At 47.7% G+C, this 142,603-nt stretch overlaps 2 protein-coding genes, 1 long non-coding RNA gene and 2 other non-coding genes across 12 annotated transcripts; 1 reads left to right on the top strand and 4 right to left on the bottom strand.

Moving 5' to 3' along the window:
* Positions 1–19,090: 19,090 nt before the first annotated feature.
* TRNAT-GGU (transfer RNA threonine (anticodon GGU)) lies at positions 19,091–19,166 on the bottom strand. Its single transcript has one exon. It is a non-coding gene; the product is annotated as a tRNA-Thr (tRNA).
* A 32,165-nt stretch (positions 19,167–51,331) lies between these two features.
* Positions 51,332–55,460, bottom strand: LOC136384456 (uncharacterized). The gene is made up of 2 exons (XR_010747606.1): positions 55,133–55,460; positions 51,332–51,387 (listed from the first exon to the last, which is right to left on the bottom strand). It is a non-coding gene; the product is annotated as an uncharacterized lncRNA (long non-coding RNA).
* ZNF710 (zinc finger protein 710) lies at positions 52,945–112,323 on the top strand. Of its 8 annotated transcripts, none has more exons than XM_066354614.1 (5): positions 53,707–54,511; positions 55,883–55,964; positions 102,308–103,799; positions 106,810–107,001; positions 107,537–109,421. In XM_066354614.1, exons 3-5 carry the CDS (start codon positions 102,336–102,338, stop codon positions 107,927–107,929), a joined length of 2,049 nt encoding a protein of 682 aa, XP_066210711.1. In that variant the 5' UTR covers positions 53,707–54,511; positions 55,883–55,964; positions 102,308–102,335; the 3' UTR covers positions 107,930–109,421. The 8 variants fall into 8 exon arrangements, with proteins under 8 accessions (XP_066210714.1, XP_066210711.1, XP_066210709.1 ...); XM_066354618.1 differs by lacking the exons at positions 53,707–54,511; positions 55,883–55,964 and adding exons at positions 91,517–91,713; positions 109,663–112,323 and having other exon boundaries at positions 107,537–107,711; XM_066354617.1 differs by lacking the exons at positions 53,707–54,511; positions 55,883–55,964 and adding an exon at positions 52,945–53,029.
* A 1,227-nt stretch (positions 112,324–113,550) lies between these two features.
* On the bottom strand, positions 113,551–130,789 carry IDH2 (isocitrate dehydrogenase (NADP(+)) 2). The gene is made up of 11 exons (XM_066354848.1): positions 130,578–130,789; positions 120,212–120,303; positions 119,125–119,290; positions 117,486–117,646; positions 117,258–117,401; positions 116,662–116,798; positions 116,334–116,485; positions 114,794–114,906; positions 114,534–114,631; positions 114,350–114,442; positions 113,551–113,885 (listed from the first exon to the last, which is right to left on the bottom strand). Exons 1-11 carry the CDS (start codon positions 130,690–130,692, stop codon positions 113,804–113,806), a joined length of 1,353 nt encoding a protein of 450 aa, XP_066210945.1. The 5' UTR covers positions 130,693–130,789; the 3' UTR covers positions 113,551–113,803.
* Positions 130,790–140,999: 10,210 nt separating this feature from the next.
* Positions 141,000–141,106, bottom strand: LOC136385102 (U6 spliceosomal RNA). Its single transcript, XR_010747714.1, has one exon. It is a non-coding gene; the product is annotated as a U6 spliceosomal RNA (small nuclear RNA).
* Positions 141,107–142,603: the final 1,497 nt, after the last annotated feature.

Raw genomic sequence — 142,603 nt, 5'->3', positions numbered from 1 at the left:
AATGCCAAGGGCCACAAAGATGGCCAGTCTGGCTGGAGCACGGTGGCCAGTGGAAAGAACAGGCCACATGACGTCTGAGCGGTAGGCAGGGCTTAGAATTTGTATTTTCCTCTAAAAACATGTTTTCATGTATTAAAAAAAGGGAAGATACAGATGTACATAAATGCATTTCTTTTTGCATAATGAGCTTGTTTACGCACAAAATATTTCTGGTCGTGGTGGCTGCCTCGGGGACTGGGACTCCAGGGCAGGAAGGAGACAAACATTTCCTGATGTATCCTTTTATGCTGTTTGATATTTTCACCATGTACATGAATTACTTTCTCAATTAAAAACTAGTTAATTTTTTAAACTGTGGAAACATCTTAATATTCAATCTCAGTTGTAATCAGAGAAATGCAAATTAAAACGTCATGGAAATAACATTTTTTTAGGAAGGACTTAAAAAACTAATAAAGCTCATAGTTGATGAGGATATGAGAAAGTGAGTATGTTTTATTCATGGAAATGAGCATATATGTAAGCCACAGAGTCCACAGTTATCAAATATAAGCTAATTCTTGTTCATCTATAAGTATACCTCATATTCCTCTCCACAATTTGTCATATTTAAACCTAAATGCCTCCCTAAAAGCTTATTTGAAATGCTGTCTTTGGTATATCCTTTAAAATATATATATATGGCTACTGTACTTGCAAACATTTCTTGGCTTTTTATTCTGGTCCCACTAATCCAGTAGTTTTCGACCTATTTATACTTGGGCACTGGTGAAAATAGGAGAATTATTTTGGGGACTGCTAAGGCAGAAATCACCCTGAGCATAAGCAAATTCGACTAAGAACATTGGATCTGTAATCTTCATACCACATCAAGGTGGTTAACTCTTTCACGGACAGGCCTGAAATGTCTGGTGGCCATGGACTAGCAGTTGAAAACACTACTAACTTGTCCGAGTAGGATCATGATGTTTTCATTTCTGTACAGTTCTATGAGATTTTCCAATAACTGATAGGGCAAGTGCCCCTTTGTCACTCTTCTTCATTTGACCTTGAATTTCTTTCCTGCACATATTTTTACAAGTATATCTATCTATTTCAGACCAATGAGAGCCCCTGAAGTCACAATCAATCTTTTAGGGCTTCAGTGGTTCTCAAACTTTTTGAAGTTGGGACGTGTTTAAAATCCTACAAATAATTGTAGGCATACTATATACAAATTTCTGAGAAATATGTTATAATAATTAAGTCAAATATTAAAGAAAAAATATAAAGTCCAAGCGTGCTTTTAGGGTAATTAAATGAAATAAATACAAAAAAAATTAAATTTATTCTGACATTAAAAAACATTTTTTATGTTACATTTTTAGAGTTATGCTTCTTAGAATTCCCAAAAAAGAGGAATTAAAAAATAAAACAACAACAAAAGAGTTATGTTTTTATATATATAGATACATTCTTAGTAAGATTTAGTAAACTCGGCAGGTCCCAGTGCAAATGTGTTAAGTTTTTTCATTCTTGTGTTTATGAGAAACATGAGCCTGATGTGTCCTAGTGATTTCTTCAATGTTTGAGCATATATTTGAAAGGCAAACTCTAATTTTCTCATCAATACATTGAAGAATTTCTCTCTTTTTACTCTTAATTGTGTTGAGTGCAGAAAACCCCCACTGTACATATTATCTTAACTTTACACCAAACAAAGGATAGAAGAAACTTGCCTCCAGTCTTTCCGGGGAACATGGGGGGGGGGGTAAACAATCCAGCACCACAACTTAACAGCCTTTTGCAACCTAATCAGGCAAGTGAGGTGGGGGGTTGGGCAGACTGTCAGCTTACAGCCAATTCCCCATACCTCTGTCCCCCCAAAATCTAAACTCCAAAAACCCTGTTGGTTTTTGGTCCCCAACAGGCACATATTTCTCTGGAATACCATAGGGCGCACCTGGAAATCTTCTAGGGCACACACTTTGAGAACCACTGGCTTAGGGTATAAGGATGCTGGGCTTCCCAGGCAGGTCTCTCTCTTCCCAGAGGGACTTCCATGCTAAGGCATAATCTGAGTGACAGAAACTTCCATTGAGCTGACTGTTTGAAGCGAGAGGTGCCTACGGGGATACCCAGACTCACATTCCAGAATATTAGAGCGTCCTCTTCCAGTCGATGGACCCCTGCTGCTCACCCCATGGGGTGATTTGCCCAGAGCACATGAAACTTTCCCATTGTTAGGAATGAATTAAACCTGCTCTAGCCTGGACTAGATGTCTCTGCATTGGGCACAGACCTTCCAAGAGGCAGCTAGGATGTCAGAGGTGCTGAGAACACTCCCCCAAGAAATAAATAATAAGTAAAACAGTTTCTTTTCTTTTCTTTTTTTTTTTTTACAGGGACAGTGAGAGAGTCAGTGAGAGGGATAGATGGGGACAGACAGACAGGAACGAAGAGAGATGAGAAGCATCAATCATCAGTTTTCCATTGTGGCACCTTAGTTGTTCATTGATTGCTTTCTCATATGTGCCTTGACCATGGGGCTACAGCAGACCGAGTAACCCCTTGCTCAAGCCAGCGACCTTGGGTCCAAGCTGGTGAGCTTTGCTCAAACCGGATGGGCCCACGCTCAAGCTGGCAACCTCGGGGTCTTGAACCTGGGTCCTCCGCATCCCAGTCCAACGCTCTATCCACTGTGCCACCGCCTGGTCAGGCTAAAACAGTTTCTTATTGCATCTACGGTACCTAAGAGGCCCTCCAAACACTGTCCTCTTTCTTAGGTGTTTTTATCTCTCATGCTCGTTACAAGACACTGAGTTTTAGAAAATAGATGTTCTCATATTCAAAGTTGCAAATGTAGTCATGCTGATGATCATAGGGGAAACCCTCTGACAGAGCAGCAATAAAGACAGGCCAATGGGATTTCCATTGAGTGTCACTTGAGGGGCCTCCAGCCGCGCTCTCCTGCTCTGATCGCTGGACACTGTTCTGCCTGATCAGACAGACAGGATGCCTTTGTCATCCTGTCATGACAGGACTGTATTTAAATCTTTGTCCTTGGCGCTTATGGAGAAGGAACTTTATCTCCGAGGATTAGAACACCAGGATCGAGTGTCCTCGTAGAGCAGCCAGCGCGGATGTCACTCTGCACAGAAAACTCCTCACTGATGTGTTCATGAAAAGATGAGTGGTGTTAAATGGCGACACTTGGGAGCCATCTTGGAGAGGCTCTCCTGCTCCGTTTCATCTTTGAGAGCTAGAATTATAGCGATAACCTGTTGACTCTTCCCTGCAAACTGACACTCTTGAACTGGATATCAGGGAACAGGAAAGAATGACCATTTCCCACACTGTCCTTCAGCCCAGTCATCTACATCCTGTTTCAGCTGGTTGGTGTCGATTTCAGAAGAATGAGGGGCTCCAGGAATCCATTTGGGACATTTGCTATGTTAGCCTTTGTTTTAAGTCTCCATCCTCATTGCAGAAAATTTGGAAAATACAGAGGAGCACAAAGAAGTAACATTAGCCTGACCAGTGTTCATGTATTGGATAGAGCATCAATCTGGGACACTGAGGTCCCTGGTTTGAAACCCCGAGGTCACCAGCTCGAGCACGGGATCATCGACACAATCCCAAGGTTGCTGGCTTGAGCCCAAGGTCACTGGCTTGAGCAAGGAGTCACTGGCTTGGATGGAGCCCCTTGGTCAAGGCATGTATGAGAAGCAATCAATGAACAACTAAAGTGAAGCAATTATAAGTTGATGCTTCTAATCTTTCTCCTTCTCTCTCTCCCTCCTTGTCTCTATCTCTTAAAAAAAAAGTAAAATTACCCAGACTCCTCCATTCAAAGTAACTGTTGTTAACCTTTTAGTGCCTCTTATATTTATATAACACTGAGATCTTCCAGTATATATACATTTATTCCCTGATTTCCACTTACCGCATAATTAAAATAGTCCATATAATAAGTTTAATAAATGGATACAATTATATTTTATGCACATGTAATAACTTCTTAAACTATTCCCTTAAACATTTAAGTCGTCTCCAAGCTTTCCTTCTAATAAATATATCAGGTCTCAAAATGCAACCCAACTATATCTGGGTGTGATGAAAAAATGTAACTATTTCATTTTTTCTGGTCTTCTTATATCCTAGTATCTGACTAGAGTGAGGAAAAAATTACCTTTAAAATCAGTCTTATGGCTTGGCTGGTCCGCTCAGTGGATAAAGCATCAGCCTGGCATGCAGACAGCCTGGGTTTGATCCCCAGTTAAGGCACACATGAGAAGCGACTATCTGCTTCTCTTCCCTTCCCTCTCCCCCTTCTCTCTCTCTTTCCCTCTCACAGCCAGTGGCTCAATTGGTTTGAGCGTCAGCCCCAGGCACTGAGGATGGCTTGGTTGGTCTGAGCATCGGTCCCAGATGGGGGTTGCTAGGTGGATCCCAGTAGGGGTGCATGTGGGAGTCTGTCTCTCTGTCTCCTCTCACTTAAAAAAAGTTTTTAAAAAAATTTTATTCTTATGCAATAATCCTTACATGTGATGCTCAGTCTCTTTAAGAAAAAAAGATGAATCTTCCACTCCTATCCTGATGGCGACTGGGGAGCACAAGAGGATGGAATGTGTCCTCTCAGATCCAGGGGTAGGTGTGGGAAGGGAACTTGGGGTCTTTAGCCATGGGTTTGCTCGGGTCCCTTCTGAATCCAGGGTGCTGCCGTGTCACCAGTATCCTCTCCTGCAACTTCATGGCTCACCCTCAGCTATGTCAGGATCCCATCTGTCCATGGGAGTACTGCAGCGGTTCAGGAGCAGGAACCGCGGGGCCTTTCTACCTGCGACAGTGCAGCCTCTTCCTGGGGCTCCAAGCCGGAAGAGACGCGCAGCCCTCTCCATCACAGGTGTCACTAGGTTACTGGATGATCTAACTTGGGCTCACTTCTGCCTGACTTGCTCTCTCCCTCCTCCTTCACTGCTTTTCTTTTTTCTTTTTACAGAAACAGAGAAAGAGTCAGAAAGAGGGATAGATAGGGGCAGACAGACAGGAACGGAGAGAGATGAGAAGCATCAATCATTAGTTTTTTCATTGCAACACTTTAACTGTTCATTGATTGCTTTCTCATATGTGCCTTGACCGTGGGGCTACAGCAGACCAAGAAACCCCTTGCTCAAGCCAGCGACCTTGAGTGCAAGCTGTTGAGTTTTTGCTCAAACCAGATGAGCCCATGCCCAAGCTGGTGACCTCAGGGTCTTGAACCTGGGTCCTCCGCATCCCAGTTCCACGCTCTATCCATTGTGCCACCACCTGGTCAGGCTTCACTGCTTTTCAATTTCTGCTTTCCCCAGGGCTCTGCCACCATTCCTCCCATGTAGTCCAGCAAGCCTGTGGCCTGCCTTCCAGAGAGGGAGGGATTACCCTCTCCACCTAAAAAGGACCCCACAGACTGAGACCTATGGGCTCGGCTGTTGAAATGCTAAAGGAGGGGCTTGCAAGTGTGCCTAGGATCCAAAGAAAATAATTTCAAACATCTTTTAAGACAGACACCCAGGCCCTGGCCCAGTAGCTCAGTTGGTTAGAGCATCATCCCAACATACCAATGTTCAATTCCCAGTCAGGACACACACAAGAAGGCCCTGGCTAGCTGGCTCAATGATAGAGCATTGACCCAGCGTGTGGATGTCCCAGGTTTGATTCCGAGTCAGGGCACACAGGAGAAGCAACCATCTGCTTCTCCACCCCTCCTCCTCCCCCTCCTCTCTCTCTCCCCCTACCTCCCACAGCCATGGCTTGATTGATTCAAGAGCCTTGGCCCCAGGCACTGGAGGTGGCTCTGTGGATCTTCTGCCTCAGGTGCTAAATATAGCTAGGTTGTGGGCATGGCCTCAGATGGGCAGAGCATCAGCACCAGACTGAGGTAGTGGGTGGATTCTGGTCAGGGCGCATGCGGTAGTCTGTCTCTCTATCTACCCTCTCTCACTGGAAAAGAAGGGGGAAAAAATCAACCAATGAATACATAAATAAGTGGAACCACAAATCGATGTTCTCTCTCTTCCTTCCTCTTTCTCTCTCTCTTCCTTCCTCTTTCTAAAAATTAAAATAAATAAAAGGCAGACACCCATTTTGCAAGGCTAATGCCTTGCTGCATAATTCTATTTTGAATGTCAGAAGTTGGATATTAATTCTTTCTTTCTCTCTTCATTCTTTCTATAATTTTGCACTTCACTGAAATGAATGCCATCAGTTAGAAGACGCACTGTTATTTTAGGTGCTCCCAGGGAAATAAAGCAAGCTGCCAATTAAACGATGAATAATGCTTTCTTAGCATTTAAATTTTTGGTTTGTACTTACTGAAAGAGCTCTTTTCAGACTTATTCAAGACGTACATGTTTATCATATATATATACATATATATATACATACATATATGTATATATACATGTCACATTTGTGCATAGGTAAAAAGGAAAATAGAAGTGAAATAAATTGGAAACTGTTCCTAAAACTTCTTTACAGAAAATGATTCTTCTGAATCCCTTTTCTTTCTTTTTTTTTTTTTAACATTTTTTTAAATTTATTTATTTTTAGAGAGGAGAGAGAGAGGGCGAGAGAGAGAGAGAGAGAGAGAGAGGAGAGAGAGTCAGAGAGAGAGAAGGGGGGAGGAGCTGGAAGCATCAACTCCCATATGTGCCTTGACCAGGCAAGCCCAAGGTTTCGAACCGGCGACCTCAGCATTTCCAGGTCGACGCTTTATGCACTGCGCCACCACAGGTCAGGCCCTGAATCCCTTTTCAACTCAGTCGGGGAAGACCAAGCCTTCTCCACAGTGTTGTCTGTGCATCTAGAATGTTGTTGACAAAGGATCTCTTTGCCCAGAGATGAAGAGATCTGCCGCTGCCTCTGTAATTTTCTTCCTAAGACACCCACCCTGCACCTCCTCAGACTTTTAAAAGTCTCGCGGAAGGTGTTAATAGACTTTCAGACCAAGTGTGTGTATGTGCAGCAACAACAACCCTATCATGACTATTGCCTTGCCAACAGCTATTGATCGTAGGACACACCCCAATTTCAAAGAAATGATGAATTACAGCAAACATTAATATTTCTCATTCCAGCACCTCCTCTGCCACCTCTAGGCAGATGGGTGCTTCAAGTCAAATAGAAAGTCATGTTCTGGGAAAGATTTGGATCCTTTCTGAGATATTAACCTTATTACATAAACAGCACTGGAGAAGCAATCTTTGAGTGTATACATTTGACCCCAATTCTGCTATTTCATCAGAGAGATTTTTTTTTAAGTGACAGGAGGGGAGATAGTGAGACAGACTCCCTCATGTGCCTCAACTGGAATCTACCCAGCAACCCCTATCTGGGGCCAATGCTTGAATCAACTGAGCTATCCTCAGAGCCTGGGGCTGACACTCGAACCAATCGAGCCACTGGCTGCGGGAAGAGAAGAGAGGGAATGGGGATAGGGAGGGGAAGAGAAGCAGATGGTCACTTCTCACATGTGTTCTGATTGGGGATCAAACCCAGGACTTCCTCATGCTGGGCTGATGCTCTATCCATTGAGCAACAGGCCAGGGTTCTTCAGAGAGATTTTTGAAGGGGGTTTAGATACTTTAAAAAAAATTTTTTTTGACAGAAACAGAGAGATTCAGAGAGAGGGACATATAGGAACAGACAGACAATAAAGGAGAGACGAGAAGCATCAATTCTTTGTTGTAGCTCCTTAGTTGTTCATTGATTGCTTTCTCATATGTGCCTTGACTGGGGGGCTATAGTAGACCAAGTGACCCCTTGCTCAAGCCAGCAACTTTGGGCTCAAGCCAGCAACCTTGGGCTTCAAGCCAGAGACTTTTGGGCTCAAGCCAGTGACCATGGGGTCATGTCTATGTTCCCACACTCAAGCCAGCAACCCCACACTCAAGCTGGTGAGCCTGTGCTCAAGCTGGATGACCCTGTGCTCAAGCTGGCGACCTCGGAGTTTCGAATCTGGGTCCTCTGCATCCTAGTCCAACGCTCTGTCCACTGTGTCACCACTTGGTCAGGCTGACTATTCTTTTCATTAATATAAATCATAGTAATTGGACCAAATGTGAGGTAGGCACAAACACACACACAACACTACAGCAACACTGGAAAACAAGCAGTGTTCTCAAAATGGTCAGGGACCCTTGAAAGAAAAAAAGTGAATGAGACTAAACTAAAGGAGGAAATTGTGGCATAAACCACATGCAAGAAAATGACTGCTACAGAAGTCAAAGGCAGTTTAGAGGCTCTAAACTTAGACATGGTAGATATAGAAAACAGAAAAAAGCAATGGGGCTACTTGAAAGTGGTTGGTTGAGGCATCACAATAGGAACGAGAGACTTGTTCTCCGCTTTCCTCCCCTCATTGTGCCAAGAAGAGTACTGCCTGCAGTCTGGAGTAGTAAGGTGGGCACTTGAACTCAAAAATCAAGGCAGTGCACTGAAAGGCCACCAATACTGAGAGCCAAGAAGGAGCTTCTTCGGCCAAAGGCATAAGCTACTGGCTAACCCCACCCAGCAGAGTCTTCCATTCTTCCACCATAGTGACTGGATTTAGGATGTAGCAAAAACACTTACAATTTTTGCAGAGTGGCCACAGTTGTCAGGAGTGTTTAATAAGTAATAAAAAATTTGACTAATAGTGACTCAAGTGAAAAAAATATTTAACAAAAACACATCACAAGATGTATAGAGGTGGTCTCAGGTTTGGCACCTCTGACTCAATTGAAGACATCAGAAAACAGATTTCTTACTTTTCCACTTTACCATCCTTACTGTATAGCTGCTTCATGGTCACACAATGGCTGTTGCACACCAGACATCATGCCTATGTTAAAGGGAAAATAAAGGAGAAAAGAGGTAGTATTATTGAGTTTTCTTCACACAAATGTTCATTTTATAATAAAGTTAAAAATTTCCCAGAAGTTTCTCAGTAGGCTTCCACTTATATCTCATTGGCTAGAACTTTTTTTTTTTTTTTTGTATTTTTCTGAAGTTGGAAACGGGGAGAGACAGTCAGACAGACTCCCACATGCGCCCACAGGGATCCACCCGGCACGCCCACCAGGGGGCGACGCTCTGCCCACCAGGGGGCGATGCTCTGCCCCTCCGGGGCATCGCTCTGTCGGGACCAGAGCCACTCTAGCGGCCTGGGGCAGAGGCCAAGGAGCCATCCTCAGCGCCGGGACCATCTTTGCTCCAATGCAGCCTCGCTGCAGGAGGGGAAGAGAGACAGAGAGGAAGGAGGGGGGGGAGGGGTGGAGAAGCAGATGGGCGCTTCTCCTGTGTGCCCTGGCCAGGAATCGAACCCGGGACCCCTGCACGCCAGGCTGACGCTCTACCACTGAACCAACCGGCCAGGGCTCATTGGCTAGAACTTTATCTTATGCCAGCTCTAGCTGCAATGGAGGCTGGGAAAGAGGCATTGGAATTACAATTCACTTAGCATAATCATTTTCTGTCACTTGTGCTAGTTGGGTATATGACTACTCAAACACAATCAGGGTTCTGTTAGGAAGCAAGAAGTGAGGAATACCTATCAGTGGCCCATTGCCAGTCTTCTGTTAGAGATAACAAAACACTGTAACACAAAGAAAATCACATATCTAAGAATCAAAAAGTATTTGAGGATTGCCTAACCAGGGTGGCACAGTGGATAGAACATTGACCTGGGACATTGAGGACCCAGGATCGAAACCCTGAGGTCACCAGTTTAAGCACAGGCTCATTTGGCTTGAGCACAGGCTCACCAGCTTGAGCATGGGGTCACTGGCTTGAGCATGGGATTATTGACATGACCTGATGGTCACTGGCTTGAGCCCAGTGGTCGCTGGCTTGAGCCCAAAGATCTCTGGCTTGAACCCAAGGTCACTGGATTGAGCAAGGGGTCACTGGCTCTGCTAGAGCACCCCGTCAAGGCACATATGAGAAGCAATCAGTGAACAACTAAAGTACTGAAACTATAAATTCATACTTCTCATCTCTCTACCTGTCTGTCTGTCTCTCTCTAAAAAAAAGAGAGAGAGAAAGAGTACAAGACAATAAATAGATGGACAGGCAGTAAAAACGCAGCAAACCCAAGAAAGCTGAATCCCAGAGCTTAACTTGGAGGTAGATACAGAAAAACGACTGTAGAAAAGGGACATTTGGGGAATAAAAATTGAGTTTTGAGTTTGTGGAAATCAAAAACATGACAGAGAAATAAAGAGTTGGAAATTAAAGTGGAGAAAATCTTTCAGAACAATAGAACAAGAGACAAAGATAGAGAACAGAAAACAGAAAGCAGAGGATCAGTCCAGGGAGTCCAATGCTGAAATACATAATTAGTCCAGAAAAAAAAAACTGAAGAAGATATTATTTGTGAAACAATTCAATTTGATACAATTTTCTAGAATTTTTTCCATGACACACAGTACTACTCTGAACACTTTTAAATAGTTAAGAACACATAATCATTGTGTGGTTAGCCTATGCATGTTCTCTCCTTTCATTAACTTTGATTTGCATTTATTTATATAATGAACTCCCATAAACCCACCATCCAACTAGCCAATAACTAATTATGGGTTCCTTGCCTTTCCCATGACTGCTTCCCCCACCTGAAGGTAGCCACCATCTTAAATTTTGTGTTTACTGTTCCTTTGTTTGTTTTTTTAATTATTTATTAATTTTAAAGAGAGAGGAAAGGGGAGAGAGAGAGAGAGAGAGAGAGAAACATCGCTCTGTTCCTGTATGTGCCCTGACCAGAAATCAAACCCATAACCTTTGTGCATCAGGATGACTCTCTAGCTAGCAGGGCTATCCGGCAAGGGAACCATTCCTTTGCTTTTTAAAAATAATCTTATCACATAGAGCAGGGGTAGTCAACCTTTTAATACCTACCACCCACTTTTATATCTCTATTAGTAGTAAAATTTTCTAACAGCCCACCAGTTCCAAAGTAATGGTGATTTATAAACTAGGGAAGTAACTTTATAAAATTTATAAAGTAGAGTTACAGCAAGTTAAAGCATATAATAGTAATTACTTACCAAGTACTTTGTGCCGGATTTTTGCTAAGTTTGGCAGAATAAATTTTTATAAAACAACTTACTATAGTTAAATCTATCTTTTTATTTATACTTTGGTTGCTCTGCTACCGCCCACCATGAAAGCTAGAATGCCCACTAGGGGGAGGTAGGGACCAGGTTGACTACCACTGACATAGAGCATTGACCTGGGATGCTGAAGTCCCAGGTACGAAACCCAGAGGTTGCTAGCTTGAGCGCAGGCTCACCAACTTAAGCGTGGGATCATAGATATGACCCCATGGTTGCTGGCTTGAGCCAAAGGTCGCTGGCTTGAGCAAGGGGTCACTGGCTTGGTTGGAGCCCCCTGCTCAAGGCACATATGAGAAAGCAATCAATGAATAATTAAAGGTGCCGCAACTATGAGTTATACTTCTCATCTCTCACCCTTCCTGTCTGTCTGTGCCTTTCTCTCTCAGTCTGTCTCTCTGTCTCTAACTAAAAAAAATACAGACAATCCTGGATGATATGGGTGGGCCCAATGAGTCCTTAAGTGGAGAAGGCAAGCAGAAGAGGAAGGTCAGGGGAGATGTGACGATAGCAGAGAGAAGCACAGAGATGTAACGTTGCTGGCTGTGAAGGTGGAGGAAGCATCCATAAGCCAAGGAGTGAGGGTAATCTCCAGGAGCTGGAAAAGGCAGGGGCTCAGCCCTTGAGCCCCCACACAAGAACACAGCCCTGCCGACACCTGGATTTCAGCCCAGGGAGACCCACGTTGAAATCTGACCTACAGAACTGGAAGATGGTAAGTTTGTGTTGTTTTAAGACACTAAGTTTGTGTTAATTTGTAATAGCAGCATTAGGAAGCTACTATCTTTTTCTTTTTTAAACGAAACTAATATATTTCATAAATTTGTTTTTCTTGTTTCTTTTCCTACCATTTGTTGGATTAATCACATTTCTTTATTCAATTTTTTTTCTCACGGATAGTTTGCAAGCTCTGTATCCTACTTTTGTTATTCTGGTGGTTACTAACCTTCAACGTTTTTAGCTTTTTTCAATATTATATGCATACTTAATGTAAGAGTCCAATCATTGTATAACTCTTGTTATGAAAAATAGCATATCCTCACCTCCCCCCACCATTTCCTCCTCCCCAGTGGAAACCACTTTCACTCCTTTAGCGATTCTTCTCATATTTACTTCTTTATCTCTGAATGATATGCATCTATTGCTCCCTCTTGATTTTTCAGTTTTAGTCATTATCTGTTGACTTTCCACTGGAGAGGATGAAGATTGAACTCTTGCTATCAGAGCATGCGTGTGCATGCACACATACACCCATACACCCATACACATACTTTCCAATCCTCCTGAGCTGGTAGGAATGAGGAGAATGAATGAATAAGTAAACCTTAGTATGTTCAAATAATGGAATATCAGACAGTTGTGAAGATGAAAGAACTGTGGTTTCAGGTAGCAACCGCCATGAATCTAGACAGTATAATGATGAGTGAAACAAAGCATGTCTCAGAGGGCCACACAGAGTGACATCTTTTTATAAGATTCCAAAGCAAGTAAAACAAAATAAAATGGATTGTTCAGGCACCTACCTATGCAATAAGTTGGTTTTGTTTGTTTGTTTGTTTATTTATTTTTAGTGAGAGAGAGGGACAGACAGGACGGGAGAGAAATGAGGAGCATCAACTTGTAGTTGCAGCAACTTAGTTGTTCACTGATTGCTTCTCATATGTGCCTTGACAGGGGACTCCAGAAGAGCCAGTGACCCCTTGCTCAATCCAGTGACCTTGGGCTCAAGCCAGTGACCATCGGGTCATGTCGATGATCCCACACTCAAGCTGGTGACCCCGCACTCAAGCTGGTGAGCCTGTGCTCAAGCTGGTGACCTTGGGGCTTCAAACCTGGGTCCTCAGCATCTCAAGACAATGGTCTATCCACTGTGCTACCAACTCATCAGGCAATTTTTTTTAAGACTTTTTTTATTTTAGAGAGAGGAGAAAGAGAGAAAAGCAGAGGGTAGAAGAAGTGGGAAGCATAGTTGCTTCTCATATGTGCCTTGATGGGGCAAGCCAGGGGTTTTGAACCGGCAACCTCAGCACTCCAGGTTGAAGCTTTGTACACTGTGCCACCACAGGTCAGGCTGTGATTTTTTATTTATTTATTTATTTATTTTGAGAGAGAGAGAAAGAGAGAGAGACAGACAGGAAGGGAGAGAGATGAGAAGCATCAACTTGTAGTTATGGCACTTTAGTTGTTCATTGATTGCTTCTTATATGTGCCTTGACCGGGGAGCTGCAGCCGAGCCAGTGACCCCTTGCTCAAACCAGAGACTTTGGGCTCAAGCCAGTGACCTTTGAGTTCAAGTCAGTGACCACAAAGTCATATCTATGATCCCACTCTCAAGCCGGTGAGTTTCTTAAGAGAAAGTTTATAGCTGCATGAATATTTTATTAGAAAAGAAGAAATTTCTAAAATCAACATTCCACCTTAAGCAACTAAAAAAGAAGAGCAAATTAAAGTCAAAGTAAGTAAAGAGAAAGAAATAAGATAAGAGCAGAAATCAATAAACTCGGAAACGGGCAAACATTAGAGAAAATCAATGGGGCCAAAGCTGGTTCTTTGAAAAGATCAATAAAACTGATCAACCTTAGATAGACTGGTGAAGAAAAAAAAAAAGGAAGACACAAATTGCCAATATATTTTGACTTAAGTTTGTTTTACTCTTATAGTAAGCATTCACATAATTCTAGAGTCAAATCTACAAAACTAAGCACATTCAGAAAAGTATGACTTCTATTTCTGTCTGTTTTACCCTATTTCCTTCCTGTCCTATGGACCATCGTTTCTTTCTTCTCTCTCTTTTTTTGTAATCTTTTTATTTCTTTTGCGGTTTATCCATTCCACATTTGTGCATACAGAAACACAGAGTGAATGCACTTGTAGCATTGTCTTAAGGAATGCTGTTTCTGAGATGGGGTGATTTAAGAGTCCTAGGAATATAGTCATGTTCAAAACTAATCAATACTTCTAAAAAAAAAAAGCTTTTAGTGTATTCAAAAACACATGCAAGAGTGTGTTCAATAGATCAATGAATATGGTTACACTCGATAAATATCTGCAGAGAATATCAAGGAGACTTGTCTTGGCTCTGCAGAGGGAGAAAGCCATATTTTTGCTGACTGTGAGTGACAAAGCATCAAACCATTTGAATCAGTACAGTTTATTTTTCAAAATTCTATTTTTAAAAAAGATTTTATTTATTGATTTTACAGAGAGGGGGCAGGGGACAAGAAGTAGCCGCTTTACTCTAGCTGTTCATTGGTTGCTTGTCATATGTGCCTTGACTGGGCACGCCCAGGGCTGTGAACTGGCAACCTCAGCATTCCAGGTCGGCGCTTTATCCACCATGCCACCACAGGCCAGGTTCAAAATTCTATCTTGTATCCCAAAGGTCCTGCCTACTCCGAGTGATACAGATACCTTTTATAATCGGGCCAGTCTAATTCGTGGCCCTGACACCATCAATGGACAAGTGCCGCCTGACTGAGGGATGGGTCTTTTGAAAGTCTTTTGTTGTCAGTGTTTAAATTCGTTACCCTTTTCTTTTTAGAAAGTGATGAGCCTTCACAACGCATCTCGGCGAAAACTATAATTACTTGTTTGTTTTAGCCTGAGATAAAATCTAATGTCAGCACTGATAATATAACTAGCGAGTGTATAACAAAATTTAGTATTATAGTTGTCCTTGGTAGCCATATGGTGAACCTATCTACCTGATGATCAGTCTTGGTAATAATTCCTGATTCTGCTGTGATTGTATAAACACTTGCATAGCTTGATCCAATTGTTTTACGCTTATTTTCACATTAAAGGTGATGGTGTTGTAGTAACTTACAATTTATACTTGGCTTTCAAGTACAAATCTACTTGTCCTTCCTGAGCAGATGCGTTTAGCTGTAAACGTGAACAGAAATCTCCTTTATGAAAAATGGTCGTGGTGTCTAAGAGTTTGCATTGGCCGCTCTTTGGTTCAATGCTGATTACATGTGCAAAGTTCCTGCATAAGAATTGTTAGGTCTGACCAGTGGTGGAACAGTGAATTGAGCGTCCTCCCAGGATGCTGAGGGCCCCAGTTTGAAACCCGGATGTCCCCACTAGATTGAAGGCTTGGAGGCTTGAGCGTGGGGTCACCAGCTTGAGCTCAGGATCATTGAAATGATTCCAAGGTTGCTGCCTTGAGCCCCAGGCCACTGGCTTTCGCAAGGGGTCACTGACTTGGCTTGAGCCCCCTGGTCAAGGCATGTGTGAGAAGCAATCAGTGAACAACTAAAGTGCTGCAACTACGAGTTGATGATTCTCATCTCTCTCCCTGTCTGTCTTGTCTGTCTGTCTGTCTGTCTCTCTCACAAGAAAATAAGTAAATAAATAAATAGTATTTTGATGTATTGGGTTAAATAAAATATACTATTCAAATTAATTTTACCTGTTTCTTTTTACTTTTTTAAATGAGACTGCCAGAAATTTTAAAATTGCATGCATGGCCCTGGCCGGTTGGCTCAGTGGTAGAGCGTCGGCCTAGCGTGCGGAGGCCCCGGGTTCGATTCCCAGCCAGGGCACACAGGAGAAGCGCCCATTTGCTTCTCCACCCCTCCGCCGCGCCTTCCTCTCTGTCTCTCTCTCTTCCCCTCCCGCAGCCAAGGCTCCATCGGAGCAAAGATGGCCCGGGCGCTGGGGATGGCTCTGTGGCCTCTGCCCCAGGCGCTAGAGTGGCTCTGGTCGCAACATGGTGACGTCCAGATGGGCAGAGCATCGCCCCCTGGTGGGCAGAGCGTCGCCCCTGGTGGGCGTGCCAGGTGGATCCCGGTCGGGTGCATGCGGGAGTCTGTCTGACTGTCTCTCCCCATTTCCAGCTTCAGAAAAATGCAAAAATAAATAAATAAATAAATAAAATAAAATAAAATAAAATTGCATGCATGACTTGGATTTGTGGCTCATGTTATATTTCTATCATTGAGTGGCCATCCACTAGAACAGTGGTAGTCAACCTGGTCCCTACTGCCAACTAGTGGGCGTTCCAGCTTTCATGGTGGCGGGAGTGGAGCAACCAAAGTATAAATAAAATGGTAGATTTAACTATAGTAAGTTGTTTTATAAAGATTTATTCTGCCAAACTTAGCAAAAATTCAACATAAAGTACTTGGTAAGTAATCATTATTATATGCTTTAACTTGCTGTAACTCTGTTTTATAAATTTTATAAAGTAAAGTTACTTCCCTAGTTTATAAATCACCATTACTGTGGAACTAGTGGGCGGTTAGAAAATTTGCTGGCTTGAGCAAGGGGTCACTGGCTTGGCTGGAGCCCCCAGGTCGGGCCACATGTGAGAAACAATCAATGAACAACTAAGATGACATGACTATGAGCTGATGCTTCTCATCTCTCTCCCTTCCTGTCTGTCTATCTCTCTCGTGGAAAAAAGAAAGTCATGATGGACATGGTATTAAAACCATAATGAGCCCTGGCTGGTTGGCTCAGCGGTAGAGCGTCGGCCTGGCGTGCGGGGGACCCGGGTTCGATTCCCGGCCAGGGCACATAGCAGAAGCGCCCATCTGCTTCTCCACCTCCCCTTCCTCTCTGTCTCTCTCTTCCCCTCCCGCAGCCAAGGCTCCATTGGAGCAAAGATGGCCCGGGCGCTGGGGATGGCTCCTTGGCCTCTGCCCCAGGCGCTAGAGTGGCTCTGGTCGCCGCAGAGCGACGCCCCGGAGGGGCAGAGCATCGCCCCCTGGTGGGCAGAGCGTCGCCCCTGGTGGGCATGCCGGGAGGATCCCAGTCGGGCACATGCGGGAGTCTGTCTGTCTCTTCCCCTTTCCAGCTTCAGAAAAATACAAAAAAAAAAAAAACCATAATGAGATATCAGCATCTACCTGTCAGAGTAGCTAAAATTAAAAATTATTGATAATATCACGAATGAACAAGGGAGTGATGCCAGCAAGACAGTGGAACAGGCAGTGCCAGCCTTGCCCACCTATAGAAACAACAATTTGGCAGCTGTCCCCAGAAATAAAAATGCCTGGAGCTTTGGGATCCAGGTTGCAAAAAAGAAAAATTTTAATTAAAAATAATTGAGCCTGACCAGGCAGTGGTGCAGTGGATAGAGCGTCAGACTGAGAAACAGAGGACCCAAGTTTGAAAACCCAAGGTCGCCAGCTTGAGCGTGGGCTCCTCCGACTTAAGCACAAGCTCACCAGCTTGAGCACAGGGCCACTGGCTTGAGTGTGGGATCATAGACATGACCCCATGCTCACTAGCTTGAGCCCAAAGGTCACTGGCTTAAAGCCCAAGGTCACTGGCTTGAGCAAGAGGTCACTTGCTTTGCTGTAGCCTCTCAGTCAAGACACATATGAGAACACAATCAGTGAACAACTAAGGAGCCACAATGAAGAATTGATGCTTCTCATCTCTCTCCATTCCTGTCTGTCCCTATCTGTCCTTCTCTCTGACTCTCTATCTGTCTCTGTCAAAAAAATAAAATAAATAAATTAGCAAGGTCATAAAGCAAATAAAATTCTCATATGCAGCTGGTAGGAGAGTACAATCATTTGAAAAATTATTTTGGTATCTATGAAAGCTAAACATATGTAATCCTATGACGCAGCTATCCTACATCTAGGAATACAACCAGTAGAAATATGTACATATGTACACCAAAAGATATACACAAGAATATTCATAGTAGCTCTATCCATAATTATTCAAAACTATAAACAACCAAATATGCACAAAAGTAGACTTTATCAATAAATTATGGAATAGTCCTACTTAGGGTGAGGAATATCCAATATAATATGCAAATGATATATTATAGATTGTACATCTAAAACCTATATAATTTTATTAATTAATCAATGCCATCCTAATAAATTCAATCAATCAATCAAGCATGGTAGAGTCCTATAATGGAATACTATACAGCAGGGGTCCCCAAACTACGGCCCGCGGGCCGCATGCGGCCCCCTGAAGCCATTTATCCGGCCCCCGCCGCACTTCCGGAAGGGGCACCTCTTTCATTGGTGGTCAGTGAGAGGAGCATAGTTCCCAATGAAATACTGGTCAGTTTGTTGATTTAAATTTACTTGTTCTTTATTTTAAATATTATATTTATTCCCGTTTTGTTTTTTTACTTTAAAATAAGATATGTGCAGTGTGCATAAGAATTTGTTCATAGTTTTTTTATAGTCCGGCCCTCCAACGGTCTGGGGGACAGTGAACTGGCCCCCTGTGTAAAAAGTTTGGGGACCCCTGCTACATAGCCATGAAAATGAATGCTGGAAAAAAAGAAAATGGATGTACTATATCTACAATAACACTGAGTGAAAGAAGCCAGTCACTAAAGAACTCATAAAATGTATAATTCCATTCATACACAGTTTAAAAATTAGGTAAGACTAAACTATGTTGTTAAGGGATAAAAGTTGTAAAATTCTCAGTCATGAAATCCTAAAAGAAAAGCAAAGAAGTTATCTTTGTGGGAAGGAGCAGTGACTACAACAGTGGTTCTTAAACTTTTTTAAGTTGGGGCCCATTTAAAATCCTACAAATAATTGTAGGTGCACTATATACAAATTTCTGAGAAATATGCTATAATAATTAAGTCAAATATTAAAGAAAAAATATAAAGTCCAAGCTTGCTTTTATAGTAATTAAATGAAATAAATACGACAAAATTAAATTTATTCTAACATTAAAAAACTTTTTTTTTTTTTGTATTTTTCCGAAGTTGGAAACGGGGAGGCAGTCAGACAGACTCCCGCATGCGCCCCACCGGGATCCACCCGGCATGCCCACCAGGGGGCGATGCTCTGCCCATCTGGGGGCCTCGCTCTGCCACAATCAGAGCCATTCCAGTGCCTGAGGCAGAGGCCACAGAGCCATCCTCAGAGCCCGGGCAAACTTTGCTCCAGTGGAGCCTCGGCTGCGGGAGGGGAAGAGAGAGACAGAGAGGAAGGAGAGGGGGAGGGGTGGAGAAGCAGATGGGCGCTTCTCCTGTGTGCCCTGGCCGGGAATCGAACCCGGGACTCCCGCACACCAGGCCGACGCTCTACCACTGAGCCAACCAGCCAGGGCTAAAAAACATTTTTATGTTACATTTTTTGAGTTATTCTTTTTAGAATTCCTAAGAAAGAGGGATTAAAAAATAAAAAAAGACAAAAAAGTTATCTTTCTATATATATAGATACATTCTTAGTAAGATTTAGTAAATTCGGCAGGTCACGACACGAACGTGTTAAGTTTTTTCATTCTTGTGTTTATGAGAAACATGAGCCTGATGTGTCCTAGCAATTTCTTCAATGTTTGGGCATATATTTGAAAAGCAAACTCATTTTCTCATCAATACATTGAAGAATTCCTCTCTTTTTACTCTTCATTGTGTTGAGGGTAGAAAATCCTAATTCACATAAATAGGATGTTGAAAATTGTAGTAAAATGTTCAAAGCTTTTTTAGATATTGCCACATATTCTTCTTTTATAGAAATCCAAAAGGCTTCAAGAGACAATTTCTTATGTTTAATCATCAATCCACGATCAGTGGAGATAGCTGCCAGTTCTTCTTCTTCTGTTAATGTTAAACCAAAATCACTTGAAGTTTCCATGAATGGGTTTCTAATCCAATCATATTGTTCAGTGTTAAGTGATGGAAAATGCTATAAATTAAATTCTGCCCATTCAGCCTTCAAGTCCTATTTTATTTACACTTAACTTTTGCTCACTTCCAGAATCGAATTCTTCAATATCACGCTTCTTTTTGAGAAATCTATTCATTTTATTTGGGTGTATTTATCTAAAAATAATATAATGATGTGTTAATAATAAATATAATAATGTGTTAACAAAAGGAGCAGTATTTCCGTAATGAAATGGTATAACAGAGTAACTATATTTATTTTTATATCTGGGCACATGCTGCACACCAGCACAGCTAGTATTTCCAGGTCTTGAGAGGGAACGGTACGGAATTAAGAAAATACATGGAATTAAGAAAATACGGAGTCGGGAGGGCCCTGTTATTGCTGCTGGCAAGAACAAAGCGCCCCCAAAACCGCACCTTGCTTTATTTATAGGGCAAAGTGGGCCATTAGCAAATCAATAAGATCTTTGATCATGTTTCCAAAGCAACCCAAAAATTTTACCAAGTGCAGAAAACCCTCACCATACATATCATCTTAACTTTACACCAAACAAAGGATAGAAGAAACTTACCTCCAGTCTTACAAGGAACTTGGGGGTAATGTAAACAATCCAGCACTACAGCTTAACAGCCTTTTGCAACCTAATCAGGCAAGTGAGGTGGGGAGTTGGGCAGACTTACAGCCAATTCCCCACACCTCTGTCCCCCCAAAATCTAAACTCCAAAAAACCCTGTTGGTTTTTTGGTCCCCAACAGGCACATATTTCTCTGGAATACCATAGGGTGCCACTGGAAATCTTCTAGTTTGTACCAGTGTGCCTTAGCCCGCACTTTGAGAACCACTGGACTACAAGAATAGCGAGATGGGCCCTGGCCAGATGGCTCAGTGGTAGAGCGTTGGCCTGGCGTGTGAAAGTCCTGGGTTTGATTCCCAGCCAGGGCACACAGGAGAAGCGCCCATCTACTTCTCCATCCTTCCCCCTCTCTCTTCTCTCTAGCTCTCTCTTCCCCTCCCGCAGCCGAGGCTCCAATGGAGCAAAGTTGGCCTGGGCGCTGAGGATGGCTCCATGGCCTCCCCCTCAGGCGCTAGAATGGCTCCGGTTGCAGTGTAGCGACGCCCCAGGGCTGCCAAGCATAGCCCCCTGGTGGGCATGCCGGGTGGATCCTGGTCAGACGCATGTGGGAGTCTGTCTGTCTGCCACCCCCTGCTTCTCACTTCGGAAAAATACAAAGAAAAAAAATAATAGCGAGATGGGCTTCTGGGGTGCTGACATGTTATATTTCTCGACTTAGAGTAGTGGTTACATGGGTGTTCACTTTGTGACAAATCATTGAGTTAAGTGTGTTGGTTTTTTGTACTTTTCTACATGCATGTTATAGTTTACAACAAAAAAGTCCTGAAAAGAGGGGTATTTACCAGCAAAGAAACATATTCCTGAAGTATCATAAATGAAGAAAGTTTGCAAAATTACTTACATGGCATGGTCTTAATTTCACTGTATAAATATACATTTACACATGTTTATATAAATTATATGATCTGAGGTGATATAAACCAAAGCAATATGGTAGTAATCCCCAGATGCAATCACCAGAGTTTTATGTTTGGTTTGTTTGTGTCGATGTTTTTCCTGATTTTTCTGTAATAAGCCTTTATTGCTTTTCTAATAAGAAGTAAAGTCATTTTGTAGACTAGCCTGGCAATAAACTAACAGATCAATAGAACAGAATAGAAAACTGAGATAGAGATTCAATAGATATAAGAATCTGATGTGTGATAAAGGTGGAATTTCAAATCAATGATGAAAAGATAGGTAATCAATACATTTCATTGGTTCAACTGACGAACAATTTGGAAGATGAAGGTGAGTTCCACCTCACACCATAAGCCCCTAAATAAGTGCCTATGTTATTCAAATGCAAACAAAAGAATTTTAACCATGCTAAGTAAAAATGTAAGTTTTAGAAGAACATAAAAGCAAATAGTTCCATCATCTTGGAGTGGAGAAGGCGTTTCTAACTTAGTATCAAAATCAGACAGAGCTGCCCTGGCCAGATATAGCTCAGTTGGTTAGAGCATTGTCCCAAACTGCGAAGGTTGCTGGTTCATTCCTGGCAGGGGCACAGGGAAACAGATCAATGTTTCTGTCTCTTTCTCTCTCCCTTCCTCTCTCTAAAATCAGTAAGTAAATTAAAAACAAATGGACACATTTGACAATATAAAAATATAAAACTACTATATATGTGTGTGTGTATATATGTATACACATGTACACATATGTGTGTATATATACACACACACACATAGGCATATATATGTATATATCATAAGTTCACAATAACCACAGCTGCAAAATACCTGGGAATAAATTTAACAAGAAATCTGGAATGACAAAACTATACAACCTTATTAGAAGACTTAAAAAAAAACTCTGGAAAAATGGAGAGCCTGGTAGAAGGAGTGAGATTTATCCACTGAAGCTTTGCTTATATTTAAAGAGAGAGAGAGAATCTAAATATTTGCAAACAGATTAATCCTCTATGGGATGTGCTGTGGTTAAAAAGAATGCATAGTCCTGCACGTAAGTGTAGGGAAGACTCCTCTGCCACCTCCTTTCACACACCCCAAGCCCGGGGGAAAGGAGAAGCTGGGTTTAAATCAGGCCCTGTTTAGCAGGGCTGAAGTCACTGTGTAACAAGGACACGTATGTACATGCGTGGTCTGCTCTATGCTGCCCATCCATGCACACCCTGGTGGTCTAGCAGTGGCTGCCTTGGGGTTGCCTGGCCACGCCTCACCTATGCTCTCAAACTGCAATCGGCTGACCAGCTCCAAATCTCCTTACCTTAGGGCTTGCCCGACTCCCAGACTCAGCCGGGGCTCTGTGCTGCATCCTGAGTGAGGTTGTGGCAGACATAGCTGGGCCTGCTAATTTACCGCCAGGCCTCCTGACCCAGAAGACAAATGACGATCCATGCTCACATGGTTGCAGTGCAACTGCAATAGGCAATGTCTAGCTGTCACTTTATAACCGGAGAACTGACAGCAATGTGGCATTGTTCCGTGAGAAGGAACTGTCCCATGGACCCAGATGCTGGATCTAGATGACATGAATAACCAAAAGCTCCTATAAACTAGCTGGGGAGATAGAACAGCACATTGGCTAAGAGCATAGATTTTAGACTGCCCGTGCTGAAGTCTAGGTTCTACATCTAGCTCACCGTGTGACATTGACTAGTTACCTAACTACTCTCTGCTTCAGTTTTCTCAACTGTAAAATATTACTACACTAAAATATCATTAAAATAATATTTATTTTGCAGGGCTTTTATAAAGATTAGACGCATTAGTATCAATATATGTAAAGCCTTCTCAGAACTGTACCTGGCACAGAATAACGATGTGTTAGTTATACCAGTGGTCCCCAACCCCTGGGCCGCAGACCGGTACCGGTCCATGGGCTATTTGGTCCCAGTCCACAGAGAAAGAATAAATAACTTACATTATTTCCGTTTTATTTATATTTAAGTCTGAACGATGTTTTATTTTTTAAAAGTGACCAGATTCCCCCTGTTACATCCGCCTAAGACTCACTCTTGACGCTTGTCTCAGTCACGTGATACATTTATTCATCCCACCCTAAAGGCCGGTCGGTACGTAAAAATATTTTCTGACATTAAATCAGTCCATGGCCCAAAAAAGATTGGAGACCACTGAGTTCGACCATCATTACAATGGAATCTAAGAAATTCAGAAAACCCTTACCCAGACAGAGCTCCACCCTCTTCAGCCTGGCTACCCTAGCACCTCTCCCACGAGGGAACCAAGCAACTGGAGAAGCCACTTTCTAACAACCCAGCCTGTCGTCACCTAGCAATGTCAACTGAAACTCACCTCCTGTGCGCTAATTGCAGTCCAATGAAACTGCCACGATACGAAAGTATTAAGGCGCATGCTTTGTGCTGGTTCTCAAACCCAGGCCTCTCTGGTATCAGGCATTTGCTCAGTTGGCAATGAAATGAATATGCTGTGATCTTCATCCGGTTACTGACCCACATTCAGGAAGGAGCTCCTTCAGGAACCATTCTGATCACAGCCAAGGGCAGCCTCCCATGGTTGCCTAGCACAAAGCCACTGCCCTGCCTTGGCTGTGGCCCCCTCTAGACCCCACCTCCACCTGTTCAGGGCTGGTCGAAAGATGCCCATCCTGGTCCTGGCCTGTTGGCTCAGTGGTAGAGTGTTGGTCTAGCATGTGGATGTCACGGGTTCGATTCCTGGTTAGGGTACACAAGGGAAGCGACTATCTGCTTCTCCCCCCTCCTCCTCCTCCTTCATTCTCTCTCTCTCTCTCCTCCTCTTTGCAGCCATGGCTCAATTGATTCAAGCACATTGGCTCCTGACACTGAGGATGGCTCCATGGAGCCTCTGCCTCAGGCACTAAAAATAACTTGGTTGCAAGCATGGCCCCAGGTGGACAGAGCATTGGCCCCAGACGGGGGTTGCTGGGTGGATCCTGGTCAGGGCACATGTGGGAATCTGTCTCTGTATCTCACCTACTCTCACTTAAAAAAATAAAATTGAAAAGATGCCCATCGCCCTGGGCAGTTGTCTCAGTAGTAGAGCATCAGCCCAGCATACCAATGTTCCAGGTTCAATTTTCGGTCAGGACACACAGGAGAAGCGCCCATCTGCTTCTCTACCCCCACCCCTTCTCTCTCTCTCTCTCTCTCTCTTCTCCTCCTGCAGCCATGGTTTGATTGGAGTGAGTTAGCCCCGGCACTGAGGATGGCTACATGTCCTCCACCTCAGGCACTAAAAAATGGCTCTGATTACAGTGGAGCAACAGCCCCAAATGGGAAAAGCATTGACCCCTAGTGGGTTTGCAGGGTGGATTCAATCGGGTGGATCCCAGTCAGGCACATGCAGGAGTCTGTCTCTGCCTCCCCTCCTCTCACTAAAAAAAAAAAAAAAAAAAAAAAAAAAAAAAAAAAAAAAAAAAGGCCCTGGCCAGTTGGCTCAGTGGTAGAGCGTCGGCCTGGCGTGCAGGGGACCCGGGTTCGATTCCCAGCCAGGGCACATAGGAGAAGCGCCCATTTGCTTCTCCACCCCTCCCTCCTTCCTCTCTGTCTCTCTCTTCCCCTCCCGCAGCCAAGGCTCCATTGGAGCAAAGATGGCCCGGGCGCTGGGGATGGCTCCTTGGCCTCTGCCCCAGGCGCTAGAGTGGCTCTGGTCGCAGCAGAGCAACGCCTCAGAGGGGCAGAGCATCGCCCCCTGGTGGGCAGAGCGTCGCCCCTGGTGGGCGTGCCGGGTGGATCCCGGTCGGACGCATGTGGGAGTCTGTCTGACTGTCTCTCCCCGTTTCCAGCTTCAGAAAAATACAAAAAGAAAAAAAGAAGAAAAAAAAAGATGCCCATCATGTATTGCTAAGTGAGAAAGCAAAAAGAGGAATAGTGTATTTAATACATTTATTATTGAAAACATACAGGAAATTGCATTTTCAAAGTCTACAAGGACATATGCCAAAATGGTGCATGGTGGTTACCTTGGGCTGCTTTTCCCAGGGACAGGTATGAAAGGAGGGGGTGGGGGACAGGGCGCTTTCACTGTTTGCTGTAGACCCATTAGTGTTTTACAACACTTGAAGCCAGACAAAGGGTTAAAGTAATATCTCTAAGTGTTTATGAATAGAAAAAGTAGTGGAAGAGAATATAATAAAACAGCAACAGTGCTTATTCCTAGAGGAGACTTAATGGGATGTTTTAATTTTACTCTTTAAAGCCTTTCTTATATTTTCCAAACATTTAGCAATAAAAATACATTATACTTTTCTAGTCAGAAAAATACGATTTTTTAAGTTGAAGAGAGCTATAACAATAAAAACAGATAATTAAAGAGAAGATATGAAGGGAAACCAGAAGGCTAAAAAGGTTTGAAAGGATAGAAGGTAAAATGAGAATACTTAAAAAGGAAAGATAGCCCTGGCCAGGTAGTTCAGTTGGTTAGAACATCATCCTGATATGCCAAGGTTGCAAATTCAATCCCATCAGGGCACATACAAGAATCAACTAATGAATGCAAAAATAAATGGAACAACAAATTGATGTTTCTCTCTTCCTCTCTCACTAAAACTCAATAAATAAAAATATTTTAGCTTGACCAGGCGGTGGTTCAGTGGATAGAGCATCAGACTGGAACGCAGAGGACCCAGGCTCGAAATCAGTATTGCAGCCTCCCCGACAGGCTCCATACAGGCATCATTCTGTCCTCACACAAAGACAGAACCCCTCATAGCAGCAGTGTCCTTGGCATGAACATCAAATAAAGGCCAAGATACCCCCACGCTAACCTCAGGTCAGCCAAGGGTTCTGCCGGCACAGAAAGGTACCTGAGACTGGGAGTGAGCTCTCAGCACACCCCGCCCTACCCAGACCTCAGACCGCAGCCACCACCACCCCACCCCACCCCCAGCCTGAGCAGCGAGCGTCCTTGGAGCCTCTGTGCAGCTGCTGGCTGGAGATGCATTTGTGGTCATCAGTTCATTTCAGGGTGGCGTCCATTCCTACTCTACAAGTAAGTTCTTAGACTTAGAGCTGTTGCTGGTGACAGCAATGTCGGGGCACTAAGGTGGCGCTTTTTAAACTATAATGCATGGACAGAGTAACTTGGGATCTTGTGAGAATGTAAATTCTGATTCAGCAGGTCTGGGGTGGGGCCTGAGATTCGTATTTCTAACAAGCTCCAGGTTGAAGCTGCTGGTCCAGAAATCACACTTTGGGTGGCAGCTGCTAGATCGCGCCTTCACGCCCATGAAATCATTAAACTCAAAGAGCCTCCAGAGACCATGTTCTCCTGTTCCCCATTAAGGCCAGGCCAGAAATTTTTCCTGCAGCATTTCTTTTTCTTTCTTTCTTTTCTTTTTTTTTTAAGAGAGAGAGAAAGAGGGAGAGAAGCACCAACTCATAGTTACTTCACTTTAGTTGTGCATTGATTGTTTCTTGTATGTGCCTTGACCAGGCAAGCCCAGGGTTTCGAACCAATGACCTCAGCATTGCAGGTCGATGCTTTATCCACTGTGCCACCACAGGCCAGGCTTCCTGCAGCGTTTCTATTTTTCTTTTCTTTTCTTTTTTTTACAGAGAGAGAGTCAGAGAGAGGGACAGATAGGTACAGACAGGAAGGGAGAGATGAGAAGCACCAATTCTTTATTGCGGCACATTAGTTGTTCACCGACTGCTTTCTCATATGTGCCTTGACCGGGGGGCTAAAGCAGAGCAAGTGACCCCTTGCTCAAGTCAGCGACATTGGGCTTCAAGCCAGCAACCTTTGGGCTCAAGCTAGCGACCATGGGGTCACGTCTATGATCCCACGCTCAAGCCAGTGACTCAAGCTGGTGAGCCCATGCTCAAGCCAGTGACCTCAGGGTTTCAAACCTGGGTCCTTCACGTCCCAGTCTGACACTCTATCCTCTGTGCTACCTCCTGGTCAGGCTGCAGTGTTTCTGATGGCAGGACAGTACCTGGTATGTACTCGGTGTTAAACAGATGTTAGTTGGCCTGAAATAAAATTATTTCCAGGAACAGGAAGGTCTTCTGATGGAGACATCTCTTTCATGGTTAGAAAGTTCCTTCTGTTGAGCCAGCAGAGGCTCCCCAAATACCACCCACTGGTCTTGGCACACCCCACGCTGCTTCACCCACCAGGCACATAGCATGGTGCCGAGACCAAAAAAACATTTGCAACCTAATAATTAAACAACACTCAAACAAAGAAGATTGACTCCAAAACCAAAACACAGTAGAATCACTATTGATAAATGTTTGTCTGCAAAACATTATTAGGTGTCAAGCAAGCAACAGGATTCTGACTCCTACAGAGCAGCTAGATATTAATTACATTTCATTGTGGATGCAGGTGTATTTTAATATGCTTCATGTGACCTGGGGTGGGAGTTCGCAAAGTAACTATGTCTCTGGCCCTCTGAGGTCTCAGATGGCCTATATCATCTTCCTTGGACTATTCTCCCATTAGAAATCACTAATTGTGACTTACCTAAGTCATTGCTTCTCTAAGTTAAACCAGTTCCACAGGTCTCCAGGGTGGATACAGGGGGAAACACACCTCAAACCAGCTCAGAATACTTTCAATTTTTTTTCTGCCAAAAATAACCCTGGAAATAACATCTTTTTAGCATAAAGACTTTTTAATACTTAGGATTATTTCACTAGCATACAGACTCAAAGAGGGTGAATGAATGCCACTAAGACGCCTCTCTCGCCTTTTCATCTAACTGGTTACCAACTCCCCTCAATCTTTTCTTTTTAGTATTTCTTAAATTCATCTATTCTTTGCCCTGGCCTGGTGGCTAAATGGATAGAGTGTCATCGTAGTGCACTGAGGTTGCAGGTTCGACCCCCAGTCAGGGCACGTACAAAAAGCAGTCAATGAGCGCACAACTAACTGGAACAACTAAGCGGAACGAGTTGATGTTTCTCTCTCTCTCTGTCTCTCCCGTCCCCTTTATCTCCCTTCCTCTCTCTAAAAATCAATGAAAAAATTAAGAAAAAACATTAAGAAATTCGTCTATTCTTTTTACATTTACTGTTTAAATTTATACTACCGAGATTTCTTGCCCAGATTTTGGTCAAAGCCTCCTGCTTGGTCTCCCTTATGCTTATATTGCCTTTCTCCAATTTACCTTCCATATTTCTACTAAAAATTTTTTCTAAAATTAAATTTTAGGGACTCACTATACCACATAAAGTCTTCAATGGCTCCCCAGAGTCTTGAGAATAGAGCCTAACTCCTTAGCCTGGCCCACAAAGTCCTCCATGCCTCAATGCCTCAGCCCCTCCTACCTCTCCATCAGGTTCCCAAGGCTCCTTCCCTACCCTTTTCCCCTCTATTCCCCCTCAATCCTACTGATGCTGAACCACTTTTAAAAGATTGAAATCCCAGAAAGCACCTTTTCCAATAACAATGGAAGGAAACTAAAAATCAATAGCAGGAGGAAAAGTTAAAAATCCACAAATTCAGGGAAATTAAACAACACACGTTTAAACAACCCGTGGGTCAAAGAATAATTCACAAGGGAAATTAGAAAATACCTTGAGACCAATGAAAAGAAAAACACAACATTCCAAACCTTATGAGATGCAGCGAAAGCAGTGCTAAGGGGAAGTTTATAGCTATAGATGCTCACATTAAAAAAGAGGAAAGATCTCAAATCAACAATCTTACCTCATACCTCAAGGAACTGAAAAAACAAAAACAAACTGAACCCAAGCTAGCAGAAGAAGGAAATAATAAAGATTAGAGCAGAGATAAACAAAACAGAGCCTAGAAAAACAACAGAAAAAAATCAACAAAATGAAGAGTTGGTTTTTGAAAAGATTGACAAAATTGACAAACCCTTAGCTAGATAAATGAAGAAAAAAAAAGAAGACTCAAATAACTAAAATTGGAAATGAAAGAGGAGACATTACAACTAATTTTACAGACAAGATCATAAGCCTGACCGGTGGTGGCACAGTGGGTAGAGCATAGACCTAGAATGCTGATGTCCCAGTTTTGAAACCCTAAGGTCAGCGGCTTGAGCAAGGGGTCACTGGCTCTGCTTGAGCCCCAAGTCAAAGCCACATACGAGAAACAATCAATGAACAACCAGAGGTGGATTTTAATTTTTTTTTTTCATTTTTCTGAAGCTGGAAACAGGGAGAGACAGTCAGACAGACTCCCGCATGCGCCCGACCGGGATCCACCCGGCACGCCCACCAGGGGCGATGCTCTGCCCACCAGGGGGCAATGCTCTGCCCATCCTGGGTGTCGCCATGTTGCGACCAGAGCCACTCTAGCGCCTGAGGCAGAGGCCACAGAGCCATCCCCAGCGCCCGGGCCATCTTTGCTCCAATGGAGCCTTGGCTGCGGGAGGGGAAGAGAGAGACAGAGAGGAAAGCGCGGCGGAGGGGTGGAGAAGCAAATGGGCGCTTCTCCTGTGTGCCCTGGCCGGGAATCGAACCCAGAGGTGGATTTAATGGTGGGTTCACTAGGTTTGCACCCTGAGCCCCGGCTTCTGAAGGGCTCAGCAAAACCCCAACGTTACAGTTTTTTCTAATGACACCAAGTTTCGTTTCATATATGCGATTTTAACATTAGTAGTACATAATATTTTTTTATTTATTTAAAAATATGGTTAGCCTGACCTGTGGTGGCACAGTGAATGGAGCATTGTCCTGGAATGCTGAGGTTGCTGGTTCAAAGCCCTGGGCTTGCCTGGTCAAGGCACATATGGGAGTTGATGCTTCCTGCTCCCCTCCTTCTCTCTCTCTCTCTTTCTCTCTACTTTCTCTCTCTAAAAATGAATAAATAAAAAATCTAAAAATAGCCTGACCTGTGGTGGCACAGTGGATAAAGCATCGACCTGGAAATGCTGAGGTTGCTGGTTCAAAACCCTGGGCTTGCCTGGTCGAGGCACATATGGGAGTTGATGCTTCCAGCTCCTCCCCCCTTCTCTCTCTGTGTTTCTCTCTCTCCCCCTCTCTCTCCTCTCTAAAAATGAATAAATAAAATTTAAAAAAAAAAAACTTTAAAAAAAAAAATCTAAAAATATATATATATATTTCAAAAAAAGTATGGTTAACATGTATTTTTATTTTCCCTATCTCTCTCTTTTTTTTTTAAGGGGCCCAATATTTTCTTCTGCACCCAGGGCCTCAACCGACCTTAATCTTCCTGTGTGAACAACTAAAATGATGCAACTATAAATTGATGCTTTTCATCTCTCTTCTTTCTCTCTCTCTCCCTCTAAATAAAAAAGAAATAAATAAAATATTATAAGAGACTATTGTGAACAATTGCACAGCAACAAATTGCACAACCTATTAATAAAAATAATAAATAATTCCTAGAAATGCACACCTGCCCTGATTGGAACATGAAGAAATAGAAAATCTGGGGAATGAAATGTACAGCATGGTGATGATAGTTAATAAAACTATAGTTCATATTTGGAAGTTGCTAAGAGAGTAGATCCTAAAAGTCTTCATCACAAGAAAAAAAATGTGTAACTATGTATGGTGATGAATGTTAAGTAGGCATATTGTTGTGATTATTTCTGAACATATACACTTATTAAATCATTATGTTATACACCTAAAACTAAAATATAACATTGTGTGTCAATTATACTTTAATAAAAGAAGAAAGAAAATCTGAACAGACCTGTAACTAGTAAGGAGATTTAATGAATAATCAGAAACCTCCCAACAAAGAAAAGCCCAAAACCAGATGGCTTCACTGGAGAATTTTACCAAACATTTAAAGAAGAATTAACACCAAACCTCCTCAAACTCTTTGAAAAAAAGTTGAATGAGCCCTGGCCGGTTGGCTCAGCGGTAGAGCGTCGGCCTAGCGTGCGGAGGACCCGGGTTCGATTCCCGGCCAGGGCACACAGGAGAAGCGCCCATTTGCTTCTCCACCCCTCCGCCGCGCTTTCCTCTCTGTCTCTCTCTTCCCCTCCCGCAGCCAAGGCTCCATTGGAGCAAAGATGGCCCGGGCGCTGGGGATGGCTCCTCGGCCTCTGCCTCAGGCGCTAGAGTGGCTCTGGTCGCAATATGGCGACGCCCAGGATGGGCAGAGCATCGCCCCCTGGTGGGCAGAGCGCCGCCCCATGGTGGGCGTGCCCGGTGGATCCCGGTCGGGCGCATGCGGGAGTCTGTCTGACTGTCTCTCCCTGTTTCCAGCTTCAGAAAAATGAAAAAAAAAAAAAAAAAAAAAAAAAGTTGAATGGAGAAATCACTCCCAAACTCATTCACTGAGTCCAGCAGTACCCTCATATCAAAGCCAGACAAAGACACTACTAGAAAGAAAATCATAGACCAATATCCCTGAAGAACACTGATGCCAAAATCCTCAATAAGATACTAGCCACCAAATGCAGCAGCACATTGAAGGGATTATATGTCATGACCAAGTGGGGATTATTCCTGAAATGCAAAGATGACCCAACATACAAAAATCAATCAAGCTTGACCGGGTGGTGGTGCAGTGGATAGAGCATCGGACTGGATCAAGGAGGACCCAGGTTCAAAACCCCAAGGTCACTGGTTCGAGTGCGGGCTTATCTGGTTTGAGCAAGACTCACTAGCTTGAGCCCAAGGTCGCTGGCTTGAGCAAGGGGTCATTCAGTCTGTTGTAGCCCCCCGGTCAAAGCACACATGAAAAACCAATCAATGAACAACTAAAGTGCTGCAATGGAGAACTGATGCTTCTCATCTCTCTCCCTTCCTGTCTGTCTTTCCCTATCTGTCCCTCTCTCTGTCTCTGTCAAAAAAAAAAAAAAAAATCAAGGCCCTAGCAGATTAGCTCAATCGGTTAAGAGCATCATCCCAAAACAACAAAGTTGTGGGTTCGATCTCTGGTCAGGGTACACGTGAAAAGCAACCAATGAATGTATGACTGAGTGAAACAACAAATGAATGCTTCCCTTCCCCCTCCTCTCTCTCTCCCTTCCTCTCTCTGTCCCTCTGAAACAATAAATCAAAAGAAATTAAGCCCTGACCAAAAAGTGCTCAGTCAGTTGGAGCATCTACCCAGAGCATGGAGGTTGCCAGTTCGATTCCCCAGTCAGGACACATACAGGAGCAGCTTGTTGTTCCTGTCGCTCTCTCCCTGCCACTCTCTCTCTTAAAAAAAAAGTCGATCCACATACCTATCTGGTGGTGGCGCAGTAGAGAGAGCATCAACCTGAGATGCTGAGGTCCCTGGTTTGACCCTGAGGTCACTGGCTAGAGTGGGGGTTGCTGACTTGAGTGTGGGATCATCAACATGATCCCATGGTCACTGGCTTGAAGCCCAGCATCAGTAACTTGAGCCCAAGGTCGCTAACTTAAGCAAGGGGTCACTAGCTTGGCTAGAGTCCCCCGGTCAAGGCACAAATGAGAAAAAAATCAATGAACAACTGAGTGCCGCAAAAACAAGTTGATGCCTCTCGTCTCTCTCCAAAATAAATAAATAAATAAATAAATAGACAGATAAATAAATAGATAAATAAAATCAATGTAATACATACACCACACGCAGAATGAAGGGCAAAAGCCACATGATCATTTCAATTGATGCAGAAAGAGTTTTTGACAAAATTCAACAGTTTTATGACCAAAAAACTACCACTCAATAAACTCTAAATGGAAGGAAACTACCTCAACAAACAGTAGTCTCCACCCCCCCATCCAAAGGGGACAGATATGTTTCAAGACCCATACTGAATGCTTGAAACCAGGGATAGTATTAAACCCTATATATATGTATGTATGTATGTATATATATACTGTGCTTTTTCTTATACATACATACACTTTCCAGTTTCTCTTTCAGGCATATGCAAATGGCCAGCATCATTACTCTTGTGCTTGGGGCCCTTATTAAGTAAAATAAGGGTTACAAGGGTTACTCAAACACCAACATCAAGATACCACAACAGTCAATCTGATTACCAAAATGGCTACTGCATGACTAATGGGAAGGAAAGTCCACTACAGTGTGGAGACCCCAACAAAGGAATGTTTCACTTCCCAAGTGGTAATGAGTAGGTCACGCAAGATTTAATCATGCTATTCAGAATGAGAGCAATTTAAAAACTGATGAATTGTTTATTTCTAGAATTTTCAATGAAATATTTTCAGACCACAGTTGACCAATGGGTAAGTGAAACCTTAGAAAATGAAACTGTGAACTGGGAAGGGGGTCACTGTAATAAAAACCATATATGTATATAACAAGTCTATAGCTAACATTATACTCAATGGGGAAAGACTGAAAACTTATACTGTAAGATTAGGACCATGACAAGAATGCCCACTCCCACCACTGTTATTCAACATAGTACATACTGGGAGTTCTAGCCAGAGCAATCAGTCTATATTGTCATTCAAGTCAAGGGACCCTAAATAGCCTTATATGATAAAATGATGTTCACCAAGGGTGCCAAGGTCACTCTATAGGAAACAGAAATCTCTTCAACAAATGGTGCTGGAAAAAGTAGATATCCTCATGCAAAAGAATAAAATTGGACCTTTATGCCAAGTACAAAAATTAATTCAAAATGGATTCAAAGACCTAAGCTTAGGACCCAAAACTATAAAATTCCTTGAAAAAAAAATAGGGAAAAAGCTTCATGACATAGATTTTGTGATAATTTCTTTCTTTTTTTTTTCATTTTTCCAAAGCTGGAAACGGGGAGGCAGTCAGACAGACTCCCACATGCGCCTGACCAGTATCAACCCGGCAAGCCCACCAGGGGGCGATGCTTTGCCCCTCTGGGGCATTGCTCTGTTCGTCCAGAGCCATTCTAGCGCCTGAGGCAGAGGCCTCAGAGCCATCCCCAGCACCCGGGCCATCTTTGCTCCAATGGAGCCTCGCTGCGGGAGGGGAAAAGAGAGACAGAGAGGAAGGAGAGGAGGAGGGGTGGAGAAGCAAATGGGCGCCTCTCCTGTGTGCCCTGGCTGGGAATCGAACCCGGGACTCCTGCACGCCAGGCCGATGCTCTACCGCTGAGCCAACCGGCCAGGGCCTGTGATAATTTCTTGGCTATGAAACTAACAGCACAGATAGCAAAAGCAAAATCACCTAATAACCATTTAAAAAATCAAAAGAAAAAAACACAGAAAATAACAAGTGCAGACAATGATGTACAGAAATTGGAACTCTTGTTCATCGTTGGTGGGATTGTAAAATGGTGGCGCAGTGGATAAAGCGTCGACCTGGGAATGCTGAGGGTCGCCGGTTCGAAACCCTGGGCTTGCCTGGTCAAGGCACATATGGGAGTTGATGCTTCCTGCTCCTCCCCCCTTCTCTCTCTCTGTCTCTCTCTCCTCTCCCTCTCTCTCTCCTCTCTAAAAAAAATGAATAAATTTAAAAAATAAATAAATAAAAAAGTAAAATGGTACAACTGCTATGAAAAACAGTATGGAGGTTCCTCAAGAAATTAACACAGAGACCCTGGCCGGTTGGCTCAGCGGTAGAGCTTCGGCCTGGTGTGCGGGGGATCCGGGTTTGATTCCCGGCCAGGGCACATAGGAGAAGCGCCCATTTGCTTCTCCACCCCCCCTCCTTCCTCTCTGTCTCTCTCTTCCCCTCCCGCAGCCGAGGCTCCATTGGAGCAAGGATGGCCCGGGAGCTGGGGATGGCTCCTTGGCCTCTGCCCCAGGCGCTAGAGTGGCTCTGGTCGTGGCAGAGCGACCCCCCGGAGGGGCAGAGCATCGCCCCCTGGTAGGCGTGCTGGGTGGATCCCGGTCGGGCACATGCGGGAGTCTGTCTGACTGTCTTTCCCCGTTTCCAGCTTCAGAAAAATACAAAAAAAAAAAAAAAAAGAAATTAACACAGAACTACATACTACATGACCCAGCAATACCGCCTCTGGGTAAATACCCAAAAGAATTGAAAGCAAGGACTTGAACAGATATTTGCACAATCATGTTCATGGCAGCATTATTCACAATAGCCAAAGATGGAAGCAACCCAAATGTCCATTGATAAGTGAATGGATAAAAAAGATGTGGTATATTACATACAGTGGAATATTATTCAGCTTTAAAAAAGAAGGAAATCCTGTTAAGCACTAAACATGGATAAACCCTAAGGACATTATGCTAAGTGATACAAGCTAGTCACAAGAGACCAGTATTGTAGATTCCACTTTATATGAGGTATCTAAAATAGTCAAATTCATAGAAAGTAGAATGTTAGTTACCAGATAAGTAAGTTGGGATAAGGGGAAATGGGAAATTTTTGTCTCGTGGGTACAGTCTCAGTTTTTCCAGATGAGAAAGTTGTGGAGATCTGTTGCACAACAGTGTGAATATATTTAACACTACTGAACTGTACATGGAAGAATAATGAAGATGGTAAATTTTATGTTATGTGTTTTTAGCTATAATAAAAAGGTTTTTTTTCCAACCATGCAAAAAAAGGTAATAAATTTTTAAAAAAAGAAAAACTTATCACCTTCTTAGGTGATTCTGAAGGGCCCCAGATTTGTAAATCACTGTCCTGAAGTGATCCTGGGATGGCTTCCAGAAGGAATAGTAGCTTGAAGCTGTGAAGGGTGGAAATGTTTGAGTTGGATGAAGAGGGGGAAGTTACAAAGGGAGGATTTAGTTCAACAGCAGTATCATTATCATCGTCGCAAACATTTATTACTAGTCCTATCATGTGTCAGTCATGTGGTTCATACGTGTTCTCACATTTAATCCTCACAACAGCAACTCTGTGAGGTAGGGCAAGTTCTGGCTGAACCTCGGAGCTTTGCACCAAGATGGAAGCACTCTCCCTGCCCCTGACACTCCCAGGCCTCCCCTCTGAATAACTCTTATCCACTGGGGCAGCAGGACTCCTGGTACCTGCCCTGCTTTTGCTGATCAGATGGGCCAGGGCTGAATTTTCCTACAGGTGGCTGGCACTTAAGGGCATTAATTATCAGGAGGCACCTCAGGCCCCCTGTGGGCGCCCTCTGCTGGAGGATCCTGGCTTGGCAAGTGTCTGCAGGCTCTGGGCACTGGGCCCAGTTGGCTTTCATTTTTTATTAGAATGATGGGATGTCTTTCCAGGCCTGGGCCATATTAATTACAGCCTGTTGTATAACAACCTAAGGTTTCATAGAGGACAGAGTTCTCTGTCCCAGAAGCCTCTGGTTCACAAGACACTCCCCCCTACACACACACACACACACACACACAAGACTGACTTCTCAAAGACTCTGACTCCCTCCACCTTCTGCTGCTCAGCATGAGCTTTGATGCTCTACCCCCCTCCCCAACTCATTCTCAGAATGGCCAATCAGGTAGAACCCTGGAGCTTCTGGAAACTTCTTAATACTGAGGAATTCTAAAAATCCGATCTAAACGCTGGACACAGATCCTTGCTTCAATAAAGAAACGGAGTGGAGTCTACTGTTAAAGGATTCTTCCAAGAAGGGCCTCAGCGTCATTCACACAAGGAATACCATAATGGATTCATGCACTGAGCTTTGGGGTTTGCACACTTCTTTGAGCAGCAAACCCTTGGGACCCTTCCTACTGGGCCTTCCTGGCACTGAGGCAGCTGCAAAGTGTGGGATTCCATGGAAGGAGAGGGGGAGGGGACAGGGACGGGGACGGGGACAGGGATGGGGAAGGGGAATTTTTCATTGTGAAGTTCCCAAGCTAGCTGAAAACATTTTTTTTAATCCATGATATAGCGTAAATGCTTGGATATTTGCTATGAAAAATAAAGCAAAACTTACAACCATGGGTGATAAGTAAAAAGATTTTGGATCTGGGCCCTGGCCGGTTGGCTCAGTGGTAGAGCGTCGGCCTAGCGTGCGGAAGTCCCAGGTTCGATTCCCAGTCAGGGCACACAGGAGAAGCGCCCATCTGCTTCTCCACCCCTCCCCCTCTCCTTTCTCTCTGTCTCTCTCTTCCCCTCCCGCAGCCGAGGCTCCATTGGAGCAAAGATGGCCCGGGCGCTGGGGATGGCTCCTTGGCCTCTGCCCCAGGCGCTAGAGTGGCTCTGGTCGCGGCAGAGCGACGCCCCGGAGGGGCAGAGCATCGCCCCCTGGTGGGCAGAGCGTCGCCCCCTGGTGGGCGTGCCGGGTGGATCCTGGTCGGGCGCATGCGGGAGTCTGTCTGACTGTCTCTCCCCGTTTCCAGCTTCAGAAAAATACAAAAAAATACAAAAACAAAAAAAAAGATTTTGGATCTGAAACCTTGTCTGTATTTGTTACACATGCTGATGCTTGAGAGAAAGCAAGTTAAATTACCGAGAATCAGATGGAGGCGCTAGTGGAGGTCTGAGGGAGCTCTGAGCATGTTAGAAGGCTGACAGAGGGGCTCTCTGTGCTCTCTGTGTGTGAATTTCTTTTCACGTTACGGGCTTCCTCTTTCTTGATATAGGTGTATCAAGAAGAATACTCCTCTTACATCTCCTTTTTACAAGTGTACAAGGAAGGTGTGAGTCTTTGCAACTCCACATGATTCCGGTCATTTTGGACCCACAAGGAAAGGAGAGAAGAGCAGGAGATGGTCCCTCAGCAGCTGGACAAGGGGGTGGGAGTGGGGCTGGGGTAGAGCAAACCTGCCTAAAGTGAATGTGAGAGGCGGACATGCACAGGAAATTACCTGCTGGAGGGAGTAGGTGAGAGAGCTGCCATCCTTCTCCCCACACTTATCACTGCCACAAGACGCATTCAGAGCCCTCTCAGATCTATAAGTATAGGGACAGCAAACCTAAGCCAGGGCTGAGGTTTCCCTTGCTGGCCAGTGAAATGCACGTGTGCTGCTTCCCTCTTCCTGAACCAAGCCTACTGTATACATGTCACCCTCTCCTTTTCCCTGTGCCTCTCTCCCCCCTGGCAACTGAACCATAAACAGTCTTTGCCTGAAACACAGATTTGATGATCCCATTACCTCTGCACCTTGTCAAAACCTTTCAGGCCCTAACCAGGTAGCTTGGTTGGTTAGAACAGGGGTCAGGAACCTTTTTGGCTGAGATAGCCATGAACACCACATATTTTAAAATGTAATTCTATGAGAGCCATACAAAGACCCGTGTATGGTACGCATTATCCAATAAAAATTTGGTGTTGTCTCGGAGGACAGCTGTGATTGGCTCCAGCCACCCACAACCATGAACATGAGTGGAAGGAAATGAATGGATTGTAATACATGAGAATGTTTTATATTTTTAAGATTTTTTTTTATTAAAGATTTGTCTGCTAGCCAGATGCAGCCATCCAAAGAGCCACATCTGGCTCACGAGCCATAGGTTCCCGACCCCTGGGTTAGAGCACCGTCCCCATATGTCAAGTTGCAGGTTCCGTCCCTGTTCAAAGTGCCTACAGGAACAGATGAATGTTTTTTTCTCTCTCTCTCTCTCTCTTCCCCTTCCCCCTCCCTCTCTCTCTCTCTCATGCTCACACAAAGGCTGAAGAGCTAACAGTGAAAGAGAAAGTCCCTGTCCCCAAGGGTTTTTATACTCTACTCCAATCAACTTCAAATCCTTTGTCTTCATCACCCTACTCACCTCTCCCGATCTTTCCTCCCAACTCAAGGAAGCCCTAAAGCCAACCTTGCCAGTGCTCTGGTGGTCAGTCCCCAGGAAAGGATACCTGTGTGGGGACACTGTCTAGAAACTGGGCCATCCCACTAGTTCTCTGCAGAGCTCTCTCCCCACACTCACTGTCCCTTTTACAGAAAAGGCAGGGAGGTGACAAAGGAGCAGGAGAGGACTACTGACCCCCACAGAGGGGGTGGGCAACCAATGCTTCCCAAATCCAGTTTGGAGGACTGGGGCAAGGGCTTCCTTCCGCCATTCTCTCTCCTGACTTCTCTGCTGCAGGTTCCCCAAGTCACTCATTTCTCAAGAGTGAGCTGGTCCTGCAGCCCAGAAAGGAAGTTGGATCCTAGTCCTTAGAGCTTACCTTTCACTTTGGGTTTATTTATTTATTTGGTTTTGGTTTTGTGGTTTTTTTCGAGTATAATTCGTTCTTTTGTTGTTGTTTTTTGGTTTTTGGTTTTTTTTACAGAGACAGAGAGTGAGTCAGAGAGAGGGATAGATAGGGACAGACAGACAGGAACGGAGAGAGATGAGAAGCATCATTAGTTTTTTGTTGCGACACCTTAGTTGTTCATTGATTGCTTTCTCATATGTGCCTTGACCACGGGCCTTCAGCAGATCAAGCAACCCCTTGCTGGAGCCTGCGACCTTGGGTGCAAGCTGGTGGGATTTTGATCAAACCAGATGAGCCCGTGCTCAAGCTAGTGACCTCGGGGTCTCAAACCTGGGTCCTCTGCATCCCAGTCCGACACTCTACCCACTGCACCACCTCCTGGTCAGGCTAATTCATTTTTTAATGAGAAGAACGTGTAAATGACAAGATGCCTCCACTGTGTGCGGATGGCGCTCACAGAATACCCATCGGATGCATTCTGCCCGGGGAGGGGTGGTGGGTGGACACAGGGGCTGCGAGCCTGCAGCCCCATATTTTTATTTGTTTTAAAGAGAGAGGAAGTGAGGGAGAGAGAGAGAAACATTGATTTGCTGCCCCACTAGTTGTGCATTTATTGGTTCATTCTTGTATGTGCCCTGACCTGGGATCAAACCGGCAACCTTGATGTATTGAGATGATACTCTAACCAACTGAATTAAACAGCCAGGTCCCATTTTGGGTTTATTAAAATGACTGTGACTGCGAACATTTTCTTCTAGTTTTTTTTTTCTGGTATTTTCTCTTTGGCAATATGACTCATGGTGTCTTTTGACCATATACCTATTGGGATTCTACAGTTTAAAAAAGATCATTTATATGGGCTCTTTATTTAATAAAAAAATGGCTTTAAAATATTTAACGCAGTTTGTCCTTTTTTTTTTTTTTTTTGTATTTTTCGAAAGCTGGAAACGGGGAGAGACAGTCAGACAGACACCCGCATGCACCCGACCAGGACCCACCTGGCACGCCCACCAGGGGGCGATGCTCTGCCCACCAGGGGGCGATGCTCTGCCCCTCCGGGGTGTCCCTCTGATGCGACCAGACCCACTCTAGCGCCTGGGGCAGAGGCCAAGGAGCCATCCCCAGCGCCCGGGCCATCTTTGCTCCAATGGAGCCTCGGCTGCGGGAGGGGAAGAGAGAGACAGAGAGAAAGGAGAGGGGAAGGGGTGGAGAAGCAGATGGGCGCTTCTCCTGTGTGCCCTGACCGGGAATCGAACCCAGGACTTCTGCACGCCAGGCCGACGCTCTACCACTGAGCCAAACGGCCAGGGCCTGTCCTTTTGTTTTTGTTGACACTTTTTCTTTTAAAATGACAGAAGTGATATATGAAATGTTCTTGCTGTAAGAAATGAAAATTCATAAACTTTGAATAAAGCTGTGTCCCCTTTGTCCACTATCACATTATGTCCTTCCTAACGACTCTATAGGCATTTGCATGTAACATTCACACAACAATATATAGCTTTGTTCTGTGTACATTTTTATTCTGTATGCAAACATTATACTAACTGCAACTTGCTTCCTTCACTTAACAATATAGCATGGCCCTGGCCGGTTGGCTCAGCGGTAGAGCGTTGGCCTAGCATGCGGAGGACCCGGGTTCGATTCCCGGCCAGGGCACATAGGAGAAGCGCCCATTTGCTTCTCCACCCCTCCGCCGCGCTTTCCTCTCTGTCTCTCTCTTCCCCTCCCGCAGCCAAGTCTCCATTGGAGCAAAGATGGCCCGGGCGCTGGGGATGGCTCTGTGGCCTCTGCCTCAGGCACTAGAGTGGCTCTGGTCGCAACATGGCGACGCCCAGGATGGGCAGAGCATCGCCCCCTGGTGGGCAGAGCGTCGCCCCTGGTGGGCGTGCCCGGTGGATCCCGGTCGGGCGCATGCGGGAGTCTGTCTGACTGTCTCTCCCTGTTTCCAGCTTCAGAAAAATGAAAAGAAAAAAAAAAAAAAAAAAAAAAAATATAGCATGGAGGTAACTTTTATTTTCTTAGCATGGTAAAGTTTGACTTATTTACATAACCAAAACATTCTCCTTTCTCTTAATTTCTTCTAATGGTTCTAAGCTTTAAAAGTTATTTCTTCTCCAGATATTTAAAAGTGTCTAGTTTATTTTTCTTGAATTTTTAATGCTATTGTTATTATTTGCAGTAGAATTTATTTGTTGTATTATATATGGTCAGGGTACAATTTTTCCCCCGAATTGTAGCCAGTTCGCCCAAAATAATTTTTTAAATAACCCTTTCTTTTCCCAGTGATACTACTTTATTGTATTAAATTAGTATGTATATTGTTTTCTCAATTTGAGCCACCTAATTTAATCTACTAAAACAACTCTTCATCTTTGCTTTAATACCACACAATTTTAAATATTATAATTATCTAATATATTTTATACCTAGAAGGTTTATTTTTTCCATCCTTATTCTAATTTAGAGAATTTTCTTTGAAATTCTGTATACTCCGCTAAATAAATTTTATAATCTTTGAGTAAAAATTTGAAAGAGACTCACATTTGAATTTGTACTAAACTTGTAAATTAATTTGATCATTCCATCTTTATATTAATTCACTTTTGCATCAGGCATAGGGTATGTTTTTCTTTTTTTTCCCTTTTTTATTCAGTGAGAGGAGGAGAGGCAGAGAGACAGACTTCCACATGTGTCTGGACTGGGATCCACCTGGCAAGCCCACTAGGGGGCAATGCTCTGCCCATCTGGGCTGTTGCTCTGTTGCTCAGCAACCAAGCTCTTCTTAGCACCTAAAGCAGAGGCCATGGAGCCATCCTCAGTATCTGGGGCCAACTTGCTCTAATAGACCTATGGCTGCAGGAAGGGAAGAGAGAAAGAGAATTGAGAGGGGTAGGGGTGGAGAAACAGATGGGTGCTTCTCCTGTGTGTCCTGACTGGGAATCGAATCTGGGACATCCACACAGTGGTCCAATACTCTGCCACTGAGCCAACCGCCAAGGTTGGGTATGCCTTTCCATATTAAGGTCTTCTCGTATAACTTTTAGGGAAAAAAATTGTAATTTCCTTCATATAGGAAATGCTATATTCTGGAATAATTTATATAACATGAGGTTACCCATGACTCAAAACTTTAGATGACATCCCTCATCTCCAATAAAACCATCTAGACTCAGAACTTTTGGGGAAGACAATGTTTTTGCTATCTTTCTTAAATTCTTCCTCAACTCATCTATCTATGAAACAGTGTTTATTTCAGATGCCTGCTAGGTGCCAGGCCCCGTTTTGTGGAGTAGGGCCACAGCAGCATGCAAAGCAATGTTGTTTTTTTTACAATTATCTCAAAATAAGATGTTTGATTAAAAAAGAAACACAAAGGAAAGTTCTCTCTTCTCAGGAAGCTCCTATTTTAGTGGGGAGAGAAAAGGCGAAACAAGTAAGCAATTAGACATATGTCAGATCAGCTGCTGAGGAAAGTGAAACAGGGATGGGGGTGGGGACGGATCGCAGCTTTCAAAGCTGATCAGGGGATTCTGTCCACGGAGCCTCTGAACAGAAAAACCCATGGAAGTAGTTTACATTTTCTGCTTCTAAGTCTCCCAAATAGAAGAAACTTCTCTATTTTTTTTTACCCCAGGAAACTATTTCGTTCAAGTTTTCAAATTTGTCAGCAATTCCACATAATATTCTCTTATAGTTTTAGCTTGTTTCTGTTGTGATGGCCACCATTTACTTCACCTTAAGTTGGCTTTGTTTCTGTTTTTTTTTTTTTCTTCATTGCATTTGTCCATTGTATTCTTTAGACCAGGGGTAGTCAACCTTTTTATACTTACCGCCCACTTTTGTATCTCTGTTAGTGGTAAAATTTTCTAACCACCCACTGGTTCCACAGTAATAGTGATTTATAAAGTAGGGAATTAACTTTACTTTATAAAATTTATAAAGCAGAGTTACAGCAAGTTAAAGCATATAATAATAATTACTTACCAAGTACTTTATGTCGGATTTTCGCTAAGTTTGGCAGAATAAATCTTTATAAAACAACTTATTATAGTTAAATCTATCTTTTTATTTATACTTTGGTTGCTCCGCTACCGCCCACCATGAAAGCTGGAACACCTACTAGTGGGCGGTAGGGACCAGGTTGACTACCACTGCTTTAGACTTTGTTTATACTAAAAGGACTGGTTCAAGGATATAAATATTTGTTCTGCCGGGTGTGGTGGCGCGCGCCTGTAGTCCCTGCTACTCGGAAGGCTGAGGCAGGAGAATCACGTGAGCCCAGGAGTTCTGGGCTGTAGTGCGCTATGGCCATCGGGTATACGCACTAAGTTTGGCATCAATATGGTGACCTCCCAGGAGCGAGGGACCACCAGATTGCCTAAGGAGGGGTGAACCAGCCCTGGTCAGAAACGGAGCAGGTCAAAACTCCCGCGCTGATCAGTATTTGTTCAACTATTTTTCTAGTTTCTAACTTATGCTTTTCTGTTCTCCTGTGTGTCCTGACTGGGAATCGAATCTGGGACATCCACACAGTGGTCCAACACTCTGCCACTGAGCCAACCGCCAGGGTTGGGTATGCCTTTCCATATTAAGGTCTTCTCATATAACTTTTAGGGAAAAAAATTGTAATTTCCTTCATATAGGAAATGCTATATTCTGGAATAATTTATATAACACGAGGTTACCCATGCCTCAAAACTTTAAATGACATCCCTCATCTCCAATAAAACCATCTGGACTCAGAACTCAGCCCCCCCATTTCTTCCTTCCTCATCTTTATTCAGGGTGTTATCTTTTAATATTTCTAAATGCATGAATATTTTGTTTAACTTTTTCTGAGTTTAATAATAACATCATTGTAAAAGCTACAGAACTTTTTGAGTAAAGCTTCACACACATACTGCTGGGTTTTGTAGGTACAATTCTTTGTGTTATTTTCTAAATTAACCCAGGGTTCTTGATTTCCTCCTTTATCCAAAAGCTATTTTGGAGAATTTTCAATTGTCGATTTCTAATATGAATTTCTTCTTTTAACATATTGTGAACGAAGAATGTGGTCCCTATGACAGCTGTATTTCAAATGCATTGGGATTTTCTTTATGAAAGAAATTATGATCTGTTTTTTAAAATTATTTTGCAAATCCTGGAAAGCAGACTGAATAACTCTTACAGCCCAAGCCAATAGTCACTATATCCCCAAGAACTGGGGGGGGGGGGGGGCAGAACAAAATGTGAACAGGAAATAAGCTTCAAATAGGAAGTGATTTTGATACAGAGGGACAAATAACTGGCTTTTTTCAGTACTGATGCAAGGCCAAGCATATAGTAGCGTTGGCGCTATTATATCCTTCGGTGGTCAGGTGGGGTTCTTCTGAGCAGGAAACCAAGGCTCAGAAACGTTAAGTAACTTCCTAAACTCTGTCCCCTGCTCACAGCCCTGTCTCTCTTACTTTGCTGAACAGGTTCCCACTTTTCTTTCAAGGCCCATTTTAAACATCACCTCTTCTAAGATAAGAGCTGAGCATCCCCCTTCTGTTGTTGTATGTCATCATTAGTCTTCCATCATCACCCTTGGTTGCCTGGGAGACCCTTGAGGGTGGCCGGCACATTAGGGGTTCCCAGTAAATGTGTGCTGATGAAGTGAAGAGGAAAGGCAAAGGGAGAAGGCCAGAAAGAGAATTAATGTCGGAAAATTCAACACAGCAAAGCCATCACCCTACGGCACCCCTCCCCCACCTTTGTCAAGCAGGTGATACCTGTGAGTTTAGAGGTAAGCACAGTAAATCAATAGTTTGTTCCGCTTGCCAAGTGCTTTCCAGTCTACACAGCACTATCTCATTTGATTTTCTTTCTTTCTTTCTTTCTTTTTTTTTTTTTTGTATTTTTCTGAAGCTGGAAACAGGGAGAGACAGTCAGACAGACTCCCGCATGCGCCCGACCGGGATCCACCCGGCACGCCCACCAGGGGGCGATGCTCTGCCCCTCCGGGGCTTCGCTCTGCCGCGACCAGAGCCACTCTAGTGCCTGGGGCAGAGGCCAAGGAGCCATCCCCAGCGCCCGGGCCATCTTTGCTCCAATGGAGCCTTGGCTGCGGGAGGGGAAGAGAGAGACAGAGAGGAAGGAGGGGGGGTGGAGAAGCAAATGGGCGCTTCTCCTATGTGCCCTGGCCGGGAATCGAACCAGGGTCCCCCGCATGCCAGGCCAACGCTCTACCGCTGAGCCAACCAGCCAGGGCCTCATTTGATTTTCTTAACAACATAGCTTGCCCTGAGACCATTCTCTAAGGAATGAAGCATTCAGAGACTGAGTCTGGCCAAGGTCACACAGCTGGCAAGTTGAAACAGCCAGCAGCATCTTAGACTCCAGCTATTGCCATGTTCAAACTTGAATCCAGGTTCTTGCTGACATTAAAACAGGTACACACACAGAGACACAAACACGCACACACCTACCTTGCTCCTTTCATCTTACTCATCATCATGGCTTCACAATGGTGTCTTTTTGTCCCCAGACATGTTTAATTAATACTTTAAAGGACATTCATAAGAGTGGTCCTCCAGGTTACATGCTGACTCACTCATCCATTCTTATGAACAATACACTTTCCCTGAGCCCCCCCAGTCCTTGGCTGGCCCTGGGCACTGCAACCCAGGTGCAGGCTGGGAAGGACAACCTTGAGGGCAGGCCTGCCCACAATCCGCCCACGGCATCCAGACCTGCCTATCCTCCCAGTTTTCACCCCACAACTCTTTATCTCTCTTCACAAAAAGCCCCATTCTTTTTTTTTTGCACAATACACTTTCACAATAGAGAGTCTATTCAACCCAGAGCACAAATCATCAGCAACCAAAACACTGGTTCCTCTTTCCTTCTAGGTCTTCAGATATTTCCAGGGCAGGAGAAGTAACTGCATTCTGCAGCGTAACTTCCTATTTGCTCGGTTGTTTTGGACTGTAAGCTCCTTGAAGGCCTGAATTGGGCCTTTGACTGTGGAGTGAATGAGAGGCCTAGGCCCTGTTCTCTAATTCTATGTTATTGCTTAAAAATAATATAACTTCCCTGGGTGGGTAGCTCAGTTGGTTAGAGAGTTATCCTGGAACGTCAAGGTTGTGAGTTCAATCCCTGGTCAGGGCACATACAGGAATCAACAAATGAATGCATGAATAGGTGTAACAACAAATCATGTTTCTTTCTCTCTCTCTTCCTTCTTCTCTCTTTAAAATCAATAGTTTTTATATTTTTGTATTTTTCTGAAGCTAGAAACAGAGAGGCAGTCAGACAGACTCCTGCATGCGCCCAACTGGGATCCACCCGGCATGCCCACCAGGGGGCGATGCTCTGCCCATCTGGGGCATTGCTCTGTTGCAATCAGAGCCATTCTAGCGCCTAAGACAGAGGCCAAAGAGCCATCCTCAGCACCCGGGCCAACTTTGCTCCAATGGAGCCTTGACTGCAGGAGGGGAAGAGAGAGACAGAGAGGAAGGAGAGGGGGAGGGGTGGAGAAGCAGATAGGCACTTCTCCTGTGTGCCCTGGCCGGGAATCGAACCCAGGACTCCCGCACTCCAGGCCAACACTCTACCACTGAGCCAACCTGCCAGGGCTTAAAATCAATAGTTTTTAAAATTTTAAATAAGATAATGATCATAGAAATTTGGCAAATATGCTAAGAAAATAGAGGAAAATAAAAATCACCTATAATTCCAGAAAACGGAAATAACTTTTAACTTGCTTATATTTCCTTCTAAGTATTTTATATGTATTTTGGGGAATAAATATCCAAGCATACACAAAATTGTACAAAAATATAATTCTGGCCTGACCAGGTGGTGGTGCAGTGGATAGAGCATCGGACTGGGATGTGGAGGACCCAGGTTCAAGACCCCGAGGTCACCAGCTTGAGCACGGGCTCATCTGGTTTGAGCAGGGCTCACTAGCTTGAGCCCAAGGTCGCGGGCTCGAGCAAAGGGTCACTTGGTCTGCTGTAGTCCCCGGGTCAAGGCACATATGAGAAATCAATCAATGAACAACTAAGGAGCCGCAATGAAGAATTTATGTTTCTCATCTCTCTCCCTTCCTGTCTGCTGTCTGTCCCTATCTGTCCCTCTCTCTGACTCTCTCTGTCTCTGCCACAAAAAAAAAAAAAAAAAAAAAAAAAAAAAAAAATATATATATATATATATATATATATATATAATTCTGTATATGCATATGCAATTTTGTATCTTGCTTAGTATACTACAAACATTGCCTAATTCACTAAATATTCTTCAAAAACATGATTTCTTAATAGTTTTATAGTATCACATCTGATGTCCACACCATTACTTCTTTAACCTTTCCTCATTGTGAATACTTAGGTTTTTTTTCTCCCTCCTTTCCTTTCCTTTCCTTTCCTTTCCTTTCTTTCCTTTCCTTTCTTCCTTCTTTCTTTTTCCTTTTTTTGTTTGTAACTTTTGCGAACATAAATACTGTAATACTTTGATAAACATCCTTAACACATATCCTTGTCCATCCACAATGCTGATCCTTTCAAATAGATTTCTAGAACTGAAGTTACAGAATTAAAGTTTCTCTTGATTGCTAATATTAACTTATATTTCAGGCTTTGTGCCAATGAGCTCTTCCATAGCAATGGGTGTCATCAGTGTGGCTTCTATGAATTTATTTGATTTTCACTGGTGAAGTTGGCAGTTTCCTGTTTATGGTTGATGGCTTATGTTTCATTTGGAGTATTTTTAGTCTTATATTTATGCAAATAAGGCTGGTTAAGTTATTGGGACTAAAACCAGGCAAACATACACCATTGATACAAGTGAGGTCCTTAGAGGCAGATAATTTGATCCACCCTGCCACAACTCATGAAAAAAATCATTTGCAAATGTCAGATGTTCACCCTACACAGTTTTTTGCTTTCTTTGGGTTTCCCCCAACCAGATTATTCTTAAATTATTATATACTTCTGAGAATTTTGATTTGCTGCCCAACACATCCCCCATGGAATGCTGGTCATCACCTTGGTTCTCAGTGACTCTCAACCAGTTCCATGTCCCCCTGTCATCGCCAGTGAGCCCAGGGCCCACCTCTGCTTAAGAAGGATGATGTGAATGTTTACAGACAGAGAAAGAGAAAGAGATTTATGAAATATCTGCTTTCTGCAGCCCCTCTTAGTTCAGTCTTGGGGTCCTACACCTTCCATTGGCCGATTCCATTTGGGAGATTTAGTACTAAACATCGAACATTAAATATTGCAAAGCCACCGATACTTTTTAAAATGTTTGTCTGGTTCTGTCAATGAGAGAAACAGATCTTAATAATCACCTGCTAATCTCCCAGCGGTTACTCTGGTGAACACATCAATCGAAACACTGAAGGGCCGTGTTTCATCCCTGTTCTCATTTTACAAAACCCAGATTTTCAGAGATGGATATGAACATTCTGGAAAGTCTGTGGCATAAATGCATCCTCCCTCAGGGAAATTCTGAGGGTTGATAAACCCTATTATAATAACAAACTTTCCTTCTCATTTCAGCTCTGGCAAAGGCAACTGTGGGGCTTCTGAAGTGCGCAGGGAAGACCGCAGTACACTGCTTCTGTATCAGAACAGCTTCTTTCTCCATAGTATGAATCTGAAGGCTTCCTTCCTGGGTGTGCGCAGGTCAGGGGTTTTGGCTAAATTGTGGTGGTGTCTGACCCTGATGTTAGGCCCAACATTTGCACAGGTTTCACAATTGATGAAATATACTCTCATGCATTACATGTCATATATGATCTGCCTTCATTCCTCCCAATCCCAGGAGGTGGACATTAGCGAAGTTAAAAAGGTGTCAGAGAAGGAAGTGGGTCACCTGCCCAGACAGGTTCTCCCAGGGAGGCAATCTGTAAGAGAAAAAGATAATGGGGAGGGAGAGCGGAACGCCACTCTAAAGGAAAGAGAAAACAGAGATGCTGAAAGGAACTCCCAACTGGAAATTGGCTGCAAATTCTGGCTCTGCCACGCCATAGCTGTGACCTTGGAAAACTTTTTCGATTTCTGAGCCTCGGTCCCCTCATCGTGAAATGATGGTCAGAACATGACATCTATGTGGCACAAAGGTGACTGTATGTTGATCACAGCGGGTTCACAAAAGTGAAAAACTGAAAATATCCCACAGTCCAATAATTTATTTAAACAAAGTAAGATAGCCCTGGCCGGTTGGTTCAGCGGTAGAGCGTCGGCCTGGCGTGCAGGGGACCTGGGTTTGATTCCCGGCCAGAGCACATAGGAGAAGCGCCCATTTGCTTCTCCACCCCTCCTCCTTCCTCTCTGTCTCTCTCTTCCCCTCCCGCAGCCAAGGCTCCATTGGAGCAAAGATGGCCCGGGCGCTGGGGATGGCTCCTTGGCCTCTGCCCCAGGCGCTAGAGTGGCTCTGGTCGCAGCAGAGCGACGCCCCGGAGGGGCAGAGCATTGCCCCCTGGTGGGCAGAGCATCGCCCCTGGTGGGCGTGCCGGGTGGATCCCGGTCGGGTGCATGCGGGAGTCTGTCTGACTATCTCTCCCCGTTTCCAGCTTCGGAAAAAGAAAAAAAATAAAATAAATAAATAAATAAACAAAGTAAGATATGTGCATGTCATGGAATAATATCATACATTAAAAACAATAATGTGGCCCTGGCCGGTTGGCTTAGTGGTAGAGCATTGACCTGGTGCATGGAAGTCCCAGGTTTGATTCCCAGCTAGGGCACACAGGAGAAGTACCCATCTGTTCTCCACCCGTCCCCCTCTCCTTTCTCCCTATCTCTCTTTTCTTCCTGCAGCCAAGGCTCCATTGAAGCAAAGTTGGCCTGGGTGCTGAGGACGGCTCCATGGCCTCTGCCTCAGGTGCTAGAATGGCTCTGGGTACAGCAGAGCAACACCCCAGATGGGCCGAGCATAGCCCCCTGGTGGGCGTGCCGGGTGGATCTCGGTCGGACACATGCAGGAGTCTGTCTGCCTGCCTACCCCTTGCTTCTCACTTCAGAAAAATTAAAAAAAAAGGAAGAATAATGTGAATAATGTGGATGTCTATAGAAAAGGACAGATATTTGTGACACATCACTGGGCAAAAGTGGCTACAATTCAGTAGGTATAGGGTTATGCCATTTTTGTTAATTTGTAAAAATAACATCATGTAGTCACTCATTTGTTTAGCAATGTTTATTTTGTATAATAGTTTTATTACTTGCATTTCTTTTTTTTTTTTTTTTTTTTTGTATTTTTCTGAAGCTGGAAACGGGGAGAGACAGTCAGACAGACTCCCGCATGCGCCCGACCGGGATCCACTCGGCACGCCCACCAGGGGCGATGCTCTGCCCATCAGGGGGCGATGCTCTGCCCCTCCGGGGCGTCGCTCTGCCGCGACCAGAGCCACTCTAGCGCCTGGGGCAGAGGCCAAGGAGCCATCCCCAGCGCCTGGGCCATCTCTGCTCCAATGGAGCCTTGGCTGCGGGAGGGGAAGAGAGAGACAGAGAGGAAGGAGGGGGTGGGGGTGGAGAAGCAAATGGGCGCTTCTCCTATGTGCCCTGGCCAGGAATCGAACCTGGGTCCCCCGCACGCCAGCCGACACTCTACCGCTGAGCCAACCGGCCAGGGCCTATTACTTGCATTTCCATGTAAATAAGTGGATATAAAATGTCCAAGGATATACACCAAACTATAATGTCTCTACAGGGGTCCCTTTCAGTTTTGTTTAGCTGATTTTCAAATTCTTTCACAATGAACTTGTGTCATAAAAAAATAATAGAAGTGTAAAATGTTTACAGTACAGGAACTGGAACACTGGTGTGCCTGGATCCAGGGGCATTTTGCTGTTGCCAAGTCCATCTACACATTGCTTGGAGAATGAGGAGCTCAAGCAAAGGACTAAGATTTAAATCGGACTCCAGAAGAGTCAGTAATCCCTTCTCCCTGCCCTCCCTCCCAGTGTAAATGTCTGTGTCTACTCTCCACTGAGCAAACTCAACCAGGTACCTGCTCCTAAGACCCTCTGGGATTTTACAAGGCCCACTCTCTTCTGATTCCTATTCGTTCTTCAGGCAGGCTACAACTCCACTGATGCGGCCAGGCCTTCGTAACCAGTCTTCACGTTCCAGCCATGCTCCTAAGAGGACAACTTGGCTACCTTGATGAGACAGATGTAGATGTTCCCAATCCATGCCACCTGTTGGGACACAGGGCATCCATCGTTCAATGAATGCTTCCTCCACAGCCAGCTCATCCTGTTGCTGGTATGGTGAGTCACTCTGGTTTCAACCCAGAACATAATCTCATTTTTAGGTTGTAAGGGCACCTCCCTGTCACTCCCTGATTTATAAAACTAACAAATAAAAGCTACTATGTACCAGATGCTATGCATGGGTGCATTTAAGCCTCACAATAACCCTGCAAGAAAGGTGTTTTCATCCCCATGTTACAGATGAGCAAACAGAGACTCAGAAAGGTCAACTTGCCCAGGGATGTGCAGCAAGCAAACCTGGGCCCTTAAATGTAAGATGCTGTCTCTGCAGACCACAAATGTTGGTTTCTACCTCCGTTTTATAAGTGGGGAGATTATGTCTAAACTATTCACCAAGGCTATTATTCACTCAAGTTCATGAAGTCAGCAAGTGGAAGAGGCTAAAATCGGAACACCTCCCTAATACCCACTGCCCTCCTCCCCTTATGCCCTGTCACACTCCCCACCCTCCCCTCCCCCACTTGTGCCCTGACACTCTCCTCACTTTCCACTCCCCCACGTCCACTCTACACTGCAGCAAATACTTGTAGCAGTTCCAAGAATCTGTAAGAATGTGCTCTCTTGCCCTGGGGGATTGGGACAGGTTGTGCCATACATTTGCCTGGCACAGGCCTACTCATCTAGATGTAACCTCCTCCAGGAAGCCATCCCTGACCACCCGGTTTGGAGTATCCTCTTAGATGCTTTCTTGGTTCATCTTTGCATGCATCACCTGGCATTGTGGTTGCCTGTCTTCTTGCTTCTTCCCCTGCCCCTCTGCAAGGCTTAAATGAGGACCTGGTGTACTGATGGTCTCAGCACCCAGCACAGCAGGCACAGAGTAGGTACTCAATAAGCACTTGTTAAATGAATGCTTGACTAGCAGAGCTGTGTTTTGCTTTTGTTTGAAGGATACAGCTTAGGTGCACTAAGTGGGAGGATATAAAATGACAGAAATGTATAGCCTGTCAAGAGGGCATAGTGGGTGCGAAGCCTCTGGGGTCATCGCAGGCTCAGTGTACTGCTATTAAAACCATGGTGTCCTCCTTGCTCAAGCAAAGTCTCGGGCTGTTGTTTTCTCACTCCCAATCAGAAACAAATCATGTTCTGAGTGACTGAAGTCATTGCTCACAACACCAGGAGCTGGTTTAGAGTGGGGTGAGGGGCAGTGGCCTTGGGGCTCTGGTCTCTAAAGGCCCAGGCCCCTGGCTGGGGGGAGGGGTGAAGAGTAGCAGGTCTGGCCCAGGAAGGCTGCAGTCACTGGGGGAGAGACAATGGGGATCAGCATCTGCTCCTCGCTGGGAGAAGGGACCCTCCAGTGAAAAGCCAGGGAAAGCAGGGAAGTGTGGGAGGAATTGATGAGAAGGGGTGGAGCCAAGGAGATGCAGCCAGGAGGAAGGAAGAGAAGGGGAAGGAAGAGAGGCGGGAGGCAAAGCGATCCAGGCTTTCCTTCCTCTCCCTGACCTGTTCTTGAGCTGCAGCCTCCTCAGGCATTGTTTCCTGCGGAAACTTCGGGGGCCCACGAAGACCTCACATTTTAACCCAGCCCCTGACAGCAGCGCCGGTCCGAGTACCAGGCATCCAGCAGGTGCTCAATACTTGGGAAAATGAGAAATGTGGCCAACTTTGCTCTGGGAACTTTTCCCCTGTCTTCTCCCCACTTCTCCAGATAAGCCGAGGGCAGAACGGGTCTTGGGAGCACGCCCAGGCACCCCATGAATAATTGATCCTTCGTGGCGGCTCTGCCCGGCTCTTTCCGAGGACAGCGTCGGAGTTGAGACGCCGGCTTCCTGGAGGTTGGAGGCCGAAGGTCCAGCCTGCCCCAGAGCTGGGGGGGGGGGGGGGGGGTGGAGGCCAGGCTGTGTGCCAAGCCCCCTGCAGGGGGGCGCAAGGACTTGACCCTGTGCGGCGAATGGTCACGCCTCGGCGCCCCCAGCAGTGCAAGCGGGACCGAGGCCCAGGCCCTGGGATTGGAGGGCCCACGAAAGGCTGACCCCGGCTCCTCCAGCCCCGTCCCTACGCGGGCCTGGCGCGCGCTCGCAGCCCGCACCGCTCCCTCGAGCCTGGCTGTCCAGGGCTCTGCAAACAGCTGTTTCAAGGCTCTTTTACAGTTCAGCGCGGTGCAGGGACGTCTGTTCCGAGCCCATCTGCCTACTTTAAAAATACAGGAGTAAAGAACACACCCAGCCTTCTACCTCAGGCCAGGGAGGGGCGACTGGGCGGCACCCGGAGCCGCGCCCCCCACCTCACTGTCTGCCTTCCCGAGGACGCCCCAGGCTTCCCCGGGGCCGGGGGGCGCGCAGTCCCCGGGCCTCTTTGTGCCGGGCCGGGCCCCCCATTTCCATGCGAGGCGCTGCTGCTGCCCCTCTCCCCCTCTTCACTTCATCTTTGTTCCCCTTTTCTGAGAGGAGAAAAAAAGAGAGAGAGAAAGAAAAGGAAGAAAAAAGGCGTGACTTGATTTTCAAACGAAACTCCCACAGCAAACAAAACCCTTTTAGAGAAATAAGAAAGGAGGAAGAAGGAAGAAAAGAGGGAAGAAAAAAAAGGGGGGGGGGTAGCGAAAACCCTCCAGGCTTTCCATTTGAGTGGGAGAGTTGAACCGAAAGGCAGAGAAAGAGAGGAAGAAAAAATCCTGTCTGCGGTGGAAAGAGAAAAGAAAACTTGGGCTGACAGGAGGGGGTGGGGGGGTGGAAGGAAGTGAGAAAACAAAAGAGAGATAAAAGGCTGCTTTTCTGTCTCTCTTCCTCTGCGAGCTGGCTTAGGAGGAGCTGTTTTGCATCCCTTCACGTCAGCCCTGCCTCATTCCCTTCTTCCAGGGAGGGAGAGAGAGCGAGAGGAGAGAGGGAGGGAGAGGAGGAGAGAGAGCGAGAGAGGAGAGGAGAGGAGAGAGAGAGAGAGAGAGAGAGAGCAAGAGAGAGGGAGAGAAAGAGAGGAGCGGAGGGCGGGCGGCGGAGCAGGCGGCGGGCGCGCGTGGAGGCGGCGGCCGGCGCGCAGCGGCAGCCCGGGCGGTGGGCAGCAGGAGCCCCCGGCCCGCCGAGGGCCCCAGCGCAGAAGCCGCGCCCGGACCAGGGTGAGTGTCCCGCGCGGCCCCGGCCCCGCAGCCCCGGGCGGGCGGCGGCGGGGGGTGCGGGGGTGGGTCGCTGCGGCCGCGGCCGGCCCGCCCCCCGCCTCTCCCCGGGGACGGCCGCGCGCAGGCCCGCGCCGCGCTGCAAACATGTCGTCTTTCCCTTTCACTTCCACATTCCCTCATGCCGGCGAGCTGGAGGGAGAGAGGGAGAGCGGGGGAAAGAGGGAGAGATGGCGTCTGAGGTGGGGGGGAGGGGAAGGGAGGGAGAAGTGCGCGCGAATGAGAGACTGAGGAGAGAGGAAGAGAGAGAGAGAAAAGCAGAAATGAAAGGAAAGCGCCGCGGTGGTGGCGGCGGCGGCGGCGCGGGAGGCCCGGGCGGCGGCGGCGGCGGCTCAGGGGCCCGCACGTGGGTGTCCCGGCGCCGGTGCACTCCCCCCGCCGCCCGCCGGGGACTCAAAGTTTCGCCCCCTCGCCGCGCCGCCCCGCCCCTCAGCTGCCCACAAACTTTATTCTCCGGGCGGGTGGGTGGCAGCGCGTCCCCGCCACCCGGGGTGGGGGAGGGCGGATCGCGCCTCCGGGGGGTCGAGGGTCCCTGAGGGCAGCTGTGCGCCGCGAGACCCTCACCGGTTCAGCGTCGGGGCGCCCCAGCCCGGGACCTGTTGAAGACGCTTGCCGCCTGGCCGGGTCCCCATGGCCTGTCCTGAGTCTCCCGAGTTTCAGTCCCTTTCCTCGTCGCCCACTCGCAGCGTCTTCTCGCGGTCATTTTCCTAATTGGACAGAGCTGGCGTGGGGGGGGGGGTGATCGTTGGCGTCAGATTGGGGGCCTCGAGGCTGCGGAGTGGGTGCGGGGGCCGGGGGACCGTTGGGGCAGTCCTGCCTCCTCATCTCGGGCACGCAGATCCCACAGATCCTGCCCTCTGCCACCCCCACCCCCCAGCCGCGGACTTGCTAACTAGTGCGTATCGGGTTTTTTCCAACTTGCCTTGTAAGATGACTTTTATGGTCGCTGCCACTGCTTGCCTCCAGTCTGAGCTGTAGTTTGGGAAGATTTAAGAGGCGAGGGAGGTGCTTGCGTGGGTTTTAACTAACCCAAAACGGTCATTAATGTCTTTCCAAGCTCTGCGATGGTTTGGGCAAGGCTCAGCCCTAGTCATAGTGCGTTTTCATGGGGACACTACGAGGTGCTTCTCTTTCCAGTAAGGGACCATCTTCCTAGACCTCCCTGGAGTTGCGGGCCGAGTGCCGTGACTGCTAAGAACGCCCAGAACGCCTTGATTTCTATATACAAAATGGGAACTCCCAGCCGGCGTCGATATGGAGGGAAAATAGCCAGTTCCAGTGGGCTCCTGGGAGATATACAAAATTTCCCCACAGGTGTTCCGAGAAGGACTTGGCACCCTTGAGGGTCACCCAGCCAACTTTGAAGCTACTCTTTCAGCCCTGCCTTTGAGTACGTGTAAGTAAAAACAGAGTTCAAGCCTGCCAAGTAGACGGCCTTTAAAAGACCTCTGGGCCAGGTGGGGAGGGCAAGAAAACCACCCCTAACTGTCATTGGCCATTAGAAAATGTATCTTTCATGTTGGTGATCAAAGCCATGGGCCTGTTTGGTTTTGATTTTGGAGACTCAGTATGGCTGTCCCTTTCTTATTTGTTTTAAAGTGAACGTTATTTTCTAGAGCTTTTCTGGTGGTTTCTTCAGGTGGCCCCCCAGCCATGCATCACCCTGTGCCAGGCACCTGCCAGTCTTGGAACAAGACCTCTTAGTTGGTCACCTATAGTTCCAGCCGGATTAGTACTCCAGTGTCCTGCAGGACTTGGCTTTCCTGCAAGAGGGCAGTGCCTGTGGAGCTGCTTTCTTTTGGGTAGGGGGAGTTGGGCATTTAGGTCACATTTTCTCTCCTCCAGGCTCACCTGTGTGCCCGGGGAGGGAGATGCAGTGAGTTGAATTAGGTGCAGAATCTCACTCTTCTCCTCAGAGCAGATTCTTGGGTGAGTCTATGTTCTGTGCTGTGTGGCCAGCAGATTCATTGGTTCTGGACGTGGGTCCCTTCCATTCCAACCAGTGAGACTTATTTTTAGGTTCGCTGTCTGGAGACAAGGAGACAGGCAAAGGTCTGGAGTGGTTTTTGAATTGGAGGAAGGAAGACAAATGGGACCACCAGAGATTTTGTACAACTTCTATTTTATTTTATTATTATTATTGTTTGTACAACTTCAATTTTAGATTTGCCCTATGGTCCAGAGACATTTCTATGAGAGTTGTGCCTGGGAAGCTTGAGTTTAACTTTAGCAGGGTGGAAAACAAGTACAGTTGGAGTCAGGTGCACCTCAGAAGATGCCCCCACAGGCTCCCCTCCTCAGCTGGCTTCCTTACCCACAGCCCCTGTCCCAGGGCAGGGGCTCATTTTGTTGAATTAAGAGATCTGCTGAGTCTCATGTTAATGGGGGTTGATCTCAGCTCTTGGACTTCAAAGCTGGAAGAGGACCTTAGAGGTTGCCTAAAAGAAACCGAGGCCTGAGACAAGCTCCCATGCCTGTGGCCCGACAGTAAGTGGCAGAGCTAGCACTTGGCCCTGAGCTTTCAGAGTTCATTTCCAGTGCTCTTTCCACATGGCTGCTGACTCTGTTCCTGCTGGGCAGCCCTTCCAGAGAACAGGGCTCTGAGAACACAAAACCGTGGGTGTGTGCTCTGTGCGTGAGATGGTAAATGGAGTCTTACACATAAGGCCTGGGAGGATTCGATGGCTGTGTGACTTCTGGGGGAACTGGTGCTTCTGCTTGTTTTAACATGGACTTCCTCAAAGTCCACCAGTTCAGTGAGCTGTTCCCAAGTCACACATTTTGATCTGTAATGTTTTCTTCATGCTTTGGTACATGAGATTTATTTAGGATTGGTCTAGAGAAGACAGGAATGTCAGAACTAGAGACCTGAACTCACTTGGTGGATTAGATGTCCTGTACAACATCATTTCATGAGGGCAGCAGTCTTTCTTTGTTCACTGTGAAGCCCCTATGCCTAGAACAGGGCCTGACACATAGAGAACCTTCAATAAATACTGGTTGAATAAATGTTCTAGACATTAGGCAAAAGATTTTCCTCCCAGAAGGAACCCACTAATGATACAAGGAGGCAGGGACAGGGAGGTGATTGATTGGAGCTGCAGAGTTTTGCAGTGAGTCATTGCTTCATACAAGCGGCAGACAGGTAAGGCAGCAGGGGCTGCAAAGAGTAAACCCTGAACGGGGTGGAGCCACTGGGTGGAGACTTGTGCAAAACAATAATGATGTCTCAAATTGGACTGGATATGGGAGAATAATAATAATTATATATATCTATATCTATATATCTTGGGACATGCTTGGCTAAGTGCTTTATGAATATCATCCCCTTTAGTCCTTGCAGGTGCTAGCTACGATGTTATTTTCCCCACTTGGCAGATTGGGGAGTTAAGTGACTCATTCAAGGGCACAAGCTGGCATCTGAACCCAGGCAGACTGATATCAAACTTTGCCTCTCTAGAATGGGGATGAGGTCAGACATCTCTGACCACACCAAGGAGCTGGGCACTCAGAGCTTTGGGGTTCCTTGAAACGATGGCAACAGAAAAACTCAAAAAGAAGTTGTTGGTGTGCAGGGAAGGGAGGCTGGTCAGGGAATGAGCCCTCTGCTTTCTTTGCCATGGTCCTCACAGTGCCTGAAGACCATTCACCTAATGAAGACTCTAAGGGGATGCTTATTTGGGGACTTAACTATCCCCCAAGCAGAGTGACTAGTACCAATTCAGGACTATTTTCCCACTTGATAAAGATTTAGGAGACCTTTATTGTGTGTGGGGGGGCAGTATGCTTTTCAACTAAAAGTATGATTGACATGTATTTGAAACTCATGGGACTTTTATATTTAATTTTATTTACTGATTTTAGAGAGAAAGCAAGAGAAACATCAAGTTATTGTTCCATTTAGTTACATATTCATTGGTTGATTCTTTTTTTTTTTTTTGTATTTTTCTGAAGCTGGAAACGGGGAGAGACAGTCAGACAGACACCCGCATGCGCCCGACCGGGATCCACCTGGCACGCCCACCAGGAGCAACGCTCTGCCCACCAGGGGGCGATGCTCTGCCCCTCCGGGGCGTTGCTCTGCCGCGACCAGAGCCACTCTAGCGCCTGGGGCAGAGGCCAAGGAGCCATCCCCAGCGCCCAGGCCATCTTTGCTCCAATGGAGCCTTGGCTGCGGGAGGGGAAGAGAGAGACAGAGAGGAAGGGGGGTGTGTGGAGAAGCAAATGGGCACTTCTCCTATGTGCCCTGGCCGGGAATCGAACCCCGGTCCCCCGCACGCCAGGCCGACACTCTACCGCCGAGCCAACCGGCCAGGGCCCATTGGTTGATTCTTGTATGTTCCCTGACTGGGGATCAAACCAACAACGTTGGTGTATCGGAATGAGGTTCTCATCAACTGAGCAGCCTGGCCAGAATGAAACTGGTAGGAATTTTAAAGCTAGATATGTCACTATTATTCTTGAGGCCAGCAGAAGGTGTTTTTCAGGTTGTGTAAACCATACCTTCTCCAGGATGCTGATCCAGGCTACTCCAGACCACAACAGCTACCATTTTATTGACAGCGTGTGATTTCCCAATTGTTGAGCTGGTCCGGTCTGCGTGGAGCTTGCAGTCTCCCTGGGAGACAGACATTAAACTAATAATTACACAAACACTCTTTAATTACAGTTGTTAGAAAATGCTTCAAAGGAAAAAGTACAGAGGCCATGGGAGCTGCCAGTCAGGGAGGAGCACGCAGAGGGGTGTTCCTGCAGAAAGGGCATTTAAACAGCCACGTGAAGGGTGGGTGGAGAGGCTTTGACCAGGGTGGGACAGCCCATTAACCTTGATAGAAACCCTTGCTACTCTTTGTGGTCTGTGCACCAGCAGCATCACCATCTCCTGGGAGCTTGTTGGAAATGCAGAATCTCAGGCCCCTTCACAGACCCGCTGAGTCTGCATTTTAACAAGATTCCAGTGCAGGATAGGGTCTGAGAAATGCTGATGGAATCCAAGTACTGAACTGAGAGGTTCTTGGCTTTGCTCTGAATGAGTTGGGTGACCTCGGGCAAGTCACTGCTCTGGGTAATGAGGGAGTTAGATCAACTCACAGGCTCCTTCTGTCTTCTCTGATCTTTGGCCCTCTTACTGGTTGGTGTAGCCTCCAAGTTTATTGAGGACCTGGGCTTACACAGCATCCACCTCTGCGGTGCCTTTGGTGGGGGCCCAGCAGCTCTTGTCCACTGTCTGGTCTGACTTTAGGAAGCAGTGAAGAGGGCCAGACTGTCAGAGGGTTCGAGAAGGAACAGAATAATTCACAAAAAGAGTGTGGAGCTTTGTTGCACACAGAGAAGTTGTTTTAAGGAAACTCAGTAGGATTTGGCCTGAAGGGAAAGGAAAACTGATGGTCAAAAGAACCTTGGGAAAGAACGGTGTAACATTTCTGCCAGAAGCAGAACCGGAAACGTTTGTGTGAGTGAACATAATACTTTAAGAATTGCCATGGGGCTCTGGCCGGGTAGTTCAGTGGATGGAGTGTCGTCCCTGTTCACTGAGGTCGCTGGTTTGATCCCCAGTCAGGGCACGTACAAGAAGCAGTCAATGAGTGCACAGCTAACTGGAACAGCAAGCTGAATAATTCTCTCTTTCTCTTCCCCACCCCAAATCAATGGAAAATTAAAATTTAAAAAAATTGCCACAGAGTTTCATCCCTGCGATCTTCATATCGCTGTAGAGAGGACCAGAGGACTGAAACCAGGGGTCTTTGAGCCTTGTAATTGTGGGTGGGCTTCAGTTGCACCTGCAACTGTGCAGAGAATTACGTGTGTGTGCACTTTTCTAAGGAAAAAACCCATAGCTTTCGCCAGCCTCACGGGTCTGTCTGCAGTCTCCTGGAACGAGAGGCCAGTGCCTTTCTTGTCTCCTCTCCCCCAGCACTTACTAAGGCCCCATTCTAAGCACCTTCCATATTTCGGTTCATTTATTTTGAATAACTTTCCAGGAGTCACACACCTAGTCAGTATCAGAACCAGGATGGTACCCAGGCAGTTGAGCCCCAGAGTCCCTGCCCCCAGACCCTGCCTCAGTAACAGGGCAGGTGAGACTATGGAGGAGCTCTGGTAGAACAGAAATTGAGACTACAGAGGCCCCTGCTTTACAGTTAACAGGGTTTTCCTAAGGAAACGTGTTCTGATGCTTCAGGTTGCCAGGCTAGCCCCTAAGAGCCTGTGTCACCATTGACTCAACTCATGCTTGTTTGCAAAGAAAAACAAATGAGATAATGTGACTGGTGTCGTACTGCAAGCTAAATGGAAAATTCTAGAATCCAGTCGAAGGTCCTGGGACAACTGCACTGTCAAATAAAGAGGGGGGGGAGGTGGTAGCAGGAAATTGGTGTAGATTCTGAAAGAGGGGATTAAAGGAGGTTAGAGGCCAAAGTAGGGCCAAATGTATGTCAAATCCGCAGTTTCCAAAGGTAAAATAACTGGGTTTTATTACCTACTAATTAATGTGTGGAGCTCACAGACCTGACCCTTCCCCCCATCCCTAGTGCCTTACCCCAAGTACAGAGGCCTTTTGTCTTGTCTTTTATTCATTTCTGTGCTATTTGAATTTTTATCAGTATGTATTATCTTTAAAATCTATATATTTGTAAATGGAGTGAAAGGACTAGAAGTGGGTTGACCTCTGGGAGGGGGTGTTGGTTCTGTCTTCTGCCACCATCATCATAAAGCAGTTTCTGATATTAAATATATATGCTCTATTGTGTGTGTATTTTGGGAGTACCAAGAGAATTATTGGAAATGTGAGGGTTTTTAGTATAGTCGGAAGCTGAGAATAAAGGATCACATTGTGGCCCAACTGTCTTCCCTTCTCCTGTTGTCCCCCACCCCGCCCCAGTAGGTAATAAATAGGGAATCAAAATTGTGTAAGAATGATCACTTCAGGGTCCTGGCCAGGTAGCTCAGTTGGTTAGAGCATTGACCTGAAACACCAAGGTTGCAAGTTTGATCTCAAGTCAGGGCACATATAAAAATCAACCAATGGCCTGGCCTGTGGTGGCACAGTGGATAAAGCATTAACCTGGAACACAGAGATTGCTGGTTTGAAACCCTGGGCTTGCCTGGTCAAGGCACATACAAGAAACAACAATGAGTTGATATTTCCTTCCCCCACCCCCTGTCTCTCTCCTCGCTCTAAAATCAATAAATAAAATCTTTATAAAAAAAGAAAGGAATCAACCAATGAATGCATGAATAAGTGGAACAACAAATCAATGGCTCTCAAATCAATCAGTTAAAAAAAAAAAAAGAACGGTCACTAGGAAAGCAGGAACATCCACCTTCTGGATTTACACAGGAAACTAGCTTCTGTGATGACTTTGGTTATGTGTGGTTTGTCTTCTGAGTGGTGCCCGAATGCTACTCCTGACCCCATCTCATTCTCACGAGGGCAGCAATGGAATGGGCTTCCGGATGGGGAAGGCTGTTTGGTAAAAAACAGTTGCCAAATTTTAATGGTGGTTTTATGTGCCTCACAAGGTTCACATCCTAGCTGGCCTCTCAGTAAGCATCAGGTACCCTTGGAGGCTGGTGATGCTGGTTGGTTCCTCCCACCCAATGATGTCTGATCCTGGAACTTCCAGCCCGCAGCCCCACAGCCTCACCTCCTAGTCATTCACTAGCTACAGACCACAAAGACCACTGTGGACTTGCCATTACCCGGAAGCAGGCCACCTCTGAAATTCTGGAGTCTGCTGGTTCTTCCACTGCATGAAGCATCCCTGTCCACCCCTGCCGCATGCTGGGAAACCTCTGACGACTTACCCCACCCCTCGTTCCCAAGTCTTGCCCTGGCTGCCTCCCTGGGACTTAGCACCCCACATCCTCCTACGTCCCAGTTCCCCGCTCCAGCTACAACACTCCTGTCTCCCTCTCCTTTGTCCCTGCTTCTCCCCAACGCTCTCAAATCACTTCTCTGCATGCGAGGCCTTCACAGAGTCCCCTCTGTCCATACTTCTCCCTGCTCTCCTCTCCAGAGAATATTTCACCCCCCTGCACTCCCAGCCTGCTCTCCCAGAGGTCCCTGGCCACCACCTAGTCACACACAATAACTCATTTTGTGGCCTCTAGTTACCTGACATTTCCATGGCAGGTACTGTCATGGAAAGTCTTGCCCCCACTGGGTTCTGGCTCCTTAGTCTGGATCCTCCTCAGACCTTCCTGATTCTGCGTTTTCTACCACCTCCTCCTCTCCTGGCCACACTTTGGGGCTGGAGCCATGGTCTTCTGCTACTTGCTTCCCTCCCCGTCTATGGTTTTAACCTGCACGGTGAGGACTCTTGGCCTATATCCCTGTCCTTGCGTCACCTGTAAGCAGCTTAGAGTCAGGTTTATATTTGTTAAAAGTTTGGATATGCATGGATTTCTTTCTACCGTATTATTTTGTGCTTTCTATTTCTTCTTTTTCTAATTCACTTTTCTACGTACATTCTTTTAAATTAATTGAAAGTTTTTTTTCTTAACACCTTTTTATTTTCCTGTACTGCTTTGGAATTTATACACTCTATTTCCATTCTTTTTTTTTTTTTTTTTTTTTTTTTTTTACAGGAACAGAGAGAGAGAGAGAGAGAGAGGAATAAATAGGGACAGACAGGACCAGAGAGAGATGAGAAGCATCAATCATCAGTTTTTCATTGCGACACCTTAGCTGTTCATTGATTGCTTTCTCATATGTGCCTTGACCGCGGGCCTTCAGCAGACCGAGTAACCCCTTGCTCAAGCCAGCAACCTTGGGTCTAAGCTGGTGAACTTTTTTTTTTTCTCAAACCAGATGAATCCACGCTCAAGCTGGCGACCTTGGGGTCTCAAACCTGGGTCCTCCACATCCTAGTCTGACGCTCTATCCATTGCACCACTGCCTGGTCAGGCTATTTCCATTCTTTTGATGCATGCACACTGCATTAGGTTTACAGTTGGTTGGTATCTATATATCCTTTTTCAAATAATGCAAGAACCTCAGAAGGCTTTATATAAAGTCAGAGTTGTCCCTGCTCATATTTAGTTGCCAGACAGTGGGTTAGCGGCATCTTCTTTCTTTAACCCTACAAATTGAGCATTACTTTTGATAACCTTTGCTCTGATTTTCCACAGATTTACCATTTTGTTTACTCATATTTCTCCTTGCATCTCAGGTCTTCTTTCTGGGATAAGAACATCATGTGATAAAAGTCTTAATTATAAACTTTCAGTTTTTGTTTGGCTGAAATTTTATTCCATCCTTATTGTTAAAAGGTTGGTTCACTAGGTATAAAATATTAGCTTGACAGGTATTTTCTTTTAGAATTTAAAAATAATATTTCACTATCTTCTGGCTTTTGCTGTTGATGTTGAAAAGTTGGTAGATCAATGATTGTTCTTAGGTAATTTCTTCTCTCTGGTTGTTGGTGGTGATGGTGGTGTGGTTGTGTGTGTACAGGCATGAGTATATTTTGCTGTTCAGTATATAATGTACTTAAGAGTGTATTTTATTTTATATGGCTAATGATTCACTGGGCTTCCTGAAATTAAAGATTGGTGACTTTTATCAGGTCTAGAAAATGTTCAAGCATTATCTCTTTGAATATTGTCTGTCATTATTTCTTTCTAGCTTCTCCTTTGGAAACTTGCTAGATATATGTGAGATCTTATTCTATCCTTTCTGTCTCTTCATGTCTTTTTTATCTTCAATCACTTAACTTTTTTGTGATGTTTTCTGAGTAATTTCTTGTCTTTCAGTTCACTAATTCTTTCTTTAGTTTTCTCTTTTAAAAATTTTTTTTAAATGTTTGCTTATTGATGAGAGAGAGAGAGAGAGAGAGAGAGAGAGAGAGAGAGAGACAGGAACATGGATCTGTTCCTGTGTGTGTCCTGACTGGGGATCAAACTGGCAACCTCTGTGCTTCAGGACGATGCTCCAACCAATGGAGCTATCCAGCCAGGGCACTTTAGTTTTCTCTAATCTTCTGTTTAGCCCTTTCAGAAATTATTACTTGATGTGTCTTAATCCATTACAGTTGTTCTTTTTTATATTCCTTGAGTTTTTAATCTGGATAATTATATTTTTTATTTCTGTGCCTTTATTTTATCCTTTTTCAAGGTCTTTTTATTTTTTAGTAAGCTCTTGCTCCTTATTCATGTCTTTAATTCCCCATTTTATTTCCTTCATCATATTAAACATACTTACTTTGTATTCTATATCCAATAGTTCCAGTATCTGAATTATTTGCAGGTATAATTCCATTGTTTGATACTTATGCTGATTCCACCCTTGAGGGCTTACTTCCTGATGTGTTTCATGATTTTGGATTGTGAGCTTATTTTTGCTAGAATTCTACCTATGAGAATGCTTTGAGGCAAGGGATGAGAGTACATTGTTCCAAGGAAAGTATGTTACCTTCTGCCAGAAACTTGAAGGCCCTCCCGATGGGTCCATTTATTTATAATTCTTAGCTTGCAGTTTTGACGGCTTCCAATGACCATGGATTCTCACACAAACCTTTTTGCAAAAAACTCCATCCATAGCTAACTAATGCAGATTACTTCTTCCTGACTCTACACTACCAGATACCCTGCTTTGGTTCATTGTTCCCTTATTGCCAAATGCCTTCTCTCCATCATTGGGCAAAGTCCTAGTCATGCCAGACCCAATTAAAAAATGTATCTTCTGGGTGCCACCCCTTGCAGAATTAGCCTTCCCTTCCACATTCATTGGCCACCATCGCCTTACCTCTTAGTCTGTGGGTGTGTGTATGTAGACCCCACACTGGACTCTGAGCTTCTTAAAAGCTCAGAGCTGTGTCATTTATTTCTAGAACCCCAATGCCTAGCTCACTGTTGAGCAGAGTAGTTGCTTAATAGATATCTATTGATTGAAGAGAATTTATGCCAAAATCAATACTCTCTTCTTCTTGAATAGTAATAAAAAGAAAATCACAAGCACTAACCTGCCCCATGATCTGGGACAAGTCCAGTTGGATGTCAGTGTCCTTAGCCATGAAACAAAGGGCTGCTTCTGAGATCTCCACTTGCTCTAAGATATGGGCATTCAGTGTAACTTGTGTGACTGTTGGTCACAATAACATAGATCAACTTTTGGGTCACAAATGGAATGAAAGGATGAGAGGACCATGGAGAGAAAGAGCATGATTCTGAGATAACTGAGCATGATTTGGAAGAGAGGAAAGAGAAGGAACTCAGAGGTAAATTAATACGAAATATAAAAATGTCATTTAAAAATTTGTGACCTGAGACAACTTGATGGCTGTCTAAAGAAAATGAACAGATGCCTTGGCCCAATGGCTCAGTTGGTTAGAGCATCGACCCCACACACAGAGGTTGCAGGTTTGATCCCCTGTCAGGGCACATACTGAAACAGATATATGTTTCTGTCTTTCTCCCCTCCTCTCTCTCTAAATTAATTTTTTTTAAATGAACATGTCACAAAATAAATTTCAGATAGATTAAAGATGGTAAATATTAAAAAAATGAACTTAGGAAAACAGTAAGTATGACTTAAATCCCAGAAGTCATAAAAGAAAAGATTAAAATATTTGACCCTACACAAGTCAAGTATCACCATAAACAGAGTCCAAGAGTCTCCTAGTTCTCAAAATTAGGAAAACATTTTTGCAACATATAGCAAGAGATAGAGCTTGTTTCCTTAATATATAAAGAGTTCTTACAAATCAATAAGAAAAAACCCATTGATCACATTTTTTTTTATTTTTTCCCATTGATCACATTTTAAAAGTGGATACGAACATGGATGGTTCCTAGAAAACGAAAAATTAAATTTTAACCATATAAGAACGTGTTCAGCCCAGTAATAATAAGAGAAATTCAGTTTAACTCTATTATGAAGAAGCGACAGCAGGAACATATACTCATAATTGTTGACAGAGAGTCAGTCAGTACAACCTGCATAGGGAGCCTTTTGACAGAAGTGCCTATGTAATTCTGGGAATTCCTCTCACATTGTGTGTATGTGACATGATGCATTATTATTTTTTTAGAGACAGACAGACAGGAAGGGAGATAGACGAGAAGCATCAGCCCTTAGTCATGGTACCTTAGTGTTCATTTCATTGATTGCTTTCTCATGTGTGCCTTGATGGGGGGGTGGTGTTTAGTTAAACCAGTGAACCCACGCTCAAGCCAGTGAGCTTAGACTTCAAGCCAGCGACCATGAGGTCATGTCTAGGATCCCATACTCAAGCTAGCAACCCCACATTCAAGCTGGCGTCCTCCAGGTTTCTAACCAGGGTCTTCAGCATCCCAGGCTAACGCTCTATCCATTGTGTCACCACCTGGTCAGGCAACATGATGCATTTTTTTTAACATGATGCATTTTTAAAGATAGATCATTGCTTGTAAAAGCAAAAAGAAAAGAGAAGATAAATTTAATGTCCATCAGTAGAGAATTGGTCCGTTATCCTACAGCCATACAGTGCAATTCTGTGCAGCTGTGAAAATGAATGTGGAAGCTGCCTCTGTACCCATGTGGTCACCAAGCTGTTTTCTTAGGTGAGAATGTAAGGGACAATGTGCCTGGCTACGCCATAGCTCTACTGTGATACCTAAGAGACTAATAATAGTGGTTTTCCCACAGTGGGGATGACTTTTTATGGCATCTGTTTCTACATTTTGAAATTTGTACCTTAAGCACATACCTTAATCATTTTTTTTTACCTTAATCATTTTTAAAGAAGGAAAAGAGATTAGAATGGAAAGGTGGCCTGACCTGTGGTGGCGCAGTGGATAAAGCGTCGACCTGGAAATGCTGAGGTCGCCGGCCCGAAACCCTGGGCTTGCCTGGTCAAGGCACATATGGGAGTTGATGCTTCCAGCTCCTCCCCCCTTCTTTCTCTCTGTTTCTCTCTCCCTCTTTCTCTCCTCTCTAAAAATGAATAAATAAATTAATTAAAAAAAAAAAAAAAAAGAATGGAAAGGTGGGAAGAACGATCTCACTTTTGCATTTCACGCAGGCTGTTTTAGGTATTCCCCTCTGTGACCCAGAAGGGTTACCATTTCCATAGTCCAAGAAACCGAAGGTCAGAAGTCTGAAATGCCTTGCCCAAGCTCACGGAGAGAGCCTTGGAACATGGTATTGGAGATCAGTGTTTTCTTGTTTCCTTCTCTTATTTTTAGCTGACATCTCCCAGGTTAGGGACCAATGGCTGTACACCTCAGCCTAGGCCCACCCCTCCCAAGGAAGGGAGTGTAGAGTTTCATCTCCTCGCTCCACCAGCTGGCTTGCTGGCCCATGAGTGCCTACTGGGCAGAGCTTAGGTAGCAGGTGGGGGAACCAGCCCAGAACCCAGGCAGCCACATCAGACACAATGAGGAGGATTAGGGATGGACTTTGAGTCCTACATTTGAAGTTCCCAGCTTTTATCAGAGTGTCTGAACCTTAACATTATTTCAAGGGAGCTTTTATTACTGTCTCTGAACTGGCCTCAGGTGGGCACCAGCTGCTGCCAGGTGCAGAGGGGCGCACTTCCTGGTGCCTGAGCTGGTGCCTTCCCTTTGTTTTATGGTGGGGGACGTTTCAGGGCTCAAGGCAGGTTCTGAAAGAAGAACTTGCTGTTTTTCTATCCATGGCTGCAATCAGATGGCACCTCTTTAATTAAAGGGAAGGAGAGGTGTTTTGTGTTTTTATTTTTTTTGTTGTTTTGGGTTTTGTTTTGTTGTTTTTTTTTTGTCTCAGGAACACCTGTGCTGTTTTCAAAGTAGGGTGTTGACTTCTTCCTCTTGATGGAAGTGAAGTGCTGTATGGAGAATGAAGCTCATGGTGTTGGCTGCATATACTATAAGGCTGAAATTTATAGGGTACATCTTCACTCGGGGGAAGAAACTGATGTCTTTGAGAGATACAAAATCATCTAGCACCACCTGTCCTCGTGTGTGGTGTCATATTTATTTTCTAAGTTGGAGAGTCATCATCTCTTAAGAAAGAGGCAGGGGCCCTTGGGGCTGAGGAAGGAATGCTCGTGGGGGTAGGAAGACCTTGGGAATCTGTGGGCCTGAGCTGGCACGCCCAGTACCCTGTCATCTGTGCCGCTGGCATCTTTACAAGGAATGCATCCCAATGACCCGCCCTGGCCATTTCCAATTGGCCGACAGAAGTAGAAGTGCTTGAGCATCACAGAACTGGACTGGTGTGAAGTTTGCTCCCAGCTCTTTGCTGAATGCACTGATGGAGAGGAGGCAACCAAACTGTTCACTGCATGGATGGATTTTGATATTTGAGATAGACTTGAATACTTTTGGTCAGAAAGGGGACTGGAGAAATGTAGACGTCTCCCATTGCTCCTCAGGTTTTTCCTGTAACTTGAATAATTAAGTGCACGTCCTGTGAAATTGTTCCGTCCTTGGGCCCCAGGTCCTTTCCTATGCACAAGCCGGCTTCTGTAAATAGTACACTCTAAGCGTCTGGACGCTCTCCCGTGTGGTCCACTCTGTCATTGACTTTCATTTTAGCTCGTTATCTGAAAAAACCTCCAAGTCACATCAACTGAGTGCTTTTGCTTCAATTGTAGAACCTGTCAGAATTTCTCTTTCAAACTTCTATTTCGGGGCCTTTATGCCTTCATTGTAAAAATTCATTCTCTGTCGCCAGGTAGATGAGCAATCTGGGCTCAGGAACTGGCCTCTTTTTCTCCCCTTTGAATTCATTATCGGAAGAGATGGCCGTTGTCCTTTTGTTGATCAAGGACAGAAGTAACATTTGTTTTGCCTTTTCACACCTACACCCCTCTGCTGGCTCCTGGCTCCCTCCTCCAAGGACAGAAAGTTGGGTCCTGGGTGTCCTGGGGCTGTGGCCCCCTCCTGGAGCTGTCACTGTCTGCTGGGACTGTCACCCTCCCTGCACTGCCTTGTGCCCTCTGCAGGGTCTCATTTCCTCATCCTTGGAAACCACCTCTTAGTCCTTGAAAATAATCTTAGGTGGTTTTGAGATGTCTCTGTCCAGTTCTGTTTGGGTTTCTTTTCAACTTGAGTTCAGATTTGAATGTCCAAGGAATGCCTCTTGGATCTTGGACCTCTTCCTTTTGTTTTTTAGAAAATAGCTTTTATTGATTTTTTTTTTCTTGTTACAGAGAGATTTATGATTGTTGCAGAAAATTTAGGGAACAAGCAAAAAAGAAAATAAAAACCACCTATAACTATTAATATTTTAGTATATTATATGTTCTTATTTTTTACTTTTACTTAATAGGTTATTAAAAACTCCATTGGATTAAACATTCTCTTGCAAGTTACTTTAGAGGGTTGCATTGGAGTTCTTTTGAACAGATGGACTGTATATATCTAAGCAGCCTCCCACATAGAGGTTGTGTCCTCTCTTATAGAGTCCCATGGTGACATCCTTGACCAGTTTTGCCCACAGCCTTGATACATTTCTAGAAGAGAATCAATGGGCCAAGGACACATTCTAAAGGCTCTGGGTTTAAAGGGTTAAATTGCCCTCCAGAAACATTGTCTAGTATGTTTTACTCCTTCTGGGTGAATACCAAGTCTTTTTTAAAACCTGGTTGTATGTTTTTAAGACATCGCTTTCCAAATATTTCACCCATGTTTTTAAGAATGACTGGCGGGGATAGGGACCCAGGACACAGCTGACCTGGGAAAGAGAAACTCCCGCGCTTTGCCTTTTGTTTGCTGGATGACTTGGCCCTTCTGGACTCCTGACAACAGGCAGCTGGGCAGGGACACCTCAAGGTGCCACCCTTAGGGAGCCTGGGGCAGATCTGGCTTCAAGGATTCCAGAGTCTCTCAGGGAACTTAGGCTGGGTTTTATTCTAAGAGGATGCTCCTGAAACACGCATACTGCCCCAGCTCCGGAGACCAGAGTTAGTTCTCCATGGCTGTGCTGGAGTTTGTGGAGGATAATGGGGGAACAGAGGGTTTCCTGTGCAGACCTCAAACTTATCCCCCTCAGTCCTGCACAGATCTTCAGCCCTTGCAGCCCAGTTCCTCAGTCATTGCCTTGGGGAGGTAGGGGGACAGGAGGGGATGCCATTACCAAGGTAGAAACATTTGTTGAGGCTAAATCACTTTTCCCCATCAGCTCGTGCTTCATGGTAGTTGGTGAGGCCTCTGAGGACCTCCCCTACTTCTAAGTTGCCTTCTTTGCTCTTCGCTCCTGGTAATGCCTGAGCCCTTGTCCTCCTCCTGGACCAGGCACATCCCAGTGCATCACTGCTCTTTCTGGCACCCACTCTGCTCTGGCTCCCAGTTCCCGTCACCCTTCTGTCCAGGAGGTCCAGCCCCAGCCTGTGTGGCTCTCTCAGGCCTGGTGGAACAGCCATGGGCTCTTGGAGGCCCGAAATGCCACCCTCCAGAGACACAGCGTGCCAGCTGCTGCCTGTTGGGTTATAAACAACAAAAACACAAAACCCAGCCCCTTGAGATGAGGGATGGTTTGGTTTCTATGAACCAGATGACTCATGTGTTAGAAATGCAAGGTGCAGGTTAGGAGAGGGAGGCTGGAGGTTCCCCTGGGGTGGGCTTTGTTTAAAATTTAATATGCTCTTCCTTTCTTTCAACATGCCAGCAATGGTTTCTGGCTGCTTTGTCATTGCAGCCCCGTTATCTGTCTGGTGGATGAGATCTCTTATCTGCCCAGTCCTGCCTCTCTTTCCTGAGTGGCCCTTCCCATCCCATACCCTCCTGCACCAACCCCATTGGCGACACATCTCATTCCACAATCTTATTATCATGAAACTTGGCATTTTGCTTTCTAGTCCATTAATGGTGTTGAGCCCACCAAAAGCACAAGTAGTGGGCAACTTTGGTGTCTTGTGAGAGCTATGGCACCCACTCTAAGCAGTGTGTGGAGTGCCGGCTCCCACGGTGAGGGTGTCAGGCCTGGGTGGCCAGAGGTGGATTTGAATGTTTGCTCCCTGTGTGTCCCAACTTCTGACCTGGCACCTTCTCAGCCTTGGGCACTTTAGCATGGAAAGATCACTAAACACAGAAACACAAGAGCCACCTTTTCTCCCCAAGCAGGAATGGATATAAAAGATCGCTCCCCACAAAAGTGGGTCCAGAGGCAGGGGTGCATCTTATTTTAAGCTACAGGACACTAAACCAAGACTTTCCATCTTGGCTCACCATCTCCTAGCACAGATGAAGTACAGCCCTCTCACCCAGGCCTTGGTTTCACTGCCTGTGAAATGGGTTCACAAACCCACTTTCCATAGTTGTTCTCTGTGCTATGTAATACATGATTATCATTATTTCCTGTGAAGTCAAGGGAGAGGCCTGGGTCATCCTGAGTCCTCTTTTTCCTTACAGATCTCCCTTAGGCATTTCTTTATTCATTTATTCAGCAAGCAAACATTTATCATCACCTAATATGTGCTAAACTCTGTGATATAAAGGGAAATGACATGGTCTCTGTCTTGGAATGTGGCTAGGGCAAGTAGATGTGCAGGGAGGACTGCCTGGTGGAGGTGGTATTTAGCTGAGTCCCAGTAGACAAGGGGAGCAAAGGCAGAAAGAAGAGGTGCACTTGAAGAGTCAGTGGTGGTTTGATTTGATGTGTAGGTAGGATGGTAGAAGACAGAGCTGGAGGGTTGGTCAGTAGGGGCCAATCTAAGAAGGTGTCCAAAGGCCTGGACTTGATCCAGAGACTTGTAGGAACCACCAGTGGGTTCTGAGCAAAGAAGTGATATGACAGATCACTCTGGCATAAACCAGGGGACTTGGTGTTTATGTTGTTGTTGAATCCATGTGGGGAAATCCCCTTGGAAATGTTGATCTGGGAGTTAAGAAACCCCTCAGAGGAATAATTATAATTCTTTTTCTTGAATTCCTTCTCATTTCACCTAAAATGTCAGCTTTTCATCAGCTGTTTACAGATAATTTGCAAAAGTACGTTTTCTATGCTTGATTGTGTTTCCTCAAGCTTATCAAGAAGTAACCCTAACTGAAATGTTTCCACCAGGGTGTGTTCTTAATACGTACCCATCGACTTAAGAACGAAGGAAGGTCTTTTGAAATGTCTCATGAGGGCGAGAGATCTTCTTTTTTTTTTTTAATTTTTTTTTTAAATTCATTTAGAGAGGAGAGAGAAAGGGAGAGAGAGACAGAGAGAGAGAGAGAGAGACAGAGAGAGAAGGTGGGGAGGAGCTGGAAGCATCAACTCCCATATGTGCCTTGACCAGGCAAGCCCAGGGTTTTAAACGGACGACTTCAGCATTTCCAGGTGAGGGCGAGAGATCTTCAGGCTGGGTTTCCCCCAGGCCAAGCAAGGGAAAAAGAAGGAGAACCAGTGATTGTTGACTACCTGCTGTAGGCCAGTCACTGGGCTATACTCTTAATTCAGTGACTGTATATGAAACAGCATGCCTGTCCCATTTTAGAGACAAAGAAACTGAGGTTCATGAAGATGGCCACTTTCCTAAAGCCTTACCCCTGTAAGAGATGGTAGTGGGGTTTGATCCAGATGAGTCCAAAGCTCATACTACATCCATTGGGCCTGACCAGGTGGTAGTGCAGTGGATAGAGCGTCGGACTGGGATGCAGAGGATCCAGGTTCAAAACCCCAAAGTCTCCAGCTTGAGCGCGGGCTCATCTGGTTTGAGCAAAGCTCACCAGCTTGAGCCCAAGGTCGCTGGCTTAAGCAAAGTGTTACTTGGTCTGCTGTAAACCTCCTCCCACCCCGGTCAAGGCACATATGAGAAAGTGACCAATGAACAACTAAGGTACTGCAATGAAGAATTGATGCTGCTCATCTCCCTTCCTGTCTGTCTGTCCCTCTCTGTCTCTGTCACTAAAAAATTAAAAATTAAAAAAAAAAATTTAAATACATCCATTGGACCACCCTGCCACCAAATTCCCAGGATGTACCAGACAGTAAAGCCAAAGTGGGTCCAATGAGCCACAATTTGGCTTTTAGACCAAAATTACAGCTAAAATACTTGCCTACTGCTTTCCTCCTTCAGCACTGCTGCTGGCTGGTGCCCTGAGAACACACCTTCCCTGAAACACTCTTCCGGGTGTGGGGGGAGTGACTGCAAGCCCTTGGCTGCATCCTGAGTTGGGTGGTTCAGCCTACTGTGTAGACGCTGCATGGAGCATTGGAAAGGAAGTTGGTGCCCCAGTAACTGACATCAGGATTAAACGTAGACATACTTGAAGGTTGCTGCCCAGAACACCCGGGGTAGTAGGGTAGTGGGCAGAGCTATCTGGACATAAAAAGCCACAAGTGAGGGTGGGGGGCGACAAGGTTTATAGAGAAAGGATGTCTGGCTGTTTTCCCTAGCAGCATCATAAGACCCTCCTCTGCACCTGTCACCTAAGCCACACTAAGGCACTGAGCAGTCCCAGGAAACAAGATACTTCACCGAGGAGCTGCGTACATGCCGGTATCTCTGCCCATCGCTGCCCTTCCTCTTGGCCCTTGCCATCTTTGCTTGGCCATCTCTTTTTTTATTTTTAATTTATTAATTAATTAATTTATTTTTCTTTTCTTTTTTTTCAAGTGAGAGGAGGGGAGATAGTGAGACATTCCCGCATGTGCCCTGACCGGGATCCATCTGGCAACCCCTGAATTGGGCCAATCCTTGAATCAACCAAGCTATCCTCAGTGCCTGAGGCTAACGCTTGGACTAACTGAGCTATCTTCAGCACCCAGTGTCAACACTAGAACTAATCAAGCCACTGGCTGTGTGCCCTGACCCGGAATTGAACCCGGGACATCCATACTCCCTGTGGACACTCTATCCCCTGAGCCAACCGGCCAGGGCCACTTGGCCATCCCTTAATAGTTACCTGTAGGAAAGAGCACCTCAGTCAATAGTCTCTTCCATGACTCTGTAAGAGTGTCTCCTTCCCTTTGACTCAGTGGCCCCACACTCCCCACTGGACTGAGCTGGGCTTATTGGAAGCCAGCTGAAATATCTGAAGGCCCACCTGTGCCCTTTCCTCCCTCTTCTCTGCCTTGGTCTCTTAGCACAGAGGATTCAGGTCACTGAGGATGGAGCGTAGAGAAACAGGAAAGACCCAAGTGTGAGCTGACTCCGGTTGTGGTAATAAACACCAGAGGGAAGTTAGCTGAGGTGGCGGAGCCTGCGCATCTGCTAGTCACGTGCTCATGAAATGACGGGTCTCCCAGGAACTACATGGAACCCCATGGAACCCTCTCTCCCCTCCCATCCCCACTTCCTGTCACACCTCTCTCTCCTGTCCTTTCTCATCCCTACTTTCTTCTCAAGGTGGGCATTCATGGAGCAGGCTTCTTGATCTCTCTGGAGTTTTTGGTCACATATGCTGACCAGGTAGTTTTAGGGAAATAGGGCTACACTCCCTTCCAGAGCTTCTGGTGCTGGGAAGAGGCAGGGGCTGCTGGGACAGCCAAGGTGAGCATCAGCGCCTTCTCTATGCCCAAGGGCCCAAGTTCCTCTGAATTCACAGGGGCTCTGGAAGTTGACCTTGGATTGAGATGCAGGTTTTTTTAGTGGACCTCAGAGATCATTTTGAGGAAGACAGAAAAAAGCCCTCACAGGTCACCTGCAGTAGCTATTTCACAATTTTTCGCTTTGAAGGAAAAGTCTGCCGTCACAATAATGGAGGTGGGGGGTGGGGACAGGAGGGAGAGAAGACACTCAGGTGAAAGTGAGGAAGGAGTTTGGAGTCCCACGGGGTCCGAGTGACTCGATTCCTCACAGGGCCACCGTCTCCAGTCACAAGCACTGTTTCGGATCCACATCCAATTATTCCTCAAGTTCTTGATGACATCCTTAACTTTCTGGCCATGGAGAATCTTTGCAAAGACAAAGCTCAGAGCAGAGCATTTCTGTTAACAAACCTTAGGTAGATAAACATTTCAGGAGATCTTATTAAAGCTGTAATTCTCATGCTTATAGAGTAAATTTGAAAATACAGGAAAATAAAGAAAGTAAAAAGTGCCTATAATCTCATCAATTAGAAATTACCAATACTGTTTAGGACTTCTATATATTTCTTCAGACTTATTTCAGTGCTCATTTTATTTTATTTTATTTTTTACTTTTATTTATTTATTTTTTTTAATATTTATTTTACTGATTTTAATCAACTTAGAGAGACAGGAAGGGAGAAAAAGAGAGACAGGAACATCAGTCTGTTCCTGTATGTGCCCTGACCTGGGATTGAACCGGCAACCTCTGGGCTTCAGGATGATGCTCTAACCAACTGAGCTATCTGGCCAGGTTGCTCATTTTATTTTAAACATGATTATAAGCACACTGGACTTTATATTCTTTTTCTTTTTCATTTGACGTAACATTATGGCAAGCAGATACTTTTAAAAAGCACTTGGGCTTTGCCAGCGAGCTGATGCTTTGCAAACAGTTCTGTCAGCCACAGTAACCAACTGTAAGAATACACATTTTACCCAAAACAGAAATTGTGCCAGTTGGGGAGTCCTTTGATCACCAGGCAGCAAACCAAGCTATTATAAATTTAGACAGATTAAAACTAAAACCCAACCACTTGAAAAAATTTAGACTCTCCTAAATTGATGTTGGTTCAAGGAAGAAATAAAGTATATAGGCACAAATATTTAGAAAGCATTGAAAACCAGAATACCACATAACCAAACCAGTGGGACACGGCTGGCACTCTTCTCATAGCATTAAATGCTTTTCTTATTAAGAAGAGAAAGAGAGCCCTGGTTGAATTCTCGGTTAGAGCATTGTCCCGATACACGAAGGTTTCAGGTTCGATCCCTGGTCAGGACACATACAAGAATCAACCAATGAATGCATAAATAAATGGAACAACAAATCAATGTTTCCCTTTCTCTCTTTTTCTTTCCCCGCTTCCTCTCTTTCTTTCTAAAACCAATCAATCAATAAGTAAGTAAGTAAATAAATAAAAAGAGGCCCTGGCCGGTTGGCTCAGCGGTAGAGCGTCAGCCTGGCGTGCGGGGGACCCGGGTTCGATTCCCGGCCAGGGCACATAGGAGAAGCGCCCATTTGCTTCTCCACCCCCCTCTTCCTCTCTGTCTCTCTCTTCCCCTCCCGCAGCCAAGGCTCCATTGGAGCAAAGATGGCCCAGGCGCTAGAGTGGCTCTGGTCGCGGCATAGCGACGCCCCGGAGGGGCAGAGCATTGCCCCCTGGTGGGCAGAGCATCGCCCCTGGTGGGCGTGCCGGGTAGATCCCGGGCACATGCGGGAGTCTGTCTGACTGTCTATCCCCGTTTCCAGCTTCAGAAAAATACAAAAAAAAAAAAAAAAAAAAAATAAGTAAGTAAAAAGAGAAAAAGTAAATCAAGCATTTAGTCTGAGATCATAAAGAAAAAAAATTTAACAAAAACAGCCCCTAAGGAAAACAAGAAGAAAAATAGTAAAGATAAAGGCAAAAATAAATGAATTAGGAAACAGAAACACAGTGACAGTAGCAAATATATCCAAGAGCTGACTCTGGTTTTAAACAAACAATAAAGTAGACTAACCTCTGGCAAATCTATTTAAGAAATAAAAGAGAAAAGAGAAAAAATAGGAATGAGATATTGCAATAGATAGATTTAAAAATAATAATAAAACTGCACAGTAAGCTCAAATTTCAAAACCTCACTTAAATGAATACTTTTCTGAAAATGTAGATGTTGCCAACTGAGGGAAAATTTGCAGTCATTATCAAAACAATGCCCCCTCTACCCAAAAGCACTGGTCCCAAGCATTTTTGCTGGGTAATTATTTCAAATTTGATAATACTAATAAGGCTGAGCTGTTCAGTGGCTTAGCAAAAGATGGAGAGCTCGCAATTCGTCCTGCAAAGCAAAATAAGCCTGATATCAAACATGACAAAGAGACTATATTAAAGAATGAAAATGCTGTGTCGGAAATAGAACTCAATACTATATTAAACAAGTCATCCACCATTACCCAGTAGGGAAAGGGGTGGGAGGAATTGTCGATATTCGGAAAGCTTGTAGTAACTACGTCATACTAATGGGTTAAAGAAGCAAAACCGATTGATCCTACTATATGCAAGGGGAAATTGATTAAAATTGAACAACCTTTTCTACCTAATCAATACACCAGAAAAAGGAACAGAAGGGTGCATTCTTAACATGATTAAGAATATCTATTTCAAACCAATAGCCAATGTTATAATTAACTGAAATACTACAGGCCATTCCTGTTGAAACCAGTCACAGAATAAGGAGGCCTGCCAGCACCTTCACTATTTAACATTGCTTTTTAAATACTAACCTACACGATAATACTGAAATATAAAGAGGTAAGTGTAACAGTATGTACAATTTACTCTATACCAAAACTTGAGTTAGAGGTTGATTTCCAAAGTTTATATTTTTTAAGACTTTATTTATTCATTTTAGAGAGGAGAAAGAGAGAGAAGGGGGGAGGAGCAGGAAGCACCAACTCCCATATGTGCCTTGACCAGGCAAGCCCAGGGTTTCAAACTGGGGACCTCAGCATTACAGGTTGATGCTCTAACCACTGCACCACCACAGGTCAGACTGATTTTCAAAATTTAAAGAAAAGTCATCAAAAAATTCAAGAGATTTGACTACATTGTAAGTGAATGCTAAAAAGTACTTGTGGGCCTGGGAGAAAAGATCTTATCATAAGACTCCTATAAGGTTAATATTTTAATTCTACCAAGAGCAACAAATTTGAGCTTGAAGACAAAGGCAAGGTCCGTGAGGTCTAATATTGGGCCACCTCACTGCGTGGCAGACATTATCCTGAGTTAATATTTGTTGAACTCATGAACAAATGCAATGCAAGTTTTTAAAATACTATACCATTTTTTACCTTTTAAATTAGGAAGAGTTTTTTTCAAGCTTTCATTGTGAAAATTTTCAAGTATGTTGGAAAGTTGAAAGAACACTACAGTAAATACTCGTATACCCGTGACTAGATATAATAGAGACTAACATTTGCCATTTCTGCTTCATCTGGACATGTGTATACATTTTTTCCTGATTCATTTTGGAGGAAGTTGCAGAACAAATATCACTTCTCCCCTGAATACTTGAGCTTTAGAATCCTAAATCTCCCAGAATTTAGCAATCCATGTAGAGGTTTTAGGAAGCTGCTCCCCTGGGCCGCAAAGGTATCTTTGCAGATTGTCCAGGTCCTTGAGAAGGCATTCTGAAGTCACAGTCATGACCCTCTGATATGTAAGAGAAGAGAAAGTATATATTTATGAAGTATCAGGCCCTGTGCTGGGTGTTTTTCTGATGGTCTTGATTTTATCCTCTCCACAATGGTATGAAAGAAGCATTATGCCCATTTGGGGGGAAGTGGAAGTTCAAAGAGGTTAAGTAACTTGCCCAGGTTCATACAATGGCAGTATTCAACCTATACCCGTCTGACACCATCAAATTACACAACAGTTGTCCCTTCCCTTCATTTTCTCTCTGCATGAACGCATGAAGGCATTTCGGGGGCAGTGTGGACAACTTAGAAGCAGCCTGAATGTTCTTCATTGCAACAATGGGCAGGCAAATGGGGCTCTGTGCTCTCATACGAGAATGTCTGTGTTTATGAACATGGATTGTTGATTATGAACAAGCAACGTGGAAAATTGGCTTGTATCACCCAGAAGGACACCAGATTGCACACACCATGATCAGAAGAAGTGTGCAAATACCACGTGCTTGAAGACAACCAGGAAGAAATACACAAGACGTGGTTGGGTTAGGGTGAGAAGGAGTATTCATATTTTCTTCTCTTTTATCTTTGTCCAACTCGTTGCAGTGGGTGGTTTTATTAAAATTTTGTCATAGAAATTTTTAATCAAGAAAAACACTTTGTACCCACTTTACAGTCTTTTAAGCTTGTGGTGGGGGAAGGCTATGTTCTGTTTATTGTTGTTCTATTTTTCAATGGCCAGCCCCATGCCTGGCATATAATGGACACAATAAATGTGCTAGACAAGTGCCCACCAGGAAACCTCTCAAAGAGGCTTGGCTCAGGATTGCTGCGTTTCTGTCAGCTGGTCTACCCAAAAGTAAGCACTGGCCAGGTGTCATGGGGTGGAGTATTTGTGGGATCGTAAGCTGTCCTGGTCCAACCAAAAAGGCCCCATCAAACGTATAGGGGCCATTCTGGTCATTTAGCATCATGCGGGCATTTAGTGCTAATAAGAACCATGTTTGCCTGACCTGTGGTGGTGCAATGAATAAAGTGTTGACCTGGAACAGTGAGGTCACTGGTTTGAAACCCCGGGCTTACCCAGTCAGGGCACATAATGAGAAGCATCTACTACTATGAGTTGATGCTTCCTGCTCTTCCCCTCCCCTCAAAAAACCAATAAATAAAATCTGGGGGGGAAAAAAGAACCATGTGGTATAGACAAACTCTAGCTCCATGTAGAAATGGGTTTTATGTTTTCAGACTTTCAAAACATAATAATGATTATATGAACAGTTACTATTTATCAAGTGTTTACTAGAGGCTAGGCTTAAATGCATTAGAAAACCATTTCCTCATTTAATTTTCACAACAACCATAAGAATTAGCAACTTTACTTCCATTTTATAAATGAGGAAACTGAGGCACAGGGGAAAGAGGTTCCAGGGCGAATCTTGGTTGTGCTAAGAATTTTACTCTCAGCACATCACAAGCCTCTGGTCTTTAATTTCCTTGTCTAGAACAATACCAGCTGGCATTAGCTGAGTGTTTACTACATGCCAGGCCCAGCTGAGTGGAGATTGTGAGGCCAGCTTCAGCAAACAAACTGGGTTTGTTCCACTGGTCTCGATGCCAGGGTTTTGCCAAGCACTTGCCCGAGTGGAACAAACCCAGCTGGTTTTATTTAGGTTTGTTTTGCTTTTCTAAGACCAAAATTTTGAGCCACTGGTCACACCCCATTGTGCCTATGTAGCAGGGGCATTTTTAGGGGCCACACTGTGTTATTCCCTGCTGGGGAAATATTGTTAAAATGCAATTCCCAGTGTCTGACTGTAAATCCATGGGATTTGGGAAGGACCCAAGACCCAGCATCTTAGAATACTTTCAGGTGGTTCTAGCTGCAGTTTTGCTGTGGCCAACTTGGAGCAACTGCAAACTGTTATAGTGGTCTTTGTCTCCTTTTTTTTTTCTTTTTTAATTGTGATTTTAGAGAGACAGACAGAAACATTGATTTGTTTCTGGACAATGCTTTGACCAACCAAGCTATCTGGCCAGGGCTTTTTGTCTTCTGATTGAACCTGCACATGCTTGAGCTGGAATATACTGACACCCATTTTTATCTGGAGGAACCCAGCAGAGTCAGAATCGTGATTAAGGATTGCAAATTTTGTACTCTCTCCTGAATACTTGCGAATTTCTCATCGACAGAACATTCTTTAAAAACCTCAGCTCTGTGGAGCTCAGCAGGCCACAAGTAGTTGAATGTAAATTCCAAAAACACTTAAAGAAACTTAAATGTATTAATTTCTGTTTTTAAGAGAGAGCAAAGGATGGCAAGATGACCGTGGAAAATTAAACAACCCCTAAAAAGTGGCAATTAAGAAAGCATGTTTAAAATATTAAGAAAAGGTAAATTTGAGACTCTCTTACCTATGAGTAGAATTTACATCCAAGAGGAAATATACACATCTGCATTTAAAATTCCTAAATTTATATACACTATTATACATTCTTAGGCCAGTAATGGCCCTGGCTGGTTGGCTCAGTGGTAGAGCGTCAGCCTGGAGTGCAGGAGTCCCGGGTTTGATTCCCGGCCAGGGCACACAGGAGAGGCGCCCATTTGCTTCTCCACCCCTCCCCCTCTCCTTCCTCTCTGTCTCTCTCTTCCCCTCCCACAGCGAGGCTCCATTGGAGCAAAGATGGCCCCGGCGCTGGGGATGGCTCTGTGGCCTCTGCCTCAGGCGCTAGAATGGCTCTGGACGCAACAGAGCGACGCCCCAGAGGGGCAAAGCATCGCCCCCTGGTGGGCATGCCTGGTGGATCCCGGTCGGGCGCATGCGGGAGTCTGTCTGACTGCCTCCCTGTTTCCAGCTTCGGAAAAATGAAAAAAAAAAAAAAGATTATAAAAAAAAAAAAAGGCCAGTAACATACAAAAGTACGGTTCATGTGCCGAAGCTGTTCTGTATGGTGTTACGTGGCCAAAAGGAGCTAAGTGTGGAAATTGAGAATGATGCTTAGAGACTTTTATAGTTTGATGTTGCCACGATGACACCCAAGTAAGTGATTGGCAGCTGCATCTGGAACAGAGTGTGGACCGGTGTGGGCGTCATTGACCTCATGTGGCTAGTCCCAGGATCGGAAGCTGCCCGTTAGTGTTGGGTGTTTGAATGTTTGAGGGATTCATAAAAGGGATCCTCTACCGCAGGGAATTTGAGCAGCAGTAAGCATGTTAGAAGTGGTGAGTTTGAGTGACGGAAGACCTTGCACCCTCACCCTCCATCCCAACAGGACAGTTCATGCAGAAGCGCATCGACCACCATGCCATCAAGGCATTCAGTGTTGAGCCCCTCTACTTGTCCCATAGGACTCGTCTGAACCCTAGTTGTGGAGTGAGGTAGCTTAACAGATGACCTCCAGGTCCAGTCAGACCTGGTCTTGAAAACTTGGGCACTTCCAGCTTATGGCCTGGTCACTTTCCTCTGCCACACCTCAGAATTTAGAAAGCAGGAATGACAGCCCATCCTGGAAGGGCTCTTGTGCGAGATAGGAATGAGACACACACTCAAGCGGCTCCGCACACCACCTGCCCTGGGGAGAGGGAGGGCTCTTCGGGTTGCTTTGTCTACATTATTTGAAAGAGTAGATTGCATTGTGGGTCTCCAGGAAGTGGCCAGCTGCCCTCCCATTTCCGAATTCCCGTGTGTGTGTGTGTGTGTGTGTGTGTGTGTGTGTGTGTGTGTGTGTGTGTGTGTTCTGTGTCCTTGGTGGTGGTGCTGGTGGCGGGGTTGTCAGGAAGCAGCCACTGGTTTCCTGCTGATTAACTCAGTTCCTGGAGGGTCCTCCCTAGCAGCGAGGGAGGCCTCCTGCCTCGCCCGTTTGCTCTCCTGGTCCTTTCCAAGAGCCCTGCCTGCCCTTGTGCTGCCCTAGGGCCCAGGACACTTGCAGGCCTGCTGAGCCTGGCTCTGCTCTGGCGGTGGGCGGGCCCCCTGGGTTCCACCTGCCTCGGATTTTGCCTGCAGGTCCATTTCCTCAGCACCACCTGGCACCTTGTGGGGGACTTAGTCCTCTTCCAAGTCACCCCCAGGTTGGGCCTAAGAGGTTTTGATCATCTGAACTGTAAGCCCTTGGACAGGATGTCGTTAGGGTCTTCCACCCCTTCAGAGGAGGCCCGACAGCAGGAGCCCAGACTGAGGCGGCACACCCCAAGATGTCTCTGCTGGTGGAAGGGGAGACTGGAAAGACTCTGTCTTTGGTCTTCAGAAAGAGGGTTCAAGTGGTTGAAGAGGCCAGTATAGTGTTAGGATGTGGGGTCGCTGGCCTATATCTCAGCCCTGGTATAAAGGACCAGCAGAGAAAGGGTACACTGCCAGGGGAGGGGGCCGGGCTTGGCACAGCCATGAGGCTGTGGTCTTGGTCCCAAGACCCCCACTCCCCCACTCTAACTGCAGGGTCTATCAGTGATGAGCTGAGGCTTCCTGCTAGACCCGCTGTCTCCCACAGAAGTGGCATCTCTGTTCTGTACAGGGCAGCCCAGGTGCTCGAGGACGTGGACCCTGGTGCTCCCAGGACTGAGCAGGTGTCATTGGGCTGGCTTCTTGCACGCAGGGACAGAGCTAGGACCACACTGTGGGGGGGGGGGGGACACCCTCACAGCTCCTCCAATGATTGTGCTTTACAGCACATGCGTAGCTCCTCACGCATTTCATCCTAGTCAGGCCCGCCTCTTCAGCCAGGGTGGGAAGCCCTGTGCTTGCTCAGACCTAATGGCTGAGTCAACAACACTGAGGACGCGTGTTTGGTTAGCAAACAGGGAGCAGCCACGGAGCCGCACCACTGCTTTCCTGCTCTCGCCTTTCTAGCAAAACGTCCTCTAAAAAGGTCAGCCAGGACCGGCTTCTTCATGTGCAGGGCCGGGTGTGAAAGGAACATGAAACCCCTTATTTAAAAATGAGTAAGAATTTCAAGATGGCGACAGCCATGAAACCAAGGCAGGTCTTCTGTGGCCTGGGGAGGCACCCTGAGCGCAGCCAGCGTGTCTTACCTTTGTGAAAACCCGGTGACAGTGGCAAAGTTGGGTTTCTGTTTGGTAGAGAGGGACTTCACATCCAAGCCATCTGAGTCCTGAGCTGTGCCCTCCCCACCCTGTCCCGTGAGCGGCTTTTGTCAGGGGTTGACGTGACTTCTGCTTCACTTCTCCTTTTTGTCCTGCTCCACCCTGTTTCTCCTTTTCTCTGTAAACTCAGAAAGCCCCATTTCTCCCTCCCATTCCTTCTCCTTTCTTTCTTCCCCTCCATCCTTGCTGCCCTCCCCCCTCCATCCATCTCCATTTCTCTCTTCCTCTTTCCATTGTGTTTCTTGGAGAAAAAAAACCCTCCCTGTTTTCACTGTGTGACATTTCTTAGCCATTCGTTTGGTCCTGTTTGGTCCTCACGTCCCTCCTTGGATACTGAAGCCGCTCACTGGTGTGGCTCAAGTGAGCACCTTCCCCCACCATGGGACGTCCCTTCAGTGGCCTCTGGCTATGTCCAGATGGTCTCTGCCCATTGGGAGCCTGGAATGAATTCTCATTGTTAGCATTAGTCACTCACCACCTCCTCCTCACATTCAGCTGTCAGCCCTACTGGCCACAGTGGAAAGAAAGCTGGCTTCATTCTTTCTTGTGATACCCTATGAGCCCTGGTGACAGACCTAGCCATAGTTCCCAAAGATGTTGGCTTTAATGGCTTCTGTGAAGGCCTGGGGGAGGGGAGAGGGGAGGGGTTAAATAGATAAGCCCAGTGGGGCACTGTCCTGCCTTCCCTCACCCTCTTAACACTGTCACTAGAGGATTTTCACAATAGAGTGGGATTATGACACTCCCCCCCCTAAAGCCCTCCTCTGGTTCCCCGCTGCCTGAGAATGGCATCCAGGCCCCGAGTGTAGCCTTCAGGACCCTGCCCTCCTGGAGAGAGGCTGGCCACAGGGTTGCTGAAAAGACACTTGAGCCCCACCCTGAAGAATGCAAGAGGTTTGGAAGGTTTGGAAAGTGGAGGGAAGGAGAGGGGACCATTACAAGGAAGGGGTGGCCCAGAGGACAGCCAGAAGGTAGAAGTCGGAAATGGCCGGGAGGAGGGGGCAGTGTGACCCACTGTCTGGCTCTGCTCAGAGAACCTGGTCCCTTGGGAGATGGTACTCAACCCTGGTGTGCCTTCAGATCACCCGAGGAGCTTTTAACAATTACCGAAGTCTCTGAGGTGGGCCCCTTGTGAGTATTTGCATCTGCTCCCGCAGGGCCACCAGTCCAGGAATCTGCTGTGAGCACTTTAGGAAGGTGGCAGGAACCAGCTGTCAGTCCTTTTCACAGCAGGAATGCACTGGGACTTTCCTGTTGATGGGAAGGCTGCCTTGCTCCCTCGGCCCCAAGCCCCCGGCCAGAATGAACTGAGTGAGCACGAAGCAGGAATAGGGCGCCGGGAGAGTCAGCTGGAAGGGACATGGTTCAAAAGAGGAAACTGAGGCCTGATTACCAGTGAGCATGTCACATTCGGCATTGGGCAGGTTGCTAACAAACCAAAGATTGGCCTGCCAAATGCAAAAAGCAAGGCACAACTAGCCTGCATGGTCTGTTTCCTCATAACTTCTTGTTTTGAAAATGTCAAGTGTCAGGAAAGCTGAGAGCCTTCCATCTAGATTCTAGAGTTGTTACCATTTTGCCGCATTTGCTTTATCTCACTCTCCTTTAAATGGTCTTGCTGAATCATTTGAAAGTGAGTTATGGGCCCTTGTTGGCTCAGCAATAGAGCATCAGCCTGGCATGTGGAAGTCCTGCGTTTGATTCCCTATCAGGGCACACAGAGGAAGCGCCCATTTGCTTCTTTACCCCTTCCCCTCCCCCCTTTTTCTCTCTCTCTCTCTCTCTCTTTTTTTCTCTCTCTCTCTTTCTCTCTCTCTCTCTCCCCCACAGCCATGGCTTGAATGGTTTGAGCAAGTTGGCCCCAGGCACTGAGGATGGCTCCATGGCCTCAACTTAGGCAGCTAAAATAGCTCAGTTGCTGAGCAACAGAGCAGTGGCCCCAGATGGGTAGATCATTGTGCAGTAGGGGGCTTACCAGGTGGATCCCAGTTGGGGAGCATGCAGGAGTCTGTTTCTCTGCTTCCTCACCTCTCACTTAATAAAATAAAATTTTTAAAAATATATTAAAAAAATAAGTGAATAAAATGGGCAGCATGATAGTTCACCCCCAAATACTTCGGCAAGGACTTTCCCCTACAGAACTATGATACTATCATCACACCTAAAAAATTGCCATTATTTAATAGTATCATCTAAAACATGGTTCTATTCAAATTTTCCCAATTCTCTTTCCAAAAAAAAAATAATTTTTTAGGCTCTTTGCCAGATGCAAAAAGGCTCATGAATTTGCATTTGGTTGCTGTGTTTACTTAGCTTCTTCTAATCTAGAACAATCCACCTGCTTAATGTGTGTATGACATTGGCTTTGAAGAGTCCAGCAGGCCAGCTGTCTTGTGAAATGGACTCTGGATTTGTCTGAGTACGTTCAAGTTTGCATAGTTTTTAAATTCCCGGGTAATTCCTTCATTGTGTCTGAAAAGGTCCTAAGGCAGCAGGTACAGTCGGAGGGTATCTCCTTTGTCCCCTAACCCTGAGTGAGTCATGGGATGTCCTGTCCAGCCACCCAGAAAAAGAGGTGACTTGAGTAACATTACATTTATAAAATGTTTCAGCAGACTAAAGATTATTTCACTTGATCCACAGCAAGCCTAGCCTGGTTAGTTAGGTGTTCTCTTCATTTAGTGGATGACTTTCTGAGAGGGTGACCGGACACTAGACAGAACCAGACCAGAGCCTGGCCCTTTGGCCACCATTCTGCAGTGGCAGCTGGGAGATGGGGCAGAATCAATACCTTTGCTTGCTTACACCAGGGCTGGCCAAGTTACAGGGTGGTGTCACCGAACCTCAGCCCTAGGCACAGCACTTGCGTCCCCGAGCGCTAGACTGAATACTGGATGTTCTCGAATGTGATCTCACCTGCTTGATGACTCCGAGTCGCAGTTATGAGTACAGTCACTGAACTGTGTACTGAGGTGTTGGAATGGCTTGCCCCGCTCCAAATGGTCCCAGGCTGCCATTTGGTCATTTTTCATCCTGCGTCCTAGATGTCAGCTGTCACAGCCTCCAGCACCCCTCCCATCTCCCTGCTCCTCCTTGGAAGTTGCATTGTGTGTGTGCTGTGATCTGGGAAGACAGAAGAACAAGCTTGTCAGAACTGAGTCCAAAGGCTCAGAGTGAGAGGCTCCATCTAGGGAGGGAAGAGTGACTTTGACACCAGGGTCCCCTTCCACAAGTGGGGTGTTGCTGTTACACGTTTCAAGTTCGGAGACCTAGAAAAGATCATAACATCCAGCAGAAGTGGCTGGTGAGAACGTGAGCATGTGTATGTGAGTGCCAGAGCGCAGGGCACTTTGGCACCGTGACCACAGTGCTGAGCGGCCTTGTGGGCTTGAGCTGGGGTGTGGCGAAGGGTCCCAGGGCTCAGGCTGGCATGCTCCAACCGCCGTCCTCCCTGCACGTAGCTCAGGCTGCCTTCTCAAGTCGGCTGTATTAGCCCCCCAACCAAGATTGCTAAGGATCTGGGCCCCGGCATGCGAGCACTGGGCAGCTCTTACCCCTTGTCTCCCAGGGAAGGGTCCCTAGCGCTTCCGATTTTGTTGCTAAAGCCACGTGCCAATATTCGTGCCAATATTCTGTTAGTTTTCCTTCAAGGCACTTTCCCCCACCCTGTTCTCTTCCTCTAATTGTGTTCCTCTGGGCAGGTCTGTTCTTTCTGTAAGGAGTTCCTGTCCTCAGAAGTGTGTGAGCATGGCATCCTCTCTCATTCTTGGCCCAGTGCTCCAAGGAGTCGAGTGATGCCCACCTGACTTCACAGCGACTACTTTGCCAAGCCCTTTTTGCTTGTTTGCTTTTCTTTTCTTTTTTTTATCAAAGTAATCCATACATCTTTTTTTTATGTCAAACAATACTGGAGGGCTGGTAAGGATAAAGCAGCAGACACCCCCCGGCCCCGCCCGCCCACCTCACTCCCCCCATTCCAGCCCTCCAGACCAGTTAACGGTTTTCAATTCCTTTTAGTTCCTCTCATCTGTTACTCTCCTCCACACTTTGAAAGAATATGTTTAACCTACTATTTCTTGATTTACCAATTTTAGAGAGAGAGGACAGGGGAGGGGAGAGAGAGAGAGAAACATCTATCTGTTTCTGTATGTGCCCTGACTGGGGATCAAACTGGCAACCTTTGCCGATTGGGACAATGCTCTAACCAACCAAACTATCCAGCCAGGGCTCGAGTTATCAATTTTTGGACATTATCTGTTGCCTCCATATTCTCGCCTTTCCTGTTAATATTGTCCTATCACGATTTGGCGTTAAATTCACCATGTAAATACCGTTCACTGCTGAACCTAGCACTGACCTATTACGTCTTTTTTAAAAAGAGTTTATTTTGTTCTCACTGACTTAGTGTCTGTCTCTGATTCTTCCCAATATCCCCAAATCAAAAGAACATCTATCTGATGTTTTATCTATCAGTTCCTTAATCGATTCCTTTTTGTTTTTTCCGAGACAGTGGGGTATATTGCCAGGGAAATTCTTTAAAACTTTTTCAAAACAAATCTAAATTTAGTTTGTTTAATCTACAGCTGACCCTTGAATAATGCCTGTTTGAACTGCACAAGACCACTTATACACAGATTTTTTTTTCAGTGGACAATTTGAAAAAACTCACAGATGAACCACATAGCCTAAAACAGATGACTAAACTTACAGTATCAATAAGTACAGTTCAGTACTGTGAATGTATTTTCTCTCTAGCTTACTGTATGATAAGAATACAGTCTGTAATATGTATAATATACATCATATTAATCGACTATATTATTGGTAAGGCTTCTGGTCAACAGTAAGCAATTAGCGGTTAGGTTTTGGGGGAATCAAAAGTTATACATGGATTTTAGACTGCACGGGAGGTCAGCACCCTGCCCCCTGTGTTGTTCAGGGTCACTATATTAAAATAGCTCCATATGCCTCCTCTATAAAGGCTTCCATGACCCACCCCTCACATTCTAAGTTCCCCCTCATCTGCTCCCCCCCCCCCCGCCCGTTCTGGTTCTCACACAGCGCTGAGCATATAGGTTGTAAGCCTTGTTCTCTTGCCTCTTGCTCACCCCTAGGAACGCACAGGAGCCGGCCAGCGCATAACAAGTTCTCAATTAAGTATCTGCTGGAATTTGCATTTGTTGGCTGAAGTGCTCCCGGTGGTTCAGTGACATTTCTGACCCTTGCTCCCTGGCGTATTCCCTGTGTCCCTTCTCTCAGCTTCCTTGTTGGGTTTGCAGACCCTTCTGGGCCTGTTTTCAATTTAGCAACAGCCTTTCTTTCCCAGAGGCAGCTAGCAAAGGGAGGGTTTTCTTTCCTGGATAGATGGTGTCCCCTCCTCCTGAAGCCTCCACTAGATTGGCCTCAAGCATCTCAGGGCTTCAGACTGGTCCTTGTCACTTTATAATCCCAACCCAGGCCACTGAGCTCGGAGCAGACTGATTGCTCAATAGATGAGTGAGGCTGCGGCTTGCTCAATTCATCCATCAATTAATCAATAAGCCCATCCGTCTTCCTCCACTCGGCCTCTCTGTGCCCAGGCACTTCTCATCGCTCAGCCTTTGGATGGTTAGAAGAAAACAGAAACCTCTGCATAAAGGTGACCCCGCGTCAGGTTCGTCTTGACTCGCTGAGTATTAAAAGGAAGGAGGAGCAAGAGCAGGAGAGACACAGGGGAGCCAGGGGCGTTCACCTGGGACCTCAGAGGGGCGTCTTGGGGAACATTCAGTCAGTAGACAGGGCCGCCTGTGGGCGGGGGCCATCCTGTGCACTGGGCTCAGCACACGGGAGACCCCCAGTGATAACTGATGTTGAAGGAAAGAGGGGAGGACGGAAATCCAAATGCAGGCCTGTGCTCAAAGGCAGACTTGAGCTTCTCTGGGACACCTGTACATCTTGTAGTCGTTGGGTCCTAGCTAACTCAGGGAAGTGCTGATCTGTTTTTGACAACAAGCCTCAGTGTCCACAGAGGCCCCTCCCTTTTAAGGACACTGATCGGCCTGCCACTCCCTGGACTGAGGCCCTGGCCTGAGCAGGCAGCTGGGCTTCCTTGGAGCATTTGCTGGAAAAGGGCACCCCATCCCAGGCCCGTTAGAATGACATTTGTTCCAAATGCAGCGAGTGCCTCCTGTTTGGGCCCTGCAGCTGGAGACCTGAGTGGACCCAGCGCAGCCCAGTCTGTAGCCAGGATGGCTGCTGCGCTCAGACTCTCCTCCTGTGCCCTCCGACCTGGGCTCTGGGCTGTCAGCCCAAGCAGAACCAAGAGGGCCAGGCCCCGGGGGACCCGGCCTTACCCACAGCATCCCTGTCCCCATCAGGCTTCACAGGAGGCCAATGGGAGGAGGCCGCAGCCAGGCGGCTGGGGCCAGGACAGGGCGCTGACCCTGACATAAAGCTGATGGCCGCCAGCCTGTGTCCCCTGCCCCCGGAGAGGGAGCCCTTCTCTCAGCAATGTTGTGAATTTCAGGGGAACCCTTTAAAGAACCTCTTTGATGCTTCTCCAGTGGAACTGAATTTATTTTCTATACTTTTCAGAATTAACTTGCAGTTCTCAGCCTCACCCTCCCTCCCTCTCTCCCCAGAAAGGAGAGAAGGAGAAAAGAAGAAAGGGTCTGCATTGTCGCTGTGATTGGCACCTTCTGTGAATGAGGGTCAGTGCGCTGGCTGCTCCCTTACGAGCCCTCCGCCTCCCCTGCCTGCTGCATTCACACCGCGGTCTTTCTTTCAGAGCCTCTGTCTTCCTCTCCCCTTTGTATCTCTGCTTTCTTTCCCTTCACTCCCCTGCCTTTCATCCTCAGCTTTCTCCTTCTCCCTCAGGGACCACTCCTCTCCTCTCTCTTTTTCCCCCTTTGCTTCTATTCAATTCCTTTTTTTTTTTTCCCTTGTCTCTCTCTCTCTTTTTTTTTTTTTTTTTTTTAACTTTTTTCTTTTTCTTTTTGAATAGTGCTTCTGTTTTCAAGAGACTGGATGAGTAGAGAAGTTGGTTTATTTGAGGAAGAGAGAAAGTGAATGTTTGCATTTTTCTCCATTGCTCTAAATGTGTTTTTTTTAAAAAAAGAAATTGCTACACTGGACGCTGATTTCCTCTGGACCCCAGCGTTCAGAGAGAGAGTGGGTCTCTGCTAGGCAAGAGGGACCTGTCCATCTCAGGTCAAGCGGTTCTCGCTGAGAAATCCCGAATGGGTCACCAGGGCAGTTGGCGAAGGGCCTGGTGCCGCCGCCCGCAGGATTCAGACATGGCCCTAGGGACGGTCTCCCTTACTGACTAGGATAAGGATGGCCTAGATGTGAGAGTGAGGATCAGGGGAGGGTGCGGACCTCCCTCCTCTGTGGGAGCCGGGCCTTCCTGCCTGTGGGAAAAGCATGCAGGGGCTGAGCTCGAGGAAGACGGCCGGTTCACACGCAGCGCTGGACTTGTCTGGCGAGGCCCCTGCGGTGGGGGCGGCCTCACACTGGCTGGACCTGGTGTCCTGGAGCGGAGACTAGAAAGCTGGATCAGCAGAAAGGAGGAAGCTGGGAGTGGCAATGGCTCCAGGGAGGCGAGCGATGCTCTCATAGTTTAGACGGGTGATGATTGATGGACGGTTAGACAACTAGGAAACGTCGAAGGACCTGGGTAGAGGCATAGATCTAGTGACCTCAGCACGGAGATGAGAGGAAGCCACAGGAAGAGGGCTTCTTCAAGGGAGCCTCCATAAGACAAGAAAGCAGAGGCCGGGGCCTGAGCCTGGGGCCTCTGGGATGGAGGCAGAGGAGGGGCAGACAGAATGCAACTAGGAACAGGAAGCTGGAATCTAAGCCTCTGTGACCTTTGAGAGGACGATTCAGCTTCACTGGAGGGGACATAGAAAGCAGGCATGAAGGATGCAGTGGACAAGGTACTGGAGCTCCTGTTCAAGAGGTGGAAAGAAGGCAAGAAATTAGGTACTGTCAGGGGCAGCTCCTGGGGCATAAGTGGAATAGTAGCCGGGCAAGCCTGAACAAGAGAGGTGCCCGTTCTGGGGCCCTGTTTCTCCTCTGGGAGGGAAGGGCCTCAGCCTACAGCTACTCCTCAGAGCACAGGACAAAGGGCCAGATCTGCACCTCCAGGTTCCCAGCAATGGGAGCCACAGACTCGCCTCAAACTGCCCAGGAGCCCCAGGAAAGACCAGGGCACCTGCAGGGACACAGGGATCTCTGTGAAGGAGCCCTGGGGTGTGAGTGGCCTGTGATTGGAGCAAGGGCATCAGGCCTGGAGGTCTGGGCTGGCCCGAGCCCCCAAGGGCAAGCCCTGTGTCTCTGTCCTCTGTCACACCCAGCACAGCCAGCCCATGGTATTGTCAAAGGATGATTTGAATTTGTCCTTAGCAGGTGTGGAGGGGACACAGTCCAATAAATTGGAAAGCCCCATACAAAGGAGGGGGGCCCATCCCTGCCTCAAGGAAGAGTGGTTTATTCAGGGATACCTGTTGAGCACCTACTGTGTGCCAGTTTGAAGGATGACATACTCTTCAGAGGACAGCCTGGGGCTGGGAAGGAGGTTGTGTCCTCCCTCAGGGTCGGGTGACTGAGGCAAGGTGTGGTTTGTTTTCTGGGGATTTGTGCTCCAGGGACAGGATGGAGACAGCTGGGGAGCAGGTGCCATCCTTGCATAATCTCCCAGCCTCTGCAGGTGAGGGAGGGCCCCCCCTCTCCCCTCCCCCGTGCCCTTCCTGGCCCAACCTGCTTCTCAGGCACCTGCTGGCAAACCTGGAGACTGCCAGAGCGGGCCTGGCTGCCCATCAGGTTTTTCCAGTTTGGGCAAGAACACCTCTTTACACCCTATTAAGGCACCCACAGCCAACATGGGCCAGAGATGAAAGGGAAGCCTCTCCCATAAAGGCAGCTCCCCTCCTGGCAGGGAGATGGGGTCTGTGCTTGGGAACAGGCTTTGGAGGTGGACACGTTTCCCGGGCTCCTGTGTCCAGCGCGGCAGAGGATCTGGGAGGCGAGACGGGCAATCCCCCGTCAAAAACTGGCCTCAGGAAGCCTGTCTGCTTGGGTAACTAGCTTTGTGGCCCCAGGCACATTAGTGAGTGCTAATAATAGTGGCACGCAGGCTGCCAGGTTCTACCGGGATCCTGATCCCAGCACAATCCCGGCACCACCCACACTTAATAAGAAGAAAGAGTCACACAGTTGCAAAGTAGCAGGGGTGGGGATTGAACTCTGGCCTTCAGATTCAGAGTCTGTGCTCTAAACCAGTGTTTTTCATCCTGTTTCTTGAGTTATCGTTTCGAATCCTTGTAGACCAATATTACCAGCCTTGCCTGGGCGGCATAGCAATGTGAAATTGCTATAAAAGTTTCCCCGTGGAAGCAGGCACAGGGAACTCTGCTCTAAAGGCGTTCTTAACCTTTTCGTGCCTCAGTTCCCTTGTTTGTAGAATGAGGGGATGGTACAAGTCCCAACCACACAGTGGTCAGTATTAAATTAGATAATGTGCTGAGAGTTGGCACAGGCTGGCACCGGAGCTCTCGGGACAAGGCAGCCGTCTGCCCAGCTCGGAGTTTGTGATCTGTGGAACGAGAATAAGAACACTGCTCATTCAGTGGCGTCATGCTGGGAAAGGACTTTATAAACTGTAGAGGGCTGTGCCTGGCTGAGCAAGCGGGCATGCTCCTTTCCCTGCCCGGCCTGTTTTTCTAAGTCCCAGAGGAACTTGTGTTTCATCATGGGCCTTGAGTGCTCCTGGACCAGAACATTGTCCAACAGGTGGGCATACCGGGGTGTTCACCCCTCACGGGGGCCCTGTCCCTCAACAGACTGTACGAAAGTGTCATTTGTTAGGTGACTAAGAAATGGATCTTTGCGTCGTTCCTGCTTGTGGCTGATGGCAGCCTTTGTGGACGGGTGTGTGTGTGAGTGCGTGTGTGCGTGTGCGTGTGCCTGCTGCCTGCGTGTGTACACTGTCAGCCTAAACGCTCCGCCAGCTGTCCCTCCCCCAGGAGATCCAAGGCGGCATTACGTGAATGAGAGAGGCATTCTTGACTCCTCTCCTGGCATAAATCTGTACTCAGTCGGGTGTGTGGGTGACTGCAAAATAAATGTTGATTACAGCAGCGGCAGCTCCAGGAGGTGGGGGCTGCCAGGGCTCTGCGGGGAGGGAGGCCCGGACGCGTTCGAGCTGGCTGCTGCGGGAGTGGGAGAGGGCTCTGCGCCCAGGCCAGGCCCCTTGCCCAGCTCACCCCTTGGCTCCTCCTCTGCCCGCTGCTCCTTTGTGCCCCACCTCCCTCCTGTGCTGCCAACCTGGGCAGGTCCCCTTCATCTCCCCCTGCATGTGTTGGGGGACAGGGACCTAGCCAGGCTCTGCCTTCACTATGCCTCCCCAACCCCTCCACTGACCTTGTTGTATTGAACACCACTGATCACACTCCCTGGCCTCACGGGCTCAGTTAGACCTGTAAAGCTCCCAACAATTCTGGGGAGGGGGGACCATGATCCCATGCCCCAGATGGGGACTGAAGGGGTAGGGCCTGTGCTCTGAGCCTTTGTTGCCTCCTATGTGTCAGTTCACATGGAAGAGTGTTTCTGACCCCTTATGCTTAAAAAAAAAAAAAAAGCAATGACTTTGTCCTCTTGTGGTGCCCCGCATGTTTAGTGTTAATTTCCTGTCTGGTATTTTTTGCTGCTTCGTGGTTCTTAGTCTTGTCTCTCTAACCAAGCTGTGAGGTCCCTGAGAATGGGATCTTTGTGTCCGACCAGCAGCCAGCACCAGCCTGGCTGATGGAGTGGGTGATGATGGGAATAATGGTAATGATGATAATAATAACAATAATAATAATTAGCTCCTGGTAACAGAGTCCTTGCTATGCACCAGCCTAATTATTTCCTGTATTATATTCTCCTTTATATGAAGAGCAAAGCATTTAAGTTAGATCCAAGAACTCCAGCTCTTCTCTGGTATGTCTGTGACTTTCGGCAGGTCATTCGATCCTTTGTGCCTTGGTGTCCCTTCCTTCTCTGTAAAGTGGGGTTTTTTTTTCAAGATTCCGTGCTTTATAGTCATGATCTCACTGGATACAAGCCTGGCCTGAAGGACAAGCTCAGTCCAGGGTGGGTCCTTTTCATATCGCTGTTCCCATCTTACACACAAGGGGACAGAGTCCCAGGGAGGTTGAGGGACTTGCCCAAGGCTGCCCAGCTCAGAGTGGCAGAGCCAGGTTCCTCTCCCCTCTGCCGCCCGTATCTTCTTCCTCGGGTTCTGCTCCCGGGGTTCCTGGGGTGCTAAGCCAGCCCTTCAGGGAGGAGCCAAGCCGTTGCGGCACTGGCCCCTCTGCGGGCTCAGCAGGCCTGGCCCTGGGCCTTGCTGCATCCGGGGGCCGGGCCTGGCGAGCTGCATCAGGCAGGCAGGCCAGAGCTGCTCCAGAATGACCTTTGAGCCCCAGGACTTCAGGGAAGGAGAGCCCATGAAAGGGTGCCTTTCTTGGAGGCAATTTAGGGTCATGCTAAAAAGTGAATTTTAAAAAATAGATGAATCTCACCCTCCTGTGTGGCGTGAGAGGAGCTGGGTACACTGAGCGGCCGCTGTGTGCCGCGGCATGAGGCCAGGGGCTGTGCACGGTGGCTTCCCTGGCCTGTGGTGAGTTCCTGCAGGGGCAGATGCGGAGGCAGTCCGGGCCTGGCTCACCCTCCATCTAGGTCCTGCCTGGCTTCATCCTGAGGGGTCTCCAGTGGTGGGTCCTCAGCCCAGCCTCAGGGAAGCAAGGCCAGGCCCCCCTAGGGTGCCTCCCCCTCCCCCCCATAGATTTCTCCTCCTATCCATAGTTGAGATCAGTGGGAAGCCTGCACCGTGGCAGGCAGGAGGTCCATTCTGGGATTTCTGAATTGGCCCTTGTGGATGATCCAAGAGAAAGAAGGCTGGGACTGAACTATAGGAGCAAGGTTGAAGAAATGGGGTTTCTTTTTCCTCCTTCCTTTTTTTTTTTTTTCCTTAAGGAAGAGATAAATAAATGTCGCCCTGAGATGAAAAGAGAACACTGAAGGAGATAAAAGGAGATTAAAAAGGAGTGAGAGACTAGAAGCAAAGGACAGAGGGGGACTGAGACCATACACTGCGATGAGGGAAGAGATGAAAGAGAAAAAAAGACAGGAGCACAGGACCGAGCAGCAGAGCGGAGGATGGGGTTGCCACGGAAACAGGAGGGGAGGAATGGAGGAAGACAGGATGGAGAAGGCTGAGGGCTCATCAAGGGAGAGGCCTAAGACCAGCATAATGAGCAGGAAGGGAAGCCGTGAGGGGCTCCCGAGGCTGAAACTGGCCCTGGTGTGGGGAAAGGGAGGTTGACAGAGGAGGAAGACACGACCCAGGAAGCTCATTCTACTCGACTTGGCAGGGTGGAGGGAGCTGGCCCCGGGCCCTGGGCCCTGGGCCGAACCAGCTGGGATCTGCTTCACTGCCTCTCTCCAGGACTCAGCTTTACACCTGGAAAATGGAAGTGATGCTCCCTCCCCACCCCAGAGGGCTGCCTGGAAGCCTAGCAATCACACGTGCTCATCGCAGGACCTGACCAAGTTCAAGCAAGATAAAGCCCCTGGTGTTCCTTCGCTGTGGTTCTTACCTTGTCCCGTGAACTTGGGAGCCCAAGTTGTCTTTGATTTTCCTTGTTGGATCAAGCTGATGGCCTTTGCGTCCTGTATAGTGAATCTGTGTGGGATAGGTGTGCTTTTTGCTTGTGGAATTGGGGGAAAGACACGGACATGCCTTTCCGAAACATGGGGCCTACTGTCCCTGCACTGGGAACAGGCACTGGTCCTGAAGCTTAGGGAAAGGATGTCCAGAGGCTGTGGGGTGGGGAGAGCCCAGAGCCCCTAGGCTGAGCCTTGGGGACTGCCAGAGCAAGGCTGTTCTGTGCAGCCTGGAGGCCGCCCTGGGGAGGAGGCAGGTCTGAGGCAGAGGCAAGCACTCAGTTGTAGAACACTCAGGCAAGGATTTCCCTGTGTCTCATTCATTCATTCTAGGCCCCTCAGTGACTGCATTTCTTCCCTTCCCCTTTTCTTCTCTTAGGGCCCACTCTGCTTCCCTATGACCTGTAAACAGATACGATTTTGAATTGGTGTGATTGTATCAGGGTTCTCCAGAGAAATAGAACCAGTAACACACACACACACACACACAGATTTATTTTAAGGAATTGGCTCACGCAGTTGTGGGGGCTAGCAAGTCCAAAATTTGCAGGGCAGGCTATAGACTTGGGCAGGGTTTCTGTGATACGGTCTTAGGGCAGAATTCCTTCTTTGGGAAATTTGTTTTTTTTCTTAAGGCTTTTAACTGATTGGATGAGACCTACTCACATTAAGAAGGGTGATTTGCTTTCCTTGAAGTCAACTGGTTGTAGAAGTTAAACACATCTACAAAATAGCTCACAGCAACGCCTAGATTAATGTTTGACCAAACAGCTGGGCACTACAGCCTAGCCAAGTCACACTAGCCTGACATCCTCAGGCTATGAAAGAGGCCCTTGCCCTGCCCCAGAATCTACCCTGAATCCTACGGGATGAGTATATGAACTCAGTGCAGAGAAGGGAAGTCCTGGCAGAGGAATCAGCCTGTGCAAAGGCCCTGGGGTAGGAAACAGCCATGGGGGGATACAGAGAGGGGCAGGAGGCTTAATGGAGGGTCAGATAGAGCCTAATTGGGGAACTTTGGCCTCTAGGACATGTGGCTGAGTGGTGGGTTTCTGGGCTGGCACCCTGTATACTAGTCCTTGCTTCACCATCTCACTGTGTGGCCTTGGACCCGTCCCTTCCTTTCCCTGAGCCTCAGTTTCCTTATCTGTAAAAAGAAGTGGCTGGGCAAGTGACTACCAGACCCCCGTGTGGTTTGTGCATGGGTGGCACTGCATGGGTAGCTCAGCAGATCTGTCCACAGAGAAAAGGGGAAGCTGAGGCAAAGAGAATCCTTCAAGGCAGAGACTCCCACACTTCCCCTGCCCCCCACCCCGGCAGACTGCCCTGTCCACTGCAGAAGTGAGACTTCGGCTAAGAGCCTGGGGTTTGCACAAGTCTCCAGCTTTTGCTTTTGCTTCCTCTTCCTCTCTGGAGATGTGAGCAGAGGTTACCTTTAAGTCTTCAGTGAGAACAGCAGAGGAAACAAAGAGGGTGGTTTTGCTACAAGCCGAAGTCCCACGAGTGTTATTTACAGCCTTGTCCATACGTGGGACTTCCTTTCCATCCCTGGGCCCAGCCACCTGCTATGCCCACTCCAGGTTCACCTTCTCTGGGAACTTGGGACTCCTGGGGGGGGGGAGACTCCGTGGGACACACATGTGCATGTGCACATACACACCAACAGGATAGCTGGAGAGAGGGCAGAAAGGGAAGCTGGAGCCAGATCCCAGAGGTCTTGAGTGACGGACCCAGGAGTGAGACCCTCTTTTGCTCTGCTGGGCCCTGACCAGCCTCCTCTGAGCCCCTGCCCGGCCCCAGCCAACCCACCTGCACCTTCTCCTCCCGCATATCCTGGCGCTTCAAACGTTGACTGAGTTCACTCTGGGCTGCTCCCTGAGGGTGGGAACTTGATTTTCTTTCCCACTGTATCCCCATGACCAAGACCAGTTCTTGGCCCATTGTAGGTACCCAGGAAATGTGTGCTGAATCACTCATTTGATGGCAGCCTCTGAGCTGCTTGGGGATTCAAAGCCAAGACAAGGGGCTGAGGGGCAGCCCTGTCCTCCCAGCAACAGCCGGACACATGCAAGGCCCTAAGTACAACTGATGGCCGAGTGGTTGGTGACATCCCAAAGATGGGTTGGCAGAAGCCCCTGAGGCTTCCTATGTCTTCAGCTGGTTTTTGAGAAGATGTTGTTGGTGGGAGTTAGTCAAGAATCCTGTTGGTTCTTCCTTCAAAATGGTTCCTGTCCCACCAGCCCCAAGCCCTGAATGCCTTCCACCAGAGTTCTGCCCCACTGTCTCTGTGTCTCTGTCCAGGGACGCTGGTCACCTGGCTCTCCCCTGCTGTCAGAGCAGGGATGTCTGGAGGAGTTTCAGTGAAGAGAAAAGGAGTTTCTAAAGGAGCATGGGGTGAGAGGGGGTGCTGTCACATCCTGGGGAGGGGATCCCATGACTATCAGGAAGGCCAAGGATTAACCCACCTTCACGGGTCCAAGAAGCCTCTTGTACCCAAATTTACAGATGAGGAAACTGAGACCCTGATGGGTCAGGCGACCTGTCCAGGGTCACACAGCAAGTCAGTCATTAATTCATTTGACAATTGTGTCAGTGTTTACAGCAGCATATGAAGTAGCAGCGAGTCCCTGCCTGGGTCCGGGAGGCTTTCTGCTGGGCCTCCACCCTGGACTCTGGCTCCTCCCCAGGGCTGGCCTGGCCCTCATGCCCAGGAAGGGGGGTGATGCGGAGCCCTGAGAAATAGGGCAGCCTTGGGCCTCTAGTGTCACCACACTGTTTCCTCTCTTCTCCACTCTCCCCTTCCCCTCCCCCCTCTGCTTTTGTTTCTTAGCCTCCACAGCCTCTTTCTCTCTCTCTTTCTCTCCCTCCCTCCCCCTTCCTCTGCTGTGGCCTCCCTCCCCCCACTCCCAGTGCAAGTCTTTTAAACTACAACCAGGCAGCTCTTCCAGTCCCTCTATTTCCCTGCTTCTGCTATTTCCTTTCTCTGCCCCCTGGGGACCTCCAGTGCACTGGTAGGAGGCCAAGCTGCGTCCCCTGGATACCCGTCATCCTACAGTCAAGGGACAGCCTGAGCTCCTCTTGCCCTTGGACACCGTACAGAGCTTTTGTCTGAGCCCGCAGCTCCAGGGGTGGAAAGAGGCTGTGCCCTGAGAAGGGCGGGGCGGCGAGGGGGCCTCGGGCAAAGGCAAGTGGCCCACCCTGGCACACAGGTGGTGAGAACCTGGCAGGCTCGCCTCCTGCCCTAGGCAGCCCTGTGCCAAGGCCTGAAACAGGAGGGTGGTATAGCCTGTGAGAAAAAGCCCCAAAAGATGGCCCAGGAGGAGGAGGAAGAATGACATCAGGGCTGTAGAGGCCCTAGCTTCCTGCTAGTCATTTCCATGTGTGACAGACAGAACACGCATTCGAAATGCAGGCAAATTAGATTCCCTCTGCCTTCTTTCTCTTGGCTTCTGTCTCAACAGAGTCGTTCCTACACACACGCGCGCACACACACACACACACATGCGTGCGCAGCTGCTCCAGTGAGCAGGGCAGCGTGGACACAGGCGTTCCTGCTGGCCTCTCACAACCTGACCGGAGCAGGAGAGCACCTGGGAGCGGAGGCGGGGCTCAGAGCCGGGACGTGACCTCTCCCGGGTTGCACAGACGATGGGCCAGGCCGTGGAGCCGGACAAGCCTGGTACAGACCCCACTCTGCCTGCACCGATGGGGCCCTCGGGAGCATGTTACTGGGCCCCTGATCCCTGAGCTGTGAAATGGGATACACACTTTCTCCCCCCACCACCAAAGGTTGTTTTATTATTAAATGGCTCGCCTAGCATGAGCACCCAATAATGGAAAGCTAGCTCTTCCACTGGTGTTTATGGTTGGTTGTTGGCACCTCTGTGTTCTACCCACGCCCCACTTGGGCATGAATCCCTCAAGAGCAAGGCCTCTGGGCAGGTCCCCTTTGACACCCAGGTACAGGCTCATAACCCAGAAATACCTTTAATCCTCAGCCCTAAAGTCACCACTACCTGCCTGTCCCGTCTGACCCCTTCCACAAGAGCCCCACTTTAAGCTTAATAGTTTTAGTCTTTAGTGTCAGTTTCAAGGAGGCCAAATTCCTGTCGGGGTGTTTTTATTTTTAGCTGGCTTCAGGAAGGGGAGGCTCCAGTGGCCTGTGGGGGGAAGGAGACAGCAGGCCAGAGCCTGTTTCCTGAGGAAGGGCCGCTTCTGGGCCATGCGCCAACTGTGGCCCTAGGAGGGGAGCAGGCGAGGCAGGCAGGAGCCACCCCAATAACGTCCTTCTCTTCTCTGTGGACTGCGTCGGACGTGCCAGGCTTTGAGCTGGGAGTGGAGGGCTTGATCATGAGTCTCCAGCTCAGGCCACTGAGGAGGCCCTCCCACATCCCGGCATGCCCCCTGCGCCCCCAGAGGCCTGGAGAGTCTGGGATAGGGCACTAGGAGGCGGTGGGGAGGACAGCGAAGCCCCAGGAACAGGTAGAATTTGAAAGACACTTGGGAGCTAGTGGGAGGAGCCAGGAGCTCAGCAGGGCTGTGCTACATAGCTCTGGTGGGGCTGGTCCTCCTGGGAAGGTAGGACGGCCATGCGCTCAGGGTTAGAACCTGGATAGGTGGACACATTGGCTTTCTTTCTCTTTTTTTTTTTTTTTTTTTTTTTGTGACAGAGACAGAGAGAGATAGAGAGAGGAACAGACAGACAGGAAGGGAGAGAGACGAGAAGCATCAACTCTTCGTTGCCACCTTAGTTGTTCATTGATTGCTTTCTCATATGTGCCTTGACCAGGAGGCTACAGCAGACCGAGTGACCCCTTGCTCAAGCTGGCGACCTCGGGGTTTCAAACCCGGGTCCTCAGCTAGAGGGTCTAGTCCGACGCTCTATCCACTGCACCACCACCTGGTCAGGCGACACATTGGCTTTTTAAAGTACTCAGATCAGAGAATGTGGTTGTGACGCTGGGAGCCAATGCCTTCATTTCAGGCACTTGTCTCAAACATGTTAGCCTTTGCTGAGCCCTCTTTCAAATAGGATTTCACTTGGAATTCCAGTGTGCAAATCGGGTGGGGAGGAGCAGCTCTATTTTTAATTGGCATACCTTTAGCTACTTAAACGTGTAATATTTAGCTAATCAAGAATCGTGACCTGTGAGGGACACACATTCTTAACATCAGGGGTGATTGGTGGGAGCTGCTGTCTGAGGGTCGGCCTTGGCACCTAATTTATTTTTGTGTGTTGCCTTGTTTTTTCTCCAATATATATTCTTTGCAAAACCAAAACACCTCATTCATATGGACAAGACATTACAAATGGTGACAGTTGTTTAACACCTCACTGTAGTCTCAAGGTCTGTGCAAAATTAATCACCTTAGCAACAAAGTCAGTGGGGCCACTGAATGTGTTGGAATGAGCTGTACTGTGTATACATTTGAGTAAATGGGTTTTCTAAAATTGGCTTTTAAAAATAGAAGAATCTTTCATTTTTGTGATATTTTTAATCGGATATTTAAGGAGCTCCTGAAGGATGTGCAGAACACAATTTGAGAACGGCTGAGGAAATCCAACCTCCCTGTTTTACAGATGGGAAGACTGAGGCCAGCAAAGTGACAGGGAGAAAGAGGAGATGGGTAGATAGATACACAGAGCGTGTTGCTGCTCCCTGCAATTATTTATGTGTGTCCTGTTCCTAAGGCAGGGGTAAAAAGACATCAGAGACCAACACACCCCAAAGTAGCCGCTCCCCTGCTGACTGTGTGTGACTGTGTGTGTGTGTGAGATCTGTCTGTGCAGCAGTACTGATGTTCCCTTCTCTCCTGCCCCCGCAGCGATGCCCTCCTAGCCAGCCGCCGAGGGATGGAGGGCTTCATGGACTCAGGGACACAGACGGACGCCGTGGTGGTGCTGTCCTTGGCTCAGGCTGCCGTGCTGGGCCTGGTCTCGGAAAATGAGCTCTTTGGAGCCACTATAAGCGCTGAAGCCTTCTACCCGGACCTGGGACCCGAGCTATCCGGGGCTTCCATGGGGGAGCCCGGACCCCCGGGCCCTGATGTCTACCAGCTGGCCTGCAACGGGCGGGCCCTGGAAGAGCCAGTAGAGGAAGAGGTGCTAGAGGTGGAGGCGGCCTTCGAGAAGCACACCCGGCGGAAGACACGGCCGCCTGTGCGGCTGGTGCCCAAGGTTAAATTTGAGAAGGTAGAAGAGGAAGAGGAGGAACAGGAAGTCTACGAGGTGTCTGTGCCCGGCAATGACAAGGATACAGGCCCAGCAGAGGCCCCAGCCGAGGTGGCCAGTGGTGGCTGCGAGTCCCTGGTGCAGAGCAGCGCCGTCAAGATGATCGACCTCAGCGCCTTCAGCCGCAAGCCCCGGACACTGCGGCCCCTGCCCCGAGCCCCACGGCCAGAGCTGGACATGGCCCCGTACGACCCTCACTTTCCGGACCTGGCTCGGGATGGCTTCCCAGAGCCCAGCATGGCACTGCCGGGGCCTGAGCCTTTGCCCACAGATTGTGGTTTTGAGCCACCCCACATGGCCCCACTGAGTGACCCCGAGGCCCCCACCATGGAGTCCCCAGAACCCGTGAAGCCAGAGCAGGGCTTCGTGTGGCAGGAGGCAAGCGAGTTCGAGGCAGACACGGCTGGCTCCACGGTGGAGCGCCACAAGAAGGCCCAGCTGGACCGGCTAGACATCAATGTGCAGATCGACGACTCCTACCTGGTGGAGGCGGGCGACCGCCAGAAACGCTGGCAATGCCGCATGTGCGAGAAGTCCTACACGTCCAAGTACAACCTGGTGACACACATCCTGGGCCACAATGGCATCAAGCCACACTCGTGCCCGCACTGCAGCAAGCTCTTCAAGCAGCCCAGCCACCTGCAGACGCACCTGCTGACACACCAGGGCACCCGGCCCCACAAGTGCCAGGTGTGCCACAAGGCCTTTACGCAGACCAGCCACCTCAAGCGCCACATGCTGCTGCACTCAGAGGTCAAGCCCTATAGCTGCCACTTCTGCGGCCGTGGTTTCGCCTACCCCAGCGAGCTCAAGGCCCACGAGGTGAAGCACGAGAGCGGCCGCTGCCACGTCTGTGTCGAGTGCGGCCTGGACTTCTCCACCCTGACCCAGCTCAAGCGCCACCTGGCCTCCCACCAGGGCCCCACCCTGTACCAGTGCCTCGAGTGCGACAAGTCCTTCCACTACCGCAGCCAGCTGCAGAACCACATGCTCAAGCACCAGAACGTGCGGCCCTTCGTGTGCACCGAGTGCGGCATGGAGTTCAGCCAGATCCACCACCTCAAGCAGCATTCGCTCACCCACAAGGTACGGCCGCTGCCCTGTGCCTCCCGCCAGCTGCCCCAGGGGCTTCCCAACTTACTGGATGGGGTCATTCAGGTCGTTAATATAGATGAACAGTAATGACATTTATTCTTATTTTTATAATTACATACTTAGAAAAAAATATACGATTGAAATGAGTTGTCTTTTAAATAGTAAAACCTGACTTATTAAAAAAGGTTTTTTTGAATGAAATGTTTGAGGTGCCTGACCTGTGGTGGCGCAGTGGATAAAGCGTTGACCTGGAATGCTGAGGTCACTGGTTCAAAACCCTGGGCTTGCCCGGTCAAGGCACATACAAGAAGCAATTACTATGAGTTGATGCTACCTGCTCAAGCCCACCCACCCCTTCTCTCTATATAAAATATAAATAAAAATAAATCAATAAATAAAATTCTAAAATAATGTTTGAGGAGCCCCCAGCAGGACCCAAGGAACACAGTTGGAGCAGCCTACCCTCCCTGCTTTATGGATGGGAGAGGCGAGGCCAGGATGCTGCAGGCAGACAGACCAGACGGTCAGGGGTACAGATGGGTTCCTTTGCTCCATGTAAGAAAACCTGTGACTTCCCTTTAGGAAAAAACTAAATATATTTCATTTGAAAGGGAACAGATTAAGGAAAAATATTTGTTATACAAAAGTAGAGTTGGTTCTAGAATACAGCTAAACTGGCAAAGTGGTTTGTGGAGAGGGAAGATAGAGAAATACTGGTCTTACCCACTGTGCCTTTGGACATAACCTTGACCACTTTCCTCCCACCTTCTTCTCCCCCGCCCCTTCAGTCTGATAGCCACCCTGCCTCTCAGCCAGCATTGCCTACTTTGAGAGGCCCTATGTCCAGGCAGGTGGAATGAGGCCTCTCGGGTCCCACAGTCCCACTTGGCCTGCCCCATGGCATGGTTTCCACCCCAAAACCAAACAGCTGCACACTTTGAAGCTGATGTGCGTAGAGGTCTTTGTATTGGTGGCCTGAGAGTTGCTCCAGGTCGAGCTTAGTGTCCTTGTCTCTCACAGTGGACACTAAAGGGGATGTCCAGCCTACCAGGCCAAGAACCCACCTCTCCCACCCCTGGAAATTCTTCTGTGAGAGCAAAAATTATTTGTAGGCCTCAGTGCAGATGCTCCCAGTCCGTTGGTGAAGCTGCCAAGAGTATAACGTTAAGAAGGATTCTGAAGCCAAATCTGGGTTCAGCTATAAACCTGGAACGCGCCTGAAGTAAAAACCAGATGACTATTAGTGTCTGCGGTGGATGAGAGTGAAGATAAGTTCATGGACCATCTCTCTCCTATACAGAAAGTCCCCACCTGTCTGCAGAGTGTTAAAAAATAAATAATGCAGTGAAGAAAAGCTGAAAGCAAAAATCAAAGGCTAATACAATTGGAAACATGATGAGAAGAATCTCATCCGTTTAAATCAGCAATGTGCACAGCCCTTGCAGACTAAGCTCCCAAAGGGTAGAGCCCCCTGGTGGTCAGTCACATCTTCCACTTCTCCAGCAAGCATGTAAGACAAGAGACACACCCTGCCTAAGAGAAACAGACACAGGAACCATTCAATTATAATACGAAACTTTGTATGGAACAGCAATCGGGATAGCAGCTGTGACCACAGAAATGTCTATCCTGCTGGGATTCTACTCAGTCACTGTAGTTCTAGCAAAGGGAGCAGCTCCCAAGTTGTGTCCTAATATTTCTCCCCAGACAATGAAGTGGATGCCTGTGCCCCCAGTACCCTGTCCTACTCTGAGGCCACCTCCAGACCAGGAAAATCATGTTGCCAGTCCAAACCAGAGGGTTTTCCCTGGAGTCTTTGTCTCCTGGCACCGAGTGTCCCAAACCCCATCAATGATAAGAATTACCATGGGACCCTGTTGAGACAAAAAAAAATCCCACTGAATGGGAACCTCCAGGGAGCAATCTGAGCAGCTGTTCGTTCAGTAAGAATTACCTGTGGTCCTTTCCACCAGGGACGCTTGGAAAACTCTCTCCCGCGGGTCATTGATGGGCTCCACGAGTTTGAGGAGTCTAAATTCTGCACAGACCCGAGTGTCATTTTTCCTGAGGTGTCCATACCTTTAATCATATTCTCAAAAGGGTCTGTGAACTGAAAAGACCACTGAGAGATGCCATAAGGGGAAAAACACGTGCCCGTCCTGGATCTGAGGGAATAATCCACAGCTGCCAGGCTAAGGCTGTGTCTTCTTGGCCACACAGGCCCCTGATGCCCAGTGTGATGCTGGTGCTTGGTAAATGGTTGCTGATGAGTGAATGAACTAAAACATTTGCCAGGTAAACAGGAGAAAGCGGGTGTATAGATGAGAACAATAAGGCCCAGCCGATCGTTGCCCAATACTAGAAGGCTTCCTGGAGTAAGTGGCCCTGCCCCGGCATTATCCCAGGGGTTTTTTTTTTTTTTTCCCTTTTTTTTTTTTTTTTTGTATTTCTCTGAAGTTGGAAACAGGGAGGCAGTCAGACAGACTCCTGCATGCGCCCAACCGGGATCCATCCGGCACACCCACCAGGGGGCTTGCTAGAGAAGTGGAAGATGTGACTGACCACCAGGGGGCTCTACCCTTGGGGCGTTGCTCTGCCGCAATCAGAGCCATTCCAGTGCCTGAGGCAGAGGCCACAGAGCCATCCTCAGCACCCGGGCAATCGGGCAATCGCTGCTCCAATGGAGCATTGGCTGTGGGAGGAGAAGAGAGAGACAGAGAGGAAGGAGAAGGGGAGGGGTGGAGAAGCAGATGGGCGCTTCTCCTGTGTGCCCTGGCCAGAAATCGAACCCGGGACTCCTGCACGCCAGGTCGACGCTCTACCACTGAGCCAACCAGCCAGGGCCTATCCCAGTGGTTTTAAACAAGCAGTACCTGTTTGGAACACCCCCACGAAATCATTTCCCAGACGCTGTAGACACTCTGAGCCTCTGGGCCACACACATACACATCCAGAGGCTCTGCCCATTGTGTGGCCCTGACCATTGCCCCCAAACCCACAGGGCGTGAAGGAGTTCAAGTGCGAGGTGTGTGGCCGAGAGTTCACGCTACAGGCAAACATGAAGCGGCATATGCTGATCCATACCAGCGTCCGGCCCTACCAGTGCCACATCTGCTTCAAGACCTTCGTGCAGAAGCAGACTCTCAAGACCCACATGATTGTACACTCGCCGGTGAAGCCATTCAAGTGTAAGGTACCCAGCCATCAGGCCCCAAGGCAGGACTGTGCCCGGGGGGCCTGGGGTCAGCATGACTACAGCAGCTGAAGCCCACTGAGATGTGGCCTGGCCAGTGCGGGCAAGTCTGCATGCAGTGCGTACCATTGGTACTGGTAGGGTGGAACTGCCTGGGCGTTGGAGAGCTGGAGTGGGCGGTGGGGGGTTTGGATCCTACAAGCTGATTAAGTTGCACTTTTAGAGAGCTGGGGAGGGCGTGAAGGTGATGGTGCAGCCACAGGGAGAGCTGAGGCCAGGGACTCAGTGCAGTCAGAGATCCGAGCCCTGGGTTTCTGACCACTCCAGCTCAGGAAACATGGGGCAGACCCACAGGACGTGACCAACGAGGAGGCTTAGTTCTCTGCCTCTTGGGCCTCTGGGGTCACACAGGAAAGAACAAAATGAGTGCTGTCCATAGTGAGTGGGACTGCAGCCCAGCCGTGGAGGTGGGAGGGGGCCGGGATTCTGGACAGCAGGCTCCCTGTAGGCTGACGGTGCCAGTGCTGTGTTCCAGGTGTGCGGGAAGTCCTTCAACCGCATGTACAACCTGCTGGGCCACATGCACCTGCACGCGGGCAGCAAGCCCTTCAAGTGCCCCTACTGTTCCAGCAAGTTTAACCTCAAGGGCAACCTGAGCCGGCACATGAAGGTCAAGCATGGCGTCATGGACATCGGCCTGGACAGCCAAGGTGGGTGGGCCACGCACAGTGGACGGAGCAGAAGTGGTACCCTCATGGCACACACAGGAGCCTCCTGTCCAGTTAGAGGAGGTGGGAGGCTGGCCAGGCCTGAGACCTCATTGGGGTGGGCTCAGGTCTGGAGAGGGGGCACCCTGGAGGGCCATCATGGGGATGATGGGATGTTTATGTATTCTTCAAAAGATTTAAGTGGGCTCACGTCAATATAATAAAAATAATAACATGTATTGAGTGCTAATTGTGTGCCAGGCCTTTATTAACTCATGTGACCCTCACAGTGGGGTTGGCTCTGTTATTATCGCCGTTTTATAATAAAATGTGGAAACTCAAGGACGGAGAAGTTAGGTAACTCATGCAAAATCACAACACACAAGAGATGAAAGACACTTTATCTCAGTAGTGAGAGATGACGTAAAATAAAAGGATGGGAAAGAAGGCATCAAATGGGAAAATGGCAACTGGAAAGATGAGAGAGAGCCAGGTGAGCTCACAACTCCACGTGTACCACGGGAGGCCTGTAGGCGTGAGGGGAGCTCTGAGCTTCCCAGTAGCCAAGGCAAGGAGTGTGACTGTCCTCATGGCCACAAGAGGCTGCCAGTGCCTGCCAGGCAATAGACTTCCTCGTTTACATCCAGTGGGAGAGTAAAAGCCTGCTCCCCTTTGCTCTATGAAACCAACAAGAACATTCTAAGAACTCACAAGCCAGCCTTTTCTCATGATTCACTGACCAGAAGTGGACCCGAGCTTATTCCTAAGCCACTCGTTGGGATTTCCCCTTAGACCAGTATTCTCAATAGAGGGGTGAGTTTGCCCCAGTGGACATTTGGGTTGGTTGTCACAACTAGGGTGATGCTGCTACTACTAGCATCTAGCTGATAGAGGCCCGGGATGCTTCTAAACATCCTACAGTGCACTGGACAGTCCCCACAAAAAGTCGTTATGGCCCCAAATGTTAATAAGGCCAGCTGCCTTAGCCTCATCAGGGCTACCCTGCTCTGGGATCCGTTTCTCCCTAAAACACATTACACGCCCCCAGGTGAATGGGGGCAGAAGGCACACTGGGTCTTTCCCCAGCCCCTGGTGGCCATCCTCCTAGTCCCCAGAGCATCTCCCGGGCCCTCTCCCTCTGTGACTCACAGAGGGCAGCCCAGGCCTCCCATGTGGCGTTTTCTATCTGGCTCTTGTTCCATCAGTAACAGAATTATAAGATTTCGATTTGATAAAATGACAGGAGGCCTCTTAAAGAGTTTTTGCCTCGTCCTCAGTGTTGGCCTCCCTTGGGTGTTTGTTTGTCCTTGGAGTGCAAGGACCAGGAAGACCACCGGGTAGAACTGGCTTCAGGCACGAATGCTGCAGGTCAGAGGAGCAAGAGATCGGCTCCCCTGGCCAGTTGAGGCAGAGCAGCACAGTGGATGGGAAAAACAGCCCGTGCTGGGTGCCCTTTGGCAAGCTAAGCAACCTCTGTGAGCTTTCTTTTGCTCTCCTAACTGGGGTTGCAATTAATATTCATGAGCTGGTGCATGTGCAGTGCCTGGCATGCAGTAGGTGCTAACTGAGGGTGACGCAGAAACGGAATACACAGTGCTGCAGGCTTCCATATGGCAGAGGGGACCAGTGAGAAACATGGCAGAGAATAAATAAGTTTAGTAACTTAGGAGGGGACAATAGAGGCAGGACCAAAACAGGTCAAGGCTGGGACACACACACACACACACACACACACACACGTGCAGGTCTTAGGGCTCAGGTCTGGTGACCCACTGGAGTAGCCACAAAGTCTGCAACCTCCCCAGGTGGGAAGGATGAGAGGCGGCTACAAATTCTGTGGAAGCAATGCCTGTGAACTTCTTTGTTTAGCAAGGTAATCCACTTCCTGTGGGGGGGAGACAGCCTCCTCCCAGGAGAGCTGCCATCCGGGCCTAACTGTGCCCCTCTCTTGCAGACCCCATGATGGAGCTGACGGGCACCGACCCCTCTGAGCTTGATAGCCAGCAGGAGATGGAGGACTTCGAGGAGAATGCCTACGCCTATGCCAGTGTGGATAGCAGCGCAGAGGCCAGCGTCCTCACCGAGCAGGCCATGAAAGAGATGGCCTACTACAATGTGCTATAGCACAAGCTAGGCCGCCCAGGACAGGCTGAGGAGGGCCTGGAGCGTAGGGGTGAGACCCGTGGGCTGCAGGCGGTGCCTCCTGCAGCTGAGAAACAAGCTACTGCCCCACTGTCCTGAGCCCTCCTCTCCCACTTGAGTCATTTGCACCACTAGGGACTTTTAGACCAAATGGACTGTACCTCTGGCCTCAGCTGTGAACCAGGCCCAGGCCCCAGGCATTCCAGGGAGAGAAGGGTAACACGGAGGCCCAGGTCTGCATCTCCTCGGCCTGCTGCTGTGGAAGGATGGGGAATTGCTGATGGGGGCCATTTAGGGACAGGTCACAAGGGCACAGGTTCTCAGGTGTCTCCAGGCCCAGCAGAGCTGGGGCAACCAGTGTGGGCAGGGCCATCCTGGTGGCACCTCAGGGGTCCTGACACTGGAAGAAGAGATCCGCTTGAGCCAGGCCTGGACCAACCCCTGCCTCTAGGGATGTTAGCTCCTATGCTGATCAGCACTGCCCACTCCCCACCCACTGGCCCCAGGCTGGGAAAAAAAGCCCAGGCTCCAGAGCTGTCTTCCCCACCCTGTCCCTGGACAGCCAGGCAGGACCTCTGCCTTCTACCTCCTGGTGCCTCGTGCTCTCCTGGAGCCAGGTGTGCATGTGGCCCCCGACCTGGCTGGCAGAAAAGCAGGGTGCAGCCCCGCCCCCCCACAAACCCCCAGAAGGTCCCCATTTTACAGCCAGCCCTAAGGTGGATTTCAACCGACATCATCCAGTTCTGTCTTGAGCTGGGGCACCACGCCAGGGTCCCCAACATGAATAAAGCTGGGACATGCCTTGCATCAGGCGCATGCTAACAAAGACAGATGGAGGCCGGTGATCAAGGGGGCAGGGAACAGTAAAGAGATCACTGGGACCGAAGGGAGCTGTCCTCAGAGGAGGCCAAGGACCACTGGTGTGTGTGTGTGTGTGGTGGGGGGAGCTGGAGTACTTTTCTTATTTAGGGTATAACAAATATCCCTTTTGAGGACAGGGACAGGCAAGAGTCAGCAGGTTCCCGGGAAGAGCAACATTTAAAAAGGAAAATGAAGACCATAGAGATTTCTTTTTTTTTTTAAAGCAAATGGGGGTATTTGGAAGGTAATTTATTATTACTGTTTTTTTCCCTTTCCAACTCTGTGTCGCCTGTCATCTTTTCTGATGGAGATCATTTTCTTTTTCCCAACGGAAGCTTTCTCGTGTGCTGTGTGCTTTGTGCTCCCCCAAGCGGAGCAGCCTGGCCAGGCGGGGCTCGGGCTGGGAGGTGCAGCAGCTGGCAGGAAGCCTCAGGAGGCAGCGGGGCAGGCCCTCCACCCCCGGCCCAGCCCCTCGCCCGTGGTTTGCTCTGCATCTCCTGCCAGAGGCCAGAGCTGCTGACTGCCCAGCCCAGCCCATTCCCTCACTGGCCAGCTCTCATCGCCTCTGTCCCCTTGCCGGCTCCTGCCCCGGAACTGAAGGCTGCAGGTTCGGAGCATGGAAATAGCACATTCAGGAACACTGGGCACCCACACTCCTGCCCACTGGCCTCCTGGGGCCTCAGTGGGGAGGGGCCGGCAGGGCTGTCCCCAAAGGCACAGAAGGAGGTAAAGCCACCAACTCCAGCCCAGAAACCAGGTGGAGGGAAAACAGCTGGGGGTGGTGGGAACCACTTTGAAATACAGCCCCCCCCCCCCAAGGCTGTACCCTTAGTGAAGGACCAAGCCAGGCCTCGGTGGCTGTGATCAGGACTGAGGGGAGGACAAGGTGGCCTTGGGATCAGGCAGCCAAGTGCTCCTTCCTTCTCTGCTCCAGTTCATACTGAGCAGCAAATGAGAGGGGGCTGGAGTCCATGGCAGCCTCTCCCCAGGTGTGGTTCTCCAGACCCCGAGGCCCCCCAGTCTCCTAGGTGCCCTCCATGATGACCCTCAGGTGGCAGTGACCCCGTCACTGTAGAAGACATTTTCTCCTGCTGAGCAGAAGCATCATTCCCCGGCAAACTACCTCTTCCCACAACGTCTTTCTCCCCTGGTACCAAAAAGAACCCTGTACCTCCTCCTCTCTCCTGCCAGTGCAGTGGCCTTGGTCTTGGAAACCCAAGGGAGAAGGTCTGGGCCCCAGGGAGGGGCTCTCCTTTCCTCCCCCAGCCCCGCCATCAGCACCAGCCCTCTGCGAGGTTCGATACTTGAACGCCCTTGCCCTGTGCCTTGGACCTAGGCAAAGCTAAGAGAAGGGGACAGCACAACTCAATTTGAGCTGGGGGTGTCTTGGCAAGGCTCCTGTCCTCACCCCTCACCCCCAACCTTTGCAAAAGAGGTGTACGGCCTCTCGGGTGACTTGGAAACTCCTGGATGAATTTCATTCTAACTTATTTTGACGTGTATACAAACCAACTGTTTAGAAATTCCACTTGTGCAAAGCCCTACTGTGTTTTTATGTTCCTGTTTAAAAAAGTTTACTTAGCAATAATTATAAATAAATGAATATTCTTTAGCGAGGCGACTGCGAGTGCTTCTTCCCATGATTCTTGGGGACCTGGTCTACACCCCTTCCCAGGAAGGAACTCCCAACAAAGCTGCATAGCCCTACCCATTGCTGTCCAGGGGTCCGGAGAAGATCCCGACCATCCTTTGCACTTGAGTGGCCCCCTGCAGGGTCAGATGCCTACAGAGAGCTGCTCTAAGCCCAAGAGGGGGATGAGCCAACACCCCCCAATGTCCACCCCTTACAGAGAAAAGCCACTTCCCACTCCTCACCCACCTCCAGGGCACCGGGACAGAAACCAGCTCACCCTGCCAGACTGGGCTTCAGAGACTGTGAATTCTGGGGAGCTGCCAGGCCTTGGCTACTGATGGGCAAGAAGGGGCTGGAACCTTAACTTCCCCACCACGATCTGGGCCTAGCAGCCTCAGCACCCCAGCTTCCCACAGCCCTGGGAGCTCAAGGCGATGACTAGGGAAGAGTGGCCCTTTGGACAGGATAGGGGGCCAATGTGGTTGGGCAACTAGAGCCCATCTCCAAGCCACCAAGGTTACCTACTGTTGGATTTCAGGAGCAAAGAGTCCCTCCAAAATTTGGGAAATGGACTTAGGGTTGCCAAGTATTTATTTTATCAAGTGAATATGATACAACCCTTCTCCAGGATATTTTAACACCAAAAGTAAGGATAGCCCGGAAATTGGATCTATTTAACTTTATAACCTTACTTTTCTAGTTGTGCTAAAAAATGGAGATGAACCCAAGCCTGGGACCCATTGTCCTGGACTACCGGGCCCTGTTCACACTCCCAGCTCCCATCCCCAGGCAGCTGTGAGTGGAGCACCAAGGACAGCTGCTGAGTGGAGCCTGTTTTAAGTACTGAGAAAAGGGCCAAGAGGCCTGGACATGTTCAGGTTAAAACCAGCACAGAAAGAAATAAAAATATAATCTGAATCTATAAAGAAGTGATAACCCCAAAATGATATCGGAAATGTGCTAGGACATTCCAGGGAGCCCATAGGTCTGTGACCACAGAGTCACAGTGGCTACTCCAGTGGCTCCTATAGAATGCTACCTGGTCCACTCCCCGGATGGTGGCCCCTGATTGGGTGGAGTCTGGGACGGAGACCTGTTGTGTCCTGAGGTGCTACAGTCTGTCCCTGGAGGAGCTCCCCAGCCCTTTGATGGCCTCTGCCTCCAGGCCCCAGCTGCTTCCTTCCCCTGAGGGACAAACACAGCAGACAGTTTTGTGAAGAGATTTTAGTAGCTAAATATGGCACCATGTGTTCCAAGGGCGATATAAATTACAGTATGCAAAACATACTGACTGGCTGAGGTAAAACACACTGTTCCTGCCTCATGTCACCATGAGGGGAAACGCAGATACTTTTAAAAACATTTTGCTTATAAAAAATGTCCCCTCGAAAGGCCTCCTGAGAGGGCTGTGAGGCTCACCCTCCACTGCGCGTCCACTGCGCACGCCGCCCCGCTGCTGCTAGCCCAGGGCTTTGTCAAGGTTGTTCTTGATGGTGTCCAGGAAGTCCGAGGTGTTCAGGAAGTGTTCGTTCAGCTTCACGCTGCCGAGAAAACACCGTTCACGTGAGGGGCTGCGCCCGAGCTTGGGCATCTTAACAGCAGCCCTCTCTCTCTTGTCCGTGCAGGGAGGGGCACGGTCAGGGTACAAGTCGAAGGTGACCTGTAGCCCACTGCCCTAGGGCCACAGCAAATTCCGCGGGAACCTGGTAAGGTCTGTATGTCCTTTCCCAGGTGAATGGGCATCTGGGCACATGCTCTCCTGGGAGAAGCTGGGAGCTCAGTATGGGCGGTGGTGGAAAAGGCTTCAGGCAGCTAGCCTCAGGGATGGAGACCAACTCACTGGGCCTGGCCTGAGCCATCTCTCAGGACTGTGGTCCTGTCCTGCCCCACGCTCCTGGCAGGACAGCTGACTCAGGAGGGGGCCTCTAAGAAGGGTCCTTGGCTTCTTCCCTCCTGTCCCTGAGGCCCCGGAAGGCCAGCCCTGCCCTCTACCCAGGCCACGCACTTGCTGAGACCATGGATGCAGCCAGCCAGGTCCTTGGTCATGGCTCCACTCTCCACTGTCTGAACGCACACCTTCTCCAGGGTCTGGGCAAACCTGCAGGGGGCGGGACAGAGTGAGACCCCAGCTGCGCAGCGTCAGGGCCCAGAACCTGCTGGGCTGGCTCAGGTGCTTCCTCTGTGCTCACCTGATGAGGTCCTGGTTCCCATCTAGCTTTCCTCTGTGCTCCAGGCCACGTGTCCAGGCAAAAATGCTGGCAATGGGGTTGGTGCTGGTAGGCCGGCCCTGGGGGCAGGGTCACAGGGGAGTTAAGAGCCAACAAAGGGGCAACCTGGACACAGCTTCCCACCCTTAGACTGACAGGGCCAGGCCCATCCTCCCAGCCCTCAGATCCGGTGGGTTCTGCGCCCCTGCAGTAGACTGTGTGGGCACACTCCCCACTCTTACCTTCTGGTGCTCCCGATAGTGGCGTGTGACTGTCCCGTGAGCAGCCTCAGCCTCAATCGTCTTCCCATCCGGGCAGACCAGCACGGACGTCATCAAGCCAAGGGAACCAAAGCCTGAAGAGTGGGAAGACCCTCCTCTAAGGGTTGGTGCCTCTCTTTGGACCACCTGGATTGAACCCACCCGCCCTCCTGCTGTCGCTCAGCTTACGTTTGCACCCACCCCCACTGTAACTGGGAGGACAGGAACTGTTTCTGGTATGTCTACCCTAGTCTTGGGTCTTCAGGGTCCAGCACAGGGCAGAGGAGCACTCGAAGGTGGCTATTACTAGCCTGTTAGTATACATCTGTGGCTCCACCTCCAGGTGTCCCAGAGCCTGTGGCCCGCAGGGCCCAAGAGTGCACAGAGTTCTACCTTGCCAGCCCGGCTCATGGCCAGGAGGCATATTCAGCAGAAAGAATAAAGCAGCTGCCAGCATTTCATAGTGATCACTTGATCTGCTGCTCTTTCTGGCTACTAGATGGGAGCCTTTTCGCTTGTCAAGGTCTCCTGAGTTTCAAAAGCACCCACAGCACCAAAATTAGAATGTAAACTCCCAAGAAAGAAAAAGTGGGCAACTCCTATAGAAAACTTATTTATCTAAGAATTTTTGCTGCTGGGACAGAGGTTGGGAGTCCCTTCCCCACTGTTACCTAGACCTCCTCACTCATCAATTCCTTATATATTTAGAGGTGATTGTCATGCCTTTCTCTTTTCTGCTATGGCTTTTCATACTTCCAGCCTAGATGGGAAATGTTCTAGTGAGAGAATCACCATTCAACTTTTCAAAATAAAGCCAAAGGTTTTATAAAGCTTGAATACCCTCTGCCTTTTCATCGCAACCTGGCTTGGGCTTCGTTTTTCTCCTTCCCAGGACCTAGAACTCACCCATCACACACAACCTAGTTTCTCTTCCACTCTCTATGCTGCACGTTGCCTTTTCCCATCGTCTTTCCTGTTCCTGTTCCCCACATAATTGGGCTATTGCTCACGGTTCCTCTCTAATGGCTTGCCCAGGCTTTCTGCTAGAATCTGATTTACCTTTCAGGAAACTAGGGCCTGGGGTTTTTCCATCTTCCCTGCTATTCTCCTACATCCAAAAGGTTTACTGTACAAAACAAATTCTCTGTTATTTAAAGCGAAATCAGTTAGGCTCAATCCCATGTTTCTACTGGAGCCAAAGCTAGTCACTTGGCCCCTTCCTGGACAGGAACCTTGGGGTCAACACACTCAGCCCCTTGAGAACTTGAATTCCTGCATCCTCCTTTCTCTGCAATGGCAGCCTTAGTAATGCACTAGTCCAAACCTAATTTGTGATCCTTCCTCACTCAGCTACCAGGTAGCTCCTGTCCCCTGCTGTCCACAGGGGATCTTGCAATGAGCCAGGAAGCCCAAGTCCTACTGCTACACTAGAGAAATTTTCTACCAAAAGTGTCTGAAAATGACCCCCGTCAGAGAAGCCAAACTACCAATCCCCACGGGGTGCAGTGTTCTCCTGGCGTACCCTGAGCCAGGATGTCTGACTGCACGTCTCCATCATAGTTCTTGCAGGCCCACACAAAGCCACCTGAAGACTTGAGGACCTGAGCCACCATGTCATCGATGAGTCGGTGCTCGTACCAGATCTTATTCTTGTCGAAATCAGTCTTATAGTGCCTGGAAGCGAAAGGGCCTGTTGTGGGAGGAATGCAGGAGGCTGATGGGTTAGGGATCCCTCCCTGAGCCAAATGCAAGGGGTCAGCAACCTCCCCGGGTAGGAGGAGGGCTGGGGCTAGGGGACAGGGAGGATGGGCTCTGGCGTCCTGGGAAGCAGTAAAGGGAGAGGCTGTTACTTGTCAAAGATCTCCTGGAAGATGTCCTTGAAGCGCCCGTCGTAGGCTTTCAGAATGGTGTTCTTGGTGCTCATGTACAATGGCCACTTCTTCTGGATGGCATACTGGAAGCAGCTATGCGCAAAACCCGAGATGGACTGCAGGGAGAAAGAGAGGTCCCTGGCGTGGTCCCCTAGGGCCAGGCTCCGCCTAGGAATGGCACCCCTTCCCTCCACATGACCCTCTCTGGCTGTCTGGGTTAACCCAGCCACCCTAAGCGAGCTTCTGTTGTTTCTGCTGGCCCAGCTCCCCCTCCCACCTTCTGGGAGAAAATGGCCCTCCAGCTTTGCTTCAGAAAGCTACCTCCCCCTCCACCATTATTAGATCACATGGCTGGGATGGGACCTGTTTCTAGAGTTGATTGTGTCTGGCTTATCCAATCAGAACTCCAACTCTCTCTCAGGGCCCCTGTGATTGGCTCAGAGATGGCCATATGACACAGGGTAGAACTTCTGCGGGAACCAGCCAAAATGGCAGGGATAAACCTGCAGCAAGGAAGCCAGGTGGGGGGAGAGGAGCTCAAGCTCCGTGCCTGCCTCACCTTGTGCCAGCCTCACCTCGTCGGTGTTGTACATGCCCATGCCCACGCCGCCGGCAGGGAAGTTATACACCTCCCACTCCTTGGCACCACTGCCATCCTTTGGGGTGAACACCATCTTAAAGGTACCAGCCCGATCAGCCACAAAATCTGTAGCCTTGTACTGTGGAGACGAGAGGGTGGTTCAGGCCAGAGGCTCCAGGTGGGGGTCCCAGGACAGCAGAGCCCAACTCCCCCCCGGGCCCACCTGGTCGCCATGGGCGTGCCTGCCAATGGTGATGGGCATGGTCCAGCCAGGGACAAGGCGGGGGATGTTTTTGCAGATAATGGGCTCCCGGAAGACAGTCCCACCAAGGATGTTCCGGATCGTTCCATTGGGACTCTTCCACATCTTCTTCAGCTTGAACTCTAGCGGGGCGGAGATGAAGTGGCCCCATTGCAGCCCCCACCTTCCAACCAGAATTTGAACCCCAAGCAAGAACGCAGCCAGGTGAGGGCCCTAAAAATCCTCCCAGGGAAGCCACAGAGTCTGAGTGTGGATGTGTGGGCTCCACCGTCAGAATTCCTGGCTTCAGGATCCAGCTCCACCACCTCTGACTGTGAGTCTTGTGCAAGTGCTTTAACCTAAGCTATAAAATGAAGGTATTGATAGAATACCTAGCCTTTCAGATGGCTGTGAGAATTAAATGAGCTCATACATTAAGTGCCTAGAACAGGGCCTGGCACATGGGATTATTATTACTCCCACATCACACTGGGATGTTATAACTCAGTCTGATGAACTGTGGCAACACACTGCCTCACTCCAGCTCTGATTCTGGTCCCAGAACTGCCACGAACCGCAGGGTTCAGCCCAAGTTACTAAGACTGTGACCCCTGACTTCCTTGTCCAGAAAATGGGGACATATAAATCCCAAGGTTCAGGAGGGAAAATAAAAGAGAACCTGCAAGAAGAGATTAGCACTAAAATGATTCTAGTATCCCAAGATCAGTACAACCCAAAAGACAGGAGGACACCCCAAGAGTTTGTCTTGAATGCTTCCTTCTAGGTGCCTGGACTGCTGGAAGTCGGGAGACAGAACTCTGCAAACTCCTCAACAACCCTTTCTTGAACTTTCCAATCTGGCCCCTTTATTCACAATCCAGTGCCATTTCATGGAACCCTCCAGAGCACCCCCAGCCACGGCCAGATAGCTCGGTTGGTTAGCATCATCCCAAAGCGCAGAGGTTGCTGGTTCGATCCCCGGTCAGGGCACATCCAGGGACAGATTGATGTTCCTGTCTCTCCCTCTCTCAAATCAATAAAGTAAACATTAAAAAAAAAAAAAAAAAGCAGCCCCCAGAACCAGGGACCAGCAGCCAGTCCAAGCCTAGGGGATCACCTCTCTGAGAGCCTTCCATGGCCGCAGGGGCAGGGGCAGACCTGCAAAGCCAAGACAGTGACAGGACACTAGTGATGTTCCCTGTGCCCTCCTCCCTGGGTTCTGAAGGACACAGATCTGACACACAGTCCTCCTCTGGGCAGAGGTGGCCCCAAGTCTCTGTCAACCTGCCTCCAAACCATCCAGGAGGCCAGAGGGGCAGGCTGCCCCGAGAGGCCATTCTCAGTGTGACAGCATCCGTATTGGCTTCCTCCTCCTCCTCCCCGTCACTGATGGCACCGGCACTGCCCAGAGCCACACAGAGGAGCAGAAACCCACTGCTGGCCTGGGGCAGGGGAATGGAGTCTGGACTTAGCTCTCTCACACCCTGACTGTGGAAGCTGAGGCCAGTCCCTTAACCGCCCCTCCCCAGCTCCTTCTACAGGGACCACTGTCCACCAGGCATCCACAGGGAGACAGCATAACCTGTGTTGTCCCAGCCCACCCACCTTCACACCCCCACACCTTCCACACGGGCCTCATCAGGGGTGATGGTGGCACACTTAACAGCCACATGGTACTTCTGGGTGGCCAATGCGGAGTCAATGGTGACTTGGTCATCGGTCTTGTCACGGTGTGGGAGCCCCAGGTCGAAATACTTGAGCTGAACATCTACATGGGGCAGGATGAGCTAGACACAAACAGGCCAGGGCAAGGCATCAGCCCAAATGACTATGACTCAGGGGCACGTGCTGGCTGTGGCAGGGGACACTCAGTCAGGGCAGGGTAGAGGGAGGAGCAGCACAGCAGAGGGCTGGAGTCAGCCGTTCTTCAGCGGGGCCAGGCCAAAGCTGGCCGGAGGCCAGGGCCCTGGAGCAAAGCCAGCGGACCAGGCCACAGCCCCTCAGAGGGCTCATCCCCTAGCATGGCCCATGTGCCTGCCCATTATAGCCCATCAACTCAGCCGAGCCCAACTCCATGTGCACCTGTATTCTCTAAACACTGGGTCCCCTCATTTTCCCCAATCAGAAGTGGTGATTCTCAACCTTCTTCTTGTGGACATACATAACTTGTGGGGTCTTCATATACACAACATACTCTCCCAGGCAGACCCCAGGTGACATGGAGAAGCCAAGAAGCCACCCTGGGAACCATGTGCTAGGTGGCTCAAACATATCACTGTCCTACAGCATGCACCACAGCCACGACTCAGGATGACACCCCTGACCCACTCAGAAGAGGCCAAGTCCGTGCACAGCTGCACTGTACACCAGCGCTATGTTCCTTGCACTCCCTCGAGAAAGCACATTTGGGAGAGAGGGGGTCAAGATGGACAGGATGCAGGATCACTCTTGAATCAGCACACAGCTTTACAACATGCAGGCTTTGGCGCCAGTGTGAGACACAGTCTGCTGAGGACAGGCCTCTGCCTGACGTCACAAGAACCACAAGTGGCCTGGACACAACAGAAGGATGGACGGGAGGAGAGAAACAGGACTGCTGCTCCCCACCAAGGGACAGGCAAGTCCGGCAGCTGGTCAGGGCCTGAAGCGTGGCGGAACGCTGTGCCTGGACAGCCCTGTGGAAAGCGCCCGCTTCGGGAGGGAACTACCTTCTCCTTGATGAACTGCCAGATAATACGGGTCATCTCATCGCCATCCATTTCCACCACCGGCTTGGCCACCTTGATCCTCTTGTCGGCATCTAGAACAGGGCACAGACAGTGCATGATGCCCCTGGGGCGGTGGGTGGGGTAGACCCTGCTACTCCCCACCAGACCTGCCCTTCGCCAAAGCAGGCGCCTTGGTCAGCCAGGGCCCAGCTCTCTGCCTACTCCCCTTCTACAGGAGCCGCTCTGGAGCTGACTGCTCAGGGCCTGGATCCCCCACTGAGTACGGCCAGTTAGAACCAGTCCGATCTCCTTCCCTGCAACCTGAAGGCAAAGGAGACAGCAAAGAACCAGAGCCAGCTGAGGCTGCCTTGTAGAGCAGCCAGTCAGGAGAGGCTACCCCCGGGGTGGGGGTGGGGGGCTGCTGCCACCTGGTTCCCCAGGACAACCCGGAATCCCCTCTAGTCTAATCCATGCAGTTCTATGAGCTAACCTGTGTCCTTCCAATAACATCTCAAAGTCAGCCAGTCATTCACTTGGTCAATTGCTTGCAACCTAAGAACCTGACTAACTTGAAGTGAGGAGGGGTGTGTTAACCCCTCCTCCGTGCCTGACAGTGTACCCCACCCTTTGCCTGATTCAGTTCAAGCTTCCAACCACTCCCCAAGGGAGTATTACTATCTCCACTTTAAATGTGGGAGACTGAGGTTCCCAGCTTACTGCCCAAGGTTACAGTTTGAAAACAGGAGGCTTCACACCCTGAGTGAGAGGAGGCACAGACTTAGGGCACCTGGGGATGAAACTCAGAACTCCTGGGACGAGTGGCTCAAGTCGGCCAGTCGTGCCACAGAAGCCTGACAGGACTGGATGAGTGCCTGCTCCAGGTCCTGGGGGAAGGTGGAGGGAAGAGAACAGGAGCCAGGGAGGCGCTTCAAGGAAATTCTGACTCGTGAGAAAAACCAACAGTCTGAGAAGTGAATTCCAAGGAAAACTCAAGAAAATGGCCCATCCAATGAATCAGAGCAGGCTGCCTTGGAGGAGGCTTGTTGACCCTCTGAGAGGGGCACCCAAGCACCAGAACATCCCTCTGCCCACAGCCTGGAGCAAATAGCAACTGCCCAGCGGGACCATGAAACCTGGCTAAAACCTGCCATCGAGCCTCAGCCTTGGGAAGCCTCACTCACTGCTGACAGCCAGGAGGAACACCCTCACAAGGACCATGTGCTCTTCTCCTTCCAGATACAGCAGGAGGGAGGGTGTCTTTCACCCCAGCAGAGATTACAGAAGAGGGTGTTCACTTGAAAATGCCAACACTGGGAAAAAGGACATCTGCTTGGCTGACAACATGGGACAGAAGCCCATGAAAAGCAGCCCTAGAAACTACGAAAGCATGGCCACCGAGGCATGTTTAAAACAAAGGTGACCATAGCCCACCAGACGCCATATTAGTGTCTTAGAATACAAACCACAGCCATGATTCATGTTGACTTCCTGACCTGCTAAGGAAAAGGGTAATATGTGCAGCAAAACGACCCACTTCCCAAAGATACACAAAGGTTTTATTTTTTAATGTATGAAGAATGTTAACGGTCATTCAGGAAGAAAAATGAGACCCAGGAGCTTGGCTCGTGGCAGAGATAGACGAGAACACAGACACCTCGCTCAAGCGCAGCCTCGGATGCCCTTGTAGGTCAGATACAGAGAAGCAGAAAGCAGCACAGACTAGAGCTACTTCCCTCCCTAGAGAACAAGGGATTTGGGACGCAAGTTATAAAATTCCATCACCTTTTCTGGCCTAAAGTTTGAATGGAATGGGCTTTAGGATCTGCAGAAAGTTCACTGCGCTGTGGCAAGGCGAGCATAATTTTTAGGAGCTTCTCCTATCAGTTAATTTGATGAGAGCTAATGGAATTTTTAAATAATATGTTGAGCCATAATCAGGATCCTTAAGGAGAGATTCATTTGGGAACCCGTCCTAAAGGTTTCAAACTTGAGCTCCATTCAAGTTTTGGGCTTCTGGCTGGCAGCCTGTGGGCTATGGACACACTTCCACCGTAAGGGAGTTGAATGTCAAGGTCACAGCAGGCAGCCTGTCCTGCTGTGCATGCAGGAGTCAAACCCTCAGAGAGGAGGGCCCACTTATTTACAACCAGATGCTAAGCTTCTCTTCCTGAAACACACAAACATAAGTGCCTGCATCCATGGAGTGAGTATGGAAGGAAAGACCTAGAGGTAATGAAGAGAGAGCAAGCAGTGCCTTTATCAGAGTCAGGAGTGCAGCCTCCCAAAAACCAGCTTCTCAAATGAGCTGGGGACAGGGATGGGAACCAAAGCAGCAGAGACTCGTTTTGTTTGACCCTGGTAGTGTTTCTCTTAAATAGTAATTGGTGGCCACAGTTTAAAAATCAGGATATTGTAACAACAACAAAACCCCCGATTAATAAATGGGCCAAGCCTGACCAGGCGGTGGCGCAGTGGATAGAGCATTGGACTGGGATGCAGAGGACCAAGGTTCGAGACCCCGAAGTTGCCAGATTGAGCACGGGCTCATCTGGTTTGAGCAAAAAGCCCACCAGCTTGAACCCAAGGTTGCTGGCTCCAGCAAGGGGTTACTCGGTCTGCTGAAGGCCCGCGGTCAAGGCACATGTGAGAAGGCAATCAATGAACAACTAAGGTGTCGCAATGTACAATGAAAAACTAATGATTGATGCTTCTCATCTCTCTCTGTTCCTGTCTGTCTGTCCCTGTCTATCCCTCTCTCTCTCTCTAAAATAAATAAATAAATAAATAAATAAATAAATAAAAATAAAAAATAAATGGGCCAAAGGACTTGAATAGCTATTTCTCCAAAGTGATATATATAAAAACCGACAAGCTCATGAAAAGATGCTCAACATCACTAATCATTACGAAAATTCAAATCAAATCCACCATGAGATACCACCTGACACCCATCAAAATGGCTACTATCAAAACAAAACAAACAGAAAACAACAAGTGTTGGTGAGGATGTGGAGAAATGGGAACTCTTGTGCACTGCTAGTGAGAATGTAAATTGGTGCGGCTGCTAGAGAAAACAGCAGAACCTCCACACTGTTTTAACCAGAATCACCATATGACCCACACATTAAAACTGGAATCACCATATGATCCACAAATCCCACTTTTGGATATACGTATATCTAAAAGAACTGGAAGCAGGGTCTCATACACCCATGTCCATAGCAGCATTATGCATGATAACCAAGAGTAGGGCCTAAACAGGCAGTAGTGCAGTGGATAGGGCATTGGACTGGGACACAGAGGACTCAGGTTCAAAACCCCAAGATCACCGGCTTGAGCATGAGCTCATCTGGCTTGAGTGTGGGCTCACCAGCTTGAGCACGGGGTCACTGGCTTGAGCGTGGGATCATGTACATGATCCCATGTTACTGGCTTGAGCCCAAAGGTCGCTGGCTTGAGTTCAAGATTGTTGGCTTGAATCCAAGGTCACTGGCTTGAGCCAGGGGTCACTGGCTCAGCTGGAGCCCCCTGGTCAAGGCATGTATAAGAAAGCAATCATACTTGACCAGGCGGTGGCGCAGTGGATGGAGCGTTGGACTGGGATGCAGAGAACCCAAATTCGAGACCCCAAGGTCGCCAGCTTGAGCGCAGGCTCATCTGGTTTGAGCAAAAGGCTCACCAGCTTGGACCCAAGGTCGCTGGCTTGAGCAAGGGGTTGCTCGGTCTGCTGAAGACCTGCGGTCAGGGCACGTATGAGAAAGCAATCAATGAACAACTAAGGTGTCGCAACAAAAAACTGATGATTGATGCTTGTCATCTCTCTCAGTTCCTGTCTGTCTGTCCCTATCTATCCCTCTCTCTGACTCTGTCTCTAAAAAAAAAGAAAGCAATCAATGAACACCTAAAGTGCTGCCACTACAAGATGATGCAGTTAATGTTTCTCATCTCCTGTCTTTCTGTCTGTCTGTCCTTGTCTGTCCCCAACCCCTCTCTCTCTCTAAAAAAAAAAAAAAAAAAAAGAGTGGAGAGCAACCCAAGTGTCCAGCAATGGATGAATGAATAAACCAAATGAACCTTTAAGGGGAGAACAGGACTCTTTGGAAACTAATCCAGGAAAATTAAGAAAATCTCCTAAAGGTTAAACAATGTTCATGATTCTAACTTTTTCAAGAATGAGCTCCCCACCCCTTAACCATGGATGTACCTAGGTGCTTTGAAACTAAAAAAGGAAGTGCCTTCCTGCTTTAGTGATGTTGGACCTACCCCAGTAGCTTTTGCTGCTTTTTAAAAAAAATGTTTTTATTTATTAATTAGAAAGAAACATTGACTTGTTGTTCCACTCATTTATGCATTCATTGACCCCTGGATATGCCCCGACTGGAGATCAAACCCTCAACCCTGGCATATCAGAAGGATGCTCCAACCAACTGACAAGCATCCAGGGCTGCTGCTTCTTTTTTTTGTTTCAAATTCCACTAAAGCAAGTTCACTTGTACCTCCAGGAGAGTTACAATGTGGTAATCTTATAAAAACAACATTACACTGTTTCCCAAACATTCTTTCGATCCAGCTGGGATTAACATTTTGGGGAAGTAACTCCTATGATAAATTAGAAGCAGTATTAAACATGTAAGGATTTAGCCATGGCCAGATCGTTCAATTAGTTAGAGCACTGTCCCCATGCAGAGGTTAGCAGTTTGATTCCCAGTCAGGACACATACATACAGGAACAGACTGATATTTCTCTCTCTCTTTCTTAAATCAATAAATAAAATTTTTAAAATGTATATGTAAGGATTTAAAAACGATATCCCCTAAGCTTTTCACAATTCCTATACCTTACTCATAAGGTGAATCAATTTGAGCTTGAATATTTTTAAGGCAGAATGTGTGTATGATGGACTATTATTAATCACCCTTGAAAACAGGAAATCTTGTCACATGCCACAACATGGGTGAACCTGAAGGACATTACGCTAAGTGAGACAAGCCAGTCACAAAAAGATAAATACTTTATGATTCTACTTCCATGAGGTACCTAGAGGAGTCAAAGTCATAGAAACAGAAAGTCCCGTGGCGACTGCCAGGGGCTCGAGGGAGTGGGGAATGGGGAGTTACTGTTTACTGGGTAGAGAGTTTCAGTTTTGCAGGGTGAAAAAAGTTCCGAATATTGGTTGCACAATAATGTAAATACACTTAACGCTACTGAACGACGGACTTATGCATTTGTACAAAAAAAAATAAAAATAAGAAGAACTAGAAATTAAAATAAATCAGTCAAAAAAACCAGGAGGTTTTACATAAAAATCCAGCCTCTCTGGTAAAGGGAGTGAGAAGTATAGGTTGACAATGGGATTGGTAGTTATAAAATGGTCATGGGGATATAAAATATAGCATAGGAAATACAGTCAATAATATTGTCTAACTAAGTAGCCAGGCCTGCCACGTGCTGTCCAGAGTGCCCCAGGCATCAGAGTGCGAGACCTTATCTGTTATTCAGTCAATATGCTGGGAACACCCTCAGCACCTGCACCTCTGGGAGACAAGTGGTGACAAGCAACCTGAAATCCAAGGAACAGTGGCTGGGCCTCCCTGAAAGCTTCCAAGGGACACCATGAAATCTTCAGATGAGATGCTGCACAAACACTTTGTCATCTTGGCCAGAATGTGGGGTAGAATTACAGCAGTCATAAAGAGGCCTGTTAGGCTAACTGTCCTTCCCATCTGGGGCTCCTACCACCCAACACCAAGCAAGGATTTCAAAACCCATCCCCGGTTTCAGAATCTGTCCGCTGCTCCGAATTCAAGGCTCAGGGTCCCCTGAAAGACTGCCACACCCAAGATAACTGCTTCTACCACATTCCTCTGGTGCTCAACCAGCATGGCCCAGCAGAACACGGAGCCCCAATTCCCAACTCCAGTGAGTAAATCTGGAAGACATTCTAATATTTTCCTCCCTTTCTCTCACACTCCCATCCAAACCATCAAAAAATCCTACTGTCTCTTCCTTCAAAGTACATCCAGAATCCAACCACTTCTCACCACCCCCACATCCTCTCTTGCCACATTATGCCTCCTACCAGGTCCCTGAAGCCAGAGTGTTTCTGTTAAAATGTAAATCAGGTCAGGACACTCCTCTCAAAATCCTACAAATCCTCTCCTTTCACTCAGAGTAAAGGCCGAGGTCCTCAAAAATGACCTGCAAGCCCCCCATGGCCTGGACAACCTGGCCCATCTGTCACTTGCCATTGTGCATTCTGAGCCAGCCTCGAGCACACACTTTCCTCTCTGCTTCTCCCACAGGCAGAGGTGTGCTCCTCCACCGTGCCCTTGACCCCTGCAGTTCTCGTCCCCTGATAACTAAATGGCCTGTTTCCTCGGCACCTCAGTGCTTCTCTACCCAAACATTCACACACACCTTCATTGCTCATTTGTTCTCGTTACTATACAACTATACAACACTAGCCAACTTCTATCTATTTTTTTATTTTAAAGACGTTATTTATTCATTTTAGAGAAGAGAGAGAGAGAAAGAGAGAGAGAAGGGGGGACGAACAGGAAGCATCAACTCCCATATGTGTCTTGACAGAACAAGCCCAGGGTTTCGAACCAGCGACCTCAGTGTTCCAGGTCAACATTTTATCCACGGCACCACCACAGGTCAGGCCCAACCTCTAACCTATTTACTGTCTGTCCCCACATTAGAATTTAAGCTCTTTTAATGGCAGAAACCTTTGCCTCTTATTCCCAGCTCTGTCCATAGCACCATGCACAGTCCCTGGCACATAGTAGAGCACAATATTTGCTGAAGGCATGAATGAATGTCAAGTTATGGTCAATTTGGTCTGAGGAAAGAGCTGCCCTGCCCTCACTTACTGTTTGGATAAAACGTACTTCCCTCACCCTACCCTCCTGGAATGCATGGCCACACAGAAGCCAATCAGGTCTCACCATCAGACTGCACCAGACCATCAGAAATGTACACAGTGGCAACTCTGCCAGCCAATGGGCTCCACGCTCTGGAGCTCACAATTTATAGTGTATTAATACTTGCAATCTGTTGGCATTTTAAACCTGGGTTTACAGAAGTTTAAAGTCCAGGGCAGGCCACAGGGCCTGGCTTCCAGAAATCAGAGAGCAGTTTCCAGCACCTTATACCCTAGGCATCAGCAAACGAGGCCTCAAGCTCACAGAGAAGATTTGGGGACGGCTCCAAGTTGTCTAGGCTTTTCCTCAAAACCTGCTGGGTCTAGCCTGACCAATGGTGGAGCAGTAGATAGAGCGTCGACCTGGGATGCTGAGGTCCCAGGTTCAAAACCCCAAGGTCGCCGGCTTGAGCACAGGGTTGCTGGCTTGAGTGTGTGGGATCATCTACTTCATGGTCACTGGCTTAAAACCCAAGGTCACTGGCTTGGCTGGCACCCTCCCCCCCCAGCAAGGCACAAATGAGAAGCAACCAATGAATAACTAAAATGCAGCAACTACGAGTTGATGGTTCTCATCTCTCTCCCTTCCTGTCTATCTCTTTTTCTCTCGCCAAAAAAATAAAATCTACAGGACCTAAAAACAACCACCCAAAAACAGCTCTGATGGGCAGCTATGGTCTTATCTGATATGGCTGAAACAAAGCTCAGTGGAAGCCCTGGCCGGTTGGCTCAGCGGTAGAGCGTCGGCCTAGCGTGCGGAGGACCCGGGTTCGATTCCGGCCAGGGCACACAGGAGAAGCGCCCATTTGCTTCTCCACCCCTCCGCCGCGCTTTCCTCTCTGTCTCTCTCTTCCCCTCCCGCAGCCAAGGCTCCATTGGAGCAAAGATGGCCCGGGTGCTGGGGATGGCTCTGTGGCCTCTGCCCCAGGCGCTAGAGTGGCTCTGGTCGCAACATGGCGACGCCCAGGATGGGCAGAGCATCGCCCCCTGGTGGGCAGAGCGTCGCCCCATGGTGGGCGTGCCGGGTGGATCCCGGTCGGGCGCATGCGGGAGTCTGACTGTCTCTCCCTGTTTCCAGCTTCAGAAAAAATGAAAAAAAAAAAAAAAAAAAAAGCTCAGTGGAGAACATGTAAGAACTCTACTGGTAGATTTGCAAAACTTGAACTATCATTAAGTAATGTGTCCTGGAATCAAGCAGGCAAGTCATCAAGATCTGAAAAGTTAAAGGGCAGTTGAGAAAATGAGAAATTCCCTGCTAGGAGTAGAGCAAAGTAAGGCTAGATCAGTAATTCTCCCATTGAGTGGTTAGGCAGAGCTTACCCTCCCATCCCCAAACTCTAACTTATCAGAACCACACAAGCAGTGGCTGGAGGCCTATGAGTTGCAAAACTAGAAAGAGACACATGTGGGAATTACCAGGCAGCAAAGACACAAGGTGTTTTAGCCCCAAAATACTCTTTCCTTGTCATCAAAGAGAACACCAACTATTCTGTCTCTGGCAGCGTAGCCAGGTACCAAGCTAACAGAGGTCACAACTGTATGGTCTCAAGTCCAACTCAAAACCTACCATTCATCCCATTACTAACCAACTTGCTTGGGGACTTCTGGAAGGACCTGCAACTGCCTTCTCTTTTTTTATTATTATTATTATTTTTTTCTTTTGTATTTTTCTGAAGCTGGAAACGGGGAGAGACAGTCAGACAGACTCCCGCATGCGCCCGTCCAGGATCCACCTGGCACGCCCACCAGGGGCGATGCTCTGCCCCTCCGGGGAGTCACTCTGCTGCGACCAGAGCCACTCTAGCGCCTGGGGCAGAGGCCAAGGAGCCATCCCCAGCGCCCGGGCCATCTTTGCTCCAGTGGAGCCTTGGCTGCGGGAGGGGAAGAGAGAGACAGAGAGGAAGGAGAGGGGGAGTGGAGAAGCAAATGGACGTTTCTCCTATGTGCCCTGGCCGGGAATCGAACCCGGGTCCCCCGCACACCAGGCCGACGCTCTACCGCTGAGCCAACCGGCCAGGGCCTGCCTTCTCTTTTTATGTGCTACCAAAATTCAGGTCCTGAAAGCTGCTTTCTTTTCTTATTTGTGTGTGTGTGTGTGTGTGTGTGTGTATGTGTATGTGTGTGTGTGTGTGTGTGTGTGTGATGGAGGGGGTTGTTTCTTTTGTTGTTGTTGTTTTATCTCAATGCTGAATAAAAGAGAGATTGGAGAACATATCTAACTTATACTATATTTTCCCTATGGGAAACTTGGTTTGGGGCTTGGGGGCACTTGGAACCTTGGGATTGCAGGGCTGACCCTTTAGACACAAATTCTAGAAGTTCAAAAGCAGAAATGCCCCTTTCTCCTTGGCAGGTGTGGGGGCAGTGCTGGGGACCAAGCTCCAGTCAGCTGCTCCCACACTCCGCACTGGTTAAAGATTACCTATCCTGGCAGTAAGGCCAGGCTGCCTGGGCCCCACCCCCTCTTCCTCACTCTCCTGGCTCACCCCAAAGGGCTCCAGGCCAGGTCAGGATAGGGGTTTCTGTGACAACAGGCACCAGACAGGGTCAAAGGACCCACATTGTTCCCTTCCATTTGTGGCTGGCGATGGAGGGCCAAGGTGCAGGCAATACCCACACACCAGCAGAAGCAGCCTGCGTTGATAATGGAGGTTCTGGCTATGTTCTGCTTCTCAAGACCCAACTGCTGTCTTCTCTGCCAAGCCAGGAGCTAAGGGTACCAAAGAAGTTCTGAAAAATGATTCGGCAATATCTCTGCATCGGTGAGCTAGGCAGGCCCAATGAGCAAGGAGCCAGCCCGCGGGAAAAGGCAGATCAAGCCAAGGAGAGGGCCTAGGATGGAGCCTCAAGTGCGGCGACAACGAGAAGGGGCAGGCGGAGGAGGGAGGAGTCCAAACAAAAGGGTAAAATGAAAAGCACGTTCCTCCAGCTGTCGTGTAAAGGGCTCCAAAAATAGCTGACAAGGGCCCAGCAGCGAGGAGGGATTACAGCCCGCCCCGCTGAGAAGGAAGGGGAAGTGGATGCCTCCTCCCTCTCGCCTTTGTCTGAGCCGAGACGACTCACGGGGTGCTCCGGCCCCCACCCGGTTGCTTGTCTCCCGCCAGAGTGGGCAGGACCCCCTCCTGGTCCGGGACAGCCCCAGCACCCCAACAGTTATATCGCGGAACGCGAGGCAGCCCGGAACTACCCCCGAGCAGGACCGCAGGGCTGGCATCGCCTGGGCCACCAGTTGCCACCGTCCTTCATGTCCCCACCACTGCACCTGGCGCGGCCTGGAAGCTAGGGGCAGGGGACCCGAGAGCGAGGCCGTCCCCCGCTCTTTGTGTGTCCAAACGAGGTCCCTGGCTTGCGAGCGTCCCGGTTGTGCTCCCTGGTCCCCGCCTGGAGGCCGCCACGTCGCGGACCCCGACGCGCACCCGCGCGGACCCTCTGGCACTCACAGTGGCGCCGCGGCTGGTCCTGCAAGTTGGGGCCCGTCAGGGCTGCTGGCGCCCAGGCCGGCCCGGAGCCTGAGGCTCTGCCGAGCGAGCGTACGACCCGTAGGTAGCCAGCCATCCCGAGCAGGCGAGGGAATCAAGCCGACAGATGAGATCCGAGCGCCGGCCGCTACTCCGGTTGCCTGGCCCCGGGCCGCCCAGACCTGGGCACAGGACGCGCGGGCACGGCGGGGGCGGGGCTGCCGGGGCCCTCTCCCTACTGGGCCTTGCCGAGAGGAGGCGGGACCAAGCCTGGCTGGACCCGCCCCTGCCGGCGCACGGCCGGCGCTTCCCGGGCGCAGCGGGAAGCCCCGCTGTACCAGCGCCAGAGGCGATTGGGTAGCGACGTGAAGGTCGGCGATGGAGGGGTAGAGGAACCGCTAGCGAGGCTAAGCCCCTCTCTCCAGGACGTCCCATTTAAAAACAGTGTGTGTCAACTGCTGACATAGCTTAAACCCAAAATGACAAATGTAAGGAAACACCTGCGTCCTTCGCGTTTGCCGGGCCTTAAACCTAAAGCGCGTTCAACAGGTGCGCGTTTTGCGCTCTTGAAGTAAGACCAGGGGCACCTCAGGTCTCCTCAAGTTCACTCTCAGCTCCTCCTATCACTTCCACGGTTGTGTAGACTGACTGGAATCCCCCTCTGCATCTCAGCAGAAGGTCAAGCTGCTAGTCCCCGAAGTCATTCAAACCGGAGACTGTCTTCCAAAGGGGGAACGGATTCTAACAGCAACAGGCCTGCCTCCCGTATGGGCCTGAAAGGCTCGGGCACACGCCGACTCAAGGACACCTCTGCTTCCAGATGGGTACTCCAGGGGTACTCAGCATGCGGCCTGGGCTGAGTACCTTTCCCCAGGTAAACAGTTCCATTTTTGCCTGTTTTCCTATAAAAGACAATACTGACTGGTTCTATCATAAACAACCAAAGTCTCACTCTCTCTCTCTGTCTCTTTCTCTCTCTCTCTCCCTCTTCACTCACTTTCTTGAAATGAGACACCAAACAGGACTGGTGTATAAAAAATTTGTGTATAAAAAATCTTACCCCAGCCTTCCACTTTCCCAGTCACAACTCACTCCAAATACACTCAACCTCTTTCAGCTCTGTGTTCCCAGCTCCCTCTTCACAGGCCACGCTGCCAGATGGGGCTGGGCCAGAAAAGCGACCTTGAAGTACTGACTTCAAAAGTTCCTTCTCCCTGTCCCAGCCAGCCACAGCTACCGCTTTGGCCCTGAGGTCCAGCAGATGGAGCCGAAAGGGAGGCTACTTTTGGGCCCCCCCAAAATCCGAGGCCTCAGTCAAATGCCTGTTCTCGGGCCAGCATGTCCCAGAATGACCCATTTTTCCTTTCACTCTGGCCCAATTCTTTTGCTGAAAACACAAGCAAAGAGACCATGGAAGCCTCTGGCATGTGGCTTCCCTGCCATCCTAGTGTTTGTTATAATGCAGCTCCTGGGCCCCAGGGTTTGTACCTATAAAACAGGAAAATGCACCCCCTAAGGATCCTTCTGAAAGATATGCAGATTCATTTATGTGTACCATATTGCCACTTCTGAAATGGTCATAAAGAAATTGCTGTCCAGCCCCAGGGGTTCATCTTTCCCTCTGCATGGTGGACCAGTAAGTCGGAGAGCTGGCCAGAGGCAGTGCTGAAACCTCAGTGTGTCCCAGAGTCTGACCTTTGCCTGCAGATGAGTCAGGGTGGGAGCACATGTGTCATTTGCAAGCACAGCAGCAGGACAGGGCAGTAAAGGCAAAGTCTTCAGATTAAACTGCTTCTCTCTGCCCACCACCCAGGGCTCCAGTTCCAAGCCAGCCTTCCTCACACAGTGCCTGTTTGGCAACATGACTAGTGTCAGCTCCACTGGCTCAGAAAGGTTAGGACACTTGCTCAAAGTCACACAGCTGGAAAGTAGTAGATCTCTGGTTCATACTGATATACCTGGTTCATAGAACATTGCTCTTTTGAGGAGAAAGAAAGGGAAAGCAGAGCTCCTATTCATTGTACTTTTTGGAATTCCTGGTGGTGGCCCTGAAAGCCACTTCATAGAAAGATGATGTTTAAAGAAAAGAGGCTTAGATTCTCCAGTTTGGTCAGCAGAATTGGAAAGTCCCTCTCTTCCACACTTGTAATCAAATCCCAATTAGTTATTGAGTCTAGGTCATGTGCAAGTTCCCTATGGAGGCACAAAAATGCATATCACCCAGTCACTACCATGCAGGAGCACATCTATTGCAGACGCCACAAAGCAGGCAGAGGGGGAAGTGTCCCAAGAGGAGTTTAAATGACATGAGGCATCTGGCAAAGAGGAAGTCAGCTCTGATAGAGGAGTCCCGTGAGCTTAGGGAAGGAACACCCATCAAGCTGGCTCTTCAAGGATATTTAAATTCTGGGTGGAGGCTGGACAGGCAGGCTGGGAGAGGTGATGGACTTGCATTATCCAGGTGGGCACTCCACAGTATTTGTTTTGTGGTGTGTTTGTGGGCAGGGAGTAACATCTGGTAACAGCGGTAAAGAGATGTTAGGGGATCAAGCCTAGGGAAGGAAGAAAGGCCAGGGTTCCTGAACCAGGAGCAGGTCTGACACAGGGTCCTTCCCTAGGATAAGACTCCAGAGATGGTATAGAAATAGAATGGGCAGCCCCTGGACCTGTTGCAGGGGGAGGAGTCAGAGTGACTCAGATGTGCATCCCTGGGGCAGGAAGAATGGTGATGCCATTATTAGAAATCAGAACATAGGAGGAGGGAGGGCTGTGGGGGAGGTGCTGATAGCAGAGCTATTTATGGTCATCTTTAGAGTGATTTCCCTGCCAGCAGTCTGTGCTACCTCCCTCCTCCAGATCTACCCTGGCCTCTGCTTGCAGCCCTGAGCAGTTATTTCACAGTCAGATATTCGCAGTCACTCTCCACAACCTAGTACAATAAAATCTGAATAGCTTAGACCATTTCTTAGCTTTCACTTCCCTCACCATCCTTCTCATCTACATTTCCTCTCCCCAAGAACCCGAACTTTAGCCATTGCCTGGAATCATCCTGCTTCTGAGCCTTTGGACTGTCCCTTTCTTTCATCAAGGGAACTTTCCACTCCCTGTGGCCAGACCCAACTCATCCTTGGTGACCTAGCTTCTGCAGCCTACACTGGGGTGGGAACCCGAGTGGGGGGAGACACACAGCATTCATTTATACCTGAGTCATCACCAAGGTAAACAAGGCCCCAGACCCCCTCATAATAAAAGAGACCAAAAAACCACTCTGATTTTAACTTTGTACAATAAATCCATGGACAGTAACAAATTTGGAAGATTTTTAAATACTATTATTTAACTTCATCAAAATTTCTCACAGGTTGCTTAAGTTAGTTCTAAAAATTCCTAATAAAACCAGAGATACAAAGTTTGAGCAAAAGGAAAATGATTGAAAGGTAACATTACGTTCCTGGTGCTTACAGGTTGCTCACTGTCACTGAAGTCATTGGTTATGATTGTCTCATTGCCTGGGCAAGTCACTTCAATTGTCTGAGCCTCTGTTTCTTCATCCGCAAATGGGCATAGTAACACCTACTCCTAGTAATTATTAGGATTGAATAGACTCATGCAGATAAAATGCTTAGAATGGTACCTGGCACACATTGAGACTTATGGTAGTAGTGTTCAAATGAACCATTCACATACATACACTCCACACCCGTTTACAAGCTCCTACAACATGCCAGGTGTGACCCAGGGATGGACAAGAAGGCACAGTCCCTTCCTCAGAGAACTTTAACCCCCCTGGGGCAGTTGGGGAGATGGCTATGTAATCAGGTCATTTCAAAATACAGTGTATATGGGGGGCAATTGGGTAGCATTTGTTCTGTTAAAAATTGCACATACCCTTGCTTCCAGGAAGCAAGTCCACTTTGAGGGACTGTCGCCCTAGATATACTTACCAAATTGTGCAGAGACATCAATTCAGGGCATTTGCTGCAACACTATTTATTAAAGGAAAAGAATTAGGGATAATTTAATTGTCCATTGTTGGTTGTACTAAGAATGAAGTAGCTGTATATTTTTGCTGGTATGAAAAATGCCACCAAGTATTTGGAGATACATTAAGTGTAAGGAAAAGTTGTAGAGAAATATCCCATCTTACTGTGCATTCGTATATCTATAAAAAATACACATGAAAAATTGAATGTGTATAAACAAAAGAGCGTATGGGGATAAGATTATGTTAGACTCTCAATTTCTCCTTTAGACAATTCTTTGGAATTTGACTATACATAACAAACATCTGTTATTTTTGTAACCAGAAAAAGAACAATGAAGGTATACAAGTTTTTTTTTTTTTGTTTTTTTTTTTTCATTTTTTTCTGAAGCTGGAAACGGGGAGAGACAGTCAGACAGACTCCCGCATGCGCCCGACCGGGATCCACCCGGCACGCCCACCATGGGGCGATGCTCTGCCCACCAGGGGGCGATGCTCTGCCCATCCTGGGCGTCGCCATATTGCGACCAGAGCCACTCTAGCGCCTGGGGCAGAGGCCACAGAGCCATCCCCAGCGCCTGGGCCATCTTTGCTCCAATGGAGCCTTGGCTGCGGGAGGGGAAGAGAGAGACAGAGAGGAAAGTGCGGCGGAGGGGTGGAGAAGCAAATGGGCGCTTCTCCTGTGTGCCCTGGCCGGGAATCGAACCCGGGTCCTCCGCACGCTAGGCCGACGCTCTACCGCTGAGCCAACCGGCCAGGGCGAAGGTATACAAGTTTTAAAAAAAATTATCAAATCGCCACAGTAACTAGTGCTGTACAGAGTGTCCAGCACAATTCCTTTAAATTGAAGCTTTTCCTTTTGCATTGTTTTCATCCTTGGGGAATTAAAGGGTTAAAGCAGCTGTTGGGAGGGGAAAAGGAAGTGAGGTCAGGGAAAGAGGGGTGAGGTGCCCTGCAGCTGAACCCTGCTTCAGGACCCAGGCTGTGAGGAGCTGGAAGCAGACACACACACACACACACACACTCTCTCTCTCTCTCTCTCTCTCTCTCTCTCTCACTCTCTCTCTCTCTCACTCACTCTCACACAAGCAGACACACACACACACACACACACTCTCTCTCTCTCTCTCTCTCTCTCACAAGCAGACACACACACACACACTCTCTCTCTCTCTCTCTCACAAGCAGACACACACACACACTCTCACACTCTCTCACACATGCTCTAGAGGAAGCCATCGGGCTGTTCCTGGGGACACAGGACAATGAACGATTCGAACACAATGTAAAATTAGGTAGAGTCATGGCCAGATAGCTCAGTTTGTTAGAGCATTGTCCTGAAGCACAGGTTGCCAGTTCGATCCCTAGTCAGGGCACATACAGGAGCAGACAGATGTTTCTGTTTCTCTCTCCCTTTCTCCCTTCCTCTCTCTCTAAAATCAATACAAAACTTTTTTTTTTAAGGTGGAGATTAGGACCAAATAGTGTGACCTAGAGCAATGTTTCTCAAAGTGTGGTCTACAAGGCTCGGCTGGGCAGGAGTACCCCTGAGGTCAAAATTGTTTTCATAATAATACTAAGAAGTCACTTGCCTTCCTCACTGTGTTAACATTTGCAAAAGCAAATCCCCATCTTTAAAAAACAGAAAGTCTATTAATCTGATAGCCTTAATAAAGCAGTAAAAATTAATAATTTTATTAAATTTTAACTCTTGGGTATTCATCTTCTTAATATCCTATATAATAACAATGGGAAATATAAATAAAGTCCTGTGAGATGGTCACCTCCTAGGAAAGCACTTAGGCTTATTAAAATTGTGAGCTGAAGCTTTTTTCTGGAAAGAACATGTTTATTGGAAAGAATAGCTGCTAGAGAAACCATAGTTATTCACACTTAAAAATTAGGTTGATTTTTTTTCTGAAAAAAATGATTGATTGAATGAGCTAGTCACTGAAAGGGAATAACTGATGGTATTTGCTCCCAAAGATAAAATTTGACTTTTCAAGGGGAAACTAATACTTAAAAAAACTTGTGTGGGGAAAAAACAAACAAACTTGTGTATACTACCCTGAGCTTGAGAGCATCCAATTCTTAAAGATGTTTCTAATGAAATTAGGGGTATTACCAAATGTGGGGGGTTTTCACATTGTATAATGAAATGTCAAGTTTTAGAAGAGCTGCATAACTCAGTGAATACAATATTTTCTGAATGACAATACATGATACATGAGTAAAAGATCCATTGAAGAATGGATGTGGACCTACCAGGTGGTGGCACAGTGGATAGAGCGTCGGACTGGGACGCAGAGGACCCAGGTTCAAAACCCTGCCAGCTTGTGCAAGGGCTCATCTGATTTGAGCAAGGCTCACCAGCTTGAACCCAAGGTCACTGACTTGAGCAAGGAGTCACTTGGTCTGCTGTAGCCCCCTGGTCAAGGCACATATGAGAAAGCAATCAATGAACAACTAAGGTGCTGCAACGAAGAATTGATGCTTCTCATCTCTCTCCCTTTCTGTCTGTCCCTATCTGTCCTTCTCTCTGTATCTGTCACACACAAAAATGGATTTGGGCCTTGGCCAGTTGGGTCAGTGGTAGAGTGTTGGCCAGGCATGTAGATGTCCCAAGTTTGATTCCTGTCAGGGCACACAGGAGAAGCAACCATCTGCTTCTCCTCCCCTCCCACTCCCCCTTCTCTCTCTCTCTCTCACTTTTCCCTTCCTGCAGCCATGGCTCAATTGGTTTGAGCACATCTGCTCAGGTACTGAGGATGGCTCCATGGAACCTCTGTCTCAGGTGCTAAAAATAGTTTGGTTGCAAGCATGGCCCCAAATGGGCAGAGCATTGGCCCCAGACAGAAGGTTGCTGGGTGGATCTCAGTCAAGGCGCATGCGGGAGTCTGCCTCTCTATCTCCCCCTCCTTTCACTTGGAAAAGAAGAAAAAGAAAAAAAAAGACTGGATTTGAATGGAACAGAATAGGAAAGACACATTGATGTTTCAGATTCCACATTGCAAATAACCTTTAAGAACCTATCACTTGTTCATTTTTTATAGTAAAAGAATAGGCTGGGTGGGGCCATACACAGGTCTCAGCAACCAGGAAACTAAGGGCAGGCAGTGGCGTGCTGGTCAGAACCACCCTGAGGCCCAGGAAAAGAAAGGCCACCTGGGCCCACACCCACACAGGAAGTTTGCTGTGCCCACCTTGTCCAGATGTACCCCTGGCCTTTACCATGGTGTAGGCCTGGTGCATGGACAAGTCCCAGTATGACCTGAGGTGGCCCTGTGGCCCAGAGCTGGCTGCCTGGTTTGTTTGGAGCAGCTGCTGAGGCTCAGAGTCCTTTCCTGGAAGCTGACAAACAAGAGAATGATCCAGAATTAGAAAAGTTCAAAAAAATACTATTCCAGAATGGACATAATAACCATATGCAAAGATAAATTGCCAAATTATGAAGAAAATATCAAGGTATTTTGCAAGGTGCACTTACACTTGGATATAAGATTTGCTGCATCTTGGGTGGCAGTGGCCACTTTGATGTAAGAGATAAAGAGGAATAGGGGTTCTGGATTTTTGTGGCAAAAGGAGACACGGTAACTTTCTGTAGTGCTTGATCACTGCTTCACACTGGGTGAAAGAAAGAGCAGTGTGACAGCCATGCGCTGTTTGTGGGTGAGCCAGCGGGGACCACATACAGCCAGCCAGATGACTGTTTCCAGGTCCAAGGACAGGACATGAAGCTTTTGGTGCAGACAGTGTAGCTGTGCTCCTCGGGCTAACACACTCCTTGGAAAGAGCCTGAACATGATAACTGCAGAAAATCAATTATTATATTTCCTCTGTGCCTTTATATTGTAGACTTGAAGCTACGTTATCTTTCCTTTGCAAGATTTTTTATCAGAATATTTTGCAGTTTATTTTTATTAAATTTATGGGGTAACATTGTTTAATAAAATTGTATGTGTTTCAATTGTACAATTCTATAGTACATCATCTGTATATTGTATTGTCTGTTCACCATCCAAAGTCAAGTCTCCTTTCTTTACCATTTATCCCCCCTTCCCCCTCTTCTACCTCCCCCACCCCACTTTTTTTTTTTTTTTTTTCATTTTTCCGAAGCTGGAAACGGGGAGGCAGTCAGACAGACTCCCGCATGCGCCCGACCGGGATCCACCCGGCATGCCCACCAGGGGGCGATGCTCTGCCCATCTGGGGACCTCGCTCTGTTGCAACCAGATCCATTCCAGCCCCTGAGGCAGAGGCCACAGAGCCATCCCCAGCGCCCGGGCCATCTTTGCTCCAATGGAGCCTCGGCTGTGGGAGGGGAAGAGAGAGACAGAGAGGAAGGAGAAGGGGAGGGGTAGAGAAGCAGATGGGCACTTCTCCTGTGTGCCCTGGCCGGGAATCGAACCTGGGACTCCTGCACACCAGGCCGACGCTCTACCGCTGAGCCAACTGGCCAGGGCCCCCCGCCCCACTTTTACCATGTTGTTGTCTTTGTCTATAAGGTTTTTTCCCTTAATCCCTCTGCCTTTTTCTAACTCAGTCAAGATCTTTTCATAAGCAGCCTTCAGGTGTACACACTGAAAGCTGGTTCACTATTCACTTGACCCAGAAAACCCCACAAAGTCATGCAAATCAAAGGTTCAAATCCTTGGGTTCACTTTAAGAACACTTGTGAAACTGCCCAGGCCATCAAGGGAATGCACATCTGAAATGCCACCAAGTATCTAGAAGATCTCACTTTACAGAAGCAATGTGTGCCATTCCATCATCACAATGGTGACGTTGGTAGGTGTGCCCAGGCCAAACAGTGGGGCTGGACTCAGGGTCTGTGGCCCAAAGAAAAATGCTGAATTTTTGCTGCATATGCTTAAAAATGCAGAGAGTAAGTAATGCTGAACATAAGGATTTAGATGTAGATTCTCTGGTCATTGAGCACATCCAGGCAAACAAAGTTCCCAAGATGTGGTGCAGAACTCATGGGGAGATTAGCCCATATGTGAGCTTTCCTGCCACATTGGATGATCCTTACTGAAAAAAAGCAGATTGTTCCTAAACCAGAAGAGAAGGTTGCACAGAAGAAACTGAAGAAACAAAAACTTACGACCCAGGAGTAAATTTAGCGTAAAATAAATACTAATAAAAATGTGGGGTGGTAATCAGTGGTTCAGATATGCATTCAACTTTGACCCAGGTGAAAATTTTATCTCCTGAAATGGACCTGTTTAGATATTCTGTATAGACATGATTCTATGACTTTAAGCCAGATATCAGTCAGATAAGAAGGTTGAGGCATAGAAATATATTTGGTCTTTGCCCCAGTTCTGGCACAGAGTTCCTACAACCCTGGGAATTCCCTGAGTGATAGGAGTGTCCATTCTTATTTATAAGCAATCCCTTTGAGCATCATTTCCACTGGGACAGAAGTTCCTGTGCTTGGGACCCTTCTGGACCTCACTCTTTGGACCTCAGGAAGGCCTATACCTGCCCAGGACTCCTCGCGGCTAACTGCAGAGTCTTAAGTGGGAAGAGCTCTCATATTAGGGGTACATGCTGATTTGCTTTTGACATTTGCCACTTGCTCATTCAAAATAAAGTAACTGCCACCTGACCTGTGGTGGTGCAGTGGATAAAGCGTTGACCTGGAACGCTGAGGTCACCGGTTCAAAACCCTGGGTTTGCCTGGTCAAGGCACATATGGGAGTTGATGCTTCCTGCTTCTCCTCTTTCTCTCTCTCTCTCTCTCTCTCTTTCTCTTTCTCCCTCCTCCCTTCTCTAAAATAAATAAATAAAAACTTGCAAAAATGAATAAATAAATAAAGTAACTGCCTTAATAAAAAAAAAAAGCGAATGTGTCTGGTCTCCTTCCTGTTACAATGAAACTTTGGGTTCCACAGACTGCTGGCTCCTCCTACACTGTGGTCTGCACTTGCCTGTTCTTATTATCTCTTATTCTTTTTAAATTTATGCTTAACTACTGTGGGGGAGAATAAAGAACTTTTTTTTAAATTTTATTTATTCATTTTTAGAGAGGAGAGAGAGAGGGTTTAAATTTTATTTATTCATTTTTAGAGAGGAGAGAGAGAGGGAGAGAAAGAGACAGAGAAGGGGGGAGGAGCTGGAAGCATCAACTCCCATATGTGCCTTGACCAGGCAAGCCCAGGGTTTCAAACCGGCAACCTCAGCATTTCCAGGTTGACGCTTTATCCACTGCGCCACCACAGGTCAGGCATAGAATAAAGAGCTTTAATTAAATTATGCTTATATACTTTTTTTTAATTAATTTTAATGGGGTGACATTGATAAATCAGGGTACATATGTTCAGAGAAAACATCTCTAGGTTATTTTGACATTTGATTATGCTGCATTCCCATTACCCAAAGTCCAATTATCTTCCATCACCTTCTAACTGGTTTTCTTTTTTTTTATGGAACGCTTCACGAATTTGCGTGTCATCCTTGCGCAGGGGCCATGCTAATCTTCTCTGTATCGTTCCAATTTTAGTATATGTGCTGCTGAAGTGAGCACTCTAACTGGTTTTCTTTGTGCCCCTCCCCTCCTCCAACACTGTCCCTCTCTTCCCCCCCACCCCACCCACATTCTTGTCCATGTTTCTGAGTCTCATTTTTATGTCCCACCTATGTATGGAATCATATAGTTCTTAGTTTTTTTCTGATTTACTTATTTCTCTCAGTATAATGTTATCAAGGTCCATCCATGCTGTTGTAAATCAGTGGTCCCCAACCTATTTTGGGCCACAGACTGGTTTAATATCAGAAAATATTTTCACGGACCGGCCTTTAGGGTGGGATGGATAAATGTATCACGTGACCGAGACAAGCGTCAAGAGTGAGTCTTAGACGAATATAACAGAGGGAATCTGGTCATTTTTTAAAAATAAAACATCGTTCAGACTTACATATAAATAAAACAGAAATAATGTAAGTTATTTACTCTTTCTCTGCGGACTGGTACCAAATGGCCCATGGACCAGTACCAGTCTACAGCCCAGGGGTTAGGGACCACTGTTGTAAATGATCCGATTTCATCATTTCTTATGGCTGAGTAGTATTCCATAGTATATATATATACCAAAGCTTTTTAATCCACTGACGGACACTTGGGCTGTTCTCAGATCTTCGCTATTGTGAACAATGCTGCCATAAACATAGGGGTGCATTTCTTCTTTTCAAACAGTGCTATGGTGTTCTTGGGGTATATTCCTAAAAGTGGTATAGCTGGGTCAAAAGGCAGTTCGATTTTTAATTTTTTGAGGAATCTCCATACTGTTTTCCACAGTGGCTGCACCAGTCTGCATTCCCACCAGCAGTGCAGGAGGGTTCCCTTTTCTCCACATCCTTGCCAGTACTTCTTCTGTGTTGTTTTGTTGATGAGTGTCATTCTGACAGGTGTGAGGTGATATCTCATTGTGGTTTTAATTTGCATTTCTCTAATGATTAGTGATGTTGAGCGTTTTTTCATATGCCTATTGGCCATCTGTATGTCCTCTTTGGAGAAGTGTCTATTCATTTCTTTCACCCATTTTTGATTGGATTGTTTGCCTTCCTGGTATTGAGTTTTACAAGTTCTTTATAAATTTTGGTTAGTAACCCCTTATCAGATGTATTGTCAAATATGTCCTCCCATTGTATAGTTTGTCTTTTTATTCTGTTCTTATTGTCTTTAGCTGTGCAGAAGCTTTTTAGTTTGATAGAGTCCCATTTGTTTATTCTGTCTTTTATTTCACTTGCCTGTGGAGATAAATCTGCAAATATATTGCTGTGAGAGATGTCAGAGAGCTTACTGCCTATGTTTTCTTCTAAGATGCTTATGGTTTTACGGCTTACATTTAAGTCTTTTATCCATTTTGAGTTTATTTTTGTGAATGGTGTAAGTTGGTGGTCTAGTTTCATTTTTTTGCAGGTAGCTGTCCAATTTTCCCAACACCATTTGTTGAAGAGGCTGTCTTTACTCCATTGTATGCTCTTACCTCCTTTGTCAAATATCAGTTGTCCATAAAAGTGT

This window comes from Saccopteryx leptura, chromosome 13 (assembly GCF_036850995.1).
Source record: "Saccopteryx leptura isolate mSacLep1 chromosome 13, mSacLep1_pri_phased_curated, whole genome shotgun sequence".
In the NCBI taxonomy this organism is placed as follows: domain Eukaryota; kingdom Metazoa; phylum Chordata; class Mammalia; order Chiroptera; family Emballonuridae; genus Saccopteryx; species Saccopteryx leptura.
The sequence above is the reverse complement of the archived record's forward strand: the minus strand, read 5'-3'. Positions and strand labels throughout refer to the sequence as shown.

Bases quoted from the DNA above. Each gene is read 5' to 3' on its own strand.
- ZNF710 (XM_066354611.1), top strand. The intron at 103,800-106,809 runs GTACGGCCGCTG...CCAAACCCACAG, and splicing joins AGCATTCGCTCACCCACAAG to GGCGTGAAGGAGTTCAAGTG. The intron at 107,002-107,536 runs GTACCCAGCCAT...GCTGTGTTCCAG, and splicing joins TGAAGCCATTCAAGTGTAAG to GTGTGCGGGAAGTCCTTCAA.
- IDH2 (XM_066354848.1), bottom strand. From the start codon at position 130,692: ATGGCTGGCTACCTACGGGTCGTACGCTCGCTCGGCAGAGCCTCAGGC. The intron at 119,291-120,211 runs GTAGTTCCCTCC...GTTTGTGTCTAG, and splicing joins GGCAGTTCATCAAGGAGAAG to CTCATCCTGCCCCATGTAGA. The intron at 117,402-117,485 runs GTGGGCCCGGGG...TCGTCTCCACAG, and splicing joins GGCACGCCCATGGCGACCAG to TACAAGGCTACAGATTTTGT.